At 40.9% G+C, this 144179-nt stretch overlaps 1 long non-coding RNA gene across 1 annotated transcript; it reads right to left on the bottom strand.

Moving 5' to 3' along the window:
• Positions 1 to 72915: 72915 nt before the first annotated feature.
• LOC127572714 (uncharacterized) lies at positions 72916 to 142544 on the bottom strand. Its single transcript, XR_007956660.1, has 5 exons — positions 142428 to 142544; positions 133567 to 133635; positions 131600 to 131690; positions 99046 to 99184; positions 72916 to 82894 (listed from the first exon to the last, which is right to left on the bottom strand). It is a non-coding gene; the product is annotated as an uncharacterized LOC127572714 (long non-coding RNA).
• Positions 142545 to 144179: the final 1635 nt, after the last annotated feature.

Below are 144179 nucleotides of genomic sequence, written 5' to 3'. Positions count from 1 at the left end.
AATAAAAAAAAGACTTGCAGGGGCTGAAAATCTAAAATAAAAACTAAAACAAAAGCTGGACATACTTAGCAGGTCAACCCGTACCCTGACCTGCTGTGTATTTCCAGCATCTTCTGTTGTTGTTTTGTATTTAATGTATCTCTGCCCAAAACATAAATAATGTATTTGGCTATAAGAGTGAAACGTGGCGAGAAGGGGTGCAAAAATAAGGGATAGGTGTGTCCTAGGCCAGATGTTGTGTCGTTATGTGCCGCTGTTCCGCACAGCATGAAAGATAAGGCATCAAAGATGACTGCAAATCCTAAGGAACAAAAATTCAAGTACTGCCAGAACAAAATTTAGAACATGACATGCACACGCCTTTGTGTAAAAAACGGGTAAAGATAGTTACAAATTTGACAACATTTATACTCAAGTTGAGGCAACAATGAATTTTCCCTATGGAAAATATACGCTAGACTGGTTGTGAGCCAGCGAGCCAAACTGGTCTATTTCAGTGACGCAAATTAGATTTCTCATTTCATTGATTAATTGTCTGCGGTTGTACATACACATAACTGTTAACAAACGGTTAACACACATGAAACATAGCTGTTCTGATTTAGACTGTGTTCAAATCATTGTGTTAGTGAGATGCCAAAGCTCTCAGCTCTGGGATTTCTTTTCTGAACCCCTCTATCTCGCTTTCCTTCTTCAAAACGCTCATTAAAATTTACAGCTTGGACTAAGTTTGTAGTCATTTGTTCCGATGCCTCTCACTACGTCCAGTTGTCAAATTTTGTTTGATTGTTCTCCTGTAAGCGTGGAAGTGGCTGTATAAACGCAAGTTGTTGTTGCTAGAAATGGCCGTTTTAGGACGCGCATTTTACCGTGAGTCGCTGAAAGGATCAGGCCAATATCGACACCAAACTAAGCATCTAGTTTTATCTCAAAGACAGCACCACGTCAGACAACAAAATACTTCTGAACACTTCGCAGATTAAATTTCACAAGCTATTAATCTGTTCCTAAATTATTGAAATGATTTCTGTCATCTTTTCGAACATGAGAAAATTCTGCATTAAGCCACCTATTGTAGAATTATTGTGGTGGTAAATAATTTAAAGATATGTCCTGCGAACGCGTGATATTCTACAAATTTTTCAGTGTAAGGACGTGTGGAAAGTTTGGTTTTAATCAGTGTTAAGTTATTTTTGTTTTGCCGTCTCTTTGTTGGGTAGTACTAAGCTTAATCATGTGTTTCACACACACGCAGCTCAGTTATGTTATAAAGACATCACGTGTTCCTTCAAACCGTTCTTATTCGGAGATAAACTACTGTATTAGTATATAATTTGATTAATACATCAAATAGTTTGTATATTCATTCATTTAAAATGTTGTTTTCTTGCTCAAGTATGAAATACGTTGTGAAGAGCTTGATTTTTCCCCAAAGCGGTGCACTTAATGTCATTAATACATGATCTTTTACTGTCATTAATTCTAGTTTCCGGTTTCAAATGGCACTATTAAACACACACATTAAGAATACAGATAAAACTTTCTAAATAGTTGCATAGATATTGAGATCTATCTACAAATGACCCACCGCATCAAAAGTACACGCCATCGAATGACATAAAATATGTATTTAAATATCTGTAATGATTGGCTTAAAATATAAAGAAAAATAGTATATGAATCCACATTTTCCAGAAGTATGGTATATCAGTCACCCCGTCTCTGAAATAATTGTACTTTAACTTGATTTCACGATGTTCTTGAATGGAAGCGTTTTAATCTAATTAAAATCTAAAGCCTTGAAATGAGAAACAATTTTATAAATACCAATAGTCTTGGCAGTAAAGATATCCAATGTCAACGCCCCAGGATCAGGAATATATATTAAATGTAACTAACACTCAGCGTTCTGGATACCAACTACAGGGCCGATTACGAAACGTATCACAGCTTAAAAGAAGATTATCCTGAAACGAAAAACATCGTTTATAAAATGAGAGATAATACACCCCACAACAAATATTTAAGTGTCAATAGTCAATGAAAAAATAATTCTGAAGTCTACTTTTGATCCTGCCAATCATTGAGATCAACAAGAGCTGTATCTTTTTTTCATCTTTTGACTACATGATCATATTCATCCAGATGAGCAAATAATGTACTGAGTGGGAAAGTAGATCTGACTTAATATAAGGCTGTCATGCCTAAGTTGTTTACAAAAGTAAAACGTTGCGACTATTTTTTTCAGCCAAGTGTTGTGATAGAAAATAGTAAATGACAGGATTTTGCGCACTTAATTGTGAAATTCCCATTCTCCAATTTTGCAGTTCGCTATTCAACCTAAACACTACCTGTGACTCGAAGTACCTATAAAAGTTAAACAGTGGTAACAGAATTAAATTAAGGCAAATACAGCGAAAAAGTGTGGATTTGTCCATATTTTCCTTAGAGCCCTTTCTCATTTTTAAAACTGATTTTCCCTAACCAGGGGGTTTCAGGTAAAATTCATCGGTATAATGGCAAATTATCGGCGCTTCTATCTTTAGAAACAAATAAACAAAAAAAATCTCTTGTAATATCAATGTATTATGAAACATCTTACAAAAATTTTGGCAACATTTACTTAAAAGTAATTGGACATTTAGAGAAGATCTTTACAGGTGTGAAACACTGTAAGATAAATAATCGCATGTTAACTTCACCCCTCACCCCTCAAAAAATAAAATTACAGACGTATGAAACTATTTACAGATAAAGCGATAATGAATTGATTTTTATCATGAACTATTGTCACGAGCAAGTTAAAACAAGTGATTCTGGTAGAAAGTTGAATCAGGGTGGAGTAGACGTTACAAAGTACTGCAACATCGCGTTCTCCTAAATTTTAAAGACACAATTTCCCAACCAACTACAGAATCAACGAAACCCGGAATTTATTTGCAGTTGGCACAAATGAAGATTTTTTTATTAAATTATTCTGACAAAAAAAACAAGTCTACAGAATGCGGATTGAGAGGGTACAGGAAACAGCGAACACTCACACAAAATAATAAACTGGATTTCTCCATTCAACTAATCAATGTATTTCCACCAGACAAGGCGTTACGCCAGATCCGATGATTTGTGATGTTCCAAGCCACTTGTCATCAACTTATATGACTAGACATTTAAATAGAAATTCCCCCCTTTATTTGTTTTTTGAGGGTATATTTATTTGTTGCTCTGTTATCATCGCAGATGTTCATTGAATTCTACTTTTTTCTTGATCTTTTCACTCTTATTCATAAACACTATCGAACTATGCAATGCACTAAGATTGTCCAAAATTATATCGACTCAAGCGCATTTCAGAAAGTTTCAATCTATATAGAACTCCGCAACCAAGTTTATAACGTTTGGACAGTTGTAGGGGTGTGTGCCGATATTTTTTGAGAAAGGTGTGTGTGTGTGTGTGTGTGTGTGTGTGTGGGTGGGTGTGTGTGTGTGTGTGTGTGTGTGTGTGTGTGTGTGTGTGTGTGTGTGTGTGTGTGTGTGTGTGTGTTTGAGGAAGGGTCTTGTTGAGAGGGGCTGGGGTTGGTATACTTGCCAAAGGACAAAGAAGTAACCTTTGCTTTCCCTGTATTTATGAGAGATTCCTTTGCAGTTGGGACGGCTGCAAGCTTGAGCCCCACAATTTATTTTTTATACTGAAGTTTTGAGTCTGACTAACATCCTTGCAGTAAATCAATTGGTGGGTCGTTATAGATGTCCCAGCACCCTGCAGTTAGCTGTTAACTGTTTATGATGAGAAACCTGACACCGATTCCAAATCATCGACCAGCTTTTGAAAACTTCCAACTGATCAAGACTTGGCTTTGTGTCGTGATTTTTAAAAAAAAACTTAATAAGCAAACCAAAACATATTTGACCTCGGATTCGACACCTTCTTCTAAAATAATTATTAAACTACAACTTAGTTTTATTTTAGGTTTTCTAAGGGGCTGCGTCCACGAGAGTCTGACAAAACTGAGGGGACAACATTGGTATTTGAGGACAGCCTGACATGTTATTCGAAGTTCTCAAGGAATCATTTATATTTCACGGTCCACTGAGCAGCTGATTCTATATTGTCTGTTAGCATAACAAAAGAACGAGCCTGTGAACTTCAGAAACCTTTCGACCTCTTAGCTGCTGGCATGAATAGTCCCTAGTCCTGGGTATAAAGAGTGCAAACCTCCCATGTTCGTGGCTAAATTGTTAATCAGGGTAATTTAATATAGTTTTCAATATGCCTCATCTCTCATTTGAAAGCATTCACAGACTGCTCTTCACCCTTCTCCCTCCTCCAAAAAAAACCGCATGCAATTTGAATGAGGCAGCTGCACGTCTACAACTCAAAACTGTCCTTTTCAAAATGACTCCTGTGTTCCAAAAGTTATCCCACAGTGGATTTAATGTTCATACAGTGTGAAGCAAAAAGTTCCAAACGCTTACCTCGGGGGTTGGCCTCCTTATGGGAACTTTATACAGTAGCCCATTGTATTTTAGTTAAGATTTAACACTTTTAACCAGATAAAGACGACCTTAAATTTGCGGACAAACTTGCTCTGCAATCAATAATTTTGCAGCCCTTTAAAAATATATATATATTGTTAGTCTTTTGGGGGGTGAATTTGCAAAGGTTTACGATTGGGATGCTGAACGAGTGAATTTCACAGCTGAGAGAAAGGAAGAGAACATAAGACCGGGACGAAAATAACGCTGGAGTTTATAAGCTCACGAAATGTATTCAGTATTCGGCATGTACACCGATTTCCCATTCACACATTTACCCTTTCATTTTTGAGTTTGGTCGTGCAATGGCCAAAGGAACTACTACCAAAATTTTGTTTAGGACACCACCTCTTCACCAGTGCCACTCCCGCCCCCTGACTCAGCTACCGTCCTCTCCGCCCACCAGTAACTTTCAAGGATTTTCATATAGTTGATCGTTGAATTGCCCAAAAAAAAACTGGCACATGTGTACTTCAAATTTTGGCTGATTATCCGAGGAAAAGTTTCATAATGTAACAACCTTTTAATGCAAACACAAACAGGTTTAATTCAGTGTTTTTCTTGCTTTATCGGATACACTTCCCGAAATTAAACTTCCATCCAGTCCTGTTTTGCACACTGTAGTATACTTAGAACATCTGAATCTTGAGTGGATAAAATGTCAATTGCGTTTATGTACCACCCGTCATGTGACTCAAAAACGAATCTCTAAAGAAATCGAGGGTTTCTTAATGCGTTGTCGTCGTTGGTTAAACCTTCTGGGAAATGAAGAATAGGAAATTTTGAAATACAATTCTGCTTAGTCAAGCACAAAAGGAAAGATCTATTTACAACATCTTTGAATAGTTTAAGTTTAGTTAAGGTGTTTATCGTTGGTGATCCACTTCAATCAAGCCCCTAAATTGCTATAGTCGGTGTTTTTTATGCCACTCAGATGCATTCCAAATGGTATTTAGCTCTGGTAATGAACATAGGCACCAGAACAATTATATTACAATCCCTACGGGAATGACAACAAAAATTTGGCGAGACTGATGAGGCTTCGTCTAGACGGACCTTTTGTGGATCAGCTGTTTTCATTCTGCTTTATTGTGGGTCTATCAAGGTCTTTGGGTGGTTAGTACATTGACACCAGTTCTTCTATTTGATTGATCGATGTGAGTGGAAACTAAGTTAGTCCGTTTTTTCCCCCCCGAGTAGACCTCAAACAAAGAAAACTTATTCCTAAATTTGCACGCCGCAACTTGTATGTGCTAAGATCTGCGAAGAAATTTGCTGTTCATTTCCAGGAAAATTGTTTTGTTACAGAAAGTATTTTGGAATAAACATTATGAAAAATGATGTAGATAGGAAGGAAGAGTAATGAGGGGAGGTATGGGTTAGGGTGTGTTTGGTTGATGCTAAATGGTGCTTAGGACAATCTACTTCATCAAAACCAAAGGTAAATTATTAATAACCCACGTCCATGTTGTCTTAAAAGATTATAGGGAAGAGCTTATAAATCTGACAAAATTATGCTCAAAACATAGCGATAGCAACAAACACAGTGCTGTTTCTAAATTATAACATACTAGACTAACAAGACCAGTTAATAAGGAAATGCAAGCTTTTAGTTTATCATTTAGTGGTATCATATTTTGCTTTCACTGGATTAAATCATTTCTGATGGGATAGATTAATTATCAATCTGCACCCCAGATATGCGTTAGGTTTATGACCAATTGCAATAGATTAGTTAATGGTAGAGGGAAAAAAATACTTCATTTGGATTCTATAAATTAAAGCTAACTTCAATATTTTGAGCTACTTAACGCTGTGTTTTAATTGGCATCTAAAACTAATTTTAGATTCTGAGGTGAAGATGGAACTGGTTACTTCACACATTTTACCGAAGTTATGATTAAAAGGTATACAGATTTTTCACGGCTTTCATTTTTGAACAAAAATGTCGTACTGTTAAATGCCAAATGCTTAGAGTTTGACTGCTTCAAAATGGGTACTTATTAACCATCTGCCCAGCCAACAGGGGTATATACTGTACCTAATATTCCATTTAAGCTATGCTGAAGTGGATAAACCGAGTTTTTTAAAATCTGAGACATTATACCAATTTTACCTACGGTAGAAAGAACTGATTTAGGTTAGCATACGGAGGCGTCAATTGATATATATATTTTTAAATGATTGAATTAAGAATTCCCAAAATACTCATGAAACCTGGTTCTAACTTCGAGTGACCAGGTTTATACATAAAAGAACTAAAACAAAAATATTTTTTTAAAAAAAATCTATCTTAATTTAAACAAAAGTTCTTTGCCAACAATATTTTCCTAAGGAATTTTGGAATTCGAATGTCTACCAAGTAGCTAAAGGTGAAAGGATTTTTGGGATTCTACATTTCAATACTGTTGTTTCTGTCGACGATCACTTTTATTGGTAATTTGCAACAAATTTCAATGTAACTCTGAATTCGCAGTGCACTTATCATGTGAATATTTACTATTTTGGATGTGATCGCGCCTAATATGTATTTCATTAAAGTAAACAGAATAGGTCTACCTGAGTCTTAAAAGACTGCGAAGTTGCTGATTTATTAATAAGCTGCTATGTTTGGCTGTCACGCTTGCAACAGCGACCTTCATAGCGAGAGGCTGAGGGTGGTTAGCAGCTTGTTCATGCCGGTTTTGAGCGAGTGTATGGTGGGGTGGGATGGGGTAAAACATTTTTTTAAGTAATACTGCGCCGTCAGTGAAAGAAACGTTGCGCATTATTAACATCTTTAAAAAGAATGATCACACGGAGGAATCAACACCAGGCTCTGGTGTTCATTAGCGCTGGCACTCGCTTCTATTTGAGTTGAAATCATTTGCATATTAATTCCCATGTTGTTTCCTACAGGGAACCGCAATATCGTGGGACTGCGCTACTCAGTGAAATGGCGGGAGGAACGTCACTTTATTACTGCCAGAATATAACATCAGCGGGACTCTTTGATTCCAATTCTACCCTGTCAGAGAACATTATACAGAATGAGCGAAACACAAATGTGAGATATAAATACAATCTTGGGTATATATATAATATATATTTACACGATTTTTTTTCTTAGACTGGAAACGGATATGTAAATGGTAGCATCCACTTTAATTTCATACACTTGTACTTGGCAAATGCCATTTTGTCAGCAGGGAGGAGATTATTACCCTTGTGGGGAATGTGATGCACACGATAGCGTGATTTTGCGCTATAAAGCAACCCATTTCATGTACTGTCACTTCAAGTTTCTTTTGGAAAATAATTGCAAATGAAATAAAATTCTAAAACAAAAGCCATCTTTCAAATATTATTTACAGTGTTTGTTCTAAGCTGCTCTTGGTATTAATATTATTGACTATATCTTGTGGTGATTCTAGCTGCACATGATAAGTTTATATAAACGATTTTTTAAATTCCCCAAAGTCTCTCTAAAATTCCCCACTTCAGAATTAACAAAGGACCCGCAAAATAATGAGTGCTCCACGTTAAAGGGGGAGGGGAGTCAATTTATTGCGTGTCATTGCAAAGTCGCTTAAAATAGTATTAGATTTGGAATTGGAATCGGTTTATTATTGTCACATGTACCGAGGTACAGTGAAAAACTTGTCTTGTATACCGATCGTACAGATCAATTCATTACACAGTGCATCGAGGTAGTACAGGGTAAAAACAATAACAGAATGCAGAATAAAGTGTAACAGCTACAGAGAAAATGCAGTGCAGGCAGACAATAAAGTGCAAGGTCATAATGAGGTGGATTGTGAGGACAAGAGTCCATCTTATTGTACTAGGGGACCATTCAATAGTCTCCTAACAGCAGGATAGAAGCTGTCCTTGAACCTAGTGGTACCTGCTTTCAGGCTTTTGTATCTTCTGCCCTATGGGAGAGGGCAGATGAGAGAATGTCCAGGGTGGGTGGGGTCTTTGATTATGCTGGCTGCTTTACTGAGGCAGCGACAAGTGTAGACAGAGTCCATGGAGGGGAGGCTGGTTTCTGTGATGTGCTGAGCTGTGTTCACAACTCTCTACAGTTTCTTGCAGTCATGGGCAGATTAGTTGCTGTACTAAGATATGATGCATCCAAATAAGATGCTTTCTATGGTGCATCAATAAAAGTTGGTGAGGGTCGTCGGGGACATGTCAAATTTCTTTAGCTTCATGAGGAAGTAGAGGTGCTAGTGAGCTTTCTTGACCATGGTGTCTACATGGTTGGACCAGGACAGGCCATTGGTGATGTTCACTCCTAGGAATTTTAAGCTGTCAACCCCCTCGACCTCAGCACCATTGATGTCGACAGGAGCATGTTCACCACCACCCTTCCTGAAGTCAATGACCAGCTCTTTTGTTTTGCTGACATTGTGGGAAAGGTTGTTGTCATGATGCCATGTCACTAAGCTCTCTTTCTCCTTCCTGTACTCTGACTCGTCATTATTTGAGATACGGCCCACTATGGTGGTATCATCTGCAAACTTGTAGATGGAGTTAGAGCAGAATCTGTCCACGCAGTCATTAGTGTATAGGGAGTAGAGTAAGGGGCTCTAGTTGCATTGTAAACATGAAACAAAACTCAAAACGTATTGCAGCAGGGGCCACAGCATGTGTGGTTTTATGATGTAATTGGATAGAGGTTACCAGAGGGTGATCTTAAACAGAGCATGTTAGGAGGATGACACATATAAGATTCAAGAATATGTCTTGCATTGTGTCAGACACTCACTGGAGGTTTCTGGCTTCCTGTTAAAGCAGAGGGAAAAGACAGTTACTGTGCAAATTCAGTCCTGAATATTACATTGAATGGGCTCCAATTACACTCTACTCAAACAGCACTGGTTGGGAGATAGCTGTGCTCATGCCAGATACTGGTTAGACTAGAGCTTTTCCCACTAAGGCAAAACAAATCCATGTTCCGAAAGGGCAGTGTCCATGTTTTTTGAATACTGAAAACAAGTTTGTGTTTACCAAGTGCCCAGCGGCTTAATGGATTTAAACCTTAATTGGTTTGAGGCTGAAATGTTCTGAGCCTTGTCCGTATGAGGAAGCTCTGCTTTGAGCAGGGGTCAGCTTGGTTCTGACTCTAAACTTACACTGCCAATTTAGTGTTGCTGTAAAATCAAAACCATTTTACATCCATACAAGATCTTACGCTGGACAGTTGTCCATTGGCTTAAAAGAGAAAGCACTAACAAATTATGATGTATCTTGCAGCAAGGCCAGAAGTTACAATCAATAAAAGCAATGCATAGATTGGACCTTTAAATTTGTTTCAGGTAGCTTCAACACTTTAATTCACCGAATTCCAGCATCAACGAAGGAGCACATAATCATTTTTATGGTGATGGTAGTGTCCAGAAAATTAAGCATAACAGACTGAACGCATGGCTATCTAAGTGCCAACATGTTATGGAAATTCCATAATTATAGATACAAATGTTCACAGTCAATGCTGACCATCTTGGAACCAATGTTGCAGTAAAGTATTACCTGACACACTTATGATGCCAATATCTTGAAAAAGATGTTTTTTAAACCTCTGCATTTATACATAATACTAGTTAGGGTGCACTTAGAGTATTGCATGTATTTTTGGTCACCACGCTAAGGGAGAGATGTAATTAAGCTGGAGAAGGTACAGGAAAGATTCACAGTGATGTGTGGACTGGGGGGCTTGAGTTATAAGGAGAGATTGGATAGGCTGGAACTGTTTTCCCTGGAGCGAAGGAGGCTGAGAGATGATATGATAGAGGTGTATAAAATTATGAGAGGCAGAGATAGGGCAGATAGCCAGAGCCTGTTTCCTATGGTAGGAAAATCTAAAACTAGAGGACATAGGTTTAAGGTGAGAGGGAGTAGTTTTAAAGGTGATTTATGGTATGAATTTTTCACACAAAGAGTAGTTGATATCTGGAATGGGCTGCAAGAGAATGTGGTGGAAGCAGGAACTGTAACCACATTTAAGAGGCATCTGGACAGACAGTTGAATGAGTAAGGTGTAGAGGGATATGGAATAAATGCAGGCATGTGGGATTAGTATAGATACTGTAGGTATGATGGTTGGCATGGACCAGGTGTGCTGAAGGGCCTGTTTCAATGCTGTATCTTTCTTTGAGATGTGTTAAAAATTTGACTCTTAGAACTCCTTTTAATCTGGGGTACCTCCTGACACCAATCCTAGCATCAATTGCCAGCACAAGATACGTACACATCAACTGCTCTCTGAAGGTTTGGCTCAACAAATGTTTGGAGATTTGAAGCACGGTTTCTAATGTTTAGACACTTTGCAACACCCAGGATGCATTAGCAGATTAATAATGGTAAACTGTATGAACCATCCTGCAATCAGCAGAAAACTAATCACTGGATTTTTGGTTAATTGGTAAATTGATTTATTGTTGTCACTTGTACTGAGGTACAGTGAAAAACTTGTCTTGCATGCTGTTCATACAAATCAATTCATTATACAGTGTATTGAGGTAGTACAAGGTGAAACAAAGAATGCAGAATAAAATGTTACAGTTACAGAGACAGTGCAGTGCAGGCAGACAATAAGGTGCAAGGTAATAATGAGGTAGATTGTGAGGTCAAGGGTCCACCTTATCGTACTAGGGGACTGTTTAATAGTTTTATAACAGTAGGATAGAAGCTGTCCTTGAGCTTGCTGGTACATGCTTTCAGGCATTTGTATCTTCTGCGTGATGGGAGAAGGGAGAAAAGAGAATGTCCGGGGTGGGTGGGGTCTTTGATTATGCTGGCTGCTTCACCAAGGCAGCGAGAAGTGTTGATAAAGTCTACGGAGGGGAGGCTGGTTTCTGTGACGCGCTGAGCTGTGTCCACAACACTCTGCAGTTTCTTGCAGTCACGGGCAGAGCAGTTGTCATACCAAACAGTGATGCATCCAGATAGGATGCTTTTCTAAGAGAAATATCATAACCTAGCAGCACTATGTAGAGAAGGAAGGTGAAAATTCAGAGCAGTGATTAGTCACCAATTCACCATTACAGGGGCTAGGTTTGCAAGAGTGGGTGTATGATTTGTTTAATTATTGACATTGGAGCTGCATTAAACCTATTCAATTAAGTACCAGTTTTACAGGTCATCCCCACATTCACCTACATTAGTCTGTCTGCATATTAATTATAACAAAAAATGACTGATTCCCAAATATCATTGAAATCTGAATGGATATCAAAAATGTAGTTATGGGAATGTGTCTGTGATATTTCTTGTGTTAGAGTACAAGATAGTTGATGTTGGACTATTTGTTCTTGAATAACTCATAGGAGAAAGTGTTAGGACTGCCTTCAAAGTTTTCCCAGCAACTTCTCATAGAACTGTTCACACTGTTATGGGGGTTAGATGCCTGTCATTCTAGTGATTATGTAATAATGTCCGATGGCAGCTCTGCAGGTAACATGCTTTCCAAAGGAAGGAATGGTAGACTACAATATCTTACATGGAACAGTTCTTGTTCCAAACCTACTCTGGCACCCCTCCACAACTCATGCTGCTTTTCTCTGCTGCCTTGGTGTAGCAGCCACCATAATCAAAGACCCCACCCACCCGGGTCATTCTCTCTTCTCTCTTCTCCCATCAGGCAGAAGACACAAAAGCCTGAAAGCTTGTACCACCAGGCTCGAGGACAGCTTCTATCCCACAGTGATAAGACTATTGAACGGTTTCCTAGTACTATAAGATGCACTCTTGACCTCTCAAGCTACCTCATTATGACTTTGCACCTTATTGTCTACCTGCAATCCACTTCCTGTAGCTGTGACACTTTACTCTGTATTCTGTTATTGATCTTACACTGTCCTACCTCGATGCACTGTATAATGAATTGATCTGTACGATTGGTATGCAAGACAAGTTTTTACTGTACCTCGGTACAAGTGACAATAATAAACCAATACCAATACCAATACATCGACGACTGCCATTGGTGCTGCTTCCTGCACTCATGTGGAACTTGTCAATTTTTTCACCTTTGCTACTAACTTCCATCCTGCCCTTAAATTCATTTCTGACACTTCTCTCCCTTTTTTGGATCAGTCTCCATCTCAGGAGACAAACTATCCACTGATATCTACTATAAACCCACCGACCCCCACAGCTTCCTCGACTGAACCTCCTTCCACCATCTGCTCTCAAGCTGAAGCTTTCCATTCCAGGACTTCTCAAATGTCCTCCTTTGTCAAAAACTGTGGCTTTCTCCCTCCTGTGGTTGATGGAGCCCTCGCTTGCATTTCCTCCATGTCCCGGACATCTGCTCTCACCCGATCTCCTTCTAGACAGAGCAACAATCGAGTTCCCTTGGTCCTCACCTTTCACCCTACTAACCTCCGCATCCTTCACAATTTCTGCCAACCGCAATGGGATCCCACCATGAGTCACATCTTCCCCTCTCCCCTGCTTTCTGCTTTCCACGGGGCCCACTTCCCCTGTGACTCCCTGGTTCCCTCATGCATCCCCACCCTCCCCTCCCCACCCCCGGCACTTTCCCCTGCATCCATGGGAGGTACAACACTTGCCCCTACACCACCTCCCTCCCACCATTGAGGCACCTAAACGGCCCTTCCAGGTGAAGCAGAGATTCACATGCACCCCCTCTAATCTCGTTTATTGCAATTGCTACTCTTGATATGGTTTCCTCTATATTAGTGAGACCAAGCGCCGACGAGGAGACCTGTCTCAGCCATATCCAGAGCACCTACACTCTGTATGCAGTGAGCATCTTGAGCATCCAGTTGCATGGCACTTCAAGTCCCCTTCCCATTCTCACACTGACCTGTCTGTCCTTGGCCTTGTCTACTGCCACTGTGAGGCTAAATAAAAACTAGAAGATCAGCACCTCATACTCCACTTGGATAGCCTGCAGCCCAATGTTATGAATACTGCATTTGGTTAGATGGTAAATTGAATTGGTAAATTGGTTTATTATTGTCACATGTACCGAGGCACAGTGAAAAACTTGTCTTGCATACCGTTCATACAGGTCAATTCATTACAACAGTGCAATGAGGTAGTTCAAGGTAAAACAATAGCAGGATGCAGAATAAAGCGTCACAGTTACAGTTTACAATGATAGAAAATGTTCCATTTTCACGTAACCCCCACCCCCGTGTTCTTTTCCCACTGTCACCAGTTTGTGTAAGTTTCCTCTCCCTTATTCCCAGGTCTACCCTTCCCATCCACTCCCCCATCTGGCTACATCTGCCCACCACCCCTCCCTCATCTGGTTCCGCATCACCTACAAGCCTCTGTCTCGACTTTCACCCTCCCCTTCCCCCATCTCGCTCTATCTGCCCATTTTTTTTTCCTTATCTGTTTCTACTTATCATCTGCCAGCCCCTGTCCCTAAACACCCCCTCCTCTTCCCCCATCTGGGTCCATTTGTCCATTATCCCCCACCTGACCTGCATCCACCTGTCACTTACCAGCCCCTGTCTCACCTCTCCCTCTCACCTCTTGACACTGATTATCTCCCCTCAATGCTCTCAATCCAGATGCAGGGCCATGACCTGAAATGTTGGCCATTCATTTGCTTCCACGGATGCTGCCTGACTCATTGAGTTCCTCCAGCAATTTGTTTTATACCACAAAACCGAGCTTGAATTCCCACAAGGCATATTTACGGTCTTGTTAAGGGCTTTTCAACGAGTTTAATTGCCATCTTCCATTCTATCTGTAAAAGATATGGGCAGCTGTAAGAGAAGCCTGCTTTTGCATATTTTGTGCATGTACCTGGAGCTTCCATTGCAGATGCCAGTTATACTATCAGGGTGCCAATGGTAGTTTGAGGCCACGCACTTGACAACAGTGACATAAATACTGAAATAACTGAAGATGGTAACCTGATTATACACAATTCAACTGTGTACATTTCAAACCAGTTTATTGGGGTATGTTCCTTCATATGAAACAACCATGTATACATACATATGTAACTATAGAAGCATACACTGTAATTCAGGAAATGTGCTAAAATTCTACAGAATCAAATTTTCATTATATTGTTTTCGTGCAATTCAATGGACCTATTTCTACAATTACAACTATATCACCACATCGACATTTGACTCAGATTTTACATTTATCATCTTTCAACATGTGCTGTAATTTAAATATTTTGATGTAGCAAATGCAAAAATCTGCATTTCAAAGTCACTCCAGTGTGGTCTGAATCCCTGAGCATTTCTGAAAGACAGTTGCCTGTGGTCAGGTGGCTGGGCTTTCTGTAGTCTCTTTACTTCCATGGTTCAAATCTAAACACTTTACTGTCAGTGAGAGTTTTGGTTCATCTGGTGGTGACAGACCTGGTGTGCAGAATTATCATGCCTAGTTCCCCTTGTTCTGAGCAATCTGTAATGAGAAAGAAGGCACGTTAGATAGTTTCCTGCTTCTCCATATGGCTATGCCATTAGCAGCAAGTGTAACTGCAGTGGTAAGTTATAGTTACTGGGTAGGTTATAGAGAAGATAATAATTATTGTGGAAATGAAAATGAATGATAGTTTAGGCACTAAGGGAGCACCTCACTTGCCACAGCATAATTTTGATAACCTAAAGGAATATTTGCACATCATCTTCAATGTTATTTTGTGCACCAGGTATCCCAATACTGAAATTTATGTGAAAACAGAAGCTGAAAACAGCATTCTCAGAGCAGAGGCCACTGAATTTCATTGCAAACCTCTTAATAGTTGGAGGTTTTACATGTGAAGTGCATATTTAGGACTCCAGTGTTACCTTCAGCAGGCTGACTTAAAAATACATGGTAGAGCAAGGGAGCAGTTAGAATTTCACCTGCCAGGCAGGTAAATTAAATTCTTTTTGTAAAACATCTGAAAGTTTGGATGGTCTACAAAGAAATACATTCCAATGGTGGTGAACCTTGCACACTGCAGCCACTCTGGTGATACCAACATGATTCACACCAACAGGTGCTAAACCATGTACAGGAAGAACGCCTGAGATCTAGAAGAAAACGCAACAAATGACAATAAACCCAATGAGAAGGAAGGAGTAATTTGCTCTCACATTGCTTGGAACAATACATACCTGGATCTGTTCTGTTGGAAAATGCTTCTCCAAAGCTCTCAGTGTTTGAATCAGTGAAGGAGAACTTCCTTTCCCTCATTCATACTTCATGAAGTACTAGATGATCTTGTAAAAAAATTATAAAATTTAGTTCATTCTGCCAGAAAGGCATGGTTGGTCCTGTCTTGGGTTCTAATATACACCCTGAAAGAGCGAGCATTCATGTCCCCAAGTATTGCTGCTTAGTCCGTGCTTACAATAGCGTATCTAATTTATACCATCAATGCTAGTGAAAGATATATGCATTGAAAAGTTACGGAGACATGCACCAAGACTAATTCCAAACGAAAAAGGAATAAGTTTGTGAAGAAGTAACAGCAAAGCTTGAAAACCACCATCTAGTAAAAGAGATATAAAATTGTTTGAGAAAAATGAACCCAGATAAATACTTCAATGTCAGGGAGGCAGCACCAAAGAGAAGTAATGAAAATTTCTAATGAATATACTAGAAATAAATGCTTAGCGGTTAGCATAACGCTATTACAGCGCCAGCGACCCATGTTCAATTCCAGCCGCTGTCTGTAAGGAGTTTGTACGTTCTCCCTGTGCCTGCGTGGGTTTCCTCCGGGTGCTCCAGTTTCCTCCCACATTCCAAAGATGTACGGGTTAGGAAGTTGTGGGCATGCTATGTTGGCGCCAGAACCATGGCGACACTTGTGGGCTACCCCCAGAACACTCTACGCAAAAGATGCATTTCACTGTGTGTTTTGATGTACATGTGACTAATAAAGAAATCTCAAGAGTATTGAATAATGTACCAGACAGGACTGGGGTAGCTTAAAAAAATGATGGGAGGTTTTGATATCTGAGAATTCGTAGCTAAGAAATGTTTCCTTGTCCCCAATTTTTTTTTAATGTATTTAATCTAGAGCAATACTGACATTAATTTGTTTGAATGTGATCATTCGGAGCATCATAGAATCTTAGACAGGTACAGCACAGACACAGGGCTTCATCCCACCCAGACTGTGCCAACCATCAACTATATGAAACTAATCTGAACCGAACTCATTTTATTTTCCCTATTCCCATCAACAGCCAATCCACCACTCATGTATACATGAGGGACAAATTTACAGTGATCAATGAACCTACAAACCACGTGTTTGGGATGTGGGAGGAAACTGGAGTCACAGGAAGAAATCCACACAGTCACAGGGAGAATGTGCAAACTCCGCACAGACAGCATTGGAGGTCAGGATTGAATCTGGCTCAGTGGAGCTGTGAGGCAACATCCCTACTAGCTTGCCAGTGTGCCACCCAAGCTTATTACTGTTTTAATCTGCTCCAATTTAATATTTAAGTGCAATTTTGATTCATATTGAGACTGCTACCTTGGTGGTTTCTTCCAATCATTCTGCTTTGGCATTTCAGGTCAGTTTAAAACGTAGCAGTCACCATACTCCCTGTGTTAGTGACCAGTTGCCACAGCTGTATTCTGCACTAGGTTCCTTTGGATGACCTGAGTATAGAACACAGAACATTACAGCACAGTAAAGGCCCTTCGGCCCACAATGTTGTGCTGACATTTTATCCTGCTCTAAGGTCTATCTAGCCCTTACCTCCCACAGAGCTCTCCATTTCTCTATCATTCGTGTGTCTATCTCAGAGTCTCTTAAATATCCCTCATGTATCTGGCCCCACAACCTCTGCCAGCAGTGTGTTCCATGCACCCACCACTCCCTGTGTAAAAATCTTACCCTGACATCCCCCTTATATCTTCCTCCAATCACCTTAAAATTATGTCCCCTCGTGTTAGCCATTGTTGCCCTGGGAAAAAGTCTCTGACTGTTGACTCGATCTATGCCTCTTATCATCTTGTACACCTCTATCAAGTCACCTCTCATCCTCCTTCTCTCCAAAGAGAAAAGCACTAGCTCACTCAACCTATCTTCATAAGACATGTTCTCCAATCCAGGCAGCATCCTGATAAGTCTCTTCTGCACCCTCTCTAAAGCTTCCACATCCTTCCTATAATGAGGTGACCAGAACTGAACACAAGACTCCAAGTGTGGTCTAACCAGAGTTCTATTGAGCTGTAACATCACCTCACAGCTCTTGAACTCAATACCCCAACGAGTGAAGGCCAACACACCATACGCCAACACACCTACGACCTGCGTGACAACCTTGAGGGATCTATGGATGTGGACCCCAAGATACCTCTGTTCGTCCACACTGCTAAGGGTCCTTCCATTAACCTTGTGTTCTGCCTTCAAATTCAATCTCCCAAAATGTATCACTTCACACTTTTCTGGGTTGAACTCCATCTGCCACTTCTCAGCCCAGGTCTGCATTCTATATATAGATATATGAGTCTGTCCCTTCACATTTTTTAAACCCTCCACATGCTTCAAATAAGGACTATTGTTTGTTGTTGCCTTTTCATTTCCATTTCAAGCATTTGATTCAGAATAGTATGTTTCTAATTTTCAAATATTCTAATGAGCTGGGCCTCAACGTCTCGGAGGACCTATCCTGTTCCTGACACATTGATGCAATCACAAAGAAGGTACGCCAGTGGCTCTATTTCGTTAGGAGCTTGAAGAGATTTGGTATGTCCCCAAAGGCTCTTGCAAATTTCTATAGATGTACGGTGGAGAGCATTCTGACTGGTTACATCACTGCCTGGTATGGAGACTCCAATACACTGGATCACAAGAGGCTGCAGAGGGTTGTAGACTCAGCCAGCTCCATCATGGGCACAACCCTCCTCACCATCAAGGACATCTGCAAGAGGTGGTGCCTCAAGAGGGCAGCATCCATCACTAAGGACTCGCACCATGCCCTTTTCTCATAACCACCATTGGGGAGGAGGTACAGGAGCATGAATACCCACACTCAATGATTCAGGAACAGCTTCTTCCCCTCCACCATCAGATTTCTGAATGGCCCATGAACCCCTGAACACTACCTCGTTATTCCTTTTTTTTGCACTATTTATTTATTTTGTAATTTATAGTAATCTCATGTCTTTGCACGGTACTGCTGCCGCAAAAATACAGATTTCATGATGTACAAGTCAGTGACAATAAACCTGATTCTGATTCTGACCTTGACTACAATTGAGAAAGGCACATGAAACACTAAGTTAACTGCACTGAATGCAGACAAAACCATACACAGCAAAGATTTGCATCAGTTGTTTATCCCAGTTTATCACAAATAGTATAATTAATTTTGGGATAGAGTTTGTAGTTTGTGAGGAAGGTAAAAATCTCAAAATTCTATGTTGCTACCAAGAAAAATCTGTAATATCCACATGCACAACTAAATGCCAAAATCCGGAGATCCTCAGTGCTTCCTTTTCCCTCCACAGAAAGAGTCTGTTCTGCAACCGCCAGTGTAATTTTCAAGTCAACCTGACAAGGATTCCATTGATGTAAAAACAATGAAATATTAAGTTTTGTTTATGTAGGTGTAAGTGAGTCTTTCATTGGCACACTAAGCCATAATTACTTCCTAACAACCTTTTTGTCAGCCTCACTGTCTTTCCCCCAGATGTATATTTAAAAATCATGGATGTTAAAGTATTATCTATATATAAACTATATTCATTTATGAGTTTGCAAGTAAATTAAATTTGTGTTTTTTAATTCCTGGTGTGTCGTGTGAGAATTCTTCAATGCTGATGTTGCTGGCTGTCAGATGTTCTTTAGAACTGACAAATATCAGGAAACAATATCAAGGAAGATGACATCTCTGGCTAAGTGTCCTTGTGGGAATCTTTCTTCACATAAAATCCAGGGCAAATTCTTTACATGTTCTTTAAACTAACTAATTAACTTGAACTCTGAAATAGTGCATCCAATTTCCCATGGGATTGTAATAATTTTCATGTTGAAAATCACCTGGGCCATGATTTCATTGTGTATCACCGTACCTGCTTCCAAGGTCTATTGAATTTTACCTCCATGGTTCCATCCATGTAAGCACTTATCTACCTTGCATCATCTTACAATATTACAGTACTCTCAGCTAAGTCATCGAGCCCTTTCGCCCACCATTCCATTGCCATCTACACTAATTAAGACACAAGAGTCTGCAGATGCTGGAAATCTGGACCAACACACGGAAAGCTGGAGGAACTCTGCGGGTCAGGCAGCATCTGTGGAGGGGAAAGGGCCAGTCGACGTTTCGGGTTGAGACCCTTCATCTGGACTGGCAGTCGATATTTCAGGTCAAGACCTCTCACCTGGACTAAATAAAAGGTCTCAACCTGAAATGTTGACTGTCTATTTCCTTCCACAGATGCTGCCTGACCTGCTGAGTTCCTCCAGCACTGTGTGTGTTGCTCTATCTACATTAATCCCACCTATCAGCACTTAGTCCATAGCGTTCTATGCCTTGGCAATTCAAGATTGCATTCACTTGAAGAGCTTGCTAGGATATTAATTTCTTTTGAATGTTTTACAGACCCTCACAAACAACATATGCTGTTAGGTTAAAACAATACCTTTTCCTAGGCAACAAAGAAAATTCGACTGTTTAATAAATGGAGAAATCTGTGATTTCAATGCATGGTGGGTGCAGCAAGATATTTTGGAAATTAATGCATGAAGCATGTCTTCAGTGTGTTTGCCTTTAACAAGCAATGCTGCCCTAAACCTGCACAAATAATCAGCTCTTATGAGTTTGCAGCCATATTGAAAGAGTCTACAGTGCAATGCTGCAGATTGTAAGCAACTTTCAGAACCCATTCCACAGTGCATCATTTAGATGATTTTTGTTTAGCTTATTTCAAGCTCAGGGCTTTGCGAGTAGGTGTCAACCCATTCTTTTCCCTGTCATTAGTTCTGCATTTCAGATTCATTTGGATATGGCTGAAACAAATTTTGAGATCAATGAAGAAAAGGAAGATTTGCTGTTTGTGCATGTTTCCAATCACAGTGAAAAATAGATTCAAATCATGATAAAATAAAGGTGTCTTATTATTACATTCATATATTAAAAGTAGTTTTTTTCACATTTTGTACGTATGGATTTTGATATGCATTGCTTAATCATTAGCCCAAATATTTAATATTTAAAATTCTTAACTCTGGGGCACTTATTTCATGTCAAAACCTTGCAAACAAACTAGGTTTCCAAGTATTGCACTGATTACAGTGATATGGTTTTGTTTACGTTTAGTCTGCTAAATAAAAACGCAATGGGTTGGAGGTTACATGGTTTCACACAGCAGATCAGGGAAATAAATTAATTTCAACCCTCAAAATGTACCAGGCATAAGTCATTCCCAGCGTCACATGGTTAATTCATGTCTGAGACTGTAATTATGCCATCTGCAGACTTGCAGAGGAGGATTGACAGCCAGACGGTAATGGTTAAAATATTAATCAGGCAAAAGTCCATTCCTTAAAATGCTACCTTCAATATCTGAGCAAATTCAGAGAAAATACAAAAGAACAGATAAGAAATGTTTTCAGCAAAGATTTTAGGTGGATAAAAACATATAGTTTGTACATGGTTCAGTGTTTAGTGATCAGATTTCTCCAGCAAATTGTTGTACATTTTCATCATTTTTTTTGTTTGCTATGATTCTGCATAGAAGCAGAACATCAATCCTTTGGCCTCTTTCTGCTGCAAGCACTTTGTGTTTGCTGTTAAGAGCCTGTTCTTGACTGCCCCTTTAATTTTGTTCCTTACCATATTCACCGAGTATACTCTTGCCTAAAATATGAAGCAATTGTTAAAGAAAATGTGTTCACAGGATTCATAGCCACAAGATTGAACAGAAACAAAAAGCAATGATTATCCCACGGTAAAGCTATTCTCTTTTCTGTGATTATTTCAGTGTTTTAACATCAGACGTGACAGCGCACAGCATTTTTAAAACCACTGAACCCCTGAAAATCAGACTTGAGGATCGTGATCTACCTTATTGCTCCTTACTCCAATAATGTGAGCACTTCACACCAATTTAATTGTAAGCAAATCTTGATTACTTTCGATAATTTATCTTAGCCAATTGTAGAGAGCAATGGTGACAAAGGGGGGAGAAACAAAAGCATGGTTGGCTGCCAGTCTGTCAAATCTAGATTCCCAGACCTTGCTAATGAAAAACTGCAAGAAAGGAATGGTCTTCCTGGTGTTGTAGAACACCAGCTACTGTAATGGACAGGCAATTAGCCCAGCAATCCATCTGGGACCAGATAACTCAGCATTACAAACAGGATCTGATGGAAATCTGTAAAAACACAACAATAACCTATATTTATAAATAGATGTGAGCAATTTTTTTACATGCAGATATTTCATTGAAAAGCAGAATTCCTGAGAAAGGGAACAACACATATAAACGGTAGAGAAATTAACTGTTTTGCATTGATTCAGAAATATGAAGGTACTATCAATTCACACTGCCAAATGTATGGTCTTGTGATACTTAGGAAGAATTGATACATAGAGGAACTGAAAACGCATCAAGAGATGGAGTAGAACTGGAGTGACGGGGGCAGGCACAGTAGTGTAGCGGTCCGCGTAACGCTATTACAGTGCCAGCGACCTGGGTTCAATTCCCGCCACTGTCTGTAAGGAGTTTGTACGTTCTCCCCGTGTCTGTGTGGGTTTCCTCCGGGTGCTCCGGTTTCCTCCCACATTCCAAAGACATACAGGTTAGGAAGTTGTGGGCATGCTATGTTGGCGCCGGAAGCGTGGCGACACTTGTGGGCTGCCCCCAGAACACTCTACACAAAATGATGCATTTCACTGTGTGTTTCAATGTACATGTGGTCAATAAAGATATCTTATCTTGACATTGTAAAGTAAATAGCATGCATCCTGATAATCATGTATCCATTCCTTCAAATATTCTATTAAGACAACAATGCACACTAATAGCTATTAATTTGCATAATAATAAAATATAAACATGGCTCCGTGTATTTGTGCACTGACAATTCTACTCAGTTTACAGAAGAGAAATAAATACTTTGAGGTCCGCAGGGTAATAGGATGTAACACCGATTTTTCACGCCCATATTTGATCAACAGCCAGCTAAGTTTTAACCCAAGAATGTAGACTCCTGGATTCTTAAACTTGTTAGAGACTGAAGGAAAATTTTCAGCTCATCAAGTCAGATTTTTGAAGTGTAATGCAATCAATCCTGTTCCCCTCCCCCAACAAATATCCCTGCAAACATTTCACCTTCAACCATTTACACAATTTCCCTTTGAAAACACAAATTTGGACAATATTTACTGAATCAAGATAAGATAAGATATCTTTATTAGTCACATGTACATCGAAACATAATTTTGTTTTCTGTCCCTAAGCTGTTTCTTATCTGTGTGCCCTAGTTCCTTTTATTCCATGGACTTTAATCTTCAAAACATATTTGTTGTGGGACTTTATTAAACACTTTCTGAAAATCTCTGTATATACCATCAACTACTTTGCCTTTATCAACCTTCATATCTATTTTGTTACAAAATTCAGTCAGATTAGTCAAACATAAATCGCCTTAACAAATCCATGTTCGCTCTCATTCAGGATATCTCCACAGGACCATCTTTTCCAAAGATATTCCCAGCACTAAGATTAAATTGACCTCTGAAGACAAAAGGGACTGTAGATGCTAGAATTTGGAACATAAAACTGAACACTGGAAGAAACTGGTAGAATAGGGGGCATTTTGTGGATCACCTGCACTCTGTCTGCAATGGCCATCTCAAGCTTCTGGGAACAAATTGGTAAATGAGTTTATTATTGTCACATGTACTGAGGTATAGTGAAAAACTTGTCTTGCATGCCGTTCTTACAGATCTATTCAGTTCTACAGTGCATTGAGATAGTACAAGGTAAAACAATAACAGAGTGCAGAATAAAGTGTTACAGTTACAGAAAGAGTGCAGTGCAGGTAGACAATAAGGTGCAAGGTCATATTGAGGTAGATCGTGAGGTCAACAGTCCATCTTATCACACTAGGAGACCTTCAATAATCTTATAACAGTGGGATAGAAGCTGTCCTTGAGCCTGGTGGTATGTGCTTTTAGGCTTTTTTATCTTCTGCCCGATGGAAGGAGGGAGAAAAATAAATGTCCTGGGTGGGAGGGGTCTTTGATTATGCTGGTTGCTTTCCCGAAGCAGTGAGAATTATAGGCAGAGTCCATGGTGGGGAGGTTGGTTTCCATGATGTGCTGAGCTGTATCCACAACTGTCTGAAATTTCTTGCTGTCACAGGCAGAGCAGTTGCCATACCAAGTCAGGTATGTCATAATATGTCATTTTAACTCTCCTTCGAACTCTCACATTGGCCTGTCTGTCCTTGGACTTCTTCATTGCTGAGGACAGGCCACCCACAACCTGGAAGAGCAACAGCTTATATTGTGCTCAGGCAGCTTACAACCCAATGGTACAAACATTGAATTTTCCAATTTCAGGTAACCCACAGCTTTGGTGCCCTTCTCCCAGATACATTCACTGATCAATCTAGTTCTCTCCTGTCTTTGTTCATCTGTCCCTTTGACCCCTCTCCCAACCAGTTCCACCCACGTACTAAACCTGCTGGCTTTCTACCCCTCCCTCGACCGGTTCTGCCTGCCCCTCATCCTTCCCTCACCTGGTTCCACCATCTCTAGCCTCTTTTGTCTTCATTTATCACTTTCTTCCACGTTTTGAGTCTGCTTCAATCTTCACCCTCCTACGCCCGTCTCCATCAGCATTCTCCTTGCCTGTCTCTACCCATCACCCACCAGCCGCTGTTTCCCAACTCCAACCCTGCCCCTCCCTCACCTGGATTCATCTGCCATCACCCTCCCCCCCCATCAGGCTCCACCTATCGCCTCCAACCTCTACCCCACCCCACCCCTGTGTACTGCCATACACTGGCAATCGTTCCTCTTCCCTCTCAGTCCTGATGCAGGGTCTCAACCTGAAACATAGACTTGCATCGTTTGCCTCCACAGGTGCTGCTTGACCTGCTGAGTTCTTGCAGTATCCCATCTTTTGTGTAAAATTGACCTCCCTTCGGTTGAAAAAGCTTAGAACACGCGGTGGGAAAAATGAAAGAAATGGAGGAATATTGAAAGGAGAAGCTTAACTTTAGGTGAAAGTTTGACATCCTGATCGATGCCCTTCAACTGTTTCCAGCCACGTCTGATACCTGCGCATGGTTCAGCTATTGCTTAATTCTATCCAATAAGACTATTGAACGGTTCCCTTATACGATGAGATGGACTCTTGAGCTCACAATCTACCTTGTTTGACCTTGCACCTTATTGTCTACCTGCAATACACTTCCCTGTAGCTATGACACTTTACTCTGTACTGTTATTGTTTTTACCTGTACTACATCAATGCACTCTGTACTAACTCAATGTAACTGCACTGTGTAATGAATTGACCTGTATGATCAGTATGCAAGACAAGTTTTTCACTGTACCTCGGTACAAGTGACGATAATAAACCAAAACCAATATCTGTGGCAATTTTTTTTCACCAGGGCTGTTGGTGTCAAGTTGCTTGCAAGACATGAAGTTATTGTAATGAGACAACCATTAGCAAAGGACTAATGACTCAGCAACTCCCTGCTTTTCTAAGTGAAAAAGCTTTGTATGTTTTAGAAATATTTGGTTGGAAATTGGACTTATTAGCAATTTTTAATGCATAAATTACGCTATAATAGTGGTATAGACCTTGGTAACTAATTTTTTGGTGAAATCACACTCATCTTGAAATTAGACCAGGTTCTTTTGTGATGGTTAACATGAGTGCACCTGATATCTTTATGGCATCAGGTGTGAACTGAATGGCATTATTGTGCATGCAATACCCCTTCTCCTTTCTTACCAACATCAGTTGGAGATCAAAAAGTACTACATTTGTTGCAGATTGATCTTAGTAAAACTTACATCAGTGATTGGGGAAATTATTAGAGAAGATTCTTCAGGACAGGATTTACTTTCATTTGGAAAAGCATGGACTTATTAGGAATAGACAGCATGGCTTTGTGCGGGGAAGGTCCTGTCACACAAATTGAGTTTTTTGAGGAAGTGATGAAAATGATCGATGAAAGTAGGGTAGTGGATGTTGTCTACTTTAGTGAAGCATTTGACAAGGTCCCTCATTATAGTCTGCAATCCATAGTAAATTGGTAAAGTGGATCGGAAATAGGTTTGGTCAAGAGGGGAGTTTTTCTAAGTGGAGGTCTGTGACCATTGGTGTTCCACGTGGATCGGTGCTGGGACCTTTGTTGTCCATAATATATGATATGGATGGAAACGTGGATGGTCTGCTTAGTAACTTTGACGATGACATGGAAATAGGTGGAGTTGTAGATAGTGAGGAAGGTTGTCAAAGGATACAGCAGGAAATAGATCAGTTGGAAATTTGGGCAGTGAACTGACAGATGGAGTTTAATCCAGGCAAGTTTGAGGTGATGCATTTCGGGAGGTCAAGCGCAAGAGGGAGGTATACAGTGAATGGCAAGACCCTTAGGATCATTCATATGCAGAGTGATCTTGGGGTTCAGGATCCTAGTTCCTTGTGTCAACACAAGTTGATGGGTGATAAAGAAGGCAAACATCATTCCTGCCTGCAAAGGTCAGGGTATTAAGTATAAAAGTTGCGAAGTCATGTTGTAACTGTACAAAATTTTGGTTAGAACATAGAACATTACAGCACAGTACAGGGCCTTCGGCCCATGATGTTGTGCTGACATTTTATCCTGCTCTGATATCTATCTAACCCTTCCCTCCCACATAACCCCCCATTTTTCTATCATTCATGTGTCTATCTAAGAGTCTCTTAAATGTCCCTTATGTATCTGCCCCCACAACCTCTACCAGCAGTGTGTTCCACACACCCATCACTCTCTGTGTAAAAAACTTACCTCTGACTTCCCCCTTATACCTTCCTCCAATCACCTTAAAATTATGTCCCCTCGTGTTAGCCACTTTCACCCTGGGAAAAAGTCTCTGACTGTCCACTCGATCTATGCCTCTTATCACCTTGTACACCTCTATCAATTCACCTCTCATCCTCCTTCTCTCCAAAGAGAAAAGAACTCAATATCCTGACAAGTGAAGGCCAACACACCACACGCCTTCTTAACGACCCTATCAACCTATGCGGCAACCTTGAGGGATCTATGGACGTGGACCCCAAGATCCCTCTGTTCCTCCACACTGCTAAGAGTCCTGCTATTAACCTTGCATTCTGCCTTCAAATTCGATCTTGCCAGTACATTTGGAGTACAGTTCTGGTCAACACATTATAAGAAGAATGTGGGGGCTTTAGAAGGGGTGTAGATATTCATGAGGATGGTTCATGGATTGTTAGCTATAAGAAGAGGTTGGACATACTCGGATTGTTTATCCTGGAGCATCAGAGGCTGGGGGGTGACCTAATAGAAGTATATAAAATTATGAGAGACATAGAACAGGGAGAGAGACAGAGTCTTTTCACCAGGGTGAAAGTGTTAAATACTAGAGAACACAGGTTTAAGATGAGAAGGGGAAAGTTTAAAGGAGATTTACAAGCAACTTTTTTACGTGGAGAGTGGTAGGTGCCTGGAACGCTTTTCCCATGGAAGTGGTAGAAGCAAATACAATATCAACATTTAAGAGGCATTTAGACAGACACATGAACAGGCAGGGCGTGGAGGGATATGGGCCATGTGCAGGCAAATGGGAATAGGTTAGATTTACATCATGGTCAGTGTAGACATGGTGGACTGTTCTATCTTCTAAGTTTTAAGTCTATGTTCTATGTTCTACATTCTAAAACTAAGGGCACGCAATACCACTGTGTTGCTTTTATTGTGATCACAGCCGGCACAGTAGTGTAGCAGTTAGCATAACCCTTTACAGCACCAGCGACCCGGGTTCAATTCCAACCACTGTCTGTAAGGAGTTTGTATGTTCTCCCCGTGCCTGTGTGGGTTTTTCCGGGTGCCCCAATTTCCTCCCACATTCCAAAGACGTACGGGTTAGGAAGTTGTGGGCATGCTATGTTGGCGCCGGAAGCGTGGCGACACTTGCAGGCTGCCCCAGAACACTCTATGCAAAAGATGCATTTCACTGTGTGTTTCGATGTACATGTGACTAATAAAGATATCTTATCTTATCTTATCTTATCAAAAAGGGCAATTTGCTGACATAATACATCTGACCTGGTAGCTTCAGAATTTATTATGAGCTGCTCAAACATCTTCTGAAGTCCACAGCGTGTGCTATAATTAATACTGAGTGCTATCTCAGGTGTTTTGTAGCTGGGTGCTACTGCAGTGATACCGCTGGCAGCATTTCATCAACAATCTTTCCAGCTGAGGTCTGGCAGGGTTTGTAGAAGTGCCAGCAGCTGCTACAACAATGTCACCTATCTCTGCACATCGAAGGATACTATTTGACCAGTGCTGGTATGTTCAGAATCATTTATTAACAAAAAGTTCCCAAAGAACAAATAAAACTGACATTAAAAATCATTGCATTCGTATTGGTATTAGTTTATTATTGTCACTTGTACTGAGGTACAGTGAAAAATTTGTCTTGCATACAGATCGTACAGGTCAATTCATTACACAGTGCAGTTACATTGAGTTAGTATAGAGTGCATTGAGGTAGTACAGGTAAAAACAATAACAGTACAGAGTAAAGTGTCACAGCTACAGAGAAAGTGCAGTGCAGTTAGACAATAAGGTGCAAGGTCACAAGGTAGATTGTGAGGTCAGAGCCCATCTGATTGTATAAAGGAACCGTTCAATAGTCTTATCATCGTGGGATAGAAGCTGGAACTTAATAACTTTGTGCCTTTCCTGTTTCATTAGCCATATATGGGCTATTTTGCAGTCTGTTCTGTGTGGCAGCTGGATGGCTGGTCCCCTTTGCTTTGAATCCATGCAGATGTCTTTGATGACCCAGAAGAAGCTTTTGTCTTTGATGTGTTGGTTGCAGACTGCTTCAGGGGCCAGTTGAAGGAGCAGTCTGGGATGGTTGGCTTTGAAGGACAAGTGTGTGTGCGGTGAAAGAGAATGCAGTAGGAGGTGAATCAGTGCTTTTGTGAGGGAGGAGCATTAACATCTAGACCCTGCATGCAAAGCAACCTTTCGGAGAAGTGAGTAGACTGTGGTTCAATGACCTGCTGTCTTTCAGAGCACCCCATCATCATTTCCACCTTCAGATTTGAGCTGGGGCAGTTGAGAGACTATGCATCACTTTGTCTGGTCACTTTTCTCCATGGTCAGGTCTCTAGGCAGTTTGAACAGGACTCTGCTCACAGAGTTTTGGAGTTGGCATGCCACTAATCTTGTGGAAGATCCAATTTCCTGGTGCTGCGTCTTGGCTTCTGTCGGAGAGACATCTACTCATTTTGATGGTTAAACGTGATTTAATTGAAGTTTTGAAGATCCTACAGGTAGTATCTCACCACGTTGTAGTATGCCCTTGAAATTTATTCTGTTAATCTCAATGGAATTCAGAAGGAGGAATTCTAGGGGTAGAGTACAGCGTACTCACACCACCTCACAACGGAGTTATTACTGACATAGGATGGATTTCTAGGCAAATGTCTCCTATGGGGGAATTGAATATATTCATTCCAGAAGTCCATGCAAGTAACATTCATGATACATACGACTCATAATTTGCTGCTTGGTTGAGTGAATGGGCCAATTGCCATTAAAATCATTTTGCGGTTCATAATTTTATCATCTATTTTATTTCGTCACTTTAACGCAGCCCCTGATCTGTTTCAGCCAACCTAAATTAAGGTCAGTTCACAGCCTGGAATGGCCAAACTTCCAGGAGTTCAGTCAATATATTTTTCAGTAGTTTTCCACCCATTGGCACCTTATTTACTGATATGAAAAGAGGGAAACCAGATGAAAATCAGCCTCTGTATTTTCTGTGAAATGGCTGAATATTTTTCATGTGGATCATGCAGGAACATGTGGGAGAATATTATGATTGGTATTGCTGATAACTATCTCTCACAGAAGCTGCACATAAAATCACAGTGCATGCTTCACTAAGATAAGTACCAATGAGGAAGATAATTCTATCCATCCAGCTCAACTTTCCATAAAGACCAACGTTCCTTCAATTATGCTTTAAGGGTTTTGATTCTTGAAGAATAAGTTGCTTGTGCATTGTCCAAGGTCAGCTGGAGAAGACTAAGCCATTTCATACAGAAAATGAAGAGGAAGTCGTAGTGTATTTAATATCAGCTGTAAAAGGGTGACTGTGGTTTTAAGGCTTCTACCTCATTAGGCGGAGTGTCATGTGATTGATTGCCCCCTGGGTTGTTGCAATTGTTTGTTGAGGCTTGCTGAACCAGTCTGAGGGCCCCTTAGTAAAAGGAGACATGCTGAGCTGAGCTCCTGATCTGTGAGTGTGTTCAGTGCTCAACTTCAAGGTTACACAAAGAACCAGATGCTACACTGATGAAAATGATGGACATCAGAAAGTGAGACTAAGTGAGTTGGGAGCCTTAATAGGATTCCAGAAAAAGCTTTCCTAGTCCAAAGGTTTGAGTTAAGCAGTTGTGGATTGCCAACATTTTACTCCAATGATGAGGGATATGTTGTAAGTCAACTCGCTTTGTGCAGGAATACGACGAGGTTCACCGTATATCAATATGGATAAAATTATGTGAAATAAATGAATGCAGATAAAAGAAAATAGAATATAGGATCTGCCAGTAATTGAAAATCAAAAAAAAGATGATGGAAACCTGAACTGAAATCAGAAATATTCTGCATGTCAGGCAACATTTTATGCAGCGAGAGACAGGGTTAACGCTTCAAATCAATAACTCTTCATCAGAACAGGGAGAGTGAGTAAATAAACGTGTTTTTAGTTGCAGAAAGAGGAATTGGTGGAGAGAAGGATAGAATGACCATGATAGGGTGGAGAACAAGATCATCCTGGCAATGTAATGTTTGTAGAGCCATCGAGTCAAAAGGTGAAAGGCGGTTAGTTGGAGGGAGTATATAGAAAAAACAAAAAAAGAACAAGTTGAAACTGTGAGATGCAGAGCACAGTAGTTGCTGCAAATGGTAAACAAAAAAAATGCTGGATATACCCAGCAGATCAAACAACATTTGTGGGGAGTGAAACTGATTAAAGGTGGATGACGTTACATTATAACTGGCCAGTTCTGACCAACAAGGCAGAAATGGTTGTCTGAAATAGTTCAAGTCATTGCTGAGTCCCATGAGCTGCAATGCTCCCACATGGAAAAGAAGGTGCGGTTCCTCAGGCTGACATTGGGAGTTTTTCCTGTTGTGTCGGAGCCAGCCAGTTCTCTGAACTTACTTCCGTTTGCACCATTTACAAGGCCCAAGTTAGTAGAATGACAGAATGATCTCCACTTGTCTCTATGAGTGCATCTCCAACAATACTCAGGAAGCTCCACGCCATCCAGGACAAAGCATCCCACTAGACTGGCCAGTCTTCCTTCAGCCTCACCATTCATTCCCTCCAACACTGGTGCACCTCAGCTTCAGGGAGTACCACGTACAAAATGTACTGCATTTCCTCACCTAGGCTTCTCCAAGAGAACCCCAATCACAAAGAAGGTCACATGCAGTAGGTACGTGGGAACATCCCAACCTGGAATCTCAATTTCAAGTTGCACTCCATCCCAATTTGGAAATATATCGCCGTTCCTTCATCATCACTTGGTCTAAATCGTGGAATTTCCTACCCAACAACATTGTGGGGTACCTTCTCCTGAAGAAGCAGTGGTTCAAGAAGGTGGTTCAACATCACCTTCTCAAGGGCATTTAGGATCGGGCAATAAATATATATTTGGAGTGAATGAGAATGCTTTAACATGCTAATACACTCCTGTGGGCAGACACAGTAGCGTAGCGGTTAGCGTAACGCTATTACAGCGCCCATGATCCGGGTTCAATTCTGGCTGCTGTCTGTAAGGAGTTTGTACGTTCTCCCTGTGACTGTGTGTGTGTGTTTCCTCCGGGTGCTCCGGTTTCCTCCCACATTCTAAAGACATACGGGTTAGGAAGTTGTGGGCATGTTATGTTGGCGCCGGAAGCCTGGCGACACTTGCGGGCTGCCCCCCAGAACACTCTACGCAAAAGATGCATTTCACTGTGTGTTTCAATGTACATAGGACTAATAAATATATCTTACCTTATAATAAATTTGTTCAAGTTATGGCAGAGCATGACAGTGGACATAATCCACTTGCCTGGATGAGTGCAGCTTCAACAGCATTCGAGAAGCTCGACACCATACATAACATGGCAGCCTGCTTGATAGGCACCCCATCCACACCCATTCACTCGTTCCACCATCGACACACGGTAGCAGCAGTTTGCACCATCTACAGGATGCACTGCAGCAACTCGCCAAGACTCCTCAGATGGCACCTTCCAAACCCACCACCTCTACCAGCTGGAAGGAGCAGGGCAGCAAAATCATGGGGTACACCAGCCCCTGGAAGTTGCCCTTCAAGCCCCACCGTATCCTGACTTGGAAATATATCACTGTTCCTTCACTGTTGCTGGGTACTCCCTCTTAACAGCATTGTGGGTGTACCCACACCTCAAGGACTGCAGTGGTTCAAGAAGGCAGCTCGCCACCACTTTTACATGGGCTCTTAGGGAAGGGCAATTAAATGCTGGCTCAGCCTGCAAAGCCCACATCCCGTGAATGAATAAAAAAAAGAATGTTGCCATTCATGAATGTAAGGAACCTATCCTGGTGGAACCAAACCGCTGGAATTGGGATTAGATGCTACTTAATATATTAGTGTTGCAGAAGACAATCAATGCAGCTGTTGAGGTTTTGCACAAGAATTTTAATCCAACACCCTCATATATTTTTGAATGCTATAACTTCAGTACTCACATTCAGAAGCCCGGAGAACCAATTGGCTATTAAATTGTTGAGCTAAAAATTTTACTATGGAGCTATAATATGGGTATGTTTTTAGACTGCATTAAGGGATGGTTTTGATTGCTGGCTTACAGATGAATGCATTTAGGCTAAGTTCTTTAATAGCCCAGGGATCACATTTGAAAAGGCATGCATGATTGCTACAGCTGGGAAAACAATGTTGGAAGACATGAGGAGACTCCACTTGGTGCACGAGGCTACAATGCAGGTGAACGCTGTGTGCCAAACTTCATCTGGTCTGGGTCACATGGTGATAATGGCCAGTCTCGATGGGAAAACATCAGGTCATGTGAGCGGAGTGTCAAAGAGTGACAACCTATTATCATTTTCAGAGCAACCATTCAGCTCAATTGTGTTCTTTGAGAACAGCTCAATATTGCAGCAAAGTACCACATAAACCACTGGCTTGCAAAGGTAGACAGCTCAGGAAATACACTAATGGTAGTCCACATGAATTCAGACAGCATGAAAACACTTTTATGATGCAAACATGAAGGGGTGATTGGTGTAAATGAGAACAATAATGATTTGCTTTAAGTGACATTTATGCCACAGGCATTGTGCCAAAGGCAAGCACAGCAGTTTTAAAACCTCTATGAATGTGAATGACAATGATTTGGAGATGAGTGTAGATAACGTTAGACTGTTCAGACATGGGATGGTATGCATACTTTCCAAAGTTTAGCAGCATTTTTTCACCTGAGCAGAGCAGTACTGCGCAAATATACATGCGAGCTACTGAAGCCATTGGGTGAGATGATATTTGCTGTTCTTTGGATCAAGGGACTGAATTGCAAGTAATTTACTGGCCCAAGGTGCTGGCAGAATTGGCACAGAGCAGCCAGATGGGCTGGTCCCAAATTTGCAATATGTGTTCAACAGAATTAGACAAGCTTTTAAAATGCTTCCACAATCTTTTCAAAGATTCCTACATTTACATTTGGCAGGTTGCAAAACCCTTACACTACAGACCAGCTCCTTACACTCTAAAGACCATGAGCAAGTAAAGTTGGAGAAATGCAGGATGCTGGTGAAAGTACAATAGAGTCATTGGGCAACACCAATAGTCATAGTTTTGAAGTCTAATAGGGTTGTTTGACTTTGAGGTGTCTATAATTTGACTTTGAATAAAGTGGTTGATGATGGATAATATCCATTACCACATCTCAGGACGTGAATGCAGAGCTAGCAGGTACCACGTTCTTTCACAAGCTGAAATGATCACATGGCTGTCCATAGCTCAACATGGACTAGACACACAAATACCACATGATGGTCAACACCCATAGAAGTTTATAATGCTGAATTATCCAATGGCTTAAATTCTTCCAGTTCATTAATGAGATGATGCAGGGAGTTCCTCATTGCCTCTGTAATGGGCATGGCATTTGATTGCTGCAATGACTGAAAGTGAATGCTTCAGTACAGTAGAGGAAATATTACAAAGACCCCATGTAATTGTGCCTTTTTGAAAAAAGAAGTCGAATATCTAGGTCTCAAGGTAGGCAAGCATGGATTGAGACCTATCAAAGAAAAGTGGTTATAATATTGGAGTCCAAATAATTTGATGGAACTTTGATCCTTCCTGTACGTACAGTAATATTGTGCCAGGTTTCCACCAGGTCTTGCCTTGATACTGGTATAACTACACAGACAGGAAAGAATGAACCATGGCAGTGGGGTAAATATCAGCAACAAGTATACAACTAGTGCAAAGTAAGCCTTAGTAGCAAAACATTTCTGGTGTAAGCTTCTTGTCTAAGTAAAAAAGTTGTGTGCAAATCAGAAAGGAAGTATTACTCATTATTTCTGATCAGGGTGACACTTCATGCTGGTGATGAATCACCAAACTTTACTGAATGTTTTCAGTCAGTCAGCCATCCCACAATGGCAACATCTAGTCTACAGAGGTGGACTACATTGTTCTCATCGTTTGAGTGCCACACTGAAGTAGAATGCCTGCAGGTGCTCTCTTGAAATTTTCTTATGAAGAAGCAAAGATGAACTAAGCGAGCAAAGTTTTATATTTCAAACCATTGGAGATGACTTCCCAGTAATGGTAAAGAAAATCACTGAGGTCACACAAAGGAATGCCAACTGTTACAGGGGCACAAATATTCCACTCTAATCTTGGTGTCAGTGAGGCAATCAAACAGTTTCATCAGAGGAACAAAAATTCATTTAGCAATCCAGTGGTATCAGTGGGGACACTGAGCTGTTGTCCCCTCTCAGGGAGGTATCTTGGTCGGGCTTCATGCCCAATATTTACAGTTTGTCCACATGAAGACAATGATCCATTGGTCTGTCTACTGGCCAGGAATAAACCATAGCATTGAGAACATAGTTAGCGCCTGCACAGCTTGTCAGGATTCTTGGGCTTAACCCCCCACAATTATCTGTTCAGACATGGAAATGACCTGTGAGAACCTTGCAGAGGACCATCTGCTAAATAGGACCAGAGCACATTGACCTTGGTAGATGGCCTCTTTAAGTGGCTGGAACTACAATCAAGGGATTCTGCACAACCACGCAAAGAGACATGAGGAAATGAGAAATTTTTACATGCATGACTTACCTGAGGAACCTGTGTCAGACAATAGGCAATAATTTCAATGAATTTAAGTTTACTTCCCTCTATGGTCCTGCCACAGATAGAGAAGTATTTCATAATATGAAGAAAGCAGCTCGAAATTGACTCCTGGACAACAGAACAGACAGGTCCTTGAAGTATTGGATTATAATCATATTCCTGACCGGCTCACACTGGATGTGACCCTACTGATACATTAGTTATTCTCAGGATGAAAAAGCATGCTGGCAAGATAGCGGAGACAGAAAATATGTGTTCACTTGAGGCAGAAAAGTTCAGACAGAATCTATGAAACAGAGTTGACATTTTAGGCTGAAGACCCTTCATCAGTTCCTCACCCACAAAAATATTTAAACTCTTGTCAAGCACAGACTCTCAAATGGGACCTCGGATGTATCATTGAGGTTTATGGAACTACGGGCAATTTAGTAAGTGTTGATGGGAAATTTAGTAAGGTTCACATGGACCACTTGTTGACCACAGACAATTCACACTGAGTGAGGGTCTAAGTTATGATGCACAGGATCAAAGAGGTTGTTGCCTGAGAAACAAGGAAGCTGCAAACTAAGATAGGGAGTCCAAGAGAAGCTCTGGTGAATCCTGAAGAGACTGACTAATCAATATCCATGGCAAATGCAAATAAGGATTCAGTCACTTACATATTTGTAAATAATGATTTTTTTTTCTTTTCTTTTTAAAAAGGTGGCTTTGTGATGCATCTTGTATTGGATGTTAAAGGGTGTCTGGGGCTTTAAGGCTGCTACAGTGACATGTGACCACCAGCTCCTTGGGTTGTGACAATTGTCTGCAGATACCTGCAGAATGAGTTGGGGATGACCTGCTGCATTTAGCTCCTGAGTTTTTGTGTCTGTCTGGTTCCTTGCCTGCAAGAATACACAAAGAATCCAGACACTACAGAAGTTTTAACTTTAGAAACAGTCCACACTGCCTACCAGCAGCCAGAGCTGAAATATTAATGTAATAATTTACTGTGATAACTTGATGGAAAGATGTGAACACAAAGACTTTGAACAGGAAGTAAGTTTGTATCAGGAATTGTGAACTTTGCACAGAAGTTTTGACAATATATGATGTGGTTCAGTATATTAGACCACTTGGGGAAATTTTTTTTTGCTGGCATTGCTCAGTACATCCCTCTCTTTGCAACATCACTAGGTTAACTGTACCTCTGCTTTCCGAAGACTTCATGTCATTCTCTAACGATATAAGAACAAATGTTGGTCTTGGCTTCTAAACGAGTTATTTACAAGAGGACACTGGCAGCATTTTACATTGTGCCCCAAGTGTAGCCAGCAATGGACAGACTGAGATGATAGCTCCCAAAGTCAAATCATGCTGAATGGTGTTGTAGGGGAGCAAATTCTGATGGTGGTGGAATTCATGTGCCTTGGAGCCATAAGTGACTTCAGCCATTGCTGTGCCTTTGCCCTATCCCCCGTGCCCTGCTCCCCCACCAATCTCCTTATCCCAACTTGTTTCAATTGCTTCTAAAAATGATGCATTTTAGCCCAACTACATTTTCAAGCTGGACCCTTAAATCTACCAGCAGAGACTACATTGCACATCCTGAACTTGTTTATTCTGTATTTTGTTTGTTTTTCAGTGGCTGGAGCTTTATTCTCCAGAGCATTTTTAAAAAATTTGTTTTCCAAAACACTTGGATTCCTCCATCATCAGAATTATTCTGCTACAACCACACTGCAAGGTTTGGCTTCCTTGACTTTGAGGGTTGCAACTATATTTGGACTTATTCTAGGGAACATTATTACTTGATATCCTTCTGCATTCATCTTCTGTTCCTTCCACTGTTAGCTATTCTCGGGACCTGGTCGCCCCATTTCACAGTTCCAGAGACCCAAGTTCAATCCTGACCTTGCTAGCTATCTGCATAGAGTTTAAGGAACATAGAATGATACAGCACAGGAACAGGTCCTTCAGCCCATCCTGTCTGCGCCAAACACGATGCTGAATTAAACTAAATCTCTTCTGCCTGGACATGATCCATATCTCTCCACTCCCTGCATATTCATGTATCTACCTAACAGCTTCTTAAATGCCACTATCATATCACGGCTTGGTTCGGCAACTGCTCTGCCCGGGAACACAAGAAACTGCAGAGAGTTGTGGACACAGCTCAGCACATCACAGAAACCAGCCTCCCCTCCACAGACTCTGTCTACACTTCTCGCTGCTTCAGTAAAGCACAGAACATAGAACAATACAGCACAATACAGGCCCTTCGGCCCACCATGATTGTGCCACCCTTCAATCCATACCTAAGACTATCTAACCCCTTCCTCCCACATATCCCTCTATCTTAAATTCCTCCATATGCCTATCGCCTATCTAGTAATCTCTTAAATTTGACCAATGTACCTGCCTCCATTACCGCCCCAGGCAGCACATTCCATGCACCAACCACTCTCTGGGTGAAAAACCTCCCTCTGACATCTCCCTTGAACTTCCCACCCATTACCTTAAAGCCATGTCCTCTTGTTTTGAACATTGTTGCCCTGGGAAAGAGGCGCTGGCTGTCCACTCTATCTATTCCTCTTAATATCTTGTACACCTCTATCGTGTCTCCCCTCATCCTCCTTCTCTCCAATGAATAAATCCCAAGCTCCTTTAGTCTCTCCTCATAATCCATACTCTCTAATCTAGGCGGCATCCTGGTAAATCTCCTCTGCACCCTTTCCAATGCCTCCACATCCATCCTGGACACAGTACTCTAAGTGTGGCCCAACCAGAGTTTTGTAAAGCTGCATCATTACTTCGTGGCTTTTAAACTCGATCCCACGACTTATGAAAGCTAACATCCCATAAGCTTTCTTAACTACTCTATCCACCTCTGAGGTGACTTTCAGTGATCTGTGGATATGAACCCCCAAATCCCTCTGCTCCTCTACACTGCCCAGAATCCTGCCATTTACTTTGTACTCCGCCTTGGAGTTTGTCCTTCCAAAGTGTACCACCTCACACTTCTCTGGATTGAACTCCATCTGCCACTTGTCAGCCCAGCTCTGCATCCTATCAATATCCCTCTGTAAGCTTCGACAGCCCTCCACACTATCCACAACACCACCGATCTGTGTCATCTGCAAACTTGCTAACCCACCCTTCCACCCCCTCATCTAAGTCATTAATAAATATCACAAAAAGTAGAGGTCCCGGAACCGATCCCTGTGGGACACCACTAGTCACAGCCCTCCAATCTGAATGCACTCCCTCCACCACAACCCTCCGCTTCCTACAGGCAAGCTAATTCTGAATCCACACTGCCAAGCCTCCCTGGATCCCTTGGCCTCTGACCTTCTGAAGAAGCCTACCATGCGGAACCTTATCAAACACCTAAATAAAATCCATGTAGACCACATCCATTGCACTACCCTCATCAGTCTTCCTGGTCACCTCCTCAAAGAAGCCTATCAGGCTTGTGAGGCAAGATCTTCCCTTCACAAAGCCATGCTGGCTGTCCCTAACCAGTCCATGATTCTCTAAATGCTCATAGATCCTATCTCTTAGAATCCTTTCTAACAGCTTACCCACCACAGACGTAAGGCTCACTGGTCTGTAATTCCCTAGACTATCCCTACTACCTTTTTTGAATAAGGGGACAACATTCGCCACCCTCCAATCCTTCAGTACCATCCCTGTGGACAACGAGGACTCAGAGACCCTAACCAATGGTTCAGCAATCTCCTCCCTCACCTCACGGAGCAGCCTGGGGAATATTCCATCAGGGCCCGGGGACTTATCTGTCCTAATATTTTCCAACAACTTCAACACATCCTCTCTCTTGATATCTACATACTCTAGAACATTACCCTTACCAACACTGTCCTCAGCATCAATAAGACCCCTCTCCTTGGTGAATACTGAAGAGAAGTATTCATTGAGAACCTCACCCACTTCCACAACTTCCAGGCACATCCTCCCACCTTTGTTTTTAATTGGACCTACCTTTACTCTAGCCATCCTTCTGCTCTTTACGTATGAGAAAAAAGCCTTGGGATTCTCCTTAACCCTACTCGCCAAAGCCTTTTCATGCCCCCTTCTCGCTCTCCTCAGCCCCTTCTTAAGTTGCTTCCTTGCTACTCTATATTCCTCACGAGCCCTGTCTGATCCTTGCTGCTTACACCTTATATATGCTGCCTTCTTCTTCCTAACTAGTTTTTCCACTTCTCTCGTCACCCACGGTTCCTTCACCCTGCCATTCCTTCTCTGCCTCACCGGGACAAATTTATCCCTAACATCCTGCAAAAGATCCCTGAACATCAACCACATCTCCATAGTATATTTCCCTTCAAATATGTTATCCCAATTTACACTCCCAAGTTCTCACCTTATAGCCTCATAATTCGCCTTTCCCCAATTAAATATCTTCCCGTCCTCTTTGCTCCTATCCCTGTCCATGACAATTCTAAAGGTTGTGGAGCAATGGTCACTGCCCCCCAAATGCTCACCCACCGATAGATCTGTCACCTGTCCCTGTTCATTACCTAAAACTAGATCTAATATGGAATTCCCTCTAGTCGGCCTGTCAACATACTGTGTCAGGAATTTGTCCTGGACACACTTAACAAACTCCGCCCCGTCTAAATCTTTGGCACAAAGTAGGTGCCAATAAATATTTGGAAAGTTAAAGTCTCCCATTATAATAACCCTGTTATTTGCGCATCTTTGCAAAAACTGCCTCCCAAACTGCTCCTCAGTATCCCTACTGCTACCGGGGGGCCTATAGATTACTCCCAGGAGGGTAACTGCCCCTTTCTTGTTCCTAACTTCCACCCATACTGACTCTAGAGAGGATCCTTCTACATTATCCACCCTTTCTGCAGCTGTAATAGTGCCCCTGAGCAGAATCGCCACCCTTCCTCCTCTTCTCCCCCCCTCCCTATCCCTTTTAAAACACTGAAAACCAGGAATATTCAATATCCATTCCTGCCCTGATGTCAGCCATGTCTCTGTAATAGCCACAATATCGTAGTTCCATGTATTTATCCAAGCCCTCAGCTCATCTCCCTTATTCCTGATGCTTCTTGCATTTAAGTAAATGCACTTTAGCCCATCCACCTTACTACTTTTATAGCCTGTACTCAGCTTCTCCTTCCTCAAAGCCTCTCAACCTGTCAGATCTGACTTTTCCCCATCCCCTTCTTCCTCTGACCTACTCCTCCGGTTCCCTTCCCCCTCACAATCTAGTTTAAACCCTCCTGAACCACCCTAGCAAACCTGGCTGCAAGGATATTGGCCCCCCTCAGGTTTGGGTGTAACCCGTCCTCTCTGTACAGGTCCCACCTTCCCCAGAAGAGATCCCAATGATCCAAAAATCTAAAACCCTCCCTCCTGCACCAACTTCTCAGCCACGCATTTATCTGCCATCTCCACCTATTCCTACCTTCACTATCGCGTGGCACTGGCAGCAATCCTGAGATCGCTACCCTTGAGGTCCTGTTCTTCAGCCTTCTGCCTAGCTCACTAAACTCACTTTTCAGGATCTCATCCCCCTTCCTACCTATGTCGTTGGTACCAACATGAACCACGACTCCTGGCTGTTCTCCCTCCCGCTCTAGAATCCTGTTGACCCAATCAGCAGCCAGCATAATCAAAGACCACACCCATGCCAGTCATTCTCTCTTCTCCCCCCTCCCATCGGGCAGCAGATACAGAAGCCTGAAAGCACATACCATCAGGTTCAAGGACAGCTTCTATCATGCTGTTATAAGACTATTGAACGGTTCCCTAGTACGATAAGGTGGCCTCTTGGCCTCACTATCTACCTCATTATGACCTTGCACCTTATTGTCTGCCTGCACTGCACTTTCTCTGTAACTGTAACACTTTATTCTGCCCTCTTATTGTTTTACCTTGTACTACATCAATGCTCTGTGTAATGAATTGATCCGTATGAACGGTATGCAAGACAAGTTTCACTCTACCTCGGTACAAGTGACAATAACAAACCAATTCCAATTCCGATTTGGCGGATGACAATAAAATTGGTGGTACAGTAGACTGTGACAAAGATTGTCTAAGATTACAGCAGAATCTTGATCAACTGGGCCAGTGGGCTGAGGAATGGCAAATGGAGTTTAATTCAGATAAGTTTGAGGTGTTGCATTTTGGTAAGACAAACCAGGGCAGGACTTGCACAGGAAATGCTAGGCCCAGGGGAGAGTTGTAGAACAAAGAGACCAAGGGGTACAAGTACACAGTTCCTTGAATGTGGCAGCACAGGTAGACAGGGTAGTGAAGAAGGCACTTGGCACGCCTGCCTTCATTGGTTAGGATGTTGAGTACAGGAGTTGGGATATCATGTTCCAGCTATACAAGACGTTAGTAAGGCCACATTTGGAGCTCTGCGTACAGTTCTGGTCATCCTGCTATAGGAAAGATGTCATTAAACTGGAGAAGGCACAAAAAGGATTTACAGGGATGTTACTGGGACTGGTGAGCTTGAGTTATAAGGGGAGGCTGGATAGACTGGGACATTTTCAGAGGTCTTCCCTCAGCCTCCTAGAGCATTGGAGGCTGAGGGATGACCTTATAGAAGTTTATAAAGTCATGAGGGGATCAGCGGTGAACAGCCACAGTCATTTCCCCAGGGTAGGGGAGTCCAGTATGAGAGGGCATAGGTTTAAGGTGAGAGGGAAAAGATTTAAAAGGGACCTGCGGGGCAACTTTGTCACACAGAGTGGTGCATATCTGGAAGGAAGTGGTAGAGGACTGCACAATTATGACATTTAAAAGACATTTGGACAGGTACATGGATAGGAAAGGTGTAGAGGGATATCGGCCAAAGGCAGGCAAATGGATCTAGCTCAGGTAGGCAGCTGGTCCCACTTCCCTGCTCCTCTGCCTTTTACACTGGGGTATTATAGCGGGTGTAGATTGACTGATTAAATAGGTACTGGTCTATCTTGGGTATTGACCTGGCTGCCCATTTCACACCTTGCTGAGGAAAAGAGTCAAATTTTTATTTGCCCACTGCCCCATTTTTCATTCTGGTGTCAGAACACTGCAGCGTCTGTACCACTTGGTTCTGATATCATCTGTTCGGAAGGAGCAGATTATATCTTTCTGCACATTTAATGATCACGGTAAAACGTATCTTCAGATAAACTGTTGCTGAAGCACTGCTGCCTAAGATTTAGGCCTCGGAAGAACAGAATAATTAAGATTGCATTGACTTGAACTGTTCAGCTCATCTTCCCCACCCCCGTGTCCTTGATAATTTTTCTTCCGATTTGAGAAAAGCCTGTAATGGTGCAGGGATGGTGCTCTTGCTTTGGAGGGAGTCTGTGGAGGATATTTACCTTTCTCCTCCAGAGATTTGATTATAATCCAGGCTGACACTCCTTGGCACCATCTTCCTGATGGACATGAAGATAAGATTCCCTCAGCCCAGTGAAATGAATGTCGAACATTCCACGGCACTAGTGGAAGATGAGCAAGAACATTCTCCTGCTATTGTGGCCAACATTTACCCTTCAGCCAATACCATCCAAAACAGTAGACTGAAAACAAAACAACATCTGAAGAAAGAACAAAAAGCGCTAGGAATACTCAGCAGGACAGACAGCATCTGTGGAGAGAGAAGAAAAAGAGAATATTTCATGATGATAACCTTGCAAACAGAACTTTTGTATGTTCTTGCATCACCCCAAGAAATTTATCTGGAAATTGATTTACTCCTATTTTTGGTCCACAAGAGTATGGCTGTGTTCGCCTTAACTAGTTTGATATGTCGGGTCTCCCGGAAACAAAACTGACCGAAATCTAGATTGCATGTGTGCTAGGGTGGTTTATATCAAGGATCGAGCATTAAACTTTTACATTTGGGACCTGGCTCAGTTGAACACAGCCACCAATACTTTACTGCACTACATTACAGAAGTGCATCAAACAAACTGCTGGAGGAACTCAGCAGGTCAGACAGCTCCTGTAGAGGGAAATGGACAGTCGGTGTTTTGAGCCTTGACATTCCTCAAACACCATTTTCCTGCCTTTACTCATCTCCATTGATTCCTTCAATAGCCAGGAAAATATCAATCTGTGTTTTGAAAGCAATCTTTAACGGACCTTCCAAGAATTCTCCACACTTTGAATGAAGAAAATTCTCCTCATTTCAGCTCTAAACATCCCGCCACTTATCTTGAGACTGTGAACCTATGGTTTTAGACTCCCTAGTCAAAGAACCGTCTTCCAAGCATCCACCCTGATGAGCCCTTAAGAATTTTTTTTCATTTCATTGTAGTCACCTCTCATTCCTCTAAACTCTAGAGAATAGATACCGCCTATATCTCTCATTTTATGACAAACCTGCCATCCAAGGAACCAGTCCAATGAACTGACACTGCACTCCCTTCATAACAAGTCTAGCCTACTCTTGATAAGGGGATCAACACAATACACAGTGATAAAGGTATGGTCTCACCAAGGACCGACATAATTGTGATAAGATGCCTCTTCCCTTATACTTAAACCTTCATACATTTAAATATAAAAATAAGGGTCAATATAACATTTGCTTTCCTGTTTGCCTGCTGCACCTGAATGTTACCTCTCCAAGGACATGGAGATTCCTTGAGAAACCAATGTTTCCCAATCTCTCACCAGCTTAAAAAATAGATGGCATTTCTGGACTGCATAACCTCACATTTTGTCACGTTGAATTCACCTTCCGTGTTGCTGCCTGCTCACTCAGCTCTTCGACATCCTCATATTCTTCCTTTCCTTTGAATACAGTGGTGACAATGACCGATACACTATTAGATTACTGGTCAGTGGTGATGCAACTCAGTGACCTCAGAATTTTAGACTGCTATGGGACTCACATCATTTCTAGTTTATAATAAAATTGTAGGTGGAAACTTTTCAAATTATTTTGGAGACTCACAAGTAAATTGTGCACTTAATATTGCTGTTATTGACCTTCAGTGTAAACATCCTACCACTGCTGCATTGTTCCCAAGAGGGAAACACCTTGGAAAAGCAGCACAGCTTCAAAGCATGAGGCAACTTTCTGGAGCCATAAGCTCTTGATAGATTATAGGAATGACACTAAGTGATCAGATACCACAATATTGCACCAGCGCTAATATTTAATGGTGTTATTATGTGACCACTGTACTGGAAGTAGGGGATTAAATCCTCCAGTGAACTTAATGGCAGTTGCAAAACTAACTTTGCAATAAACTACTGCTAAAGCAATGCTGACTGGCATTTGAGGCTTTGAAAAAGAGAATTATTACGATGAAGTTTCTCTGGTGAATGCAAAAAGAAGTAGTTGCCTTCATTATCAAAAAGATTTCCTATGTATCTTAAGCCCTATTCCTATCATAGCCTGAAGGAACACACAGTCCTGCCAACAAAAAATTCTGGCTTGAATCACAGGGGAGCAAGTGGAGATGGTTGTTAGGGTTTTTTTTAAATATTTTATGGATTTTCCATTGGCCTTTAGTGAAGGTTGCTATATACTTAGCATTGCTAAATACTAATCACTGCTTCAAAACTGTGATCCTTTTTTCCACAATTACAACCTGCACATTTTAACCCTGTTTTATATTTTCTCTGTTACAAGTCTTCAGATGAGAGCATTTGCATGTCAAACTGTAAGATGTCTGGTTATTACATTGCTGCTTCACCTTGCAGCAACTACCTGGAGGCTTCTGATTTCCCCAAGGAGAACACATATACACTCCCCTTGTCAAATACTCTATGGTGAGGGTGCCATCTTTTTCCTTTTCAAGGACTCAAATTTGCAACTGGAATGATGTGAGGTTAACGTAAAATATAAGGTTAGTTTTTGGGTAGTAAGTAAAAATTCCTTAAACAATAAATTAAATATGATGCATGAACTGCACATGGTCTGTACAAAGAATGCATGTGATGTGTTAGAAGCTCTATTCATATTCCATGCTTTCTAAGACTCTTTGGAAATCTTTGGATTCAGTCAACATATTGTATTTCATTTTTCTTGAATAAATGCACAGTTCACAATGGTGTACAATAGAGGAAAAAATTGAGAAGTTCTTCTTTTATCAATATATGTTTCATGAGCGTTTGATAATATGTAGGTTTATGCATTTAGCTACATCATACAATTTTGTTGCAATTCAAAAGCAATCAAATGCCAAATCTCTCAATTCAGTGCTCAGAGTAGTGGTTTTACATTTTAACTGGTGTGAATAATAGCAGCACAATAGAGAGACTGCTTGCTTTCCCAACCAGGTTCCTTCCTTAACAAAACGTAAGATATTCTCACATTAAAATCAAATGAGCTTTACAACTTGAATTTACGCTGTACCATTAATGCAGCAAAATACCTCAGGATGTTCACGGAAACATTAACAAATGTTCTGAGTCACTTAAGAAGTTGCTAAAGAAGTAAATAGTTGCTACTGACCCACTGAGCGATCCAATATTTTTAAACAAAGTGCTCCTTAAACAGTGTACATTTGAACAGTTGGTCAGAAGGGAACGTAATGCCAAGAATGAAGGAACCCTTACTGCTGGTCGCCAATATATTGTCGATTTTATAAATCTGCAAAGCATGCTATGTGTCGAGACTGCAGAACGTCAGAGCTGTGGACAGCAAGACTGTTTCAGCAAATGTGCTTGCAGTTACAGATGGATAATCTCAAAATCTGCTGCTTGGAAATTATTGGCTGTTATAATAAAGGGTAGAATGATGAAATACTTGGAAATATCTTAGTTGATCAGCAAGATTGGTGTGGCTAAGATGTACCTCATGAACCTGATTGAATATTTTAAAGAAGTGACTATAGCAAGAAAATATCTATGAAAGTACGACTTCCTAAAGAAAGCTCTAAAAGTTCCTTATTATAGACTGTATATTGAATAATTTAATATTTGATACTATATTGAATAGTATTGAAGTTCAAAGAATCAAAGGCAAAATATTGACTTGGGTGGAAAGATGGTTGTGTGTCAAGAAACATAGGATGAATAATGCGCAGTTTCTCGAGTTGGCAGGATGACAAGAGTGTGGTCCTGCCAGGATCTGATCTATGCCGAGGCCATAACCCTTCATTGTATTTACAGAGGACTTGGATGATGAGATAGGAAACCATATATCTAAGGATGTGGATATTGCAATGATAGATAGCACTGTAGACAGCACAGGTGAAAGTTGAGACAAAGGGTCCCGGACCCGAAATGATAACTATTTCTCTTTCCACAGACGCTGCCTGATCCGCTGAGTGTTTCCAGCACTTTCTATTCTTATTTCAACTTTCTAGCAAATGCAGTTTTTAAAAATTTTCTGAATGAGTGAAAAGATAATTTACAAATAGATCGTCTTGGCTATCCCTCGAGGTCGAGGATGATGGTCTTCATTCCATTGATCTATTTATGGGCTCTCAAGTGATTGGCTTGAGAAGTAGCCCACAGAGCGAAGACGCCTGTGCGTGTATTTGTTTAACGTGTACTTGATGTTGCACTACAAAAAGCACACGATACTTCACAAATCAACCAACTGATTCCAATGGCATGGAAACCACGACGAATGGAGCTGATGGATTTGTTGCAGCCTTCATCCGCCTTCACAGCTGTTAAGTAACTTTGTCCGCCTGTTCCACCGTTGAAGTCTTGGTTGGATTGTTCTTTGTCAGGGACCTCACCATCGACCTTACTGCCATCGGTGACCCTACTAGGAGCATAGCTCCAGACGGCATCGCTCTCGGGATCTCAGGACCACACAAGCTTCTCCACCATGACAAGGTGAATGAACAGGCAAATGATTTCGATATAAGCACGAGTGAGGTCTTCCTCTTTGGACCTCAAATGGAAAGAACCGAATAGTTTTTAAATGATGATGAGCTATAATTATGGAAAGCGAAAGAAACTTGTGGGTCCATGTATATGTGTTATTGAAGATGAAGGACAGGTACAGAAAATTACTAAAATGGCTAAAGGAATGCTGGCCTTTATATGGAGACAACCAGAATATAAATGCATAGAAGTTATACCAGGTTAGAACAGGCTTGGGGACTTCAGGATAATTGGATATATTCCAAAAAGTTAGAGCCAGGTCTTTTAGAGCCAAATGAGGAAAGAGTTTGACTTACAAAGTGCAGTAGAAGTTTGGAACTCTCATCTGCAAATGGCAATTAACATTAGATCAACTGCTACTGTTAAATTTAAGATTTATAAATGTATAGTAATGTTGTTGATGGATATAAAGAAAAGGTATGCACTTGAACTAGCTACAGACCGATGATGATTTTACTGAATGGTGGCAGAGACTTGTGGGGTTAAGTTGCCTACTCCTGTTCCCGTGATCCGAAGGCAGATTACCAATTGCTTACAAAGATTTAGCTTTTTGGGGATGTCCTTGGGAAGAAAGAAAAATAGAGAGACAGAAGTGTTTAGTGAGAGAAATCCAGAAACTGGTTCTTGGCAGCTGAATGTCACAGGTTGGCAATCAGGAAAGGTCAGGATTGGAGGGGCGTTGATATTATTTAAGGATGTAAGGTCATAAAGGATTCAAAAGCAAGGATGAGAATTTTAAAATTGACACATTGCTTAATTTGAAGCCAATGAACTATGAGTGACATGTTGCAATTTGGCATGTGAGCAGGAGAATTTTAGATGCTGTCAGATTTATTGAGAGTAAAATGTGGGAGATCATTCAGAAGTGCACAAGTAGAATTAACTAACTGGACCTACCAAAGCTTTCTCTCCCTGCTGGATTTTACTCCTTGGCATCAGCCCAGGTTCAGATTCATTCCATATGAACTCCAACTGCAGTTCCACTCTTCATATTTCAGATCCATCCACGATTACATCTATCTCCGTATATTCAGTACGTCTCAAATCACTGTTCTTGCAGATCCTTATATTCAGACAATACCAAGCACCCAGCCAGTGAAAGCTCTCAACCTTCTTTGGCAGAACAGATTGACTCTGTCTCAATGCTTGCACAGTTCTATTTCATCTTTCACCTCATTTGGCACTTTCATTGAAAACACTCGTGATCTTTGACACCTGAAAGAAAAAGATTCAGTGGTTCTTCCCAATTAATTCCCCCTGACCTTATCTCTCAGTCCAATCTCATTCCTTATTGTGTTTTCATTGTCAGTTTAGACCATCCCCTCTTTGACCTTGAATGATTGGGCATCCTCGAACACCTCAATAATATTTCCTTGCACCCCTGCCCAAATGAATTTGAAGTGTGATATGATATCAGCCTCTCCTTCCAAGACTTTCGTCTTTGTCTCCATCTCTTTGGCAGCACGTTTTAGCCCAGACTGTAGAAAACTTCAGAATTCTTGACTTGCCCTATGATCTATTATGTTTTCTGTCAGCAGGAGGTCAACTCTTCCAATTTTCTGCTAACTCACTCAAAATGACCTCCCCTGTTACTTGCATCACTCTGTATTTGCTGCAACTAAATATAACGTTACTACCAGACACATATTCCGCTCCCCTCCACTTTCACTAGTCCAAAGGGAATATTCCTTCCAGGGTGGTACAGTCCTCCATCTCCACACACCCCCAGTGCACCTTTCATGACCCCTTCCTCTCCAACAGTAGTAAATGCAACACCAGCCACATTATCTCCTCCCTTCCCACCGAGATTCCTGTCACAAATTACTTTAATTGTCTGACCATGCTCTCTTACAATGTGTCAAGCAAGCTCAACTGAACTTCATCAAACAGCTCCTTTTGACTTGTCACATTACAGCTCTCTGGACCGAACACTGAAATCTAACAATAACAGATAATCAGCCTTTCCAACATACAGACTCCCACCATCCTTTGATTGACCAAAACTATACACAATATCCCTGACAAGGCATCACCAGGGCATATATTGGTATTGATATTGTTATTGGTTTATTATTGTCACTTGTACAGTGTATAAGTATCACCAGGGCCCATATTGGTATTGGTATTGGAATAGGTTTATTATTATCACTTGTACCGAGGTACAGTGAAAAACTTGCCTTGCATACCGATTGTACAGGTCAATTCATTACACAGTGCATTGAGGTAGTACAGAGTGCACTGACATCTCCGCTCTTATACTGAAATCCTCTTGCAATATAACCGACTGTGACAACTCCTCAGCTCCTTTGCTGCTGAAACCCCTCATTCAAATTACTGGAAATCCAAACAATGAACAGAAAATGCTGAAAAATAATAATTCTCTCTCATCTATCTCTTCTCTAATAATTTGTTTCTTTAATCCACTTAATCTCTCCTGCCTTCCACAAGTCAAAGACCTTCCTTCTTTACTCTCTCCTTTCCTGTCCCCTTTCTCTACATCTTCAAACGAGATTATGTCTAACTTCTCAGCTATGATCAAAGGTCAAACATTACCTTTTTTAAAAAATTCAGGGAATGTCTGAACCGCTGATCACTTTTAGTGTCTTCTGCTTTTGTTTGGACTTCCAGTATCCCCAGTATTTCCTCTCTATTTCTGCATTGGAACGGTCAAATGTAGAGGTGACAAAATGTGAGTGACAGCAAACGAGCTGAGGACTTGTCAGAGTTGGGATACGTTGCAAGAGGATTTCAGTACAAGAATGGAGATGTCTTGCTCTAATTGTATGGGCACTGGTGAGACATCAGGGATATTGCATACAGTTTTGGTTTCCCACCTGAGGAAGAATACATTTAATACAGTGAAAATTCACCACAGTGTTTCATGGGATGGTGTGTTTGTTCCCTGTATCTATTGAAGTCTCCACTCTTAGGATTTAAAGAAACACTGTGCTGGCATTTATTTTAAAAGGGAATAAGGCATCGAAGCTATTGAAAAGTGAATCAGTCAGTAAAGATATTTTGTGATGGATTGAGGGGCTGGGTGTGATTTTGCATTCAGAGTGAATTTTTCCTGGGTTGGGCATAGAAGAATGTGGGATTAAGAAGGATAAAGTTGATGTGAAAGGCGAATCAGAAATCACTTTATCTATGAATGAAACAATGGGAGTTACCAGCCCATATGAGAAAATGTGAAAGGGAGTGATCATGAAATTTGATTGGAAACTTCATAAGGAACGTTTGAGGAAGATCGGCAGGCAATGAAATGAATAGAAAGAGCATTGACAAACTGAGATGGAGGTTGAACTCACAACTTAAGAAGTTGTATAGTCAGTGGTTGAGGGGAAAAGTAGTACAGGTATCTCAGTGAGGAAATGCTTATAGTATCTAGGTGAGGAGGAAATGGATTAAAGAACCAGAGCAGCAGGTGATTTGGATTTGTAAAAGTATACAAGACAGAATCTTAAGCCTATATAAACCTCTATATGTGAAGTTCAATTTTTTCATTCATGTTAAAACTGGTCCAAGGTCTTACAAATGTGCTGTCAATAACTTGTATTTCTATTGCATTAACCAGACACATCTATTAACAAGCTACATTATGTATGCATCTACAGGAAATCAAGCCAATAGTAATAATAATAGATGAAGAAAAACTGGCTGTCTGTAAACATTGAATTGTCAGTCAAGAGGAAAGCTCCCTGCAGTGATTGGAACATCTGGATTCCCATAACTGAAGTTGAGGAAAACAATTTCACTTACTATTTAGGGTTGCAAAAGAACATCAAAATGACAATTTTGTCTTTCCTCAAAAATGTAGACATTACTTGCTCATCACTTGAAAGCCAATTGCATAATAGGCTAAAAAGAGGAAACAAAAAGTACTGGCAGAAACTGGAGCAGAATGATACGAAGCTTTAAAGCAGTGGGAGGTTTGAAATGTTCTGTGCATTTTCCCTAAATGGTTTTGTACTTCTTTTTGAACAGGGAAATCTGACACCTTAATGGACAGGCAAACTGCCATTTCAGTCATCTGGTTACAAACAAAAGAGAATAATTAAAAAGAGCACAGATACATTGTCCTTGATTTCATAGATTAATATTTTTTGAGCAGTCACCAACATTAAATTTTCTTTGCAGAAACGGTTTCCTCAACAGCCACAATATGCTTCCAATCTGATAAATTGGCCTGCGCTTTGATTCCCATGTGTATCTGCTGATAGTACCTTCATCTTAATGCAAGGAGAACTGGATTCCTCACTCTTCTGAAAACGAGTTACTCCTTGTTCTATGCTTTTTATTCTGTTCTAGCACAGTGACAGTTCTTTAAGCCAATATTTTTGGAAGTCACTCCTAGATCCCTACTGCTTTCAAAATCTCTTGAAAACCTTTCTTTTGACTGAGCTAATGCTTTTCTCGTACTTTTTCCAGCTTCTCTTTCTTACTTCAGCATCTGCTGATTTTTCTTTTGAGGTATCTTTTTATCTATAAGGATCACTGCTGAAATGTCAGCATTTTTTTAATGGATTAGGTAAATGGTAAGAATATAGAAATATAACATTTTATAGCAGAGAAGGAGGTGACTTAACTCACTTTATTGGTACCACTCTTCGAAGGAGTAACCCTTACTCAAAGATTCCAAATGTTCTTTTTCTAACATTTATACATTTTCCCAATCTCGTTTTTTTCTTTTTATTTTGAAGGGTATTCCTGATGTAAAAATGACTTTCCTGAGATCACTTTTTCTTTAGGCAATTGTTTTAAATTTATTTTGATATTATTCTTAAATTTATTCCCTTTAATTACCAATTCAATAATGCAAAGATTTTTTTCACTCTCATTTCTGATAAAGCTGACATTTATTGTCCATTCCTAACTAAGAAATAAGAGATATCTGTATTAGTCACATGTACATCAAAACACACAGTGAAATGCATCTTTTGCGTAGAGTGTTTCTGGGGGCAGCCCGCAAGTGTCACCACGCTTCCGGCGCCAACGTAGCACGCCCACAGCTTCCTAACCCGTACATCTTTGGAATGTGGGAGTAAACCGGAGCACCTGGAGAAAACCCACGCAGACACAGGGAGAACGTACAAACTCCTTACAGACAGTGGCCAGAATTGAACTCGGGTCGCTGGTGCTGTAATAGTGTTATGCTAACCGCAACACTACCATGCCTGCCTTGAATATCCAGTCACATTGTAGGTATGACAGCAGATTGTTCTGAAGAAGTTCCGGAAAGTGCACCTCACATTTAGACAAGACACTCTGGAGCAATCCAGACCCAATATTACATATAAAATATTACATTTCCAAAATTGATTCCACCCTCCTTTGAAACTGTTGTACACGTACTTTGCTTTCACACATCCTCCAGGCTGACATTTATTCCATGATTATCACCATCATTCACTGTGCTGTCACCTTTTGCCATTTAATCCCCCGTCTTCAATTCTATAACAGAACTTGCCCTCTTTTTCTGTACCTAAAGACCTGTTTTTTGCCTCCAACTTTTCAAAGTTCCGATGAAAGCTCATCAGCCTGAAATATGAACTGCTTCTTTCTGCATAGGTGCTCCCTGACCTGCTGAGAAATTCCAGCTTTATTTCAGATTCCCAGCATCCACAGTACTTTGCTTCTGTAAGGACAGTACATGTTCCCTTTTGTACTAAATCAGATGGGTTTCCAATATCAATCTGGTAGTTTCTGTAAATACTGTAAATACTATGTAAAAACTGTCCCTGGTGCCTCACAAAAATTCCAAGTTGCTGCCAGCCTTTCTACTCATGCCTCGTTCCATTCATTCCTCACATCCTCACAACACTTGACTCCCTCTCTGGCTTCTCAGATACTCCTTCCTGTTTGAGACCATGCTGAATTTTGGCCATCTCATTTCTCCATCCTGCCATAATAGGCTATCTCTGAGTACTAGCTCCAAACAAGACTCAGCCATCAAAGGAATGTCAACCATGATTCTGGTCTTTACCTGACAATACCATCATTAAAAACTGGAATCAAAGCAGTCAATAAAATAATGTCCCAAAGATGTAGTAGGTGTTCTACTTGCCCCACTTAGGCAATTACAGTGCTGTGGCAGGCTCATCACTAAATTGCAATTTTCTTTGTCCCTTTGACACTTTCTTCTCCTTTAAATATCACATCTTGTTCTCCAACCCTTTTCCATTATTTAAAATTCTCCATTCTCTAAAACCCCACAAGCACCATGAAAATGTTTTGTTCCAAATTATCTTTATTGCTTCCCTCTCTCATTGAGAGCTCTTATTTAACATTTATCTAATTCAATGTGCTCCCTTGTCCTCTGAGTTGATTGACCTTCACTTCTTCTCCAGTTTCCACCTCCAATGTGAACTCCACAATCCATACTTGTGACCACTTCCCATCTTCCCACTTCCCATGGGCAGGCACGGTAGTGTAGAGGTTAGCGTAATGCTATTACAGCGCCAGTGACCCTGGTTCAATTCCGGCCGCTGTCTGTAAGGAGTTTGTACGTTCTCCCCGTGTCTGCGTGGGTTTCCTCCGGGTGCTCTGGTTTCTTCCCACATTCCAAAGATGTACAGGTTAGGAAGTTGTTGGCGCCGGAAGCGTGGCGACACTTGCAGGGTGCCCCCAGAACACTCTATGCAAAAAGATGCATTTTACTGTGTGTTTCGATGTACATGTGACTAATAAAGATATCTTATCTCTTAACTTATCTTTTAAGTTTGCCAGCTCACATGACCTTATAGAGGTCTATTTGACCTTATAGAGGTGTATAAAATCATGTGGAGCATAGATATGGTGAACGTACACAGTCTTTTTCCCGGGAAAGGGGAACTAAAAACTAGAGGGCATAGGTTTAAGGTAGGAGGTGAAAGATTTAAAAGGGATTTAAAAACTCCTAGAGAAAATGGTTGAGGCAGTTACAATAACGACATTTGGATAAGTACATGGTTAGGAGGTTTACAGGGATATGGGTCAAACGCAGGCAAATGGGACTAGCTTAGTGGGCACCATGGTCAGCATGGACAAGTTGGGCTGAAGGGCCTGTTTCCATGCTCTATGAGCCTTTGAACTTCAATCAATTACAGACAAGGCTAACTCTAGTCACTTTAGTTATTGTACTCAGCCTATGTCCCACTCCCAAACACACTTTCTTCAGCCTGACACTGGAAAAATTCAGCTCCATCTGCATTTTCAAAGGTTTAACCTTTTTGAATTCCTCAGTAACCAATAGGTTGCCACAGAGGTCAGTGCTGAGGTCTGTTTATAATCTATATGGAGGACTTGATGAAAGGGCTGAATATACTGCAGACAAATTTGTTGATGATACAAATTAAGTCCCTCAGTAAGCTGTGAGGGGACCACAGAGCCTGCAGATATTGAATGAAGCCGCAAGAAGTTGGCAGATGACGTATGATATGGGAAGATGTGAGATTATGCACCTTGGAAGGAAGAATGGAAAACCAATTATTATTTAAGTGAGTGAGATTACAAAATGTTGCTATACGTTTTATAATATACATACATAATAATATTCCTATATATAAAGGGGTCTGGGGGCCCTAATACTTCAAACACATAGAGTTAGCATGCAGGTACTGCAAGTAATTATGAAGGCTAGTGGAATGTTCGTCAATTGGTAGGTGTATGAAGAATTAAAGTAGGGAGGTCTTGATGAAACTTAACAGGGCACTGTTGAGATTGTAGCTGAGGTACTGCAAACAGTTTTGGTCTCTATTTAAAGAAGAATATACTTTCATTGGGGGCAGTGCAGAGAAGATTCACTAATTTGATTCTTGGGGTGAAGGGGTGTCCTTATGACAAAGAAAGAGGCCATTAGGCCCATCAAGTCTATGTTGGCCCACAGAGCAATCCCATTCCCCCACTAATTTTCCTATTCTCCCCACATTCCCATCAATTCTACTACACACCTATGTTTGGGCAAGTTATCCCACCAAGCCACATGTCTTTGGGACGCGGGGGGGAAGCCGGATCACCTGGAGGAAACCCACAAGGTCACAGGGAGAATGTGTACCTCCGCGTAGACGGTGCCAGAGGGCAGGATTGAACCTGGGTCACTGGAGCTGTGAGGTAGGAACACCACAAGTTGTGCCAGTGTGCCACCTCATGGGGTGACCTATGAAGGAAGGTTGAACAAGTTGGGCCCATGCTCAGAGAGGAATGAGGCAAAATTGTTGAAATGTGGCTGATTCTGAGGGGATTTGACAGGATGGATGCTGAGAGGATGTTTCCTTTCTGGAGGCATAGTTTCAGAATAAGGGTTCACTCATTTCAAATGGAGATGAGGAAGAATTTCTTCTCTGAAGCTAATGATCCTTTGAACTCTCTATCCCGGAGAGCTGTGGAGACAGTCATTGAATATATTCAAGGTGGAAACTGGCAGATATTTTAACTACAAGGGAATCAAGTAGTAATGGGGGAAGAACAAAAACTGGCATTCAGGCCAAGGGTTGTTCACCCATGATCTTATTGAATGGCAGAGCAGACATACTGTCCGTTGCCAACACATAACGCATTGGAATTTCCCATATATAACCATTTATCTCTTCTCTATTAAAACCTACTTTCCCAAGGAAGCTTTATGTCAGTTGTTCCAGTATGTCTTTACATGGCTTATTGTCAAATTTTCTTAACTTTTAAGAAATACTTTGGTACATTTTGCTGTATTAATAAATAGAATCATAGAACATAGAACAATACAGCACAATACAGGCCCTTCGGACCACAATGTTGTGCCGACCTTTAAACCTCGCCTAAGACTATCTAACTCTTTCCTCCCACATATCCCTCTATTTTAAATTCCTCCGTATGCTTATCTGACAATCTCCTGAAATTGACCAATGTACCTGCCTCCACCACCACCCCAGGCAGCGCATTCCATGCCCCAACCACTCTCTGGGTAAAAAACCTTCCTCTGATATCTCCCTTGAACTTCCCACCCATTATTTTAAAGCCATGCCCTCTTGTATTGAGCATTGGTGCCCTGGGAAAGAGGCGCTGGCTGTCCACTCTATCTATTCCTCTTAATATTTTGTGCACCTCTATCATGTCTCCTCTCATCCTCCTTCTCTCCAAAGAGTAAAGCCCCAGCTCCCTCAGTCTCTCCTCATAATGCATACTCTCCAAACCAGGCAGCATCTGGTAAATCTCCTCTGCACCCTTTCCAACGCTTCCACATCCTTCCTATAATGAAGCTTTTTTTATTGCTAATCATACACTAGTCCTGCTTATATTCCACTTCTATTCAGTGTCTTCCACAGATTCAGCAAGATCACAGAAATACATTTCCCAGTCCTGTTGTTTCAGCAGTTAAATTATTTGTAAAATCTGAATAATTGTGTGGATTTTCACAATGGACCTAAAAGTGGTACAACACAAAAATTACATGTAGCTATTATTTTGAAGTTGTCTATATATGCTATTGTGTTTAAATTATGTATCTTTAGTCTTATACAGTAAACCATGATGGTTGCATACACAGTTTAGGAGAGAAACAAGGCATTGTTTGAAATTGCATGTAACACTGACAATCAGTTATATTCAGCCAGACTCTCTTTGACAGAAATACATGAAAGTAAATGCTTTACCACTGCAAGAGATGAGGTCAACTACCAAATTCTAAAATGCATTTTTGTCTCAAGGCAAAGACAATGATTATCCAAGCTGATTTTCAAAATATTGTGAAGATATGCAGCTTCATAGGTAAGTATCACAAGTAAATATTACATGGCTGTTATACTGCTTGGATTCATCTTTGCAAACAATCCTCCTCAGTCAGTGCCTGGATGCTCTCCCAGCTCACTGACACTGTTGCTCATGACTTTTGAATATGTCACCATTAACACTTCCGATCCACAGGATACTCCTAGGAATGGCTTTTAATTTGCAATATTAAGTATGCTGCTGTACAGTAAGGCTGTTTATTTGTCAACCGTACAAGCAGTCAGGTGTCAGAATATCTGCCTTATTTGACATTTGCCATGTTTCTCAAACTTTCATGGTTATCAAAATGTTCCAGATATTAACTCAAACCTAATGTCAACCAGCATACAAAAAGTTTTCACATTGTTTTCAGTGTATCTTTTACATTCTTCATGTTCTCTTTTTTTCATTGTTGGTAAGTAAAATCTACCTTTAGTGTATTGGTTTTAATTTCAAAGAACACATACTCAGATGTAAAACACGATGATGCTGGAGGAACTCGGCAGGCCAGGCAGCATCCGTGGAGAAAAGCAGGTGGTCAACGTTTCAGGTCAGGACCGTTCTTCAGGACTGAAGGTAGGAAAAGGGGAAGCCCGATATACAGGAGGGAAAAGCAGAGCAGTGACAAGTGGACAAAAGGCGGGAGGCGGGGTGGGCACAAGGTGGTGCTTTTCTCCACGGATGCTGCCTGGCCTGCTGAGTTCCTCCAGCATCATCGTGTTTTTCATCTAGATTCCAGCATCTGCAGTCCTTTGTTTCTCTACATATTCAGATGTGTTCTTTGAAATTAAATTGTAGACAACTTGTAGACACTGGAGATCTGAAGTGTAAGCAGCAAATAATGTAGAAATATTTCAAAATCAGGCAGCATTTGTGGAGAGCTAAATAAATAGATATATATGCACCAGAGTGAGGGAATGTTGGAAGGCCAGCATGATTTAAGTTGCGGAGAAAAAGGGAGAGGTGGAGAAAACAACATGAAAATGAAAAATGGAGATGCTGGAAATCTGAAATAAAGACAAAGTGCTGGAAATGCACAGTGAAACACAGAGCATTTCTAGGACAAAGACCCTTCATCAGAACCGGAAAGAGGAAACAAGTTCGTGTTAAGTTGTAGAGAAGGTGAGGGAGAGATCGAAAGGATAAAGGAACGTGGGTGAAGCTGGCAGTTAGAAGTAGACTATGTTTCTTTTTCTGTATTATGTGTTACTCATTGCAGGGCTGTGAGACAGGTTGCATTAATGGAGAGAGAAAAACTGAGCTTAGTCACAGATCAATGCGAGGAGAAAACAGCCAGTTCTGACACAAAGAAAGAACAAGTTACCTAAAGTTGGAGAATTTATTTTAGAAAAGTTAGTCTGGAAGCATGCAGTGTGCTCAAGTGGAACGATAAGGTGTTGGTGCTCAAGTTTGTGTTGGACCTCATCATATCAATGCAGAAGACACTGAAGAGGAGAGAGCAAAAGAAATGTTTGACAAGGTAGAGACAAAGAGAAATTGGATGACAGTGGTAAATGTTGGCTGAGAGGGAGAGAGTGGTGAAGGCTGGTTAATTGTAGATAATTTATCTGGGTGTGGTGGAAATCAAGGGAGATGAGTGAGAATAGAGGAGAACAGGGGAAGGAAGTCCTGGAACTATGAGATCCAGGACAAAGGAGTTGCTGGAAATCTGTATCAAGAGCGAATGCTGTGAATACCGGAGACAAAAGAGATTCTGCAGATGCTGGAATCTGAAGCAACACACACAAAATGCTGGAGGAACTCAGCAGGTCAGGCAGCATCTATGGAGGGAAATAAACAATTGACGTTTCAGGTCAAGACCCTGGGCCAGCACTGACTGCCCAATAGGTGGTGGTCAGAGAGCTTCTGGAAACACTGCAGTCACTCTGGTGAACGTTCTCCCACTGTTGATCATTCAACAGCTCCTGGCGAGGGAGTGTTGGGTCACAGAACTGCAAATGGTCTCCACCCCAAACGTCGACTGTTTATTTCCCTCCATAGATGCTGCCTGACCTGTTGAGTTCCTCCAGCGTTTTGTGTGTGATGCTGTGAATACTCATCACATCAGGCAGCATCTCCAAAGAGAGAGAAAAAGAAATGTTAATATTTTAGAACTTGCACCAGAACTGGCCAGCTTTGACACAGGAGGAGGAATTGCTGGGTATCTGAAGTTGTTGACCCAAGGGCAGTCCTCATGACAAATTAGGCACAATAAACAAGTCTTTACTACACTTGCTCAGCAGGCATTCACACCATCGGTGACATCTCTTGGTCTCCACCTTGTCAGGTAGAAGATACAGGAGCCTGAGGGCACGTACCACTAGAATTAAGGACAGCTTCTACCCCACTGTGATAAGACTAATGAACGGTTCCCTTATTCGATGAGATGGACTCTGACCTCACGATCTACCTTGTTGTGACCTTGCACCTTATTGCACTGCACTTTCTCTGTAGCTGTGACACTTTACTCTGTACTGTTATTGTTTTTACCTGTACTACCTCAATGCATTCTGTACTAACCCAATGTAACTGCACTGTGTAATGAATTGACCTGTACGATCTGTATGCAAGACAAGTTTTTCACTGTACCTCGGTACAAGTGACAATAATAAACCAATACCAATACCAATACCAATACATTCCCTTTGTCCTCTCCACCCCTCGTCTTTCTTGGCAACTTAAACATGCTTGCTTTCAAACTTTTCCTCATTCTGATCAAGGTAAGTGGCCTGAAACGTTATCTGTGTTTCTCTCTTCACTGGTGCTATGCCTGATCCAACTATTTCCACAATTTTCTTACTTCTATTTATGAGAACATATCAGACAGTTTCTTCCTTGTGCTACAGTAAAGCATTAACTAATATGTGTTTGGGGAAATACCAAATTCTTGTAGATAGCATGTTGATGAAGGTGGATTACACAAGCAGCTCTGTGGCTAAAACCAGAGGCAAATAAGAAGGATCTGCATTAAATGAGGAACAGGCGGTGAACTCTTTGCAGTGTAATAACTCTAGTTATTGCACGCTGAGAGTGAAGGTTCATAAAGGAATGTGATCATTGTAAAATCCATGTTGAGTGGATTGTCACTAGACTGACAGCTAAATAATGGTGATGTGACAGATTTTGTAGATGGTGCAGCTCTTGGTACCTACGTTAGGAATAACCCCAAGGGACAAACACTATGCCAACTCCATCTTAATCATAATGATGTCATGTGAATTAGTGTTGGCCTGAATAGTTTTAAAAACAAAATCAATACACTAAAATCTTTGCCTTTTTCATAAAATTTAAATTGATACTGGTGTTTATTATATAAAAGATGGTGATTAGGTGCTTTTAATGAGTAGTTTAACAATGGAAAATGTTGCTCTTTATTCCATTCCAATCTCTTAAATAATAAATAACAGTTCTCCAACTTCAACTCAACACATTTCTGTTTTATGTGTCACTAAAGAGTAGTTGAATAAACAGGGAGAACTGTGGAGATAGCAAAGCATCCGATCACTGAGAGATAAGCTGTAGGGAAGTGAGGTGACAGTTGAAAAGGAGACAGAACTGATGATGATACAAGGTTTGCTGTGGGGAGAGGGTGGGGGGGGGGTGGGGAAGAAATCTAGCATTTGTTGCCTGCGTACTGCTGATCATCAAAGCTGCAATTTTTAAAGAACTGTTTATAAACTTCTAAATAAGATCATTACATTTGAAATACAAAACCAGTGTTTTTAATAGAAGCCTACATTACATTTTGGATCTCTCAGGTAGAGGTTTGGTGGTGACTTATTTCTGCTCCAATTTTGAGGGCTGGAGGGTACCTGAGCATGAATTATTTTACTGTGTGGTTGTTATTGCAACCGGTTACTAGAGCACGGTCTAGTAGCAAGGAGGTCTGTGACAATTGCAGACCAGATGATTGCAGACCAGATCTAATGATTGCTACACAGCCTTAACACAGCACACACACATACATGTAAACACATGCATGAACATGCAAGTGCTCATGTATTGGAATTAGAATTGGTTTATTATTGTCATACTTATGTATCGAGGTACAGAGAAAAACTTGCCTTGCATACCATTCATAAAGATCAATTTATTGAGCAGTGCATTGAGGTCGTACAAGGTAAAATAATAACAGAATGCAGAATAAAGTGTAACAGCTACAGAGAAAGTGCAGTGCAGGCAGACAATAAGGTGCAAGGTCATAACGAGGTAGATTGTGAGGTCAAGAGTCCATCTCATCGTACCAGGGAACTGTTCAATAGTCTTATAACAGTGGGATAGAAGCTGTCCTTGAGCCTGGTGGTACGTGCCTTCAGGCTTTTGTATCTTCTGCCTGATGGGAAGGGTAGAAGAGAAAATGTCCAGGGTGGGTGGGGTCTTTGATTATGCTGGCTGCTTTACCAAGGCAACAAGAGGAGTTGGTTTCTGTGATGTGCTGAGCTGTGTCCACAACTCTCTGCATTTGGATGCAAACTCATGCTCTTAAACAGTTTTTATCTTTTGGGAAGAGGGTGAATGGGAAAACCACCCCCTGTGGAATCCCCTCCAAGTTGCACACAATTCTGAATTGAGAATGTATCCCTTTGCGCAAATCCTTTATCAGGACTGCAGGATGGCAGCTCACCACCAATGTCTGATGGGCAATAATAACTGGCTTTGCGAACACTGCAAAGATCCCAAAAATGAATAAGTTTAAAAAAAGCCTCCTCTTCACTTGGTGCCCTTTTAGCACACTTCCATTTCACTTTTCCTCAGCACTCTCCCCTTTATGTCTGGTCTGTTTCCGTGCTGAGCTGAGCTGTGTCCATGACTGTCTGCAACTGCTCTGCCCAGGACCGCAAGTAACTGCAGAGAGTTGTGGACACAGCTCAGCGCATCACGGAAACCAGCTTCCCCTCCATGGACTCTGTCTACGCTTCTCGCTGTCTTGGTAAAGCAGCCAACATAATCAAATACCTCACCCACTCCAGACATTCTCTCTTCTGCCCCCTCCCAACGGGCAGAAGATGCAAAAGCCTGAAAGCACGTACCACCAGGCTCAAGGACAGCTTCTATCCCGCTGTTATAAGGCTATTGAACATTTTCCTGGTACAATAAGATGGAGTCTTGACCTTACAATCTAACTACCTTGCACCTTATTGTCTGCCTGCACTGCACTTTCTCTGTAGCTGTTACACTTTATTCTGCATTCTGTTATTGTTTTACCTTGTACTACCTTAATGCACTGCTCAGTAAATTGATCTGTATGAACGGTGTGCAAGACAAGTTTTTCACGGTACCTTGGTAAATGTGACAATAGTAAACCAATACCAATTCCAATTCAGTCATCCCCACCGAACATCCTTCCCTACACTTGCCACTTTGTCTCAGCTCCCTCTCCCTTCACTCAGCCCCACCATCTCATTTCCCTCCCTTTAAAATAACAATATAAGAAGTGGAAGCATGATTAAGGCATTCTACTCCTTGTTCCTGCTCTGTCATTCCCAAAGACCACAGGTGATCACTGACATGGAAGAGGAGACCAGGTGGAGACAGGAAACGATTCAAGGTTCTGTTTAAACCCTCCTTGAAGGAATGCTAACTCCAAGCATTATGAGAATACTTGCTGGAGGTGATTGCATGTCACTGGAAGTAGAATCGATCTGAAGACACAAGAGACTGCAGATGCTGGAATCTGGAGCAACAAACAATCCGCAAGAGGAACTCAGTGGGTCGAGCAGCATCTGTGGAGGTGAAAGAAATTGTTGACGTTTCGAGTTGAAGCCCTGCGCTCGTCCTGAAGTGTCAGCAATTCCTTTCGCTACTCCCACCCCCACAGATGCTGTTCGACCCGCTGAGTTCCTCCAGTTTGTTAATCAATAAGTGACCCTGTGTTGATACAATATGGTTTACAAGTGTTTCAGAATTTCAGAACAAGTCTAATGATGTAGCAGAAGATAAGTGCAAGAAAGATGATCAGAAGATAATAGAAAACAACAAAAGGACACCATAAAATTAGCGAGGAAGCCAGGAAGAGCAATGTTTTAGTAATAATAGATAATTGCCTGAAAATTGGATGGTGCCTCAAGAGACATGTCAATTGTTTGCTTTGTATCAGGCAAAGAATGTTTTGTTCATGGGTCCCTACTTGAAAGTTCAGTAATGAATGATGCCCAAGGTGCTGCGTACTACTGAACAGGGCTTGCACATGACCTTTCCACAGAGGAATTGACTTACCCTTACTGGTTTGTGGGTCCAGAGGCACAGCGGAGTTGGAGGTTCAGTGAAGGGGCAAGGCTGGAGATGGGAAGAGGGATTGGGGCTAATTGTTGATCAGGGTCGGCTGGGAGAATTATCATTTTGGCTCGTTGGTGGGTAGGGAAGTGTTTAAATGAGTTGGAAGTAGGTGGGTGAGATTGGGTCAGACAGGTATCATGAGCTTGGAGGTAGAGACAGTGAAGGGAGCAGAAGGAGAGAAGGGTACAGACCTACCTTAAAGGGAACCTGCTTGAGTGAGGTTTCTAGTGCAGCCTGGGACTGGTTCAGGTGGGCCGTTTAAGTTGTCCTCTGAAAGGCACATGAGTGGCCACTGTATGTGAATTGCACAATGTTGGCTACCACTATGCACACCCACAGTCCTTCTTGTATTTGTGTTTGAGACACTCCATGCAAAGAATCCAGAGTGAAAATGGTGACATTTGCACAACTGGAATAAAGTCCCAGTTTTCAGCTGCACTTTATTTTTTATTGAAATTGATTTCATGGTGCTCAAAAAAATGGTATTCTGTGATTCAAATTTCTAAGTTATTATTAATTTATCAAAATATTGCTTATAACAAAATAGGTAAATTTGCGGAAATGTAGAATATGTTTCTTGAGTCTGCATTGTAGAATATTATTAAATACCAAGGATTCAGAAAAGAGAAGTTAGTGACAGGGTCAAAATCCTGGATTGATGTATCCTAACCCTTAACCCCCTTACCAGTCAAGAACCTATCAATCTCTGCCTTAAGTATACCCAATGCCTTGGCCTCCACAGCCCTCTGTGGCAACAAATGCCACAGATTCACCAACCTCCAGCTGAAGAAATTCCTCCTCATCTCAATTTTAAAAAGACATCCCTTTATTCTGAGGCTGTGCCCTCAGATCCTAGAGTCTCCCATTAGCGGAAACACCCTCTCCACATTCACTCTATCCAGGCCTTTCAGTGTTTGCTAGGTTTCAAAGAGATCTCCCCTCATCCTCTGAACTCCATCGAGTACAGGCCCAGAGATTTCAAACGCTCCTCATATGTTAATACACTGGGGAGGCAACTTCACTGTCCATACCACAATGGTTCAAGAAAACCCAGTTTTTCAGGATGAATGATGATAAATGTTAAACGTATCTCAAAGCAGCATTAGAAAAGAGGTTGGGCATGGAAATACATGCAGTGCCAGAGCTTGGTGCCTTACTATGTGTTTGCTTCAGAGACAGTAGTTGCCCAGAATTTGAGCCACTAATGGGTAGCACTACCAATCGGTGCCCAATGATATGTACACATTCTCTGGTCAATAAGATAGAGATAAGAGACTCATACATCTAGTTACTTGTGAAGAACTTCTTTTTGACATTCTGAGGAACCTACTGCATGTTTGTCAGTATTGCCAGTATTTGGAAAACATGCCTTGTTTGTTCACGTAGTCCATAAATGGTAATGGATTAGAATAGTTTTCTGACTACTTAAATTTTCTGTCTCTGTGCTGATTTGGGTTAAGGCTGTACACTTAATTTTTCAACCTATGCCCACTTGATAAGAAGCCTTGAACCACCAGCAGAGTCTTGCAGAGAGGCTGCATAATATCCCAAAGTACCTCTGTTCCATCCACAATAAGGGTAAAATTGGATGATTTGCTCTTCTGTAATAATAGAAATCTCCCTGTGATTTCTTTGGCTCCTCTATTGTAGGTCTAGTGGACAAGCAAGAGTACCCAAGTGTAAATTTACCTTCAATTTAGGAAGGATTTGAGGGTTAAGAGGGGAAATCTTTTGCCCATAAGATACAGGAGCAGAATTAGGCCATTCAGCCCATCGAGTCTGCTCCACCATTCAATCATGGCTGTTTTTTTTCAAGGCCATTTTCCTGCCTTCTCCTTGTAACCCTTAACCCCCTTACCAATCAAGAACCTGTCCATCTCTGCCTTAAATACACCCAGTGACTTGGCCTCCACCCCCTCTGTGGCAATGAATTCCACAGATTCACCACCCTCTGGCTGAAGAAATTCCTTCTCATCTCGGTTTTAAAGGAATGCCCCTTTATTCTGAGGCTGTGCCCTCTGGTCCTAGACTCTCCCACTGATGGAAACATCCTTCCCACATCCACTCTATCCAGGCCTTTTAGTAGCTGGTAGGTTTCAATGCGATCCCCTCTCATCCTTCTGAACTCCAGGCCCAGGGACATCAAACACTCCTCATATGTTAAGCTTTTCATTCCTGGGATCATTCTTGTGAACCTCCTCTGGACCCTCTCCAAGAACAGCACATCCTGCCTTAGATACAGGACCCAAAACTGCTCACAATATTCCAAATGCAGTCTGACCAACGCTTTATAAAGCCTCAGTAGTACATCCTTGCTTTTATATTCTAGTTCTCTCCAAATGAATGCTGACATTGCACTTGCCAAGAGACCCTTTGAGCTGAAATGTTAAGCCTGTTTATTTTACGACAGTTGCTGCCTAATCTTCTGCATGTTTCCAGCATGTTCTGTCTTTACTTTGGGTTTCCTGCATCTCCAAATTTTTTTATCTTCAAAGTCAGTGTGACAGTTGATTAAGTCAGGTTGTTGAAGATTACAGAACTTCAAGTAGAGTATTGTTAAAGTAGAGATTAGTCATGATCTAATTTAAATAGTGGAACAGACCTGATGGGCTTAAAGGGCTCATTCTGTTCCTATGATCTGTCCCTAAAAATTAATGAGCAAGTAACATAGTTTAATGTGGACATCTCAACATTAACTCTCAACTCTGAGACAGTGGAGAAGATACTCAACTTTGGTGTAATGGTGGGGCATGCAGAATTTTTTGACTCTGACACCTTAGTTCGCCTGGGAAACACTGGCTGCTGATCAGAGATTCTGAAACGACTTGCTCAGCTACGCCTCTCAAACTCCAGATATGAGGCCAAGTCTGCCCATGGGTAGGTGTTTGGAAGAAGAGGTGTTAGTGAGGTGGGAAGGGAGTCAATGTGAAGGAGGCCAAGTTCTGCTTGGTAGCCTTAATCTGTGTACTTGGATACACAGTCCTGGCTGCACAGAAATTGAACTAAAGATTTCTTGTACTATGTTTTGAATTATGGCAGTACTCCCGTGAATTATTTCCTCAAATTGCCAAGATGTAAAATGTCATCTTAATTCGCCAATGATAAGCCAATGTTTTAAAGCTACCAACATCCACAGTCAAACTTAACCTGTTATTTTCATCCACATAATGAAAAAACTAAGATAGTTTTTTTTCATGATAAGTATCACCAGGGAAACCAGGGTTAGGAATTAAGTGAGTGAAAGAGCTTGCATATAACTGCCAAACCCAGTGTACTTCATGATCATTGCATCACTGTAAACTGCTCTTAAAATTGGGCTAATGTCTCCTCAAAGCCAATTCTCCCGCTAAAGTCATAAACATTTATTGTGAAACAGAAATAGTTAAGTAGTAAATGGTCTATCAAAATTAATCAATCTTCTTCACAGACAATTTTTATAAGAGATTGATCCTGATGATGAGTTGTGCCTATTTCAGTCAACATATTTTAGGTATGTTCTGCTGTGTGTCAGATGCTCCTGGATATATTTGGAATAAGACTCTGGTGTCAGAAGGAAAGTGGCAGATAACTGCACAATCATAATATAATCACCCTTAATACAAACTGTCACACCAAAGTTTCAGCCAGCTAGATCAGTGACCACCTGGAGGGGATGTCAGGTAATCCAGGAGTCTTCTGTGGCTGTCCCCCTCTCAAACACGTGTGCCATTTTAGATACTGTTGAGGGAGACAGCCTCTCAGGAGAAAATAACAGCAGTAGCCAGATCAGAGACACCATCACTGGCTCTAATGTTCAGTGAGGTAGGTCAAAGACCAGGTTTAGCAGTAGTGAAAGGGGACTCAGTAGTCAGGGGCACAGACAGGTAGTTCTGTAGTCGCCTCCCTGGTGCCAAGGTCAAGGGTATCTTTGAGCGGGTACAGGACACTCTGAAAGGGAATGGTGAGTAGCCTTAAGTTGTGGTCCATATTGGTACTAATGATGTAGGCAGGAAGAGAGATGAGGTCCTGCAAAAAGAGTTTAGGGAGTTGGGTAGATAGTTAAAAGGCAGGACCTTTAGAGTTGTAATCTCAGGTTTACTCACAGTGCCAGGTAGCTAGAGAGGCAAGAAATAGGAAGATAGTAGAGTTAAGTGTGTGGCTAAGAAGTGGATGCAGGCGGCAGGGCTTCAGATATATGGATCACTGGGCTCTCTTCCAGGGCAGGTGGGACCTGTACAAGAAGGAAGGATTGTGCCTAAACTGGAGGGGCATTAATAATGTTGCAGGAAGGTTTGCTAGTGCTACTCAGGAGGGTTTAAATTAGCATGGCAGGGGGTGGGAGCCAGAAGAAGGTAGATGTTAGGTTAAGCAAGTCTGAAAGGAAGGACAGACAGCACCAGGGTAGTGAACATGAGTGGACTGAAGGGCATTTACTTCACTGCAAAGAGTATTGTGTGTAAAGCAGATGAACTTAGAACCTGAATAGTGCACGGAACTACAATGTTGTGTCCACTGCAAAGAAAGGATGGGCAGCTCAACATTTCAAGGCTTTGATGTTTCAGACATGATAGAGAGGGATCTAAAAGAGGTGGGGGAGTTGCACTACCGATCAGGGGGAAGGTCACAGTGGCATTTAGAGAGGACATCCTGAAGGGTTCATCCAGTGAGACAATACGGGTAGAGATCAGTAATAAGAAAGATGCAATCACTGTGTAATACTATAGGCTTCCCATAACCAGCTGGAGATCGAGGAACAGAAGTGCAGGCAGAGTATGGGAAAATGTGAAAGCAACAGGGTTGTTGCAGTGGATATTGCTATATTTCCCCAGTATTGACTGGGACTTCCTAAGCACCAGAAGCATAGATGGAACAGAATGCGTTAAGTGCATCCAGGAGGGTTTCATGACACGGTATGTAGATTGTCCAACCAGGGAAGGGGCCACACTAGACCTTGTTTTGGGAAATACACCCGGCCAGGCGATCGGCGTGTCAGTTGGAGAGCATTTTTGGAACAGTGATCATAACTTCACAAGTTTTCAGAGAGTTATGGATAAGGAAAAGACTGGACTTCAGGGGGAAGTGCTAAATTGGGGGGGAGGCTAATTACCTCAGCATCGGGCAGAAGCTGGGGAGACTAGTCTGGGAGTGGCTGTTACTGGATAAGTCCACATCTGACATGCAAGAGTTAATTAAAGGCCAGCTGGTCAGAATTCAGAGCCAACATGATACAATGAGGGAAAAAGATACGGATGGCAAGGTCCAGCAACTTTGGTTGATGGGAGGTGTAAATTTAGTCAGAAAGGTAAAGGAGGCACGTGTAAGGTTTAGGAAGCTGAAATCTTACAGAGCGCTTAAGGAAGATAAAGGAAACAGGGAATCAGAAGGGGCCATGAAATGTCCATGGCTGGTAGGATCAAGGAGAATCCTAAGGCATTTTATCCATACATCAAAAACAAAAGGGTAGCCAGGGAGAGGGTAGGAGCACTCATGGAGAAAGGAGGGAATTTATGGTGGAGCCAGAGGAAATAAGCAAGGTACTAGATGAGAAGGTCAGAGAGGAGAGTGAGATTAGGGAGGTATTGCTGATATTCTGATACAAGAAGGAGGGGGCGTTGGGTCTTTTGAAGAACATTAAGGTGGATAAGTCCCCAAGGCCTGATGGGACAAGACAGGACAGGGAAAGGCAAGAGAGGAGATTGCTGGGGCCTTGACAGAGATCTTTGTAGCCACGGGCAAGGTCTCAGAGGACAGAAGAATAACCAGTCCTGTTCCCTTGTTTAAGAAGGGCAATAGGGACAAACCAGGAAATTATAGGCCACTGAACCTTACATGAATGGTAGGGAAATTATTGGAGAAAACATTTAGGGATAGGACTTACTCACATATGGAGAAGCATGGACATTAGGGATGGTCAGCATAGCTTTGTCCAGGGGAGGTTATGTCTTACAAACTTGACTGAGTTTTTTGAGGAGGTAATGAAGAATATTGATGAGGGTAGGGCAGTGGATGTTGTCTACATGGACTTCAGCATTCAACAAGGTCCCTCATGGTAAGCTGATCCAGAAGATGAAGGCACATGGGATCCATGGAGACCTGGTAGCTTGACCATGGAAAACAAAGGGTAGTGGTGGAGGGTGTTATTCTGACTGCAGGTCTGTGACCAGTAGTGTTCCACAGGGATAAGTGACTGGACTTCTGTTGTTTGTGAAAATGTAGGTGGGCTGATTATTAAGCTTGCAGATGACATGAAAATTGGCACAGTTGTGGACAGTAAGGGAGGTTGTCAAAAGATTCAGCAGGATATAGGTCAGTTGGAAATATGGGCAGAGAAATGGCAGATGGAGTTTAGTCCAAACAAGTATGATGTGTTGCACTTTGGGAGGTCAAGTATAAGAGGAAAGCATTGTAATAAATGGCAAGACCCCTGGGAGCATTGAAGTACAGAGGGATCTTGGGGAGCAAGTCCTTAGCTCCCTGAAAGTGGCAACGCAAGTGGATAGGGTGCTAAAGAAGGCATACGGTATACTTGCCTTTATTGGTTGGGGCATTGTGTATAACAGTCGGGAAGTCATGTTGCAGCTCTATAAAATTTTAGGTCACGTAGAGAGTATTGTGCAGTTCTGGTTGCCAAGGAAAGATGTGGAGGCTTTGGAGAGGGTGCATGAGAGGTTGCCTGGATTAGAGAGTGCTAGTTCTAAGGAAAGGTTGGACAAACTTGGGTCGTTTTCTCTGGAGTGTCGGAGGCCGAGGGGGCGACCTGATAGAAGAATGAAAGAAGCATAGATAGTCAGAGTTTTTTTATCCCCAGGATGGAAATGTTAAATTCAGGAGGGCATAGCTTTGAGGTGAGAGGGGGAAAGTTTAAAGGAGATTTACAAGGAAAATTTTTGGAATGCGCTGCCGGGGATGGTAGAGGAAGCAGATACGATAGGAACCTTTAGGAGGCATTTAGACAGGCACATGAACATACAGGGGATGGAGGAATGTAGATCGTGTGCAGGCAGATGAGATTAATTTAAATTGGCATCATGGTCGGCACAGACATTGTGGGCCAAAGGGCCTGTTCTTGTTCTCTTCCATATTCTGTGTGTGCTCTTAAAAGTGACATTAATTTTGGACAATTAAGAATAAGCGCATACAACACCACAGAATATTTAGTCCATTCGAATCAAAAGTGACGTATGGGTACAGAATTTGCAGGCAATATTGAAACAGCAGCACTTTTAACGACCTTGAATAAATCTCCTCACAAAGATCCAGTGATCTCCATGGTGGGAGCTTCCCCTTTTCCGACACTGTTGCTAAAAGGCATCAGTTTAAGGAGATCCTTGGCTTCTCGCAATGTTGTTAAGCTGGCACATTAAAGACTTCTCACAGATGGCACATCAGAAAGTACAATGCATTTTAATTAACTTTGTACATGTTATACAGTGCTAAATAAAAACTGGAACATCGACATTTGCTTGAAATAGAGGCTGAAAAATCAGAAATAAACTGGAAAAGGTCACTTGAAGCAAAGCCTGTTTTTATGATTCTTTAACTAGAAACTAAAGTGGTGGAGGCTGAGGGGAGACCTGATAGAGGTTTATAAAATTATGAGGGGCATAGATAGGGTAGTTGGCCAGAATCTTTTCCTCAGGGAACAAGTGTCAAATATGAGAGCTTTAAGGTGAGAGGGGAAAAGTTTAAAGGAAAGCAAAGGACTGCAGATGTTCGAATCTCACACTGGTGAGACCAAACGCAGACGGGGTGACCGTTTCACAGAACACCTGCGCTCTGTCTGTGACCGCGATCTGCATCTCCCCATTGCCAGTCACTTCAACTCCCCCTCCCACACTATCACTGACATGTCAGTCCTCGGCCTTCTCCACTTCCAGGAGAATTCCAAGTTCAAACCGGAGGAACAGCATCTCATTTTCCATCTTGGAACCTTGCAGCCTAATGGCATGAACATTGAATTCTCCCACTTCTAGTAATCTCCACCCCACTTCCCCACACCCCCTCCCCCCCACCATGCTTCCTCTTCCTCCCTTTCCTAGCCTCTTTTTTGCTACCTTTTTTTCCTCTCTCTCCTTACCTTTGACCCATCCCCCAGTGGATCTGCTCTCCCCTCCTCCCCCGCCCCTGCCCATCACTATCTCTTACCTGCATCTACCTACCACCACCCTGTGCCCACCCCGCCTCCCCTCTTCTGTCCACCTATCACTGCTCTGCTTTTCCCTCCTATATATCGGGCTTCCCCTTTTCCTATCTTCAGACCTGAAGAAGGGTCCTGACCCGAAACGTTGACCGCCTGCTTTTCTCCACGGATGCCGCCTGGCCTGCTGAGTTCCTCCAGCATCATCGTGTTTTTCAAAAGTTTAAAGGGGATGTGAGGGGAAAGTTTTTTTTACAAAGAGTGGTAGTGGAAGCAAATACGATAGTGGCGTTCAAGGGGCTACTGGACAGGCACATGAACATGCAGGAATGGAGGGGTATGGATCATGTGCAGGCAGAAGGGATTAGTTTAATTTGGTATCATGCTCAGCACAGACATCGTGGGCCAAGCATAGAACAGTACAGCACGGGACAGGCCCTTCAGCCCACAGAGTTGTGCCGAATTAATTAAACCAATGACACCCTTCTCTGCATATTCATGTTCCTACGTTTAAGAGCCTCTTAAACACTCCTATTGTATCTGCCTCCAGCACCACCCCTGGGGGTGCATTCCAGGTCCCCACCAATCTTTGTAAAAAAAACTTGCCTCGCACTTTCCCCCTCTCACCTTCAATACATACCCTCTAGTGCTAGATATTTCAATCCTGGGAAAAAGATACTGGCTGTCTACTCCATTTATGCTCGCATAATTTTATAAACTTCTATCAAATCTCCCCTCTGCTTCCACACTGCTCTAGGGAAAACAGCCCCAGCTTGTCCAGCCTCTCCTCATAGCACATGTCCTGGTAAACCTCCTCTGTTCCCTCTCCAGAGCATCCACATCCTTCCCATAATGAGGTGACTAAAATTGAATGCAATACTTTAAATGTGGCCTAACCCGAGTTTTATAAAGCTGTAACATAACTTCCTGGCTTTGAACTCATTGCCTTGACTAATAAAGGCCAGCATGCCATACACTTTCTTTACCACCCTATCAAGCTGTGTGGCCACTTTTAAGGAGTCATGTACCTGGACCCCAAGATCCCTCTTTTCATCAATGCTGTTAAGGATCCTGCTATTAACTGTGTACTCTCTATGTTGGATCTCCCAAACTGCAGCACCTCACACTTGCCTGGATTAAACTCCATCTGCCACTTCTCCGCCCATATCTGCAACTGATCTATATCCCGCTGTATCCTTTGGCAATCTTCTATGCAACCCACAATGCCGCTAATCTTTATGTTGTCTGCAAACTTAGTCACCCACCTTAGCATAATTCCTGTGCTGTACTGTTTGATGTTCTATAAACAACACAGCCTAATGTGGATACCTCAGTGTTAACTGACAGCAACTGTGTTAAACTGGTGGGAATCTCTGCTAGTTTCATGGAGTAATGATAGTGATCACCATAAGTTTTGATGTCATTCCTACCACAAGGTCTGAATTCATATCAAGTATAGAGCAGGATTCAAAATGAAGCTCTTTGTAAGAAGGTAAATAACCAATTGGTTACCCTGAACAAATTCCATTGCATAACTGGAGTGGAAACAATGTTTTCTCGAATGAGAAGGGGATTATTTACAAAACTGAGGTTCAAAATCACTGTGTCAATATCTAATCCAGTTAGTTTAGGCAGAGTTAATTTTTGGGAAGTATTTTTCAGAGACTGAAATTAAATTCACACACACACAAATTAAAATAAACACCTCTTTATTTCCATTTATTAAAAAAATGATTACAGAGTTTCTATCAAGCTTTGTTGAAATAACCAACAAAATATTTCTTATCTCTTCATGTTGGATACCATTGTTGAGATATGTTACTTCTTTGACCTAAAAAGAACAGATTTTACATTAGGTGGGTTACACAAGTAAAAAGTACTCCCAAAACTGCCTTGAAAAAGTGGCCAAATATGAAGAGACCAACCTGAAACATTCTTAGTTTATTTCTAGCACTTTGTAAGTTCATGATACATTCTTTATGCTACAGATATAATCCATCCCAAAAGTATTGTCATAAATTTCATGTTTACACAGTTGTGTTACCTTGCTATTTTTGTACTACAGGCAGCCATTAGTGAGTTTTGAAATAATTAAAGGTTTTAAAAACAGTTTATTAAAGTAAAATAATTTAAAAGAATCCAGGAATGATAGCATAAAACACTGGCTCTTGATATGTCTTTGCTATTTTTACATATAAAGACTTGCATTCAGATAGTCTCTTTCAATATCTTTACACATTTGCCACTGTAAAGCCAATGAAGCAAAAAACAAGCTGCAGGAGGAACTCAGCAGGTCGGGCAGCATCTGTAGAGGGAAATGGACAGTCCAGATGAAGGGGTTTGACCCAAAATGTCGACTGTCCGTTTCCCTCTACCGATGCTGCCTGACCCGCTGAGTTTCTCCAGCACCTTGTTTTTTGCTCCAGATTCCAGCATCTGCAGTCTCTTGTATTTCTGAAGCTTAATTTTTGTGGCAGGTGCAAGAAACACGGCCTCCAACTTGTGCACAATTTGATTTTCAGATCTGACGGGGCCTTGTTTTAATGGCTCCTCAGTCAAACAGGCAACTTATATCCACATGCTTCCTCAGAAATTAGATTGTTCTGTGCATTACTTAAAAACTAGATGCTTTTGTGCATTACATGCAGTTTAGAGTCATAGTGTTGTACAGAACAGAAATGGGCTCTTCTACCGAAATCATCCTTGCTGACTGTGATGCCTATCTATGCTTATCCCATTTGCCTACATTTGATCCACATCCCGCTACCTGTCCAAATGCCTCTTAAGTGCTGTTATTGTATCTGCCTCTACCACTTCCTCTGGCAGCTCATTCCACATACCCTCTGATGTCCGTCACGTTTGTTCCCTCTCACCTTAAATCCGTACCCTCTAGTTTCAGACTCCCCTAACCTCGGAAAAAGACTCTGTCTGTCTGTCTGTTGTTTAAATCTCGAAGGTCACTCCTCAGCAGTTTGTGGGGACGTGAAATTGTGGAAGAAAATTAGTGAGTCACGAACTCTGCGATTCTTGGTCTAAGATTATCTATGCATCTGCTCAGATCATGAGACTCTTTCACCAACCCCCGGTAATACAACAACCCCCTCCCCACCCCCATTGCCTTACCTGCGGTTAAACTGGTCAGAGCTCCCATCCACCGATCATCTCACCAGACACCGCCCATCCAAGCACCTGGTTAGATCCCACTCAAACATTAACCACTTGATCAGACTTCTCCTCACACCAATCACCCAACTCCCCCACTGACTGATCACCCAATCGCACTAGCCTTCTTCCCTTCCCTTCCCTTCCCAGACCCTGTGTAAAACTGACAATTGCAGGCCGACTTCTCTCACATCCAGAACCTTCAACTGCTCACAGTAAAGTAGATGTCATACCTGAATCTCCTTCTGATCCCTAATGCCACCCTCAGCCCTCTCTCCCCCACCTCCTCCCAGACCTGACTGTGGTCCCATACTTGCCTGATGATTTCTGTGCCCTCTGCACAGGCATGGTGTTGGAACTGGAATTGGTGCACAAAGATGATCGGCCATTGTCTCTTGTAAGGCCAATTCATGACACTGTTGAGCTGCTCTTGACTTTCCGAGTAATGACCTACAACCCTGGTATTCATTGGTGTGCCTTGCAGCAATGGTTTAATGTCCTTGACAGGCTTTAAGCAGATCCAAAGCCACTCTACATTACTTTCCTTGTAGCTTCAAACGATAGCTACAATATTTTTCATATGTATGAAACTTTGTTCACAGTGAAAACAACACATTTCTGTAATAGGGTTTGTTTGCAAAGTCTGCATCATCATCATCCTTATATATATTTAGCCAGTTCCACCTTTCTTCCAAAGGAAGCAATACTCAACAGATCCTGAGTTGCTTCATTTACTCAAATACAAATAGATTTGTTATTAAATTCTTCAAAGTCAAAATCGAGTTTATCCTCCAAACTCCTAGATCAGGAACTCAACACCTCCATTTGCAACTGAATCCTTGACTTCTTGACCAAAAGACCGCAATCAGTGAGGATAGGCAGCAACACCTCCGGCGCGATTATTCTCAACACTGGTACCCGACAAGGTTGTGTCCTCAGCCCTCTACTCTACTCCCTATACACTCATGACTGTGTGGCCAGATTCTGCTCTAACGCCACCTACAAGATTGCAGATGATACCACTGTAGTGGGCCGTATCTAAAATAAGGATGAGTTGGAGTACAGAAAGGAGAGAGAGAGCCGAGTGACATGGTGTCATGACAACAAACTTTCCCTCAATGTCAACAAAATGAAGGAGCTGGTCATTGACTTCAGGAAGGGGGATGGTGCTGAGGTCGAGAGGGTTGAGTGATTTAAGTCCCTAGGAGTGAACATCACCAACAGCCTGTCCTGGTCCAACCACATAGGTGCCACGGCCAAGAAAGCTCACCAGCACCTATACTTCCTCAGGACGCAAAAGAAATTTGGCATGACCCCTTAGACAATCACCAATTTTTATCAATGTACCACAGAAAGCATCCTATCTGGATGCATTGCGGCTTGGTATGGCAACTGCTCTGCCTCTGACTGCAATAAACTGCAGAGAGTTGTGGACACAGGTCAGCACATCATAGAAACCATCCTCCCCTCCATAGACTCTGTTTACACTTTTCGCTGCCTCGGTAAAGCAGCCAGCCTGATCAAAAACCCCACCCACCCCGGACGTTCTCTCTCTCCTCCCTCCCATCAGGCGGAAGATACAAAAGCCTGAAAGCACATACCACTTGGCTAAAGGACAGCTTCTATCCTGCTAAGACTATTGAACAGTCCCCTGGTACAATAAAATGGACTCTTCACCTCACAATCTACCTTGTTATGGCCTTGCACCTTATTGTCTACCTGCAATGCACTTCCTCTGTAACTGTAACACTTTACTCTGCATTGTGTTATTGTTTTACTTAGATGTACTGTGGTAATGAATTAATCTGTATGAACGGTATGAAAGACAAGCTTTTCACTGTACCTCAGTACATGTGACAATAATAAACCAATACCAATATGCACAAGTACTTGTGTGCACAGGTGCAATGAAAAACTTACTTGCAGCAGCATCACAGGCACATAGCATTAGAGACACAATATTCACAAGAAAAACATAAATTAAACATAAATTATGCAAAATTATTCAAGATTATACAAATTTATATTAAGCTTTGCAGCATATTTTAACTGTAGCATTTATGCTAGAGATGGAACAGAAAATGACTAAATACAGTAAGCCTCATCCTAAGCATGTTATTGCAAAAAGAAACACTCAAAATTGCTATTAAAAACATTACACTTCACCCTTTAGTGAAATGTCGCTCTTTCAGGGAATTTACTTAGGGGGAACTATGTACACCAATTGGTGTTCACACATTCACAATGTAAATACCAGCCCATTAAGTATCTGCTACAATTAATAAATAAATAAATAAATGCTACATGTCAGTTCCTTCTGACTTGCTGCTGGGAACTTACAAGTACTGTATCTACAAAATCTTTTCAGCAATTGGTCTTTGTGACCTTAAAGAGACAGATCAGGTTAAATGCATCTGAATAATTCAATCAAATCACAAACAAAAACCCTGCAACACTGAAATGGAAATGGAAAATTCTGGACATAGTCAGGCAGGATCTCTGGAGAGAGAAACAGAGGAACAGGTCATCGACTTGAAATCAGTTTAACTCAGCTTCCTAACTCTGACTTGTTCTCTACAGATTCTGCCTAATCAGTTGAGTATTTACTTCTGAGAAATGCAGTGTACATTATGTGGTATAACATTCTCCTTTAAGCAAAAGTGTGCCATCTAATTTATTGTGAGAAATTGAATGATCCACAAAGATTTAAAAAGCCAACGTGGCCTCATGTGTGATATGGGCTGAGACAAGGCTTTATTCCCAGTGTATAGTCATGGGCTTGAAAAAGGAGTATCTAGTTTGTTATAGATGAGAAATGTGGCTATCAAGGCTAACTAGGTGAAACACAGCCTAAATCTCAGCTGTAATGTTTCTGTGGTCAACTTCCAGCATCATATGTGAAGATTATAACTTGGAGATTTATTTTCAGTTTCCTTGGATTAATTAGGCATTAGAAGACTAAAGTTTCAAGTCAGAAGAATAATTGGAGAGTAAAAGAAAAAGTTTTATGGAAAGATAAAATAGTTTCACCATCAGACAGATTTTCATTCCCACCACCTGGTTGGTCACCTAACAGCATGGATCAATGGGATGGAAATCAAATGAATTCTGAATGGCTGAGCATTGCAGTTGGTCTGATTACTGCTCAGGTAATAAATGGGAAAACCTATCCCTCCTGTCCCCACTACTGAATATGAACTATCTGTGCTGCTCCAAAGATTATCTGTGCTACAAGAGAAAAGTCTGCAAATATTGGTGGTATAACAGCATTTTAAGATCTAGAGCCTACAACAGACAATAAGAATTCAGCAATTCTACAACATGGAAACCTTAATTTAACTTCATGTAAATTAACATTATGGCAAAAAAATATTTGATTCATCTTAACCTTTGGAATTATTCCTTGGAGATTGCAAGTCAATACCTACTTCACAAGTGAACTGAAGTAAATAACAACTTACATTTCCATTGTGCTGCTCATATAAAAAAAAACATTAATAACCAGGAACTTTTTCAGAGCTGCTCCCACTGAAAACGTATCAGAAGTATAAAGGTATAAGCAGGGCTTAACTGTACCTCCAGCCAAGTTATGGTAGAGAAGCCAAAGTTGCTCTGAGAAAACTCCATTGTACTGCCTCAGAACACTTATCACCTTTGAACATCTGTCAATTTTAATTTTCAGTCAATCATCAATTTTCTATATCCATTTTAGTAAAGTTTAAGCAATAATGCCTTTGCTTGCTTATTTTCTGCATTATTCAGTATCATAAGGCAGACTTTTTTTTCTCTGCCAGGCTTTTAGCTTAGCCACATTGCCATAAGAAAGAACTTGCCTATTTAAGTTGCAACAACAAACCTGCCCAAACACATCTGCAATAGCATCAAAAAAAATCTTTGAAATTCAACCTCTATCAATTTTCTGCTCAGCCTGAGCCTGAGGGGGAGAAAAAAACCTTCTGATAATGTTACTTTAAATGTTCTAAATCTGGGATGAGTTGTAGAAAAATTATCAAAAAGCTACAATTCCATTTATAGCAAATGGATTTAGAGATGTCTTTGCTTATGAGATTTTAATTTTCTTTCTGCCTAAATACTACTGATCTCACACCACACTCAACTGCACTCCAAGGCCAAGCTGTTCTTCCTTCCTAGGCCTGCCAGTGATCTATTACCATCCCCTTCCTTGCATCTCAATTTTTCTTTGATTCCTCCTTATTTTTTATTGAAAAGCAAGAAGCTGGAAATCTGAAATATAAACAAAAAATGTAAGTGATTCTCAGCAGATTTGGCAGTGTCTATGGAGAGAGAAATATTTCAGTTCAGATCAATGACCTTTCATTGGAACTGGAAAGATGATCCAGACCCTCCCCCCAACCTGGCCCCTGCCTCTATCTCTCTCCCTCTTCATCTCTCTGTCTCTATCTCTCTATCTATCTATCTATCTCTTTCTCTCTCTTTACCTCTCTCTATCTCTCTCTCTCTCTCTCTCTCCATCTCTTTCATTTAGACCAAAGGGTTCAGAGCAATATGTATAATGTGAACAAAAATACCCATGTAGATCCACTTACTCTCAACATGTAAGTAATAAACTGATCTACTAGCATTAATAAAATTATTTCTGAAAATATTCAGGTTTGCCTTAGAAGCTAGTAGCTGGAAAGAATGGCAAATACTTAGTTATCATTCCGCAATAATGCAGCTAGTGCTTCATTATCTGTTTACCGATTCTGAGAGTTAAGTATGTTTTCCTTCCTATTATCTTTCTTCAAAGAAATATTTAAATTTGAAAATACTGAAATTATATTCGTAAGGTGATTGGAGGAAGGTATAAGGGGGATGTCAGGAGTAAGTTTTTTACACTGAGAGTGGTGGGTGCATTGGAACGCACTGCCGGCAGAGGCTGTGGGGGCAGATACATTAGGGACATTTAAGAGACTCTTAGATAGACACATGAATGATAGAAAAATAGGGGGCTATGTGGGAGGGAAGGGTTAGATAGATCTTAGAGCAGGATAAAATGTCGGCACAACATTGTGGGCTGAAAGGCCTGTACTGTGTATGTTCTATAATACGTGACTGGGTGGTGTGGTGGTAGCAGGATACTTTGTCACTCCCAAGACTGGAGTTCAAATCCACATCAACCTCATGAGATACATCACCATGAGATAAGTTGTCAATTTCTGACCAGTTACAGGTGAAAAAAGGCACACCGTACACAACTGTTTAAAATAAAGTCAGTAAATTAACGATTAAAGGTAATTGAAAGAAAGGATTTTGGGTTGAAGGTGGTTTGAATGAGATTTAAGGCACATGCTGACAATTCAATGAATTCATCTCTTCCACCATGCTGCGATGCCCAGCTTCACCCTGTGAAGAGACTCGTTGTTCTCCATCATGCTGTGGGCGTCCAGAAAGGTAATCTGGGGAGCCAGAACCATCCTAGAGAGAAGTACAAAGTCCTGCTTTGTGTGAGAGCCATGTGCAATGAAACTCAGACATATGGGCAGGCCAGAAGTCAGACATATGGGCTGCCCTTGAAGCTCTTCTGAAAATCTTTGCTGATAGCAAATCATTGCCATAGTTTTGGTGTCTTTCAAAGCTGCCAAGATATTACAGATTCCCTGACATTTAGAAATATTTTAAAAACATTTAAAATGAAATAACCCATTTAAATACAAAAATTAAAAATTTAGAAAGAAATAAAATCATTTAAAATGCTCTAAACACTTCTAAGGAATGAATTCCATTGTGGTAAATACAAATAATTTAAAAAGTCTAACTTCTGCTGGGGAGTCCAGCCAGCTCCTATTCGGTCATTGGACTCTGTGAATTCACCAGAACAACTTGGTCAGCAGATTCAGGACTTTGACATTCAAATGGGAATCTGGAACTTACAAGGATTAATACTGGCAGTTCTATGTGGTACTGCCAACAAAACCCAACAAAATGTAGATCTGGGACAATAACTTCTAAAGCTCCACTAGATACTTGTAATGGCTTGTATATGTGACACTAATCTTGTTTCTGTTCCATTCAGTCAGGATGATCCAAATTTACTAAGCTCAACCTTGGTCAATGTTGTCTTTCCATGAGTTCTACTGGCATGTACCCAGTGCTGCTATGTGCAATAGTTCAATATTTTATGATTAAATTTACCAATATTCTTTCACTGAACAAAGGAAATCCTTGTGTACTTGTTTTTTTTAATGCATCTTTGACTATTCTGGAAGATTATTCATATACTCTGTTGGATGATAAATTACCAGCAAATACAAAGCTATTACTGATTCCATCCTTTCCCACAAAACCATCCCATGCATAAATGGTTGACCATGATACAGAAATTGTTCTGAGCTCACCCAATGTACGTTCTGCTGTAGAGGTTACTGCTACGGGGTTAATTTCCATTCACATAGAATGACCAACAATAATGACAAAGGAATGATTGTGCTCTCACTGAAATGATTTTTTTTTAGCTATGCCCACACTTACATTGCTGTTTTCATGGGTGGTGATCTGCACCGTTGACAGATAGCATATTGCATGGTCAGCTCCTCTAGATCTCAATCCATACCTTGGAGATATACAACACCATGACCAACTGCCTTCATACCCATGTAAAAGTGTGCCATGTATATAACTTGATCAATAACTTAAGTCTTAAAGCAACAGGCCCATGCATAGCCCATCTGAAGTACTTCTGATTGCATGACAATTCATCTTTGGCAGAAATAAAATTGTCTTAGCTTTTCCTCTGCCTGCTTCCAACTTTGGTTATTGGACAGAAAGCAAAGAATAAATAAATCTTTCTCAGATTGGTATTCGGTGAATAGCAGGGTACCACAGGGCCCCAGCTCATTCACAATCTATATCAATGATTTGACTGAGGGGACTAAATGTCGTATTTCCAAGCTTGCTGATGATACAAAACTAGAGACTGTGGCAAGGGAACAAGATGTAAAGTGGCTTCAAGAGGACTTAGACACACTGAGTAAGAACACGGCAAGACGGAATGTAATGTGGAAAATGTAAAGTTATGCACTTTTGTGGTACACAAACAGAAAAGCAGCGTAACTTTTAAACATTGAGAGATTGGGTATGTTGAGGTTCCAAGGGACCCAGGTATCCTTGTACACAAGTTGCTGAAAACAACATGCAGGTGTAGTAAGTGATTAGGTAAGCAAATGGTATGTTGGCCTTTATTACGAGAGTATCTGAGTACAGGAGTAACATGTCACTGCAATTATGTATGGCTGTGTTGAGACCACACCCAACGTATTACTTACAGTTTTGGTGTACTCTCCAGCGTTTAGAAGAATGAGAAGGATCTCATTAAAACTTCACAAATGCTTAAAAGGTTCAATGGGCTGGATGCAGAGAGAGGATGTTTCCCTTAGCTGAAGCATCTACAACTAGTGCTCACGGCCTCAAAATAAAGATTAGTCTATTTAGAACTGAGATGTGGAGAAATTACTTCACTCAGGAGGAGATGAATCTTTGGAATTCGCTTCTCTAGAAAGCTATGGAGGCTCATTCATTGAGTTCATTCAAAACATAGATTTCAGGATGTTAAGAAAATCGAGGGACTTGCAGATAGTGCAGGGAAATGGTGTAGAGCTGGATCAGATACAACCTTGATGAATGGTGGAGCATGTTCAACAGGCCAAATGGCTTATTGCTACTTCTATTTCTTGTCCTCATGATCAGCCTCTAAGTGCATGAGAAGAAGTATGAAGAAGTATGAGAAGATTGTCAATCACTTGAACTAGGTATAAATTGTCCTTTCACATCTCATTTTCAAGCCTTTATGGGTTGGTCTAGAAGAAGAGAATACCCTATCATTTATAATAGTACCATTAGTGGTAAAGTTGATGTTGTGGGCCAAAATTACCAGTGATAATTTTTGAAAGACCTCTGTGAAGGAACATTCTGAGACTGCAAGAGTCTTCCTTCTGATTTTTTGTTGGTTCAGTGTGTTTTCCTGGTCATAACCAACTTATAACTGCCCTAAGACCAATGGCAAAAGCCATACATGCTAACAATAATTTCAGGGGTGAAATTGTAATGACAAGAAGAGCTTTATTACTTATTTGTACCTTATATATATTTGTAGGCAAGATCCAAGGATAAATAGGACTTTGTCAAATCCAATAGAAAATGTAAATAATATCGTACCATGTCAAGAATGACCTCAGTTCAGTACGTTCTCAGGTTTTAGAGTCTTTATAATGGTTTGCATCTTTCCTGTTATAGGCTGCAAGCTATGTGCATCCACCCATAAGCCAAGATAAACCACAACACTTTGCACAAAACACACTTGTTCCTCCTTAATTTCACATGATGCCTGTGTAATTGCTTCAATATTTCCATAGAATTTGAAAATGTTCTTCAGTGCACGACTGGAGTTCTTCAGTACTCCAGACAGGAGCGGCGTCTTAATGCCTTCCACCTTCGTAGCCTGAGACGCATCCTGGACATCAAGTGGACTGACAGAGTCACCAACAACGAGGTCCTGACCTGCGCTTAGATACCCAGCCTCTTCACCCTGCTTCAACAACGTCGTCTCCGCTGGCTGGGCCACGTACATCGCATGCCAGATGGAAGGATCCCGAAAGACCTGCTGTACGGGGAGTTGGCCTCCGGCAAGAGAGCGGAAGGACGGCCCCATCTTCACTTCAAAGGTGTCTGTAAGAGAGATATGAAGTCACTGAACATGAACGTCGAGAGGTGGGAAGAAATTGCAAGCGATTGCTCTCGCCGGAGACTGGAACTACACAGAGGTCTGAAACGAGAAGAGAAGCTGAGGCTAGCTGCTGAAGAAAAGTGCATTCGCCGGAAAAACAGCACCAAAGCAACACAGGACGACAGCACCTTCAAGTGCAGTGGCTGCAGCTGAGACTGTCACTCCTGGGTAGGCCTCTATAGTCACAACAGACACTGCTCTACCACTACCGACTGAAGCAAGACTCTCCATGCGCAGATCCATGGTCTCGCGAGACTAAAGGATGTCACCAATCTTCAGTGCACGAGTGATTTATTCTTTGTAAAGTTTTGTCCATACTGGCGTGTAAGAATTTAGGGGACAATTTAACACCAAAAGTAAAGGATTGTGTAAGAATAGAGTGCCATGCATACACTGATGGTTAAATAAGACCAATTCTGATCAAGATTTCGAGAAGATCTGGAATGGATTGCCATGTAATTAAAGAAATTTAATGTAGAAAGATGCTAAGCATTACATTTTGTTGGGAAAATGGGAAGAGGTAACATAAAGTTGAGGGCATAACCCTAAAAGATTACAGGAACAGTGAAGTCTGGGGCTTTATGTGCACAAAGTATTGAACATAGCTAGGAGGTTGAGAAAGTGGTTAAAAAAATATGGGATCCTGGGTTTTGTAACCAGAGGCACAGAGAACAAAAGGAAGGCAGTCATGATGAATTTTCATTAAACAATGGTTTGCTCACAATTAAAGTATTGTACTCAGTTCTGGGTGCCACAGTTTTGGAAAGTTGTGAGCACCTTGAAAAGGGTGCAGAAGAGGTTTACTAGAAGGATTCCAGGGATGAGAGTTTTTGGTTGCATGGATAGACTTAAGAAGCTACGGTTATTCTCCTTGGAACAGGGGAGGTTGAGAGGGAATCTGATCCAGATATTTTAAATTGTGAAAGATCTAGACTTGGAGTATTGTGCTCAGTTCTGGTCTCCCAGTTACTGGCAGGAGGTCACTAAGCTGGAAAGGGTACAGAAGAGATGCACGAGGATGCTACCAGGACTGGAGGGCTTGAGTTATAAAGAGAGGCTGGATAGACTGGGACCTTTTTCCCTGGAGCACAGGAGGCTGAGGGGTGACCTTAAAGAGGTTTAGAAAATCATGAGAGGCATAGATAAGGTGGATGGTTGCAGTTTTTTTCCCAGGGTAGGGGAGTCTAAAACTAGAGGGCATAGGTTTAAACTGAGAGATTAAAGATATAAAAGGGACCTAAGGGGCAACTTTTTCACACAGAGGGTGGTGGGTATATGGAACGAACTGCCAGAGGACACTGTAGAGGCAGGTACAATTACAAGGTTTAAAAGATATTTGGATAGGTACATGGATAGCAAAGGTTTAAGGGATATGGGCCAAATGCAGGCAAATACCACTCGCTCAGATAGAAATCTTGATTGGCAACTTCAGTTTGGACCAAAGGCCCTATTTCCGCACTGCATCACTCTGTGAATCTATATGGTGTGAGCAGAAGGAAACTGTTCCCCTTGGCAGAAGGGTCAAAAACCAGAGGACACAGAATCAAGGAGACTAAAATCAGATAATATCCAAATGACACGAGAGAAAATCCTTTCATACAAAAAACGAAATGTAGAGGAGATGGATTCAGTCGTGGCGTTCCAAATGGAGCTGGAAGGAAGGAACTTGCACGGCTATTCGGGAGAATTTGGAAAAGTGAGACCAGCTGGATTGGTCTTGTGTAGAATTGGTATGGACTGGACAGGCTGAGTGCCTTCCTTCCATGCTGTAATCTTTTTGTCATTCTGTGACACTTACTTGCACTGCACTTGAGACAAATCAAATGTTGTAAGTATTTTTGCCCCAACCGACTCAACATAGTGAAGTTGTGATGTGGTTACTATTCCTAGTTGACTGCTTGACTGATTGTGACTTTGTCCTCAGCACAAAGTCTGTTTTATTCTGCCTTTTGACCCACCAAAATCAGTGTGGCACATTCACTGTGAACCGTGAACCATTTTACCAAAACGCAATCCCTCTCCAAGTCCTTCCCAACCTTCTCTCCATCCCGGTGCTGATGAAGGGTCTTCACCCTGAAACATTAACTCTGTTTCTCTGCCCACAGATGTCACCTGACCCGCTGAGTGTTTCCAGCATTTTTTGTTTTTATTTCCCTTCAATATAGATTTTCAATGCATCAGGAACCAGTTTGCACACATAATATAGATGTCTACATTAAGGCCTTTAATATCATCAGAAGAATTGTCAAACATGCCTTCTTAATTATTTAATAGGGTGTCCAGACATGACTTTTCCTTCTCTAAACTAAATGTATTTCCTTAATTCAGCTTTAGTTCCTAAAGCCAATCCTTCCCTATCAAGGACAGTCCGTTAGAATAAAGTTATATCTCACCAAGCATTCTATTCATCCAAACATTTGTAATTTTTATTTCCTGAATATGTTTTCAATTGCACTGCTTTTCCTGAGAGATATACTGCTTAATTTCTGGCACATAACAGAAGAGTCTACAGCAGAGTTGATCTGTATCCTGTTGTGCTTAGTATTGATCAAAGTCTGTGTTTTGAAATCTTGATTAATCTTGCTTTCATTTTGCCAACATACAGCATATAAACAATATATACCGGTTCCTCTATCATTCTCAGTAACTTTCATACAATGAAATTTAATGTTATCATCTGATCTTATCTTCAATTTGGGCTCTAGCCTGCAAATTGCTATGCTAGGATTCTTACATTGGCATCCATAGGCGATAGCTGTTAAGAAAATAGATTGGCTGGCCATACTCTGTTTCCCCTAGTAATTGAAAATTTTAGAAAATCCTGCAGGTGTTGCAAATCTGAAATAAAATAGAAAATGCTGGAAACTCTTAGCCCTTCAGGCAACATCTGTGGAAGAGAAGGAGTTAATGTTTCAGGTCGAAAAGCTTTCATTAGAACTGAACTCTGCATCAGATGCTCCCTGACCTGCTGAGTGTGTCCAGCATTTTCTTTTTTTATTTCTCGTTTCTCTGGGTCTGGGTAGATGCAATAGTCTGTTCCAAAGTGCGTAGACTATATCCAGCATGAGCCATTTGGGAAAGATGAAGCTCCTTTGTATTTAACAGTGGCACCTCTATCGAAGTTGTTATCTGACACACTTTGTTAAAAGTAAGCTCAGACACACTGAGTGACTTTGATTAAATCATTTCATCAGTCAATTCACAAACCTCCATCTCTTAGAGTTCTGCTAAGAAACTCTCCAAAGCTGCACTATAATGAAAAATTTTTGAACGCCACAAAATAGTCACTGATTGACTCACCAAACTTCCAATTTCATCTTCCAACTTTGTAACCTTCAGTTATCTCTGAAGGTATAGGGTTGAGCTGCTACTGTCATTACCACATCTGCAAAAGAGGCATCCAATGCTATTTGAGATTTGGGCAAATTTATCAGGATGTTGTACATCTCCAATCCAATTTCGATTAAGAGGATGGCATTCTTCACTTGAGCTGTTGAGTATCTCAGGTTTTGCAGCACTATCATCTAATTCTAAGATACTATTGGCTCTATAACAAAGTCTTCCTACACTTAATGTACAAAGTGCACATACAAGCATGCAACATCCTTCACTGATGTCCATCTCACCTTCCCACAACCCAGACTGCTGCTACTTCAGGGCAATTCGTTGAATAGCTAATTAGTTCATCAAATGAGCTAATCAGGGCAATTAGTCGAATTTAGAGGGATGCAGGAAATTGGGACTAGCTGGGTGGGCACTGTGGTCAGCATGGACTGGTTGGGCCGAAGGGCCTGTATCCGTGCTGTATTGCTTTATGATTTTATCCTATCGTTCAACCCATTGAACCATCAGCATCATCTTTCAGAACATAATTTCCACATTTTGGAAGACGCCAGGAGCATTGTAAACTGCTTTCTGCCATGGACATGATTGCTCGGCACCTGTCCTGTGTGAAAATTGTACTGGTGTGCACTCCATGGAGCATTGGCTGTTGTAGGCACCACCCTGTCTTCATTGCCACCCCATAGAGCTCCCATGACACTCCTTAGAGAATGACACATATTGCTACCACATTTGCAGTATCGGGGATTTGGGACCTCCCCTATGACACTGAAACTGATGCAAGCCTTCTACTATATATATAATGAACAGGAACAGGAGTTGGCCACTCAAGCCTGTTCTGCCCTTCAGCAAGGTCATGGCTGACATGATCATGCTTCTCAGCTTCTTCTTCATGCCTGTACCCACGATCCATGGCTTCTTTTAGACCAAAAATCTGTCTATCCCAGTCCTGAATACATCCAGCAACTCAATCTCCACAGTTCTCTTGGGGCTGGAATTCCAAAGATTCATGACTGAGAGAAGTTCCTCCCCATCTTCATCTTAAATGGGCAACCATATATTATGAAATGGTGCCTCTGAAATTCCCTCTTTAAAGCATACGTATATCCTCTCAGCATTTATCCTGTCTAACTCCCTCATAATCTTGCATTTCAAAGCAAGCACCTCTATTTTTTTCCCAAACTCCAATGAGTATTGGTCTGATATGCTCAACTTTTCCTGATAAATCAACCTGTCCATTCCAGGAGTCAACCAAATGAACTTTGGACTGCTTCATATTATAACATAGAAGGAGCTCTTCTAGGCCAGTTTTCAGAATAATCCCATCAATCCCAATGCCCCACTTATTTCACCCTAAACTATCCCTTCACAGATGCCCATTAACACACAAGGATTCTCCTACCAGTCACCTAGACTGCTGCCGCAAAACAACAAATTTCACGTCATATGTCCGTGACGATAAATTTGATTCTGACTCTGAGACTGAGGATAATTTAGAGTAGCTGAGTAATTTAACGAACAGCTCACCTTTGGGGCATCAGACGAAATCCCAGAGCCCTTGGGGGAAACCCACCCAATCACAGAAAGAATCAGATTTGAGGTCAGATTGAAACTACAGCAGAATTACTGCACTGTGCCACCCACATAAATAAGAAGACCAAACTTGCATACAGTAATCCAGGAGACTCACCAAAGCCCCGTACACTTGTGCCAAGATTGCTCCACTTTTACGCTTCATCCCTTTGTAATAATGGCCAATATTTCAGTTGCTTTCCTAATTATTTGCTGTAGCTGCTTTGCTAACTTTGTTTACCACATACAAGGACATTCCGATCCCTCGGACTTGCGGCATTTTTGTTTGTCTCTTTCCGTTGAAACAGTATCCTGCTTTTCTACAAAAGTGGATAACGTCACATTTCCCAACATTATAATCCACCCACCAAACTTTTGCCCACTCACTTACTATCTATATACCTTTACAGACTCTTCCCAACCTCATCATAACTTGCTTTTCCATTTGTCTTTACATCATTGTCAAATTTAACTTTATCCCCTGTAGTTTTATCCATTCTCACCACCAATTAGTAATGCCTTCAATGTGGGTGCTAACACGTATAAGTGGACACAATAGATATTAAAGAACATAGAGGGAGACAAGGGATATATGGTTCGTGCAGGAAAGTGGTATTGCGGTAAACGATCAGCTATAATTCTATTTCATGATCCTGTGAAAGTTATAGTTTATGAACAATACTGAAAAGTTACTACCTAAACTTTCTCCATAATACTTCTACAAACTCCCATGTTAGATTAGCAGTTCCAGTTACTAATGCAAAGTAAGTATATCACATGGATCCCTTATCTAATAAGAGTTTGCTATGTCTACTGGAGACACAAGAGACTGCAGACGCTGGAATCTGGAGCAACAAACAATCTGCTGGAGGAACTCAGCGGGTTGAGCAGCATCTGTGGGAGAAAAGGAACGGTTGACGTTTCGGGTCAAAACCCTGCATCAGGACTCTGTATGTGTGGAGTCATATGTCCATATTGTTAGGAATCAGCAACAAAAGAAACACAACAAGTCATGTATAAGTGTTAAAACCTATTTTATTAATAACTACTTATGATAATAAGAAAAATAAAAGTGTTAGAATGTTAGAAGTAAAAATATTAGACCTTAAACATTAACCCCAAAAACTAAACTCGAAGTGTGTGTGTGGCAAATTCCCAAACTCCAAGTCCAGGAATAATTCTCAATGTTCAGTTCAGCAGCTGTAAGGTGAAACGTGAGCAAAGGCTTCTTCAACAACCACCGTTGACTGAAGACAAAACGTAGAGAGAAAATAGAGAGTAATTACGAAATCCAAATGTTCCACGATGGAACCCAAACGACACCTCAGTGTCTTCTCAGCAGTGACTACTCCACCGCTTTCTTCCGAAGTATCTGCCACCAGAAAAGGCACTCGAATCATGGCCATCCACACAAATATCTGTTTCCTTCTACAGGGTAACGACAAAGTGGACTCCACCGGATTATTCCAAAAATCCGTACGTGGATTGTAGTGACAGACGCAGTTACTGTTTTTCATCCATCGATAGAGACTAGCAGGCTGCTCTGTCTCTCTCTCTCTCTCTCTTTTCCTCTGACTGACTCCGACTGTCTGCTCCAAGAACATCATTACGTCCTTATCTTCTGTTGACGTCATCATGCCCCAAACACACACACACACACACACACACACACACACACACACACACACACACACACACACACACACACTTAAAAATTAAATGAAAACACTGTTGATTCAACCTGCTGCTTTCTACTAATTATCATAACTCCTTTATCATAACACAATGGCGCAGTTCGTTGAGTTGCTGGTTCTCAGCTTCGGGGAACCAGGTTCAATCCTAACCTCTGGTGCTGTCGATGCGAAGTTTGTACTTTCATCCTGTAACTGCGTGGGTTTTCTCTGGATGCTCTCCTTTTCTCCTACATCCCAAAGACATATGGTTGGTAGGTTAAATGACCACTGTATTTTTCCCCTAGTGTGTAGGTGAGTGGTAGAATCTGGAGGGAGCTACTGAGAGTGTGAGGAGAATATTAATCCTTCTGTTCGAATTCAATGTTAAGAGAATTAAATGCTGTACAGTATTTCCATAAATTTGTGATGAATTACCAGTAACGATAAGAAAAATGAAATAAAATCATATAGAAAGCACATGGGGGGTGGGGGCTAAATATGACAACTACTGCCCATCACTAATCCCTTCAAACTGACCACTTCAAGGGCATAGGGGTCACAATGCATCCTTATACCATGTCAATTGATTGCAGTGCAGGGACTATGCGAACTATATACTACCTGCTCATGTCAAATATTTTCACTGCCTCAGAAGAACTAACTGTACTATTGATTGAGTTGATGCATCACTGGGAAGCCAAAATCGTGAGTGACTGGGTTTAGTTAAAGATAGGCTACATCGCAAATTGCAAGCCTGTGCTTCTTAAGAGGGAGCAGCAGGTGGTATTAGCATGCCATCTGTAAAGGAATCTGAGCTGGGAAACAATGGAGAATGGAGTAACATGGGAGAGGGCAGATTCTGGTTTACAAGTGCTGCTCTGGAGGTCTTGGTAAGATAGATGTTTTACATAGTCAGGGAGTAGGAGAATTCAGAAGGCAATGGGAGCAGACACTTAGGTTGAATGCTAAAAGTAGAGCCCTGAGGTCCAGGATGCAGCACCACAAGAAGTTCAATGACCTCAGATGAATGCATTGCACCCACCCATCCATCACTGATAAAAATCATACCCAGCATTTATATCCTTCATCACTGGTTCATTGCTGCAGGTCTTACATCCACTTCTCACAGCTTAAATACACCCTGTGTCATTCACCTATGACACCTGAGTCAACCAAAGGGATGGCGTAACCCACACTGATACATTACTCTCTCTCATGTAGGATAAGCTATCACACAAGTGCAGGAGCTAAGGGCTGGATATAGATGCACCTGAATGCCCTTACACCCATGGTGGAAATGGTATTGGCCATTACTGGGATGGCTGACACCAGGGACATCGTCAGTGGCAGGGCTAAAGTCAATGAAGATGAAGGTGGTCTGTTACGTGATCTTCCTTTTCCCATCCAACCATTTCCTTGGTCCACACTCTCTCCAATGCTATAAACTGCAGATGGTATAAACTTGCACCTCTTCCTCCATATCCATCTATCCAACTCCCCAGTCCTTCCTGTTCCTGGATCTCAATGTTACTCTTGCACGGTTTTCATTGAAAGTAGCTGTGCTAATCAGGAAGACAGCGATCAATCATTTTCACACAGGAGCCAGCAGACACTGACACCAGCTGTAACGTAAAGTGGAGCATAGAGGGAGGAATCTGCACATGGTGGGACTCCAGGAATGAGATGTCTATAACCGAGGCAGAGGAGAGGATAGCACAGGTACCAGCTTACTGGGGTGTGAGCTTGAACATGTTGCGGAGGATCTGATAGGACCTTGATCAGGCAGGCTACAAAACGAGTCTGCATTTCACAACTCCGCATTTGTCTGTATTCTTACCCTCCAACTGCTCTCATTGACCAGATAACCTTGTTTACAGCTTCTCCCCTTGGTCACTCAGTTTTACCTTAGCAGAGACATCCCCCCCCCCCACCCTCCCTGAAGCTTAATAGGCTTCCTTTGGCTCCTTGCCAGTTCTAACAAGGGTCTTCAACTGGAAACATCCACGCTGTTTCTCTTCCCACAGATGCGGCCTACCTGCTGAGTATTTCCAGCATTTTCTGTTTTTATTATACAAAAGGATGCTGATGGAGGGACAACCAAATGCTAGAAACATCAGAAAGTCTGTCAGAAAACAGGAAGTTAACCAAGGAATCCAAGACTAAGTTGCCAAATGGTTTTGTGCAAAGTTATAGTCATTGTTTCAGCATCATACAAAAAGGAAACAAGTCCTTTTTCCTATTGAGTCTGAGCTGCCCATCAAACACCCATTTCCACTAACCCTGCGCTAATCCTATTTTATTCTCTAAAAATTCTCATCAATTTACCTAAATTCTACCTCTCACCTATGCACTAAGGGGAATTTACAGTGACTAATTAACTGTGGGAGAAATCTAGAGCACTTGGACAGCTTCTATTCCACAGTGATAAGACTATTGAACGGTTCCCTTATACGATGAGGTGGACTCCTGACCTCACAATCTTCCTTGTTATGACCTTGCCCCTTATTGTCTACCTGCACTGCACTTCCCTGTAGCTGTGAGACTTTACTCTGTATTCTGTTATTGTTTTTACCCTGTACTACCTCAATGCACTGTGTAATGAATTGATCTCTATGAACGGTATGCAAGACAAGTTTTTCACTGTACCTCCGTACAAGTGACAATAATAAACCAATACCAATACCCAGGGGAAACCCACATAGTCAAAGGGAGAATGTGCAAACACCACACAGGATTGAACGGCGTCACCAGAGCTGTGAAGCAGCAGTCCAGCAAACTGTGTCATGCAAGCTTGGGCAACATTCTTTCCGGCAAAGAAGTAAAGGCCAATTTGGTTTCCATACTGTGGGGGTCAAACATATTGGAGTGTCTGATGGCCGGGGCAGTAGCTTCAATTTCAGTACCAACAGCATTCACCCACTAACTGAGAGCTTCTGTGGAATCTCATGGATTACTGTGTTTACTGGTTCTTGTTCTTGAACAGGCTTCTGTAGGATTGATGAGATGCTGCCCCGGGTGAGAGGCAATGGTTTCATTGAGCATAAATCCACTCAGTGAGGAAGACTGGCCTCATCCTGCAACCCCTCTTCTCTGGGTGTTCCTGCTGTCCACATGACCATGGGACGATGCAGCTGGCTACAGCCGGATCTTCTGGGTCCAGAGCCTCTCACGGTCCTTCCCCAGCCAGGCTATGGCCAATCTGGTGATGTGGAATATGCATTGATTTGATTATAAGTCTGGTTTCATTTCTTTATTTTCTGGTGATGTTTATTTCTCCATTGTGACCAAGCTGGGACGTAATGCTGCAACAGTGGGAAATTAGGTCGACATTACCAATTTCCCACTTGTGTGAGCTCACGGAAACCAGCCTCCCCTCCACTCTGTCTACACTTCTCGCTGCCTCAGTGAAGCAGCCGGCATAATCAAAGACCCCACCCACCCCGGACATTCTCTCTTCTCCCCTCTCCCATTGGGCAGAAGATATAAAAGCCTGAAAACACGTACCACCAGGCTCAAGGACAATTTCTACACCACTGTTATAAGACTATTGAACAGTTTCCTAGTTCACAATCTACCTTGTTGTGAACTTGCACCTTATTGTCTACCTGCAATGCACTTCCCTGTAGCCGTGACACTTTACTCTGTACTCTGTTATTGTTTGTACCTGTACTACCTCAAAGCACTCTGTACTAACTCAATGTATCTGCACTGTGTAATGAATTGATCTGTATGAATGGTATGCAAGACAAATTTTTCACTGTACCTCGGTGCAAGTGACAATAGTGTGGTACACTTTGGAAGGACAAACTCCAAGGTGGAGTACAAAATTAATGGCAGGATTCTGGGCAGTGTGGAGGAGCAGAGGGATCTGGGGGTCCATATCCCCAGATCCCTGAAAGTTGCCTCACAGGTGGATAGGGTAGTTAAGAAAGCTTATGGGATGTTAGCTTTCATAAGTCGTAGGATTGAGTTTAAGAGCTGCGAGGTAATGATGCAGCTCTATAAAACTCTGGTTAGACCACACTTAGAGTACTGTGTCCAGTTCTGGTCGCCTCATTATAGGAAGGATGTGGAAGCGTTGGAAAGGGTGCAGAGGAGATTTACCAGGATGTTGCCTGGTTTAAAGAGTATGAATTATGAGGAGAGACTAAGGGAGCTGGGGCTTTACTCTTTGGAGAGAAGGAGGATGAGAGGAGACATGATAGAGGTGTACAAAATATTAAGAGGAATAGATAGAGTCGATAGCCAGCGCCTCTTTCCCAGGGCACCAATGCTCAATACAAGAGGGCATGGCTTTAAAGTAATGGGTGGGAAGTTCAAGGGAGATATCAAAGGAAGGTTTTTCACCCAGAGAGTGGTTGGGGCATGGAATGCGCTGCCTGGGGTGGTGGTGGAGGCAGGTACATTGGTCAAATTCAAGAGATTGCTAGATAAGCATATGGAGGAATTTAAAATAGAGGGATATGTGGGAGGAAGGGGTTAGATAGTCTTAGGCGAGGTTTAAAGGTCGGCACAGCATTGTGGGCCGAGGGGTCTGTATTGTGCTGTACTGTTCTATGATCCTATGATTCTATAAACCAATACCAATACCAATACCACGATAAGATGGACCCTTGGCCTCACAATCTACCTCGTCATAACCTTGCACCTTATTGTCTACCTGCACTGCACTTTCTCTATAGCTGTTACATTTTACTCTGCATTCTGTTATTGTTTTACCCCGTACTACCTCAATGCACCGTGTAATGAATTGATCTGTATGAACGGTACGCAAGACAAGTTTTTCACTGTACCTCGGTACATGTGACAATAATAAACCAATTCCAGTTCTTCACCAACAGCTTAGGTAGAAAGGGATGGTTAAAGTAGGTTCCTCGCTTCTACTTCTTCTGCCATCTGCACTCCAGTGCTTTGTTACTTTGGTGGTGTCAATGGCTGTCTCCTAATGATAGCTGTGTTGTGCAGCATGCACAGCTCCTAACAAGTGGTGATAACCCATTCTACTGAGTATTGCAGGGATTCTCCTGAGTAGCCTAGACAGCCAAAGCATTGTTTCAGCATGATAATTATCTGCTCGATCACAATCTCTTCAAGCAGCACCACTACGTAGATGTTCTGCTTTGGAGTCACCCGTCATGTTTTGTCACTGTCCAGCCAGTCTTTAGTTTGCTGAGTTGGCTCAAATGCAGATGGCGCATAAAATGGATGCTAACAATCCCAATTTCCCACCAACGCAATAAAAATCTCCAACAGATAAATTCGCTGTGTGTTGAAATAATAGTATTCCTCACACTTCAGGTACAAAGAGCGCAATTTATAATTGCCTGGATTTCTTTAAGCCATAACCTATTGGCAGGAAAATACCTGGCCATAAGCAAAGTATTTTTGTGGCTTTCAGTTGGTGCTGAACATCAATATGACATTAAAAGTCTAATCAAAAGTAAGGAAAAGCATTATTGTCCATGAACTACCAAATTATATGCTGAAACACCAGGTAAAATGAAAATAGAATTATAGCTCATACAATCTTTTGATTACCTCTACAATACCAACCTGCTATCCTCTTCACCCACAGGACAGAGGTGTCACTGGCAAGAGCTATATTTATTGACCATTATTAATTACCCTTGAGAAGCTCGTAGCCCATTGCCTTATTGAACCAGTGGAATTCAGGTGATAAAAATACTGCAGGATTTTGATCCACTGGCAGAGAAGGAAAGTATGTGCCCAGGAAGCGAGCTTACAGGGTCCTCCAACGTTCATGCTCCTTTCATCCTTCTGGATGGTAGAGTTATGGGTTTTGAGCGTTCAGATGAAGACCGGAAAACAAAACAGCCATGGGCTACTTTCTGTTTTATCATGTTGCATGTTAAATGGTTTTTCAGAATTTAATTTTGCGGCTCAGACAAAAATGCTGTATTAATGTCTTTCCTGAGTGTTGATTAGCTTTATTACTGTAAAATTGACGTTCATTTGGTGTTACAATACCATTGGAAAATCAAGAAAACGTTTAGTTTCTGTTCAGGTAATTTCCAGCCAGTTGGTTAAGGCTTAAAGGAAAACGAACAAATAAAACTTCCCTTTGTCCATCCACTCTTCCCCTTTGGAATTTAGCAGCTTAAAATCGTGAGGCCCAGGAATTCTTGCAACGATAGCTCAAGGCTAGGATAATTGAATTCTAAAGATCAGAACCAGCTACTTTTCTGTTTGCTCTTACTCCAAAAAGAGGAAACAAGAACTATCATCAAGAATGGCACCAGGTATCGCCACTACTGTCTAACTTGACCAACTGTTGGAGGAAATCGCTCCCAGCTTGTGTCTGTAATTAGTGGTGAAAGAGCTATCACAGGAAATGATCATGCTTGACCTCATCCTTGCCAATTTGCCCTACATCAGTATTGTTTGAAGTGAAATGACCACTTGACCCTTCTTTAAATGAAATACTATCTTCATTCAAAGGACACCCAACATCATATTATATGGCCCTACCACACTTCTAAGTGGGATAGCTTCAAAACAGACCAAGCAGCTCAAAGTGGGTCATTTGTGATCTTCTGCATAAGAAATCTATTCCACCACAATATGTCACTGGTAGCTTCAATGTCACCATTACCAACATTAACACTTTATTCAATACTAACGGTAATGTACAGGATTGGTCTCTTTATTTAAGGAAGGATCCAAATGGATTGGAAGCAGTTCTGAGAAGATTTACTAGACTAAAACCTGGAATAGGTGAGTTGTCTTATGAGGAAAAGTTAGATTAGCTAGACACGGTATGTCTAGGGGCAGGCACTGTAGTGTAGTGGTTAGCGTAACGCTTTACAGCGCCAGCGAACCAGGTTCAAATCTGGCCGCTGTCTGTGAGGGGTTTGTACATTCTCCCCGTGTCTGCGTGGGTTTCCTCCAGGTGCTCCAGTTTCCTCCCACATTCCAAAGGCATACAGGTTAGGAAGTTGTGGGCATGCTATGTTGGTGCCGGAAGCGTGGCTACACTTGCAGGCTGTCCCCAGAACACTCTACGCAAAAGATGCATTTCATTGTGTGTTTCGATATACATGTGACTAATAAAGATCTTATCTTATGTCCTTTGGAGTTTATAAGAATGAGAGGTAACTTGATTGAAATATAGAAGATACTGAGGGGTCTTCACAAGATGGATAAAGGGCAACCCTTTATTTTTAAATAGTGACTCCTAGGCAGGCACGGTAGTGTAGCGGTTAGTATAATGCTTTACAGCGCCAGCGACCCGGGTTCAATTCTGGCCACTGTCTATAAGGAATTTGCATGTTCTCCCCGTGTCTGCATAGGTTTCTTCCGGGTGCTCCGGTTTCCTCCCACATTCCAAAGACGTACAGGTTAGGAAGCTGCGGGCATGCTATTTTAGCGCCGGAAGCGTGGCAACACTTGTGGGCTGCCCCCAGAAGACTCTTCGCAAAAGATGCATTTCACTGTGTGTTTCAATGTACATGTGACTGATCTTATCTTAGTTGTAAATTCTCCGAGAAATGTTTCCTTTTCTTGGAGAATCTGGAACTAGGAGTCACTATTTAAAAATAAAGGGTTACCCATTAAGTCAGAGGTGAGACAATTTTGTTTTATCTCAGAGGTTCATGAGGTTTTGGAATTCTCTTCCTCAAAAGCTGGTGGAAGCAGAGTCTTTCAATATTTTTAAGGACAAGTTAGATAAATTCTTGATAAGCAAGTGGGTGAAAGGTAATTGGGAATCGGTGGGAATGTAGTTATAGCTGGATCAGCAATGACGTTATTGAATGAGGGAAGAGACTCGAGGAGCTGAATGACCATCCCCTACTTCTAATTCATATCTATGTTCATATGTTCATTTGTATCACATGGCCTTAGGCACTTGGCAATGTCACATCCTGCTTTGAGACGTGTACTTTGATCACTAGACTGAACAAACTTTATGAGAAACATTTTAATTGAGGATGCCATTTCATTGTAGCATTAAAGAATGGGACCAAAGATCCACGGGACTGACTTTCCAGTATATACAGTGGGATGTGTTAGCAACCCAGGCATGTACCTATACCTATGACTTTGCAGGGTACAAGAGGTCAAAGAGATATCACCTTATTTCTCTTTTGCTGGCCATGTCATCAGCAGTACTCTAGAGTGGGTCAGGCAAGTACACCATTGTTGCTCTCCTAAAGCCTGGAAAATTTCCAAAGGACACTACAGTTATTTCTCTCTTCTCAGCCAACAGCAGCTTGTGGAATGTGCATTGCTCCACACCGACCAAGGAGGACAGGAGAAGGATGTGTGTATATAGCCTCACTCACCAGCTGCTTTGAGGGAGGATTTAAGATAGGGACTGCTCTCAGCCTTTGGCCTATGATACTATCCGGAAACCAGGTCTCCTCTCCTATGTTTATCACTCCCTACAAACACACCCCTTCTTGGTGGTGATAGCCAGGGACCAATGCTTTAAGGTGCACCTTAATGATCTGACCAGCAGTAACAGAACTCTAAACATGGGCATCCTTGCATTAGGGTTAGGGTTAGTACACATCATGACATTCCGGTGACGGAGATTAGGAAATGTGTGGGCACGTGAAATTGCTCTAGCTATCAAGTAATACAAGCTGGCTGAGATCTAACCAAGTATCTTAATGTGGAATTTGAACGATGAAAGGGTTACAACTATATATTTCATGACCTTGTGGGGAACTGATAGGCCGGTAAAGAGGAACTACTTCCATTAGTTGTGAGTCTAGATCTGGGGCAAGGTGAAAAAACTTAGACTCAATACTTCTAGGAGCAAAACAAAAAAAACACTTCTATATGCAAAAGCTGGTAAAGGCCTGAAACTCTTTTCTACAAATGGTCAATTGTTATTTCAAATCAGAGACTGATAGGTTTACATTAATCAAAATAAATATTAAAGTATATGGTACAAAGGCAGGTATACAGAGTTGGACCATAAGTAATTAATGATCTTACTGAATGGTAGAACAGGGTCTAATGGCAATATGTCCTAATGCTTTCATTACACACTCTCTTTTGTTGTTGTATTCAGATGTCTTAATTTCTATTCATTATGCTTTTACAAGTACACATCTACTCACTCACAATTACCCAACAGTTATCCCTCAGTCAATATTACTGAATTACAGCTCATCCAAATAGAGAGCAACTGATCTTTCGAACACTATAGAAGTGGCTACACTTCAAAAGTACTTCATTGACTGTAAAATGCCTTAGGGCATCTTAGGGTCATGAAAGTAACTGTTATTTGCATGTCTTTTTTGTTATGTTTGTACATGGACATCCATGTACTGTCATGGATTTGCTCACCTACTGAAGCACCTGAGGTCACAAGTGTATGTCCGTTCACACTCACACATTCCAACGTACACACGCACACTCCCTCCCTCGCATATTCGCCTACAGATAAAAATAGGCTGCTCTCTTACATAGTCACTCAGCCAAACCCATTCACTGACTCAATTTGATATAAATATTCGAATGAAAATGTCACTAACCTTAAATAGAACTGCTTTAAGTCCTTTGGGTTATGTTCCAATTTTACTGCTATTATGATCCTAAAATTGTAACTTCATTTCACATTGTCTCCAGGTGTAACTTGGTTCTAGAATCGGCTGCATTTTAGCCTCAGATTTTCTGAAATTAAGTAATAATAAAATGTCAATCCTTTATTATGCAGAGTTACCATATTATTTAATGCAACTTGCAGTGTAAATCGTCTTACAGTTGAACAAAAATTTGGTACATAATTGATAGTGTGAATTAATTCTTAGCAGAGTAAAGAGAAATTTAGTGGAAATAAATTACAGTGGCATGAAATATAAAAATGAGGCAACTTACTGTTGTGTGCCTGTATAAAATGAATATTGATGGAATGTTGACAGCCTGTTTTGAAATCAGTGGAAACAAAGGGAAGGATATAAAAATGCGTCACACAGTCAAAATCCACCTCATTGTGTCCTAACTGGGTGGTATATTTTGCTTGTGTAGCTATTCTATGTACTGGTAAAATACCTTGAGCAGATAGATACTTGTCTGTGTTATCTTCCTTTTACTTCACATTATTTCACATGTTCCATTGAAACATCAGTTTACAGAATTCTTTGTTTTGAAATCATACCCAACCATAATGGAACACATTGAGTGAAGATGATTTAAACATTTTAAAATATCTCAGGGCATAAGAAGTACTGAGACACAGAATATGTTTATTCAGAATGCCTGATCTCATGGGTCAAGCATTATGAATTTTTACATTTTAAAATCATACTTATCTGTCAAAATGTTTTGACATCACAGCTACTACATTGAAGGGTACTGATGTACATGACAAATAGCAGGGGAAATTGCAAGTGGTCTTCACAACATCATCGTTGAAGTTTCCTCCCTTTTATTTGTAAGAACAATGCTAAAGATGTTAATTAAAGTCATCTCCTATGGGTTTCAGTACAGAATAATCATCCCAGCATACTTTGATGCAGCAGGAAAATTGTTATCTTTTGCTAGTATACACTCCAGGTGTTTAAACCTGACTCAGTCAGACTGACAAAGCTATCATAACTTGCAATATAAATGATATTGTAAAGAAAATTTAAGTTTTTGAAATTTCTTAATGAATTAAAGCTATAATTAGTAAATATGAAAATAGCAGTCTGATAAAAAGATAGAAACATTGGTGATTAGGAATTTTAACAGCCAATGTTACATTTGGAACTAGGGAGGGAAATGTTAATGCTACTGTTTCTTCTTGACTCCATAATCTTGATAGAATCTTGAGGAGGGTACAAAAGGACACCCTTAGCCATCAAGACCCACAACCAGGAAACAAGCACTTATATGCAATCCAACATAAATGAAAGAGTAAAATGCCATGAGAAAAGTCAAGGATGAGAAAAAGGTCATGCCTCTGTTATCCTAACCCCCACCCCCATTATAGAAGCTGGTCTCATTTTTAAAGCCCCTAAAGTCTACTCTGTCTGATAACTTGTACCAATTTTTTTATCACTTTTTGATTAAACAAATTCTTCCTTCTATATGATTTAAAAATATATCCCATTAATTTAAATTTATATCCTATGATACTCTCTTTTTAACATAATTAGAAGTAATCTCTTGGGTTACTTTATCCAAGCCATGAAATACTGTTCCACCTCAATAAAATCTTCTCTTAAACACTCAGAGGTCAATAGTACTTTCCATCCCGTGCTTTATTCTCACTTACTCTTGGGATGTGGTCATCGCTGGCTAGATCAGCATTTGTTTCCTATTCACTAGTGGTGAAGGAGCAGCCTTTGCGCTTGGTGACAGGTTAGGAGTTCCAGGATTTTGACTAGTCACAATAAAGAAAAAGGGAATTTGTAAATCAAAATCGTGTGAAGGGAAACGTGAAGGTGGTGGGGTATTCCCATGCACTTGTTGCCTAGATCCTTCCAAGTGAAAGTTGTTATGGGCTTGGGACATGTTGTTGAAGAGGCCTCAATAAGTTGCTGCGGTACATCTTGACAATTTCAGACCCGAATGGTAGATTTTTACTAATTACTGGCTTACTTCATAACAAAAAAATTGTTATGGTTAATGTTTATGCACCTAATGTGGATCATCCTGAGTTTTTTAGACATTTATTTGCATCTTTTCCTAATTTAAACGAATATATGTTGATTATGGGTGGAGAATTTAACTGCCGTCTAAACCTTTTGATAGATAGATCTGTGTGGAATCTTGCACTTCCTAAAAAATCTGCAGTTTTTAGCAACTCCTTTTTAGTTGATTCTGGAATTTTAGAAGTTTGGAGATTTCTACACCCAAATGACAAAGAGTTTTCATTCTTTTCTCATGTCTATCACAATTACTCTAGGATTGATTACATCTTGTAAATAGTATATAATGCAACTGCAGTATGTCAGTTGTGGTGAAAGTAAAAATGAATGATTAATGAGGTAGCAATCAAGTGGCTTGCTTTGTCCTGGAAGGTGTTGATGTTTGTTGGAGCCTCATTCATCTGGATCTACAGAATACTCCAGCACAATTCCGATGTGCTTCAGTTGTAGATGATATATTTCTTTTTAGAGCCAGGAGTTGAGCAGGAACCAGTAGAGAGAATACCCAGCCTCCAAGCTGCTCTTGTAGCCAATAAATTCGCCTTGCTGTTCCAGTTGAGTATATGGTTACTAATATGGTGGGGATTCCTCAATGGAAATTCCACTTTAATTCCAAGAGAGTATCTCCATTGTTGGAGGTGTTTACTATATGGCAATTGTTCATACAGTTAGGGTTGTAAAGGCCTGCTGCCAGACCCTTGGAGTCAGAATGTAAAATCCTTTCCCCTCTGATAGCGGGTTCCCTGTTGGACTCCCATTTGCAGGATACACAAAGCCAAGTTAAGAGTTAAGAAAGTTAAGAGGCCACAGCAGTAAAACAGAAGTTACAAATGAAGTTGACAGAGCAGAAATGACGCAGTTCTGACCAGACATTTACACTTGAAATCCAATTGTGTATAGTAGATCAGCACCTTATGGCTGGAATACAAGGGAGAGAGGTGTATTTTTACTTGGTGAGAGGCTGAATGCTTAACAGAATCACAGGAGGCATCTCCAAAATGATGTTTATCTTCCAGGCCCCACAAAGAATTCCTTTCTGTTTTATTCATTGATGGGATGCCACAGGACGTCAGTTTCCGGCCACTGTCTCTGTAAGGAGTTTGTACATTCTCCACGTGTCTGCGTGGGTTTCTTCCGGGTACTCCAGTTTCCTCCCACATTCCAAAGACGTACGGGTTAGGAAGTTGTGGGCATGCTACGTTGGCGCCGGAAGCGTGGCGACAATTGCAGGCTGCCTGCAGAACACTATGCAAAAGGTGCATTTCACTGTGTGTTTCAATGTACATGTGACTAATAAAAATATCTCATCTTAAAATATCTCATCTCAAAGCCAGCACTCACTGCTCTGGAGTTCTCTAATTCTCTAATTGCTCTGGAGAAGTAGAAGTGAACTCTGCTCCTGAATCACTGCAGTGTACATGAGGACTGTACTATTCCCATTGTACTAGTTCTAGGACTTTGGTCCTGAAATGATCACAGAATAATTGTTTGGTCCCTAGTTGGGATATTGTGTGATTTCATAGGGAACTCCAAGAAGTGGGGGGGGGGGGGGGGGGGGGGGAGGGTAATCCTTTACACCTTATTCAGAACATTTAAAATAAAAATAGAATGTAATTGACCAACCCATCAAACCTAATTTACATCTCAATAAGATCACGCCTGATCTGATTTTTGGCCTCAAGGTACTACTCCTGCCTGATGTACATAACACTTTCTTTCTCTGTAATCCAAAAATCTGCCTATCTCGGCAATGAATATATAGAATGACTCAGCACTCTGGAGTAGGAATTCCAAAGATATAGCCCATTTCTAGACTCCTCCACCATAGGAAACATCTTCACAACATTGGCTTTGTAAAGCCTCCTCAGAATCTCATGTTTTAATGAGATTCATTTATGCCGGTCTATGGACCATGTGCTGGGAATAACCTAAAATCCATTTCTGACAAGAATGGACCTGATGGGCAGATTGGCCTCCTCCTGAACCATAAATTTCTATGGTTCTCAGCTTCTTCTAAGCTCTAGGGAGTTAAGGACCATTCTTCCTCTGGAATTAATTTTCCTTATAAGTCAATTCCTTTATCCAAAGAATCAGATGATGGATTTTCGCTGTGCCACCTCGAGGGCAAGCATATTTTTCCTTAAGTAAGGAGAAGACAAACTGTACGCAGTACTCCAAGTGTGACCTCACTGAAGCCCTGTACGTATGTGGCAAGATGTCATTACTCTTGTCTCTATACCCCTTGTAATAAAAGTCAATGCTCCATCCCTCTTCCTAATTACTTGTTAAAACAGCATGCTAACATTCTGTATTTGTTTTATGAGGAAACTAAATCTCTCACACCATTCGCACAGTACTCTTCTGTTCTCACCAAAATGACAACTTCACAATTTCCCACACTGCGCACAATCTGCTACTTTCTTTTTGCTGTTTTTTGCCGACAGAACTCACATTAAAGAGGATGAAACATAATTAATGCTCTTTGAATAGAAATTGATGTCACAACCTGTCCCCTCTGCACACCTCTTATGAATGCCAGTCACTTGCAAACTAATATCTTCTGCAATGCATCATATGGCACTCATAGTATGGAAACAACAATCATGAACAATTCAAATTTCATACTTTGTCTTTGCACTGGTGTTTGCTGTAACAGTCTAGAGAAGTTACCACCACCTCTGGAGGTAGCTAGAATAATAAGCAATTTTGTCAATCTTTTTAGAAACTATACTGTACGTCATTGCTGGAGTAAGAATAAAGAACCAGGATCACCATTACATTGCAGTATTACAACTGACTTACTTGGACATTATGCACTGAAATATTTTAATTTATAGAATCTTAGTGAGGTTTACAATCCAAACTTCAGTTCATGGCTACAATTCACTTAGAATCAATACCTTCACTTGTTCCATTGTACAGCATATCATTCTCTTGTAAGTCAGACCTTACATTCCCCATGTGAATGCTTTTCATGCCCATTTCAATAGGATGAGAGCAGACCTGGCCCAGGTAATTTGCAATCAAAGCTGGGTGGGCGAAACCATAATTGAACAGTGAGAGGCCTTTAAAGTGGAGATGTTTCAGCAATAATGCAGGTACATTCCCTCAGTGGAGAAGGGAAGGGAAATTAAAACTAGAGCTACCTGGACAACTAAAAAGATAAGATTAAAATTGAGCCTGAAAAAGACCACTTGACAGATAGCAGGTTGATTACGCATGGCTGATTGTAGAAAGTTCAGGGAGGAAGTGGAAATGAATTTAAAAGGGGTAGAGGAAGAGTAGAAGAAATTACAGAAAGAAAACATAAAATAGAATCCAGAAATATTCCTTAAGTGCACGAACAAGAGAAAAGAGACCAAAAAAGGGAATTTATTCATGGAGGCACAGGCATAGCTGAAGTAATTGATGAATACTTTACAAGCATTGAAGGCTGGTAAATGGGAGTAGTACAGATACGTTCTTAAGATAAGGTAAGACATCTTTATTAGTCACATGTACATCGAAACACACAGTGACATGCATCTTTCGCATAGAGTGTTCTGGGGCAGCCCACAAGTGTCGCCACGCTTCCGGCGCCAACGTAGCATGCCCACAACTTCCTAACCCGTACGTCTTTGGAATGTGGGAGGAAACCGGAGCACCCGGAGGAAACCCACGCAGACATGGGGAGAACGTACAAACTCCTTACAGACAGTGGCCGGAATTGAACCCGGGTTGCTGGCGCTGTAATAGCGTTACGCTAACCGTTTCTTGACGGTCGGGGTGGACATGGTGGGTCTGCTTCTGTGCTGGGTGACTCTATGATTACTTTATGTTAATTATCACCAAGGGAGAAGTTGCCACTGGACATTCAGCAAAGGAAGATGGTTCTGGATGGGCCACGATAGATAAAAATAAGAGACTAGAAAGATTAGTTGCACCTACAATGGATAAATCAGATGGAAGCTTCCTAGGTTGCTGAAGGAAATAAGGGAGGAAATTACAGAGGCCCTGGACATAATCTTCCAAATAGCTGTAGATTCAGTGGTGGTGTCTGAGGGCTGGAAAACTGAAATCTTACTCCCCTGCTAAACTCTGTCTGCTAGTTCTCAGTAGGTGGAGGTGGGGAATGAGCGAATGTTCTAGAAACAATAACCAGAGACAGAATCAGCAATCAAAAGGGGACAAATCCTAGCCACTGTCTTACAGAAAGGACGTGAAGGCCCGAGAGAGATTTCCTCTCACCCTTCAAAAGAAGAATCCCAGCTTCTCCAGTCTAGCAAAGGGGAAAAACTGAATTCCCTCATTCCGAGGACCATTCTTCTAAATCTGCACTCTCTCCGGGGCCTTCACATACTTCTACAGAGCAGTGACCAGCATTTGTCTTAATATATCGATGTGTCCAAACTGGTGCTTTATACAGGTTAAACCTAGTTTTTATGCTGCTATCTATAAAGCACTGGATCCCTCCTTTTTAAATCACTTTCTCAACCTGTTACGTCACCTTCGAAAATTTTCACACACTTATACTCAGAATTCCCCGTCCCTACATTCCTTTAGAATTATACTCTTTGTATTATATTGTCTTTTCTTGTACCTCATTGTATTAAACTTCTACGACCCTGTGCTTAGCCACCTCACTGGCTTGTCTATTTCCCCTTAAAATCTATCACTCTGCAAGGTAGGTGTTTAATGTTTTTATGAAAATGTAACCAATTACAGGATTTTATTCTCATATATTTTCACAGGAAAATATTCTTCAAAAAACTGTATTTCCATTCAATAAAAAGAGTTTATCTTATTTAATCACTGTAAACCAATGTCAATATTTATTAACGGAGAGAGTCGTGTGAAGCAAACTCCAAAAACGTTGGTATAAATCTCACAATACCATGTGATATAAGTAGAATTTGACCGACTTAGTCACTCTATGACTCTAAGATCAAAGCAAAAATGGGATAGAGAGCAGAACCAACTGTAGGCCATACTGTCTTCTAATTTAGACATTGTAAGCAAACACTTTGCAGCTTTAATTAGAGTATGTATTGAGTCAATATACAAAAAAATGTATTGCTGAAAATAAAGATCTAATTTTGATCCTCTCAATTCATTTTGCAGAAGAAGAAAAGAAATGTCAAGAATGTCTGAAGCCTTGAAATTCCACTTCATGAAGATTAGCATCCAGATGCTTATTGTACCTCATATGCAATTCCTTTGTCAGCTGTTTTAACAGGCATTAACCCAATGGGAATAAATACAAATACGAATGGGAAAAACACAGAAAACACACACAAAATTAGTCCAGTGGGACATAATTCTGCAGACCCTTTCAATTCTGGAGACATAACTGTTTGAAATTATAGTAATATCCATGGGCCAGTACCCTTCTATTTTATTGGCATTCATTTGCATATGAAATACACTGATTGTGACATAGCCGCTGATATAACGCTAATAGTATTGCAGTCTCTTCCGTCAAAAGAAGTCAGAAATGCCACCATAATTTTATTTAAATGCTTTTATTAAAATGAACATCATTAGTATGTAATGCCCATTGAATATCTAATTGAAGAACAGAGGGATAAGGGAAATCAAAAATATTCAAACATGTGTATAACCCACTTGCTTCAAGCTTGAAATCTCTATCTTTTTTAAGTCACTTTATGAAGTAATTTCCCATATACACAGACTGCAGCTCAGTGGGTGCATTCCTTTTGCTCTGTTAGAAAGTTGTGGATTCAAGATCTACCCTAGAGACCTGAGAACATTCCCCCAGCCTCCCATTTCAGTGCTGTACTGAGGCAGGACTTTCAGATGAGATGTTAAAGCAAGGCCTTGTTTGACCTTGTGCGAAAGATCCATGCTGCTATGTTGTAGAACTGCCAGGGAGTGGATAAAATATTTATTTCTCCGCCAAGATTATTAAAAACACATTATCAGATCACAACCACAATGCTGTTCATAGAAACTTGCTGTGTGCAGATTGGCCACAGAGTATACTACATTAAAACTGCAACCAATCTTCAAAGCTACTTCACTGCGGTCCTTTGTTATGTCCTGAGGTATTACATAAATTCAAAACATAACCAAAACACTGTCCTGGTGCTGGGGCAGGTTAGAGAAAAGGTGGCAGTAAGGAAGATTTTTATCTTACTGACCGCATTGAAACTGCAGTTAAAATTCTCCGTTACATGTGTAATGACGTAGTGCCCTTTACATTTTCAAACTGCAGTCCAAATATGTCATGGGACCTCAATCACCACTTTAACTGTTAAGCAGCTCAGAAGAAGAGATGGAGAGGCCATGAAATATCCATTTTTAATTTTCCTTATTGGAGCCAAGCAATGATTCTCTAACTTCAGAAGCAAAGCTCAGGCATCTCCTGTTACTACTGTGACAGGGATCATTAAATTTCAAAACAATGTTAATAGAGCAAGCAAATAGCAAAATTGGCAAACATATTTTAATGCAGACAGTAACTTGGCCTATAATGGAGAGCACAGAGTCTTTTATAATTGCTAAAAAAAATAAGAGTAGTAGAAGACCCAAAAGAGCTGTGGAAGATGTAGTCCTGACCACTCAATCTTTCCCTGGCAAACCTGACATCCCTGGAATCAGTCTAACAAATCTCTATGACAAATGCATCCTTTCCAGGAGACCAAAACTGCACACAATACTCTAGGTGTGGTCCCAACAAGGCCTGATACGATTGAAGTAAGACTTCCTTAGTCCTGTAATCAAACTCTTCCATTATAAAGAATAACACAACATTTGCCCTCCTGATCACCTGCTGCACTGTTTCCCAGGGTAAGGGAGTCTAAAACTAGAGGGCACAGGTTTAAGGTGAGAGGGGGAAGATTTAAAGGGGATCTGAGGGGCAGGTTTTTCTCACAGAGGGTGGTGGGTATGTGGAACGAGCTGCCAGAGGAAGCGGTAGAGGCGGGTACAATTACAATGTATAATAAGCATTTGGACAAGTACATGGATAGGAAAGGTTTAGAGGGATATGGGCAAATATAACCAAATGGAATTAGCTCAGACTGGCACTCAAGTAGATGTGGATGAGTTGAGCCAAAGGGCCTTTTTGTGAGCTATATAGCTCTATGGACATACTTGCTTGTTGGTATTCAGTGACTTGCATGCAATCACGCCCAGGTCCCTTAAAACATCAAAACTGCACAATTTTTCATCATTTAAAAAAATATTCTGCTTTACTGTTATGTTCACCAAAGTGGATGACATCAGTTTTCCACATTATATTCCTTCAGCCACATTCCTGCCCACACACTCACTTTATCCTATCCCTCTAAAGCCTTCTCTGTACTTACAAGTTTTGTATAATCAACAAATTTGTACATAAGATTCTTCTCAGCCAAACTGTTGATCTAGATTGTGAATATCTGGAACCCAAGTCCCGATCCCTGCCGTATCCCACTAGACACAGCCTGCCAGTCTGAGAAGGGTCCATTTATTCCCACTCTTTGCTTTCTGTCAAATAACCAGATCTCAATCCACATCAATATATAACTCTGACTCCATGTGCTCAAATCCTGTTGACCAAATTCCTGAATGGGACTTAACAAAAACTATCAGAAAATCCGAATATGCCACATCCACAGGTTTTCCCTTATTTATCCTACTGCTCCTATCCTCAAAGAGCTCCAGTAGATTTGTCAATTGTGATTTGCCATTCAGAAATCCATGTTGACTCCACTGAACCTTATCATTCTTCTGTTATGGCATCTTTCATAATAGACTCGGGCATTTTCCCAACCAGTAACGTAGTTCCCCTTTTCTCTATCCTTCCTTTATTAAATATTGGGGTCACACACGTTATCATCCAATACACACTCAGAATCTATAGAGCCCCAGAAGAAGAATTGAGGGATTAATGAACAAACAGGATTGAAATGTCATGGCAAGTGCAGAAGATAATCAAAGAGCTGCAAATGAAATGCTGGCTTTTCAATATTAAGTGGGTAGAATGTATACATATCTGGAGCAGTGCAAGCAATTCTGAGGACCATGCATGCTGGGCACATAAATATATTTATTGGAGGGAGTGACAGATCACTGAACTGCAAGAGTTAAAATACGAGACGAGATGCCACAAACTAAAATGTAGCCCATGACATTTAAAATAGTAAGGGATGACTTGATTGAAGTTTTCAAGATACCAAGAGGAAGTGATAGAATGGATAGAGATAAACAAATTTGCCCAGATGAGTACCGGAGTTCATGGTCCAATAATCAGAGCCAACCCTTCAGAAGTGAAGTGAGGGAACATTTCTACATTGAAAAGCTGTTCTATTTTGAAACTCTTTTCTCCAAATAGCAATTGATACAAGATGATTTTAAAAATCTAAATCTGAGTTTTATAACTTTTTGATAGCCAAATATATTTAGGGACACAGGACAAAGGTGTGTAGAGGGAGGGAGCCTACAGATCAGCCATGATTTCATTGAATGGTGGGACTGACTTGGGGAGCTAAATGGCTGACTCCCCTTCCTACGTATCTTACTTGGGCACAAAGGCAGGTTAGAAAAGCTCCTCAAACAGGGAATTAAGATATCAGAGCTGTTGAAGCTTACAGAATGTGTGGGGAGGTCTGGTCAGGTCAGGTGATCAATGGACCTCGGGTGTTGGGTGGTTAGGGGAGAGAGGAGAGAGCCATGAATCTTGGAGAGGTTGGTGGTTGGATGTCAAAACCATGGGGGTTGGGATGGGGGTTATTGGATCTTGTGGGGGAGTTGTAGATTAATTAATCAAAGGGGGTTAAGGTCAGTCTTCCAGCACTGGGCCAAGAACTGCTCAGGCTGCACAGAAGGAGGTCTCACTTATTGGAAAGTTGCAAGAATGGCACGTGGTTGGCACAAGCCACACCAATGCAAATTGAAATGTCATGGTAAGTGCAGAAGATAATCAAAGAGCCACAAATGAAATGCTGGCTTTTCAATATTAAGTGGGTAGAATGTATACATATCTGGAGCAGTGTGAGCAATTTCAGCCTGATCCTCTAAGCAGATGCATGCAGGCTATTTGGCACTAAGTAATGACGCCAATGAGTAGGGAATGCACAATCAATAGTGGAGCTGTGATTTTGAGGAACGCAAACTGTGTGGACCTCGGAATATTTATAAGAATGGTTCCAGAGATGATGGTCTGCAGTTGCAAGGAAAGATTAGAGTGGCTGGACTTGTTTCCTTTAGTGAAGGCCAATGGGTGAGTTGAGAGAAGTACATAAAATGATGAAGGGTCTGGAGTGGTAAGAGAGTGGGAGGCTGTTCCTGCTATTGAGGGGTCAAGGACTAGATGTCATAGGTATAAAATAAAGGAGATTAAGAGTGACATGGTGAAAATCCTAAATCCGAGGTCCACATAGTTTGTGTTCCTCAAAATCACAGCTCCATTACTGGTCGTGCATTCCCTACTGACTGGCGTCATTACTTTGTGCCAAATAGCCTGCATGCATCTGCTTAGAGGATCAGGCTAAAATTTCTCCAAGTGCACCGTGGGGCACAGAGTTGTTGATCACCATTTGAAGAGCTCCAGCCAGGACAGGTGATCATGCTGCTTCTGGTATCATCGTGCAACTGATGCATAGTTTCAGCACATTGATACACCACACATTATGATCACAGCCAAAGCAATCAAATGAATAAAATTAGATTTTTTCTGTTTATATTGCAGATCCTTTATGTCAGTGTTGATTAAATTTACTGTATAAATCAGATTATTTGACCAAAGAGGTCCAAACTAGTGTCAATGCCAAGTGTCTAAAAATACTTTATCATCTAACCACATTGGCATATTCCTCCCTTCTGTATTTAACAAGCTGTGCCTTAAATGTAGCTTAACTAGTTCCCTCAATTGTACCGCATTGTTCCATACTCCAATCTCTCACTTGTTAAAGTTGTTTCTCATGAAACTTTATTGGATTTATTACTGACTGCCTTGTATTATGACTCCTAGTTCTGGCAAGCAGAAATACCTTCTACAACAAAAACAGAAGGTGCTGGAAAAATGCAACATATCAAGCAACATCTGTGGAAAGAGAAACAGTTAACGTTTCAGGTCTGTGACCCTTCATTAGAACTGGGAAAGATATGCAAATAGGTTTTCAGTAGAAGGGAAGGTAAGGGAGGGATGTGTAGAACAAAGAGAGTGTCTGTGATAGGATGAGTCAAACTACCTTATTGGGAATAGTTATCAGCACATAAAAGCTACTAGTCCCACACCACCAGGTTCAAGAACAGCTACTTCCCTTCAAGCATTCGGTTCTTGAACCAACTGGCAAAACCCTAATCACTACAGTTTAGCAACACTATGGCCACTTTGAGCACTTTGCACTAAAATGAACTTTTTTTTTCTAATTGTGTTCTTTCTTGTAAAAAATGCGTATAATTTATGTTTAATGTATGTTTTTGGTATTGGTATTGGTATTGGTTTATTATTGTCACTTGTACTGAGGTACAGTGAAAAACTTGTCTTGCATACCGATCGTACAGGTCAATTCATCACACAGTGCAGTTACATTGAGTTAGTAAAGAGTGCATTGATGTAGTACAGGTAAACACAATAACAGTACAGAGTAGAGTGTCACAGCTACAGAGAAAGTGCAGTGCAATAACGTGCAAGGTGAATGCTGCTTATCTGATGCTATGTGCCTGTGATGCTGTTGCAGGTAAGTTTTTCATTGCACCTGTGCATACAGGTACTTATCCATCTGACAATAAACTCGACTTTGGCTTTGACTTTGACCTATGTAATGAGCTGTTAATGGTAAGATGGTGGGACTTGCTCAGCAGGCTAGACATGTGTGTAGGATAAGAAAAAGAAACAGAAAATAGAAAATGCTGGAAACACTAAGCAGGTCAGGCAGCATCTGTGGAAAGAGAAATGATTGATGTTTCACATGAAGAACCCTTCACCAGACCTGAGAAAGAGAGAAACAAGTTAGTCTGGGCTGCAGAGAAACATGGATGAAATCAAAGGGATACCTCTGATAGTGTGAACAAATGGCATAACATGTTATGGCTAATGTGCTTCTGGTATACTGGGACATGTCCCACATGCCAGAGTATACAATGAGGAAAAGTAAAGAAGAATAGCTTGTGAAAATGATTCTGATATAGACAGGAAGAAAAAGCATGTTATCTAAAGTTAGACAATTCATTGTTAAGTCTGGAAGGCTGCACTGTGCCCAGACAGAAGATGAGAAATATCTTCCTTTGTCTTAAACTTTCATGGTCCTAAAATCCTGTTTCATATCACTGTTCAGTCTTTTTTTTAAAAATAGGCCCGTAGACTGTTAAATCTTTCTTGATATTTGCAGATTTCTATTCTGGTGTCACTTTAGTAAATCTTAATTGCATATTTTTTTCACATCTATATTCTTTTGATAACATGGAGACCTAGATTTTTCACAGTACTCCATGTATTAACCAACCATGCTTCAGTACAAGTTGAATACAACTTAAATACTTCTCAGTCCTATCTCTTCAGAAATTGACCTCAACGTTTTGCTTGCATTTTAAAGGCCTTATTAACCAATGTTGATATCTTTATTGATTTATGTATCTGTACCTCAGATCCATCTATCATTATCTATCCCATCTGGACACTACATATCTAGTAGTTATGTGGCTTCCTTATTTTTTTACCAAAATGTACTGCATCATATTTATATATATTAAAGTTAATTTTACAAGTACATGTACATTCTAAGACAATTGGTAAAATCAAGGGCAGGCCATACAACACCTTGAACTGAACTATTTAAGGCTAATAGTAAAAAAATTGGTACTTTAGGCATTACGGGGAAAGGAATAACTAGCCATTACAAGGTAATTAAACCAAGAGAGAAAAATAAGTCATGAATGAGTAAAACATTATACTAGAGAACAGAACTTTTTACACATACACATGGAGTACAAACAGATTGAACTGTAGGCATTACTTCAACTCACGGAGTTTGACATCCATGAGATCTGACTATAAGGTGATCAAGACTTGAAACTGAACATACTAGGTAATGATTTTTACAAGAAGGCTAGGGATAATTGTGGAATAATAGGTAGATAAAATCAAATCATAAGGATATATAAAGAGGTAAACCAAAAATGCAGAATAACAGGATGAATGAGAAGTAAAAACAATTTTTAAAATAAAGGATTTAAGAGTTCTGTATAGACCCCTTGTACCAGTTTATGGTAGAATGGATAAATGCAGAAAATTGGATTAGCATGCAGTAAGGGCAGTGTGGTTCTAATGAGGGACTTTATATAGATTGGGGTAAGCAGAATATCTCATGACTAAAATGGAATTCATTTATGATGCAAGTACAAGATAGTTTTCTGCAACAATATGTCCTAAAGTCAACAGAGGAAGAGGTCATGTTATTGAATAATGAAACAGATTTAGTTAACAGTATAACAGCACATGAACATTTCTCTAATAATATTCATAAAATCATAGTGCTTATTGTAATGTCAAAAAGGCGGAAGTGCAAGTAATTCCATGCAGAGGTTGCCAACTGATATTAATGCCATAACACTGAAATATGCACTTGTGCTTAAGAAATTGCATCAACTTCAATGGAAAAGCAAGCCTTTCCAGGAGAAAGGAGGCCTGCTCAATTTAAGTTAAAGGAGCCGTCCTTGCTTAAGCCACTAATAAGGAGTCTGCCACTGAAGATGAATGTGGAATCTTCTCCAAAGTGCCACATATCTCCAGCATTTCAGGTAATTTTCTTAGGGACGTGTGTCAGCTATCGTAATGTATCCTTCATTCATTCCCAACACCCAATTTTCCATTTAAAATATGCAATGCCCATACTCATTTCCAAACTGCTACTCCCAGTTAAGCATTCCAATTGCATCCAACCACTGCACAGAGCAACAGAGCTTCCCTCAGAGAACTGCCAGTTTAATGGCACCCACCATATCAAGAAATTATTGTTCTGATTTTGTGCTTCTAGAATGGCTCCTAAAGTTGTAAGTGGTTACTATACACTCCTGTACTGAAGACCCAGAATTCACAACATTGCTCTTTTGCAGAAGAAAATCATTTCCCTGAGGCCTTCATGAAACTGCAGACTATCCCTTGTGTGTCTGCACATATTTCTTAACACACTGAAATTTGGGTGACTCTGTGCTAATTATGAACAGACAAATTAATATGAGCTAACATTGTACAGAAAGCAAACAACTAAATAAAAGGTGAATATATCATAGATTTAACAATTATGCCTAGAGATTGGATTAACCCATACCTATACACGCCAGTGCAGATTAGATACATATTTGATTGCAAACCTGGTGAAAACATCAACGTGCGTATTGAATGCAAAATCATACCTTTAAGTTAATCCATGGATCATGATCATTAGTCACTCAAAGTACACATCGAATCAGTGTCAGAGTTTGACTCTTTCCATTTACTCGTATCACCATGAGCAGAATTGGGCCTAGCACTTGGTGGCAGGTGATGCAATCATTCACTTTCACTTCTCCCGATTGAGTGTACTGCATTCAGTGTTCACAGTGTGGTCTCCTCTACATTGGAGAAGCCAAATGCAGATTAGGTGATCACTTTGTGGAATTTCTGCCTTCAGTCCACTGGAGTGACCTTGAGCTTCTGGTTGCCTGTCACTTTAATTCTGACCCATGTGTCTGTGGCTTCCTGCATTGTTACAGCGAGGCCCAATGCAATCTTTCATCTGAGCTTGTAGCAGCCTCTGGACTTAATATCAAATTCTCTAACTTTGGGTAAGTCTATCTTTCTTTCTGTTTATATAAGAACTGGCAATTTCTGCCAGCCATCCATCCGTGATTGTGACAGTTTTTCTCTTTCCATTGGTATAGCTGGATATGTCTATTATGTCTATATGTTCCATTGGTATAGCTGGATATACCAATGGAAGATACAAAGGCACAGTAGTGCAGCGGTTAGCATAACGCTTTACAGTGCCAGTGACCCGGGTTCAATTCCCGCCGCTGCCTTGTAAGCAGTTTGTACATTCTCCCTGTGTCTGTGTGGGTTTCCTCCGGGTGCTCCGGTTTCCTCCCACATTCCAAAGACGTACGGGTTAGGAAGTTGTGGGCATGCTATGTTGGTGCCGGAAGTGTGGCGACACTTGTGGGCTGCCCCCAGAACACTCTACGTAAAATTTGCATTTCACTGTGTGTTTCGATGTACATGTGACTAATAAAGATATCATCATCATCTTATCTTATGTCTATATGTTCCATTGGTATAGCTGGATGTGTCCCAAAGCCCTGCTATTGGCTATACATGTCACAAAGAAGTTTAATGCCATGTTAATCCATTTGGCTTCACCCTACCAGAGATACACTGTTTGTTCTACCATCCCTTCCCCACTTCTCCACAGCTGTAAACAAACTTGTTTTCTCTCTTTCTCATTTCTGACAAAGGGTCTCAGACGCTGTTTCTCTTTCCATGGATGCTGCTGGGTGTTACCAGCATTTTCTGTTTTCTTTTCTGTTCTTAACTTCAGGTTTCCAGTATCTGCAGTTTGTTTTTAAGTTTACTTGGCGACAGGGCTTTCTCTTCGAACTTGCCTTTTAGTGAAGCCGTCTTGGAAAGTTTCTTGAAGACAATAATGGCTTGGAGATTAAAGATGAAGGGATTTGATGACTAGGTACTCTTCCACAGCCGATACAGTCAATCCAAGCAATTGGATGAGTAGGGCAGTGTATTTTCTCAAACTGTGCTGAGCTGGCACCTTTCTTCCCAATTAAAGGTCAATTTTGGATATACATTTCACTAGGTTGTATACTAATGGAATGGGCATTTTCCCTATTGATTTCATCTTCAGACCTTTAACATATAACAATGTGGAACGGCAATTTGCAATTGCATTTTGAAAATTGACTATTCAGATGATGACTGTGTCCAGTGAGGTGGTCTTTATTGCAGTGTTTTGGCCAAGGTTTTGGCCTCTTTCTCTGCCTGGCAGTGTATTTGTGATTGGTGCTCTGTGTGGGGAAAATTGAATTGGCAAGGTCAAGGTTACCACAAAGGCTTACTCTTACTAGCCCCTTCCTCCGGATTCAAAGATCAACCACGATATCTTGCCAAACAGCATGGATACACAGCTGCTGAGCTTTGGTGAAATTTAACCGAGAGAGTCACAGACTTAAACCTTACAGGCTGCACCAGCACAGAGACTGTCAATCTGTGGATAGTGTTTCCATATGCTGAGTAATTCTCACGAACACAGTTGCTGTTGATGGCACTCTCTCTGCAATGCCTACTGTTAACTCTGAATCAGGAGTTAGCTCTGAAGTTGGGAGAACACACACCAGTCCTCAGTAAGGGGTCAGCAGTGGAAGGGGTGAGCAGCTTCAAGTTTCTGGCCATCAACATCTCTGAGGATCTATCCTGGGACCAACACATTGATGCAATCATGAAGAAGGCATGCCAACGGCTTTACTTCGTTGGGAGTTTGAGGAGATTTGGTATGTCACCAAAGATTCTTGCAAATTTCTATAGATGTAAGGTGGAGAGCATTCTGACTGGTTGCATCACCGTCTGGTATGGAGGTTCCAATGCACAGGATCGCAAGAGGCTGCAGAGGGTTGTAGGCTCAGCCAGCTCCATCATGGGCACAACCCTCCCCACCATCGAGGACATCTTCAAGAAGCAGTTCCTCGAGAAGGCAGTATCCATCATTAAGGACCCTCAGCATCTGGGACATGTCCTCTTCTCGTTACCACTATCAGGGAGGAGGTACAGGAGCCTGAAGACCCACACTCAACATTGTAGGAACAGTTTCTTCCCCTCCGCCATCAGGTTTCTGAATGGTCCATGAACCCGTGAACACTTCCTCGTTATTCCTTTTCTTGCACTATTTATCTTGTAATTTATAGTAGCTTTTATGTCTTTGCACTGTACTGCCGTCGCAAAACAACAAATTTCACGTCATATGTCAGTGATAATACACCTGATTCTGATTCTGAATCAGTGGAACTGATGGGTGTTTCAGGCAGAAAATACTTATCAAGGTTAAAAAAAGCCATAATTTCTTCCCCAGCAGATTTACCACAGCTGCATGGGTATCCAAGGAATGTTAGCTTCTTCCGAAGAAGGTGGTCCACTGTCATGGTTAGCTTCCTGCAAGTTTATAGTGGACTTTGTTGAAGAAAGTGTTAAAGTTTTCAGAGCAGGCTATAATTGAGACTTACTGCTGTTGAAGTACAGGTTGTCAGCCAGACAGTAAACTCACAGTATGAGACCTTTGTAGTTAAGTAGGAAGTGCAAGGGCACCCCACTTATTACCTCCCTGACTGTATACAGAACCCAGGGAGTGCAGTCGTCAAGGGGATAACCAAGCAAACAGATTGGTCCCAGTAGCACACACAGAGAGTTGTGCCACTGGGACTAATCTCAAGTTGCTGAGCTCCTCCTTTGTTACCACTGTACCTCTTCCTCCTCCAAGTCCTCTTTCTCTTCCTGCTGGAAACCTGAAGCAATGCACCTACCAGAAATGAATCTTAAGGACCCTGGTTCCATTCTCCAATTAGTTCCTGGGTGGGCCTGTGACAATTGTTATAATGGTGCTCATCTGCATTACTTGGAACACAGAATGGTGACAGGAGCCAAGGAAGGAAGAAAAGCCTTTGTCTGCTGATCTCTAATCCACTGTGCCAGGTGTAGAACATAGAACATAGAACATTACAGTACATTACAGGCCTTTTGACCCACTATGCTGTGCCAACATTTTATCCTGCTCTAAGATCTATCTAACCCTTCCGTCTCACATAGCCCTCTATTTCTCTATCATTCATGTGGCCATCCAAGAGTCTCCCAAATGTCCCCAGTGTATCTGCCCCCACAACCTCTGCCGGCAGTGCGTTCCACGCACCCACCACTCTCCGCGCAAAAGACTCACCCCTGACATCCCCCTTATATCTTCCTCCAATCACCCCAAAATTATGTCCCCTCGTGTTAGCCATTGTCGCTGAAGTGTGGCAGGCAATACAAATTGCCAAAGAATCAGAGTCATGTGAATTCTCTGAACATGTTGCATTAATAAGGGAAATTTCTTTCCATGGTGGACCCTGAGCTGTGTGTTCAAGAATAGATGCCCATTGTAATTCACGTAGAGCCCTAGGTTGTTAAGGAGAACTTGAAGCACATTGTGTGTGCAGTCTATCACCTCCTGAACCCTTAGGAAACCCACAGCCCTCACTAACCTACATGGCTATTAGAACATAGAACAACAGTACATGAACAGGCCCTTTGGCCCACAGTGTCTGTGCTGACATTTAGAATATTCCACCTGATGGCACTGGACACTAGGAACATAGAACATAGAACAACATAAAACATTTCAGCACAGCACAGGGTCCTTCAGCCCACAATGTTGCACCGACATTTTATCCTGCTCTCAGATCTATCTAACCCTTCCCTCCCACATAGCCCCACATGTCTCTGTCATTCGTGTCTCTCTCTAAGAGTCTCTTAGATGTTCCTCATGCATCTGCCCCCACAACCTCTGCCGGCAGTGCGTTCCACACACCCACCACTCTCTGTGTAAAAAACTTACCCCTGACATCCCCCTTATACCTTCCTCCAATCACCTTAAGATTATGCCCCCTCATGTTAGCCATTGGCGCACTGGGAAAAAGTCTCTGACTGTCCACTCGATCTATGCCTCTCATCATCTTGTACACCTCTGTCAAGTCGCCTCTCATCCTCCTTCTCTCCAAAGAGAAAAGCCCTAGCTCGCTCAACCTATCCTCATAAGACATACTCTCCAATCCAGAACTATGGCAAGTGGTGACTTCAGTAACACTGGGAGGTTAAGAAGTTGAAGGTGGCAGAGCAATCTAGTTGCAATGGTGGGTAGGGATACAAGATAAGACAAGATAAGATATCTTTATTAGTCACATGTGCATCGAAACACACAGTGAGTGTTCTGGGGGCAGCCCGCAAGTGTTGCCATGCTTCTAGTGCCAACATAACATGCCCACAACTTCCTAACCTGTACATCTTTGGAACGTGGGAGGAAACCGGAGCAGCCGGAGGAAACCCACACAGACACAGGGAGAACGTACAAACTCCTTACAGATAGCGGCCGGAATTGAACCTGGGTTGCTGGCGCTGTAAAGCGTTACGCGAACCACTACACCACTGTGCCTACAACAATGCAGAAGTTGCAGATCTCCACCACTATGCATCACTCTTTGCAGAAATGGAGATATGACCATTGTCCCATGAATGCCCTTGGGTGACAGGGACATGACCTCTTCTTACCCCTCCTTCCACAGGACCCAGGGCACATCTCTTTAATGTCTATCCTGTAGCTCCAGCTGATACAGTACGCAGAGTGTAACAACATAGAAGCACCTACAGCAAAGTGGCAGTGCAGCTAACCCAAAGTCACTGTAAAAGTTTGGCAACATCCTTGTGAATGCTCAGTCAGCTTCCAGAATGTTCTTCAGTAGACTGCAGAAGTATCAGTGGATGAGGTGCACTTTTAATAGTGCAGCTGCAGAATGGAGTGGTGTGAAAATGTGGTTCTCATAGTGATTAATGACTTGTCTAAATCAGGAAAAGTGGCCCAATTTCAGCTGGCAATATTCCAAACAAGCATTGCAAGAGGGATGGTATCATTTGTTGCAAGTCCCATGTCCCATACCCAGCCGCGCACAACAATCAGAGGAGTTGGTTCAAATTTTGAAAACAGCATGATTCTCACAAGGTTAACCATGTTTTTCGTGATTTACTCACAAAAACATTAATATTCAATTGAATAGTGTTGAAGACCACAGTGCTGTGGGAATCAGTTTCTGGGGATACGTGTTTCATTGATGTAAGTTTTAAAAGCAGATTTAGTGGTTTATAAAAGTGTCACAATAAGCTAGAGAAACAAAGGACTGCAGATGCTGGAATCTAGATGAAAAACACGATGATGCTGGAGGAACTCAGCAGGCCAGGCAGCATCCGTGCAGAAAAGCAGGTGGTCAACGTTTCGGGTCAGAACCTTTCTTCAGGACTGAAGATAGGAAAAGGGGAAGCCCGATATATAGGAAGGAAAAGCAGAGCAGTGATAGGTGGACAAAAGAGGGGAGGTGGGGTGGGCACAGGGTGGTTATAGGTAGATGCAGGTAAGAGATAGTGATAGGCAGGTGCGGGGGAGGAGGGGAAAGCAGATTCACTGGGGGATGGGTCAAAGGTGAGGAGAGAGAAGTAAAAAGAGGGGGTAGAAAAAAGAGAGATAGGCTAGGAAAGGGTAGAAGAGAAGAAGTATGGTGGGGGGGTGGGTGTGGGGAAGGGGGTGGGGATTACTTAAAGTGGGAGAACTCAATGTTCATGCCGTTAGGCTGCAAGGTTCCAAGACAGAAAATGATGAACTTTCCACTGCCCCCGTCATAGGTGCAACACCTGCCCCTACACCACCTCCATCACCTCCATCCAGGGACCCAAACGGTCCTTTCAGGTGAGAGAGAGATTCACCTGCACCTCCCTTAATACCATCTACTGCATTCGGTGCTCCAAGTGTGGCCTCCTCTACATCGGTGAGACCAAACGCAGACTAGGTGACCGTTTCGCAGAACACCTGCGCTCTGTCCGTAACCGCGATCTGCAATTCCCTGTTGCCAGTCACTTCAACTCCCCCTCCCACACTATCACTGACATGTCAGTCTTCAGCCTCCTCCACTGCCAGGAGAATTCCAAGCGCAAACTGGAAGAACAGCACCTCGTTGGAACCTTGCAGCCTAACGGCATGAACATTGAATTCTCCCACTTTAGGTAATCCCCACCGCCTTCCCCACACCCACCCCCCACCATACTTCTTCTCTTCTACCCTTTCCTAGCCTCTCTCTCTTTTTCCTACCCCTTTCTTTTCCCTCTCTCTCCTTACCTTTGACCCATCCCCCGGTGGATCTGCTCTCCCCTCCTCCCTCGCACCTGCCTATCACTACCTCTTACCTGCATCTACCTATCACCACCTTGTACCCACCCCGCCTCCCCTCTTTTGTCCACCTATCACTGCTCTGCTTTTCCCTCCTGTATATCGGGCTTCCCCCTTTTCCTACCTTCAGTCCTGAAGAAGGGTCCTGACCCGAAATGTTGACCGCCTGCTTTTCTCCACGAATGCTGCCTGGCCTGCTGAGTTCCTCTAACATCATAGTGTTTTTCATCTATTACGATAAGCTTTCAGACACAATCTAATTTTCAAAGTCACACAGGAGAGGTCCACATATATCCAAAACTACCTGTATATATAGTGTATGGAACCCTATGTTCAAACACATTGACTGAAACAATTAGAGCTCTAAAATTCTGTAGAGTTTAACAAACGTACATTATCTACCAATACATCCAGTTCGGTTTAAAAAAAACACAGAAATTCTATTGGCTTTCTAATAGTTTCAGTACTTTAACATTTCTCTCATCACAATATGTACAAGTACTGAAAATTCATTTGAAATTTGTAGGGAAGTAAATAAGTCCCCCAGAAATGTGCCCATTTCTCCAGCAATAAATAAATAAAACCTGCATTTGCAGCAGTTTTTAGGTCTTCAGGACACTTTAAAGCACTTTCTAGCCAATTAAGTACTTTGAAACTGAGTATGCTACAGATTTCAAGGGAAATCCATTAACCAATTTTTGTACAAATGGGTCCCATAGACAAATATGAGGTAAATGACCAAATAATGTGTTCTTATTGGTTTAGTTGAGGGAAGCAGGTTAATCAGGGTCTTCCACATAAATGTCCATCTGATAGGGCAGTGTTGAGAAGCCTGCACATATAATGTGCTGAAGTCTCTGGACGAAGGCTTGTATCTGATTCAAGGGTGAGTTCTACAAATCTTCAAGCATCTTGGGGATAGAAATTCAACTTTGGTGACCAGCTGTAGCTAGGTTCTCAGTGATTTCAGTAGAACTGAAAAGAGGGAGGGCAATTAAACACATGACCATTTCTTGACATTCACTTTTGGGATCTGGGTGTTGCCAGCAAGGGCAGCATTTATTGCCCATCCCTCATTGCCCTTGAGGAAGTAGTGGTGAGTTGCTGCCTTGAGCTACTGCAGTTCTTCTAGCGAAGTCACTGTGGCAATGTTGCTCAGTAGGCAATTTGAGGATTTGGACCCAGTGAGGATGAAGGACTGGTGACATATTTCCACGTCAGGATGGTGTGCGACTTAGAGGGGAAACTGCATGTGGTGGTACACCCATGTATCTGCTGCCCTTGCCCTTCTTGGAGGCCATAGGGGAGGGAGTTGTTGTCAGAGTTGTCTGTATGTGTAAATGTTATGCATTTTGTGGATGGTACACACTGCAGCCTCTGTGCACTAGTGGTGTGGGGAATGGATGTATAGGGTGGTTAATGCGGTGCCAGTCTAACAGGCTCCTTTCTCCTGGAGGGTGTCCAGCTTCTTGAGAGTTGTTCAATGCAGATTATTCCATTGCAATCTTGATTTGTGCTTTGTAAATGGCAGAAAGGCTTTGGGGTGTCGGGAGGTGACTCACTTGATAAAGGATTCCCAGTCTCTAACTGGTTATTGCAGCCATCATAATTACGTGACTAATCTAGTTGAGTTTCCGGTCAATGGATTTTGATGTTGATTTGGTGATGCCATTGAATGTCATAGGTAGTTGGAATTGGAATTGGAATTGGCTTATTATTATCACATGTATTGAGGTTTTGCATACCGTTCATACAGATCAATTCATTGCACAGTGCATTGAGGTAGTAAAACAATAGCAGAATGCAGAATAAAGGGTAGCAACTACAGAGTGCAGTGCAGTGCAGGTAGACAATAAGGTGCAGGATCATAATGAGGTAGATTGTGAGGTCAAGAGTCCATATTATCGTAGTAGGGGACCATTCAATAGTCTTGTAACAGCAGGATTGAAGCTATCCTTGACCGTGGTGGTACGTGCTTTCAGGATTTTGTATCTCCTGACCGGTGGGAGAGGGGAGGAGAGAGAATGTCCAGGATGGGTAGGATCTATGATTATGCTGGCTGCTTCACCAAGGCAGCGAGAAGCGTAGACAGAGTCCATACATAGCACGACCAATTTTACTAGACTGGGGGAGATTGAGCAGAATGGATTGGAACCAGCTACTCAAGCAAAGGGAGACAGTCAAAAGGTTCAGGATAAATGTTTCATGATGATCCTCTTAATATCATTTGTTACGAAGGAATAAAAACATCACTTATTCAGCACTTCTGAATCTTAGGGAATATTCAAATATTCCTAAGAAAAAGGGAAGAATATTAAATTCCATGCTCAGCTGTTGTTAAGACCAACAGAGGATCATTTAAGGTAAATAAGGGAAGTTTCATATCAGATATGGAGAGCTTGATACAATTAAGGACATCAAAGAATATAGAAAGTGCAGCGGTAAGATTTAAAGAGCATCTATGAAACAAAAAGAGAGAACATGAAAAGGTACTAACAAATACCATCAGAGAAAATTGAAGGATGTTCAAGAATTACATAAGAGCAAAAAAAAACTAAAGAGTAGGGTCTATAATGGAACAAAATGATAACCTATCAGGGAAGGAGGTGAACCTGGATGGGGTTCTTAATGAATGCCTTGCAACTGCTTACATGGAAGCAGGAGATAATGCCTATAGTGCAGCTAAGGAAGAAGTGTGTGAAATGTACGATCAGATAATAAAAGTTAACTACTGAAACTTTTAAGAGGATTGAAAGTGGATAATTCACAAGGCCGAAGTGAAATGTATTTCAGACCAATCAAAAAAAGCAGGGGAAGTTACCTTGACCATCATTTTTCAATCATCCCTGTCTATGGCATTCACGTCAAAGGACTGCAAGGCTGCTAATGTTCTACTATTGTTTAAAAAGGGCAGAAGGTGTAAATTGAGTAACTATAAGCGAGTTATTTTAAATTTAGCAATGGGAAATTATTGGACTGAAAGGCTGTTATTGGTGGCATTCCTCAAGGCTCAGTTTTTGATCCCATGCTTCTTAATGATTTGGGTTTAAAACTGAGGGGCATGACCAAGGAGTCTGCAGATGATATAAGAATTGGCCCTGAGACTGACAGGAAGGAGGGATGCTTTTGATCTCAGGAGGATATAAAATCATAGGAAAATTACCACACAGGAGTAGGCCATTCAGCCCATTGTGTCTGTGCCCATTAAAAGAAGAACTATCCATCCTAATGGCATCTTCCAGCACTAGATCAGTGGCCCTGCATGTCACAGCTCTTCATGTACGCACCTACGTACAGTTCAAATGCAATGAGGGTTGCTGACTCGACCAACCTTTCAGGTAATGAGTTCCAGTGCCCCCTGAATGAAACCATTTTTCCTCATTTCCCTTCTAAACTTTCTACCAACTAATCCTTCCCATTCACTCTTCCTAGGGCCTCATGGTAATGTATACCTCATAATTTACCCTTCAACCTCCTCTGATCCAAGGAAAACCACCTAGCCTTTGGCCCTGCACTTTGAGAAAACCATGTCCCATATCTCTCTCTTCTCGTACATATTTCAGAATGGTGACCTTGAGTTTATATTGTCTTTTCTTATTTATTCCTACCAAAACATAACACTTTTCATTTCCCATCATTAAACATTTGCCAACTGTCCAACCTTTCCACTAGCCTCTCTCCATTTCCTTGAAGTCTATTACTGTCTGCTTCACAGTTCACTACACCTCCAACTTTTGTGTTATCTACAAATTTGGATATTGTGCCCTGTGCACATATCCGGCTCACTAAAAATATATTAAAACAAGCAGCGATCCCAGTGAATCGCTCCAATGTATTCTTCCAGTTAGCTTCCAGTCCCAATTAAAACTTTTCACTACTGGTTTGTGTTCCCAGTTACTTAGGGAATATTCTCTCCATGCTGCCACTTTTATTTTATACCCTTCAACGTTGATGATAAGTCTATTACATGATACTTTATCCACATATATACCACATCAACTGCATTTTCCTCATTGACCCACTTTGTTACTCTATCTAATCAATAAGACAAGATTTTTCTGTAACAAATCTAAGCTGGCTCTCTCTAGTCACACTTCACCTGTCTCCAAGTGACTGCTAACTCTGTCCCTAATTATTAATTCTAGAACATTTCTACCACCAAGGTTGAACAGACTGATCTGTAGTTTACCCCCACACCCTTTGTTGAAGACTGGAACATTTGCAGTTTTCCAGTCCTCAGGCAACACCCCTGAATCTATAGATACCTGAAAGATTATGGCCAGGGCCTTAGTATTTTCCTACCTTCCTTTCCTCAACACTGTAAGGTACATCCCATCAGGATTGGGTAAATTATTTACTTTAGGGGAAGCTAGACTCTTTAGTATCTCCTCTTAATCGATTTTTAGCCATCGCAGCATCTCAATTCCATTTCTTTCGTAGACACAAGAGAGACCACAGATGGTGGAAACATGGAGCAGCACACAAAATGCTGGTGGAACTCAGCAGGTCAGGCAGCATCTATGGAGGGAAATGAACGGTCAACATTTTGAGCTGAGACCCTTCATCTGGACTGGAAAGAAAGAGGGCAGAAGCCAGTGTGCATGTTGCTCCATTTCTTTTGTTGAGATTCCAGTAGCATTTTTTTCCTTGGTAAAGAAAGTATTCACTTATCACCTCACCCATGCTTTGTTTTCTATATTGGTCTCTGATCACCTCTCTTCTTATAACCCTTCCTTGGCACATGCCTGCAAAATATTTTTGCATTCCCTTATATGTTTGCTATCTGTCTTTTCTCATACACTTCCTTTGCATCTCTTATTTTCATATATAATTCCCTTCTGAACTTTCTGTAATCAGCCAGCTTTACACTTCTGTTAACAACCTGCTATCTGTCATATGCTTTTCCTTCTATTCTAGTTTACTATGTTTTTTTTTGGAGGGGGCTGTATCCATGGAGCACTGGCTGTAATTATCTCACCCTTCCCACTCATGGAATTGTACCTACACTGTCGTTGAAACACATTCACCTTAAGGGCTTCCACTGTTCAATTATAGCCTTTCCTGCTAAGGTTTGATACCAATTTACCCAAGCCAGATCTGTTCTCATCCCATTAAACCTTGTCCTCCAATTTGGTGAAATTGCAGGGATACCGATGGCTCTGGGTTTTGTCTTATTTGTGTTTATGTTAGCATGAATCCCAGGGGAAAATGGAAATGACTCTAAAGTGAAACAGAACAAATACTGTAAACAGTTAAATAAATTTCAACATCCATCTACAGTCTAGAAAACTAAAGAGGCCTGTTTGTAGCAACATCCTAAAAAATAAATTCTGTATTTTTGTGTTCTATTATATTCTAATATCGGCAATAATTGACCTTGATTTTTTGTAAGATTTCAAGACAATTAGAAATCATTTTTAATTGGAGAAATAGTAGAAAAAAGTATGTCAGCAACTCATAGTCCAGAAAAAAAGGATTATGGATTTGTTGTTGGCAGAAATGTAATTATTCCATTTAAAAGTCACCAATTTTGTTTTATATGTTGATTAGTCGAGCAAGAAATAAAAAGCAAAATATCTCAATTAATATTGCTGATTCAACGCAATTCTGTCCAAGTAGAAGTAACAGTACAAGCACTGACAAATTCAGCGCTGCAAGAATTCCACCAGAGATGAATATTACTGTACTCAGTCAGAAGTTTCTGTGCTTCTCTCTTCATTGTACTGATTTTCCAATAACTAGACATCCTCCTATTTTTGGGGGCCTTTAGAATGGACAAGGTTGATTGTAATGAGACAGTATGAGCAGCTCGAGAACCAATTTACTAAGTTCACAACCATCTGCCTGAAGAAAAATCTTGCATGTGAACACGTACTATTCTTAAATTATCAATGGAAAGAAATAAACCCCAGGTTCCATCAGTACAAGATCCCAGAAACTTCGTTTGGAACAAGAACTCACCCACTAAAATTAAAATCTGCATGGATGGATTGACGTCACCTTACCTCAAAGAGGCTGGAGGTATCATTCCACTGCCAAGTGAAACAATGCATGGCAAGAGGCGCCCTGACCCCAGGCACAATATTTGAACCAATGCCTCACACACTGTAAATGTTTGCACAATATGCATAGGTTCAAATTAGGATTATTTGGGGAGCATTTGTAAATCTCGTATTAAATAGTCATGTCTGAATAATTAAAGTTCTATAGCTTGCTGAACATAAAATAAATTCTTAAAAATTAATAAATATATTTTCAAATGGAATTTATTGTGGTATTTTAAAATCCATGATCAACAAAATTAATAAATCAAGAAGTTCAATCGATATTTCATGAAAGTGAACAATATATATCTGAGCAATCTATCATAAAATTGGAGCTTTCTAATTATATATTTACTCAGTCGGAGCATGTGAACATCACAGGCAATGCTAGCATTTATCATTCTTCTGTCATTGTCCCTGGACTGAGGAGGCAGTTAAAAGTTAGGTCTAGAATTGGTGTGGGCCAGACCAGATAAGGCCGATAGATATAGTATTGGACATTCGTAAACAAAATGGGGTTTTACAAGAATGCAGTAATGACAAGAACATAGAACATTGAACATAGATCAATACAGCACAGTACAGGCCCTTCAGCCCACAATGTTGTGCCGACCTATATAAACCTACTCTATGAACAATCTAATCCTTCCCTCCTATACAGCCCATAGCCCTCCATTTTCCTTGCATCCATGTGCGTATCTAACAGTCTTTTAAATCTAACAGACCAGTTATTCATTTTAAGTGGAGACACAGGGGAGACTGCAGATGCTGGAAATCTGGAGCAACACACAAAAAGCTAGAGGAATTCAGCGGGTCAGGCAGCATCTAAGGAGGGAAATGGACATTCTATGTTTCGGGTCGAGACTCTTCATCAGGGCTGGAAAGAAAGAGGGGAGATAGCCGGTCCAAGAAGGTGAGGTGAAGGGGCGGAGCAAGAGCTGGCAGGTGACAGGTGGATCCAGATGAGGGAGGATGAGCACATGGTGTCATTCTTTTCAATTCTTTTTAAATTCCAAGTTTATTTAATTGTTACAATGTAAATTTCCAAACTGCCAAGGAAGGATTCAAACTCATGTCTCTGAGTTAATAATCCAGGATTACTCATTCTGGCTGCAAGTCTAATAACTTAACCATCATACTACCATGCCCAGATGATTATCCTAGCTAAATTTCATCTGTTAGCAATGACTTGAATGGATAGATTATTGGCTACCAAACAAACTTGTATTTTGTTTGACATGTTAGATTACTGTCAAGGATACCTGCTTGCACTATTACCATCAATATGTAAGTCAAAATCCATTTTGAGATCATGCATTAAAAGCATATATACTCTTATCATTGGTTTTCAATTTAAATCATAAACATATGAAGCTTCAAGGGGATCCTTAAGCTATGTCTTTAATAATACATTTTTTTCAGATTTTCCTGTAGTACTCTGATTTCCACCCGTCTCCTGAAGGTAGCAACTAAGGATGGAGTTCAAGGACTGATCAAAGCAATCACATCATGTTTTATTCTAGGTAATATTGGGTAGGCTGAACCCAATTTTTTTCAGGACTGCAATGAGAATCAGGGACCTTGGCTGATTTGTTTCCCTCTATATATCAAGGATGCTCAGAACATCTGCTGACTAGTTGAAATCTGGGGCAAAAACTGATTGGAGACCTTCCAAGATTGCAACGTTCAGTTAAAACTTTCTTTACCAGGCATAGGAGGGCACGTTTGAGTTGATTAATTTAAAAAGTGGTTGATAAAATCTTTTTGAGAGTTTTCAATTGAATAAATTAATCTGTCTTAGTGAAGCTCCAACTCTGCAGTGATTATATCCTGCAGTCAGAAGTTAATTAAAAGGGGATGCCAGAATATGCTTGGGTGGTATAGCAAAATTTGGTTGGGAAATGACCAAATCTGTGTAACACTACCTGTTTAAATTAGTAATCTTGCATTTATTAAATAATACTGCATCTCTGCTGTAACTGGGTAAATTATGTTAATGCAGGATAAAATCAAGAAGTAATACGTTATTCTTGTTTAAAGTTGATACCAAAGCCAATACTGAAGTTAAGTCTCAGAATTACAGAATTTCTCTAGCAGCACAAAGTGGATGACTAGTCAAATTTGATTTAAAAGGGTATTATTTAATCAAAGTCATTTTATAAGGTTTTTATCTGTCCTGTGGAGAACTTTAAAAAAACACTGTGATTTTGTACTAAACATTTTTAATGTTAACAAATAAAATAGTTAACGGGCAGAACAAGGCCATTCAGTCCACCGAGTCCCTGCCAGCTCCTAGTAAAGCAATCTCGTCAGTCTTAGGCCCCTGCTCTCACCCCATAACTTTTTCAAATTCCTCTCCAATTCCCTTTTAAAATCCCTTATGGATTCTGTTCCCATCATTACAACAAGAAGGGAATTCCAAATCATAACTACTTAAAAAGAATTCTTAAAAATAACCTTTTGGCCAAAATTTTAAATCTGTCCCAATGGCCCTTGAATCATCCACGAATGGGAATAGATTATCTTTGTTTCGCCATCAAAATTAGAAATAATCTATGTATACAATTAAAATATAATTGGAAAGAATCTATGTCTAAGTTACATTGATTTCTAAACACAAAGCTGCTTTTGGTTCTAGCTTCTGCTGTCCTACTTCTGAATCGGATACAATGGCTGCTACTTGCTTGTGTTCTATGAAACGCCTCAGAAACAGGGTCAGTTTGCATGGGGAGAATCATACAATTGTGGTCTGTTCATTTAGAGATTAACTCAGTTTGGAAAATTCTTCTCTTGGCATAGATTCAGGAGTCAAACCAGAAACATTTTTTTAAATGTGAGTCATTTCTTTTGAAAAATATAAATTTAGATTATTACATAGATTGTGACAGAATTGATGACGAGTAATATAATGCACACAATATAAAATTTATACATTAACTTCTGAATGCTGTCAAGACACTGTAATTTTATCTGTTTGCTGGGTGTTGACCTCACTACCTGTCCCCTCTTCTGTCAACATCTCTTGCTGTATCTCCCACAGATGTTCTTAAGAGAAGACCCTTACAGATAGAAAGTTCCCCAGCCATAGGAGAAAGCTTTGGTATAAGAATAAATGAATTACAATGATCACAAGAGATCACCACATATCGACTTACTGCATCGATTTAATCAAAAAATATTTTAATTAATTTTAATTTCAAGATGCAGTTTATTAACAGTTAATTCTCCTAATTTCTGCTCAGTTTATTTGACATCCGTAAGATGTTTTTGGACATTCTCCATATTTGTTTGCTTTATGTTATTATTGATAGTACTTTGTAGCTCTGTGTTGCTAACAATTATGTTAATAGTTACAGCTATTTATGAACAATAAATATGCAAACTCGTGCCATATTCGTTCATTCAAATAGCGGGAGTAAAATTCGGTGAAAACCTAAAATAAAACTCATGAAAGTTATTCTTAGAGAAAGCAGCACTACTACATAGAATGAATGTATTCACACAATTCCAGTCCCAAGGTGACCTTATTGTATCTACAGAGAATTACTTTCTATAGAAGGAGAAACTCCAGATCATCTTTTTCTTTGCCTGGTAAATTCAAAGTAGAATTTGCAGTGACATTCATCATACCTGGAAACAATGCATTATACAAAAGGTAACAACACATCCTCCAAATTTGCTGTAGGCTTTTATGCTTCTAACAATCCACTGTTATCAAATAGCTTCAATGAAATAAAAAAAATACTCCCTCCCACAAGTTCTCCGGAGCTCAGTGAACTTCCCCATTAACTTGCTGTTTTAATTTATAGCTCTTTGCATATTTTCCCTTCTGAACAGTTGTCATTATCTGGAAACCTGGCCTCCTACAAAGCCATCTTCTGATTGGTCACTGGAAGGTATCTGGGTGTGACCTGAGATGAGGCCTTTTTCTTCGAGTCTTTTCCTTTGAGTGTTTTTGTTTACCAAGAACCGAAAATGTGAGAAAATCATGCTTTGACACACCTCACCACTTTGTGGCAATGCAAGGAATGATCTTCAAAAAGATTGCAGATGGTGGAAATCTGAAATAAAAACAGAAAATGCTGGAAACACTTGGCAGCCCAGGCAACATCTGTGGATCAAGAAACATAGTTAATGTTTGAGGTCAAAGATCGCTGCTGAGTGTTTCTAACATTTTTTGTTTTTATTTGAGGAAACAGATTAATGTATATGTAAATCAGATAATCAAAATTTGGGCACTTTCAAAAACTATTATTAATTAGGTCTCATATTGTATTACCAGCTAAAATGTATTTTGTTTTACATTTGACATTGACCCTTGATGCCATACTATAGATATTTGACTGTCATCCTTTTTTAGGAATGTAGAAATAAATTTCACAAGAATTTTCGCAGACAGAAGAGAATAATTTGCAGCATAGATAATGGAGCTCAAAGAAAGTTATTTTCCTCCCATTATATCTCACTCCTGAAAATACTTACGTTTATGATGCTACTTTACATAGGGACTGGTAACACTCTGGCCTCTTGCCCAAGCAACCAAACTCCAGGTGTGAGATAAGATGTTGAGTGTCTGTAGGAGGCAATGGAGTACATTTTAACTGTCAGCTAGAGGACAACTTCACAAAAGTGCCACCGGCCTGTCTACATTGAGGGCCTGGGCCTTATTACCTTGTTAATGGATGTCCTTTGGATCAGCATAATAATGTCAACTCTGTGTGGAGATATTTGTGGAGGTTTCAACACACGACCTCTTGCCTTCTACTGACCCCTCCTACCTGTTATTGATCACCTATCTTGTACATCTCATTGTACAGCAGGCATGGTAGTGTAGCGGTTAGTGTAACACTTTACAGCGCCAGTTACCCGGGTTCAATTCCGGCTGCTGTCTGTAAGGAGTTTGTACGTTCTCCCCGTGTCTGCGTGGGTTTCCTCCGGGTGCTCCGGTTTCCTCCCACATTCCAAAGACGTACAGGTTAGGAAGTTGTGGGCATTTTATGTTGGCGCCGGAAGCGTGGCGACACTTGTGGGCTGCCCCCAGAAGACTCTCAGTAATGCAAAAAGACATATTTCACTGTGTGTTTCGATGTACATGTGACTAATAAATAAATATCTTTTTCTTATCCATAGTCCATTAGCAGGAAATTCAACTGTTGTGCTTCTGCTGTTGTCCTATCCAAGGAATTTTATTTGAGTAAAGTGTGGGCTTTTTCAGCGTCATAATATTCATCACAATTTCCCAGAGCTGGCTGCCTAAATTTTGATTTGAAAAGCATTTTGATTTATTAAGAAAACCTTTACACTGAGTCACAGAACTAAATGCTAACACCCCAAAATTGAATTGCATAGCATTACGTAATTGAACATTGATTATTTTTTGTGCCCAGAAACACAGCAAAGACCATTTCTGAGTTGCATCGTATTCCTCAGAAAGTCTGGCCATGCACTTCCTCGTAACAGTCACCGTTACATCCACAATGTGATTCCCAGCTCAAAACTGTATGGGATGATGTCATTCCTCCTTTTGAGAAATCTGGAACACATTGTCCTGAGGACGCCTGTCATTGAGCACTCCTGGGACAATGTGATCTCCACAAAGATGCTGCGCAAGTAAATTACTGACCTACATCCTTGGACTCTACACATTGAATGAACTTTCTGCTCTGATCGCCTGCCTCCCAACCCCCAGCCTCTTGATTGCTCAACCGTCTGCCTCCCCCACCCCCTAAAGCAATGCACTAGCGTCCATCTCTCCCATTCCCCATACAATGCGCCAGCTCTCTGTTCCCACCCCACCCTGCTCCCCATACAACATGTCTTGTCACCAAGTAATATGCCAATCTGTTTCCTCCAGCGTGGCAGTGTGTACCCCATTTGCCCAACAAGCAATGTATTAATGCAACACCCACTTCCCAATGAGCCACCTACCACGTGCTGATTCACAGTTGAGCTACACCATGGAAGAAGGCCATTCATCCATATGCTTCTTTGCAACAGCAGTCCATCTATTCCCACTCCCATGCCCTCTCCCCATAACCTTGCAATTATAATTTTTTCTCCTTTCAGGTACATATCCAGTTCCCTTTTGAACACTATGAATGAATTTGCCTCAATTCAATCTGCTCCCACTGCTTTCAGGTTCTAACCATTCACTGAATAAAATGGTATTTCCTTATGCCACTTTTGGTTCTTTTGCTAATCACCTTCATTCTGTGACCTCCAGAGCTCTATGACGTCGTCATCCCATCTCCCATACACACCAAATTCTGACCCTCCCTCTTGTCATCTCCCTTTGTGTGCAACTGGAGTTTTATAAAGTGGGCTAACAACCGGAATATTTATTGGTGCCATTCCAGCTGATCACAGTGGGTACATTTAAATTCCAAGGCATAAACCCTTTTCAGTATATCATATTGTAATTTTGGTTGCAGTATTATTGTGAATTTTACCTTGTATTATCTTGCAGGGGTGGGTAGAAGCCACTCAATGTTGGAGGGACTAGATGGTCACATGATCTACTGAGGAATACCAAAGCATACAATAAGCTAGTAAAGATTCTCATCATAGATAAAATGTAAATTATTGACTTTTTTTTACTATTCACAGTGCTATAAAGACAAGAGATAATAGGGAATTATGTCTGCAGAATTTAGCTCACTTGTAGAAAAGGCACATTGTCATTCGTTAGTTATTGAATATCTGTCTTTATCATGAAATAATTTTAGTATCTTCTACTTTCTATTAACCAATACTGACAATTAAAATAGAGATGCCAGTAGCTCAGTCAAGCTGCCATCTCCTTAAGAATTCTTATTAGTATTCAAACACACAAATAGAAAAAATGTAATTGATATTAATAAAAACATGTATCAAGTTTTAGTGGGAAAAGGCTTAATGAAACGATTCACATTTATGAGTTTATTAGCTTATTAATTGAAATTTCAAACATAAGCTACTGAGGAAGTGGCAAATAATCACACATATACACTCAAATGTCATTTTTTTGTACCAGTTTACATTTATTGTTAAGTGTATGATCAATTATTAGGTGTAAAAGTGACTTAGCCTGTGTGGATACACTAAGTCATTTAGAAATGTTTATAGTGACAAAGTTATTATTGGTGAAATTATAGGTTATAATTAATAATCTATGTCATGTTGCAAGAAATCTTCACTGTTCGAAAAATTAATCATTGATGCTAAGAACAAAAGTTTACTACTTATCATTCTAAGCATGCAACCCTGCTTCCAGCTTCAAATCAAGTTCAGTCTGCAAAAGGTTAATTCAATGAAAGAGAATGCTCCATAATAATTTACATAATAATGTCACTGGTGTACTGTGACAGCTGCACCTCATGGGAGAGAAAGCTGAAGACTCTGTATTCGGAATTTTTAATAATGTAGGAAATTGTTTAAGGACATTGGTAAAGAGTTGTCAAATATCTGGGCAAACTAAGAAGGAAGGAAACCAGATAACATTTGTGGGAAAGAATTATTTCAAGAAAAGTGGATGTTACTTAAGATTTCAGTGAAAAAATGCAACCATGTGCTCGATGTTGGTTAAATCTGGTTTTCAAGCGTGTGGTAGATTGAGCTTTTGGATTATTATATAAATATATCTAGTGTTTAACTATGGCATGTGGCACATTCCTATGCCACAGAGCCTGTTCATTGCTGAACAGGCAACGGAAGCAACATTTCAAATAGGCATTGTAATTCTATTTTTATATTTGATATTAAACCACACAGTCATAAATCTTAATTTATGCAATCTCCTTTGCATCGCTAAAGAAATAGTTTCCTAAACAAAAGCATAAGACAATTCCGTTCAGAGGCTTGCACAGGGAACCTCGCACAGGGACTTAATTAGATATGTAGAGTATGTGAGAAATAGTTTTGTGTGCATAAGCCTAAGATGTAAACAGCGGCAGTATTGTGCATGCAACCCATTGAATAGCTTCATAATTCTCTCAGCAGCGCTGCTGCTTTTGTGTTTTCTTTCCCTCACAAAATGGCGGTGGCACTTCATGTGTGCCAGCAAATGGCTTTCCTCAATTTTCACATGGCACCGTGATTGCTGAGAGTCACTTGATTATTTGTATGCAAATGCGGTTGTAGTTTCCAGCACTTTTAGCAATCTATTTCCAGCAGTCCATGGCGCTGTTCATGCTTTTTAGAGAGGTTGCTTTTTTATATCAAACACAATAAATTGCTTGTAGTAGACTAGTTTCAGTTTATTGCTTCAAATTTTTATGCAAGATTTCCATTTGAAAAGCATCCAGATATATAGTGTAACATATTGAACAGTGTACTTAACAAAATTATTTTTTTATTCAGTATGACAGATGTATCTAGTTACCTTGCAGAGATAAATTGGCTATGCAGGATATGCAAATTATATTTACTATCTGTAGCATTTGCTTTATCTTCTAACACACATATAAGCTCATTCTCTGTCAACTTCAGAAAGCCTATTAACAGCCACATCTAAAATCATAAGTAGAAGAGCATCAAATACTCCACTGTGATTAGATGCAGCTGTAGCATAAGTCATTACAGCAGCATTTGTTTTAGTTAAAATGCTCCCTTTGTATCCAGATGGTTTATAGGATACGACCGCTATCTCAGAGCGATACCGAGCAATACATTCAGAGTAGTCCCAGTTCATTCACTGATCTGTGCTGCACTAACTGACCTGAGCTGAAACAGAAGTAGGGGCCATTGCAAACAATCTGTGCCCATCAGTTAAGGAATATAAAGACACAACCATGGTTTTTGCTTCAAATTGCTCTGAGTAATTGCTATTCAGAATTTTGAATGTGTGGACTTTGGGAAGTATTAGTCTTGACTGTGATGTTCTCCATAATTGAGTTGTCCATTACTCCATTAGACATAAACTATAACAGCAGGAAGTTTATTCTAGATAACATTAGCATATAACACTATACTACAGAATCTGAGTTAGGCTGTAACTTGAATACTCCATACAGGTCTAGTCACCACATTACAAAATAGATATGATTGCCTAAAAAGATACGGAGGAGATTTATGAGCATGTTGCCAAGTATGGAAAATTTTAGCTGTGTGGAAAGATTGGAAAGACTGTGTTGTTTGATTTGGAACAGAAGTAACCAGTGAGCCTTAGATCATTAGATGGGAAATTATATATGAAAATTCTAAGGGGCAGGATTTATGTTTATCTGGAAAGGCAGGGACTGATTAGGAATAGTCAGCATGGATTTGTGAGAGGAATATCTAATTTGGTTGAATTTTTTGAGAAGGTAACCAAGGAGATTGATGAAGGCAGGGCAGTAGATGTTGTCTATGTGGACTTTAGTAAGGCATTTGACAAGATCCCACATGGTAGGATGGTCCAGAAGGTTAAGACACATGGGATCCAAAGCAATCTGGCTAATTGGATCCAAAATTGGCTTAGTGATAGGAGACAGAGGGTAGTGGTGGAAGGATGTTTGTCTGATTGGAAGTCTGTGACTAGTGGTGTACCACAGGGATCACTGCTGGGAACTTCGCTGTTTGTAATATGTATTAACGACTTGGATGTGAATGCAGAAGGTTTGATTAGTAAGTTTGTCGATGACACGGTGTTGTGGGCAGTGACAAAGGTTGTCTAAGGCTACACCAAGATGTGGACCAGATGGAAAGTCGGGCAGAGCATTGACAAATGGAATCTAATCTGTCAAGAATAAGCTGACGCATTTTGCAAAGTTGAATTGAGGTAGGACACATACAGTAAATGGTAGGGTGCTAAGGAATGTTGATGAACAGAGACACCTTGGGGTCGAAATTCAGAGTTCCCTGAAAGTGGCAACATAGTTGGATAGGATGTTGAACAAGGCATATGGTATGCTTACCTTCATAGATGGGGATGCAGAATATAAGACTTGGGGTGTTATGTTGCAACTTTATCAAACACTGGTTAGGCCACACTTGGAATATTGCATGCAGTCAGGTCACCACACTATGGGAAGGATGTGACAGCAATGGAGAAAGTACCAGAGGACATTCACTGGGAAGTCGTCTGGACTGCCGGACTTTAGTTATGGGGAGAGATTGGATAGGCTGAGCTTGTCTTCCTTGGAGTGAAGGAAGCTGTGAGGTGACCTGATATAATGATAGGCATAGGTAGGGAAGATAGTCAAATTCTTCTTCTCAAGATAGGGGTAGCTAAAACAAGAGGGCATCTTTTAAGGTTAGAGGTAGGGATTTTAAAGGAGGTCTAAGGGCAAATTATTTTTTTACACACAGGAAGAGGTTGATGTCTGGAACACACTGCGATAGGATGTGGTGGAATCAGGTAAAATTACTGTATTTAAGAGGCATTTAGATGGACACTTAAATAGGAATAGGAGGATATGTCCTAATGCAGGATTTGCGTAGAAAGACAAATAGGTCGGCATTGGTGTGATGGGCTGAAGGGCCTATTGCTGTGTGGTACAACTTTATGACTCTGTGAAGTGGGGAGATAGTTGGGATGCATAAAATTATGAGTCTGTGAAAAAATAAATTCGAAGGAGCTGTACTCCTTATCAGAGTGTGGTCAAAAACCAGGAGGCATACTTCAAAGGTAATAAGTAAAAGGATTTGGAAGGTCGATAAGGAAACCTTTTCCACCCAGAGGGCTCTGAAACTCGCTGCCTGAAAGAGTGGTAGAAGGAGGAACCTTCAACACATTTAAAACAACATTTGGATGTGCACTTGAAGAACCGTAACCTGCAGAACTTACAGGGCTAATGCTGGAACATGAAAGTCAGCTGTTGTTGACCAGCACGGACGCAATGGGCTGAAAGAATCAGGATCAGAATCAGTTTTTATCGTCACCAACTTGTATGTCGTGAAATTTGTTGTCTAACCATTTCCTGTGTTGTAAAAGATTTTCCATGCTCCTGGCATTTAAAGAATGGCCTCCCAAGTGAAATTCTCAAATGACGTTGGCACAAGTTAAATATTCAAATATTCAATCTTACCATATTTTCCAGGAACTGTCGTAATTTATATGCATCTGATTGATAATCTTATTGCACAATTGACCAAAGCCATTGCACAAAATTAGACCTAGGGTTTATTAATTCAGCAGTTATGTGCTGACCAAAAAAAGCAATGTATGAAAACCGATCTTGTACAACATGTTGTGTAAGTTCGCTCAAAATGAAAATTCAATGAAATTCTTGCTCAGTCATAAGGACCATTTAACAGTATCAGAGACAGCCTGCAAATCATTGATCAATATTCCTCTTCTCAAAACAAACAATATCATTTAGATTAATCATGCCTGCTGTACAAATGGCTATAGAAAGAGAAATAATTGATGCAAAGTTTCTTTTTGACTTTTTGTTACTCGACCTCCCAGATCCTGAAGGAACAGTTTGGTATCCCCAAATTGGCAAAGATGTGATTGAGCACATTGATGGTGAATGTTTTCACTGCCTAAATTCTCTCTCCAATGCAAACTATTTTTGAAGAGTTGGTTGGTTTAGAAAAGATTTTCTTACTAAGAAAATTAGTCTATAAAATTATTATAATATTGATTTTAATATTACATTATATTTCAAAATATAAAATTATATTGTTTTTAGTATTACAAAATTAAGAAAATGAACCTATAAAATTATTATAATACTGATTTAGCAATGGTCCATTGTTGCTTACATGCTCACCATCCTCCCTTTATCCTTGAATCTCCCCTCACAGATAAACCCTTCCGCTACTATTCATGGTCACACCCTCTATCATACCATTGCATCTGGTCTTGCAACTCCAATCATGACAATCATTGACCAAGCACTCAGTTATTCTCTTCTTATTTCATTCTTCCATCATATTCACCTTCCTCCTCCAAACCCAACATGTTTCTGCATCTACCTCTCAAATAAATTTTCTGTCATATCTCTTACCACTGCACCTTCAAATTTCTAAGTGTCTAGTTTCTGGCCCAGTATTCACCATGACATTTTTTACAGCCACTTTTAACTCACATTCCCTTCGATACATTTGATTTCCTTGTCCCCTTTAAGGCCATCACCTTCTCTTATCTTGGCACAGTACACCCTAATCTCCATTCTCTTAAGCCTAACAGACATATGTTTGAACATTTTTTCCAGAAAATTAGCTTAACCATTCATGATCAGATTTGGATCCTGCTTACATTGCTAAAACTGATCATCATTCAAAGATTATCCATGAGTAGTTCTCTTATCCACCACAAACCTAACTCACCCTCTCCTGACTCTCCATAATACACTTGAATATCCAAAGCATTCCACCTGTTATGCTGTGAAAATTTATGCTTATCCAAAACTCTACAACATTATTCAGTCTGTTCCAGGTCTTGTTCATTGAAGTGAAAGTCAAACAAAAAACTGCAGATCCTGGAAGTCTAAAATAAAAACAGAAAATGCTGAAAATTCTCAGCAGGTCGGGCCGCATCACTGGGAAGAGGAACAGAGCTAATGGTATTCCAAGAATTCTTCAAGTTTAAGTTCCTTATCCATCCCATCCCTTCCCTTCAAGCATTCAGTTCTTGAACCAAGTGACAAAATCCTAATCACTGTAGTTTAGCAACACTATGACCACTTTGATCACTTTGCACCAACATGGACTTTTTTTTGTTCTAATTGTGTCCTTTCTTGTAAAAGTTGCGTATAATTTATGTTTAGTTAAAGTTTTTCTTGTGAATGCTGCTTATCTGATGCTGTGTGCTTGTGATGTTGCTGCAAGTAAGTTTATCATTGCACCTATGCACACATGTACTTGTGCATATGACAATAATTCACTTTGACTTTGATCCTTTCTATTGGCCTGGCCCTAGTGTCTGGAATTCCCTTCCTAAACCTTTCCTGCTTTCCACATCTCTCATCCTCCTCGCAATGTCCCTTAAAACCTGCAGCTATTACCAAGACCAGGCTCATCTGCCATGATACAAGTAGGTTGGTGTCACATTTGGTTAGGTTTTTGTTTGATAATGTGCTGGTTGACCTCATTGGAATGGTTCAATATATTAGTGGTGCTTTGTAAATGCAAGTTGCTAGCTAATTGATTATTGAGTGGATTATTGAGCGACTTCATCCCAAAAATAACGGCCTGGGGATATCAATACATTTCTCATTCTCATACCTAGCCAGAAGTAAAATGCAGTCTTGTTTCTTTTCAAATTTTTCAGTGCATTTGCTCCTTTTGTAAGCTATCATTTTTGACAAATCTCTTTGAGGTAGGGTTTTGGGTAATTACCAAAAATTAATGCTTTGTCAAATCCATCAATTCATGCAATGCAGAGCTTTTAATTTTGGCAGTAAGGTTCAATTTAAGATTGCACCTGAAATTCGTGCATGCACCTTGGTCTCATCATTGCAGCATTCAACCAATGCCAACCGCACTATTTAGTGAATTCGCTTAAGTTTATTTGGTATAATTTGCAGAATGCCAACCATTAGCTGAATCTAACTCCATTGATTGAAGTCATTCCAGCAATTCATTAAAGAAGAGGTTTTTTTTATCTCGAGCCACTGAAAGTTTGGGAAGCTTGCCTCAAGCCACATCAGACTTACAACAAGAGCAGCCAACCTGATTTGCTGATGCCATTCTTGATTAGGCTGGTCAGAGGGGTGGAGAGGACGAGTAAGATACTCCATGCTCAGGCATTCAGGAAGCTATCAAGATTGATTCTAAAGTGTTCCCAGGGGTAAGGTACAGTGCCAGAAAAAAAGTTTAATGCCTTTGCACATGCAGTCAACATCAATAAATGCATCAGCAATTCTCATCTCCCAACAAATGCATCACTGCAATCACACATTGCCCCATGGTATATATCTCTATCATTCATCTGACAGTAACCTCAACAATCATTACTCTGCCCTGGTATACATTTGCCTCACCACATTCTTGCACAATTACCACTATCACAACACTTGCTATCTAGATTTCACAGTTTACACACACTTCCAATTACTCAATCACGGCCGGCACTTGAACACCTTGAAACGTTTTATTACATTCCTGCATGAAATTAATTCAAGTAGTTGTTGCAAAATGATTGACCAGAAACAAACAGGAACAGATTTGAAAAGGCATCTTAATGGAGAAGAGAAAGCCAGAGATGTGACGAGATGGACGTTTCAGAGCATAGAGCCAAGGCACTTGAAGGCATTGCCAGCAATGGTAGAGTGATGAGAAGTAGGAAAGGGGAAGTGGCCAGAACTGGAGGATCACAAAGATCTCAGAGCAATGTAAGGATGGGTGAGAGGCTGCAGGGGTTTGAAAATCAGGATGAGAGCTTTAGAATTGAAGCAGAACTATACTGCGAGCCAATGTAGGTCAAAAAATTCAAGGGCGATAGACTTGGTACAAATTAGGACGCAGTCAGCAGAGTTTTTGATGGGGTCAGGTTTAGGAAAGTGGAAAATCAAAGGCTAGGTAGGAGGGCAAAGGAATAGTCAAGACTGACAAGAACAAGGAAATGAAGAAACTTTTGAGAAAGCAAGTTAAAACAGTTAGGATTATAACAATATATTAGAATTTTTTTTTAAATCATCTCAGTATAACAAGAATATTTTCTTGCCCAGCCCCCACCTTTCCCTAGACTGTTTCTTCTAATTCCCACTTGTATGTAATAACAAAATTAAATGCAAGATAATTAGAAGAGGGTAGCAGAAGCCTCTTTATACAAAAAGTTGTAAGGCAACAGATTTTATTTCTGGGGTGAGTGGTGGTTGATATAGAAACTGTAAACATTCAAATTCGATTTGAATGAAGAACAAGATAACAGTAAATGTGAACAGGGCACGTAACATGTGATTAGCGGTATTTACTTCTCTGCAAGGTAAAGGTTGACAATAGATTGGTTCGGACAAGTAGCTTGTGTTGTAAGCTCAATGCATTCCCATGTAGAAGGCTCTCAGCCATTGTCCACGTAGGGCAGGCACGGTAGTGTAGCGGTTAGCATAACGCTTTACAGCTCCAGCAACCCGGGTTCAATTCCCGCCGCTGTCTGTAAGGAGTTTGTACGTTCTCCCCGTGTCTGTGTGGGTTTCCTCCGGGTGCTCCGGTTTCCTCCCACTTTCCAAAAAAAACATACAGGTGAGGAAGTTGTGGGCATGCTATGTTGGCGCCGGAAGCGTGGCAACACTTGCGGGCTGCCCCCAGAACACTCTACGCAAAAGATGCATTTCACTGTGTGTTTGGATGTACATGTGACTAATAAAGAAATCTTATCTTACTTGCAATCACCCTAACTTCACCCATTTTTTAACTATTTAATCCTAGTCATCGCACTTCTATCAAAATTTTCATTTCTTACCTATTGTCCCTTCACTTCTGGAGTTTCCAAAGGGTTATCTTTTACTTCTTTCTCTTTGCCATCTACGTGATTTTCCTTAGCAATACCATCCAGAGACTTGGGGTAGAGTTTGAATCTAGAAGGATGGATGAATTAGGAACAGGGTGGGAATTGTTCCTCCTGATAAACAGCTAATATGACAAACTCGCCAGCCGGGAAATATTTTGCAAAATTTGAGAACAGATTCTAATTGGATTTGAAGGCAATCCATATCTTTGGGTTTCCTACTTGTGCCACAGTCACTGCCCTACCCCCCCCCCCCCTTCAACCCCACACCCACTTTCCACCTGCTCTCTTCCTGGCTCCAAGTACAGAGAAGCCATGACCTCAACTTCCATGTGATAGCTTGTTATGTTTCTGCTCCACCCCAATTCTGAACCCTCACCTTATTCTGTGCTGCCGAACTCTTTGAACATTCAGTTTTCAGAGGCCTAACTTTCTCAAGCAAATAATGGGAAAAATAAAAATAAATAATTTTCTTCATACGACATAAATTTCATGCACTTGCCATCAATTGCAACCATCCTCAGACATTGTCTCAGTCTACTCAAGCACGTTACAGATTCAGTGTCGTATCAAACTCAGTACCCAGTGCTAACACTCCCAATTGATGTGTCCACCTCCAAATTTGACCACAGCAATTCTCTCCTGGCTGAATTCTTTTCCACCCTCAATTAACTTCATCTTAACCAAAGGTCTTCTACTTTTATCTTACTGCATCCTAATCCCTGCTCAGCTATCACTTTTATTCCCACTTCCCCATTGGGGTATATTTGTATAGAAGTGAGTCTCGTGTAATGTAATGACCTCATTATCTGCTTGACGTAGTTGTTGCTATTCTGTACAAAACACACATTCTGTAGCTTTTTCCTTTAATAATCTCCTGTAGATTATTAAGGGCAGTTTTTACCAGCTGTAAAATAGTAGCTCAAAGACCACCTCCTGATGAATTATAACTGAGACCGACAATAGTCAAAACACCTGACATGTACTAGTTGCAGAAGTAAAATGCAGTTTGAAGAAACTCTTTGAAATATTGACAGCACTGACCACAGACCTCAAAAGCTCTGCAGTCAGGAAAAAGAAAATAGCAATTAAAAGTAAAGTGTAGTCAATTATACTGTTAGAGGTGACGAAACACTGATAAGGGGAGAATTGAGAGTAGAGCACAAGTGGCACTGTTTTGCCAGGAAATGTGACGAGGTGGATTCCTGGGATGAAGTTGAGCAGGTTACCCTGTACTTATTGGAGTAAAGGAATACGAGTGGTGATCTAATGGAATATAAGATTCTGAGGGCAATTGGCAGGCTGCCAAGACAGTTAGATCAGGCAGCACCTACACAGTGAATGTCAGTCCGCCACTGGCAAAATACATTACGGATGTCTCAAGATCTTTAGGTAGAATTAGCAATAGCCAAGTTCTTCACAAAGTTAGACTGGTTGTACCCATAAAACCAATGAAATGTGGATGAAGAAAATCAATCCTTTTCATTGCCACTGCTACTGAGGAGATGTCTCAAGTGACGACCTCAGCATAATGTAAAACTTAAATAAAGTAAATGTACTTTGCCAAAATTAAAGTTGGAAAGCAATGGTTCACAAACTGGAAAGGACAAAGTTGAAGGTAAAAATAAAAAAAATGCCTGAAATACTCAAAAGGTTCGGCATCATTTCAGGTAAATGACTTTTCGTTAAAACTGTGAAAAATAGAAA

Source organism: Pristis pectinata, chromosome 7 (genome assembly GCF_009764475.1).
Source record: "Pristis pectinata isolate sPriPec2 chromosome 7, sPriPec2.1.pri, whole genome shotgun sequence".
In the NCBI taxonomy this organism is placed as follows: Eukaryota; Metazoa; Chordata; class Chondrichthyes; order Rhinopristiformes; family Pristidae; genus Pristis; species Pristis pectinata.
This window is presented reverse-complemented; position numbering and strand designations above follow the sequence as displayed.